Genomic DNA, 120,621 nt, shown 5'->3' on the forward strand with positions numbered 1-120,621 from the left:
TGCCATTTGCCATACAATAGACACTAAATAAAATTAAATATATTATAACTGTGCAGAGCTGATCTACATTTGGCAGCGAGCCCTCATTTGTGAGCCCTAAAGTAGCTGACCTGCTATTCATCTCCTCCTCGTTCCCAGGAGAAATACTAAACAATGGCCATCTACTCATTAGCAAACATTCTACACAGGCAGCTCACCTCGTGATCAATACATCTAATTCCCTAATGGTCCTGACTGATTTAACCCCAGACATTTTGAGAATGGGAAGGAGCCAGAGACGGGGTCTGAGAGACCATATTTACCTGATTGTCCTCTGGTTTGTTTTTGTGTGTTTACTTTCTAGATTGCATTTAAAAGTTTCCTCATAACACTTCATACAGGTATTCTCCCTGAGGGCAGGTGTGGGTGGAGGTGAGCTTTAAGGAGGTCAGAGGTCACAATAAGCTAATAGTAGTGATTTCAAAACTCCTCTGCCCACTTCTTCAGGTAAGGGCAGGCCTAATGAAAGTGAAAGGGGCATGTCAACCCCATAAAGAAGTGAAGCTTAGTACTAAAAACATTTAAAAAGTCACTTCACTTCTTCCAGAATAGTTAACCTAATATATGGCACAAAGTTTTAGTCCCATTATTGCAAAGCAGTAACCATCTAATTCTAGTCACGGAACACCTGCGAGAACACTATACATAAAACTGCATTAAAAAGAAGGAGTTTGGCATAAATGTGCAATTTATGAGAGCATGAGGGTGGGAATGGATGTTTGTGTCTGTGTGTGCCTGTATGTCTGTGTCTATATGTCAGGTTGGGTATCAGACGCCACCTCTCTGGGGACACCTCAGGCCCTCCAAGGTTTGGAGGCCTATCTCCACCCACCACCACTTCCCCTGCCGGTGGCGGACTCCCTCAGGTGTCGGTGTGTTGGTGGTTCTTTGTGTCTGGGGGTGGGCGTCCGGGTACACACCGGCTCACTCCTTGGCGGCCGCTTGTCGGGGCCTGGGGCCTGGGGCTCGCTCGGGCCCCTTTGGAGGTGGGGTGCCCCCGGCCTCTCGGCCTGGGGCTCGGTCACTCAGGCACAGCTGGGGGCCGGCGGAGCTCACGGGCGCGTCACTGCAACTCCCCCTGACTTCTGCTCCGCGGCTGCTGAGTGAGCCCTCATCTGGGACTCTCCTCAGCTCTTACTGGAACAGTGGCGCGGCTGCCCCTCTGTTGGTCTTCCATGGTCTCTTGTGTTCTGGGGGCCTCTGGATGTCTGGAGTTTTGATCTCCTCCATACCCGCTTCACACCCTGGAGGACGGGGCTGTGGCCCCCCCACACTCCCTAGCAGATCATTACATGGAGAAACCTTTGGAATGCAAGCATGCTGATCCACACAGGTATGCACACATGGGTATTCACAGACGCGGACTAAAGCTTTCTTGGCTGCTGCCTCAAAGCACACTGTGCGCTGTCTATCTTGCGTGCTGCACAATATCGTTTATTATTTAGTAAATATTGATATCTATGACTAGCTAGTTTATTGTGATGGTGCTTTGTTTTCTCTATTATTATGTTACTCTTTGTTGTTTGCTGTCTCCTCTGTTTGTTTTTTGTGTTTGTTTTTTTTTTTTCTCCATACAGGTGACCCAGGAGTTCTTTTTTTTTTTTTTCTCTCTCTTCCCCCCCCTTCTCACCGTCTCTTCTCCCCTTTGGTTTTCTTTCTTTCTCTCCCCCTCTTTCTCTCATTCATTCCCCCTGTCCTATTTATTAAAAAAAAAAAAAAAAAATGACAAAGGATGAACTGAAGCTCTGCCATCACGTAATGTCGCATACTGCTGTTTCTGATGTCATTTAAAAAAAAAAAAAAAGTGCAATTAATTTGGCTGGGAGACAATAATCTTGGCAGGTAACATTTTTTTAATTTATACTCTCTGGGTACTTAAGTCAAAAATCTGAATTCAGGCATTAGTTGCACTTGGTTGCGCACAGACACAAACACATGCACGCACTTACACTATTTCATCCTTAATAGAAGCCTCCATTTAACAAAATGAGTATCCTTTTGTGAATGTAATGATTTTAAGGGAAACCACATTATAAGGCTCTCAAGGATCATCCGTTATGTTCATTCTTTGTGTTTTAACAACACAGAATGACTCATATTTTCAGTTTTCCATTATAAAATGTGTTTGTGTGGGGGGAGAATCTCCAGAGAAAACTCATAAGTACAGCATGACTGACCTTACCTCAACTTCAGTACTTATAATTTTTTACATACAGGAGCTTATTAAAGAAATAAGGAAATGCCTAAATTAGCTCACTTCGTTAAATGTTCTCTCTGAGACTCGAAATATCTCACTGGGTTTTGCACTGGTAACAGTGCAGGGACACGCACGTGCACACACACGTGCACACACACGTGCACACACACGCATGCAATGTTGCCTGAACCTGTGTCAGTATTATGGCCGAAAAGCTGGCTGTGGTGAAAGCTGGTGCAAGACCACCTAAGGGAAATATTCGGCCTCTAAAAACAATGACAGAGTGAGAAAAATACTGCAGTAGCAAAACCTGAAGGCATCCCTGGTTTAGGCAACCACAGCAGCCACGAGGCAGGGCTGTGGTGCTTCGGTCCGGGCTTCCAAACCACATGTCCAACTTGTCTTGACCTCTTGCTTATTTTGATTCGCACTTGTCCTCGTCTCAGACACTCATTCAACCATTTACTTGAGCTTTCCTGTCAATCATAGCATACTAAATAAAAACTTTCTCCAACCCGTTCCCTTTTTCCCAGAGCTTAAACTTAAGGAACACCACCCATGTATAATCATTCAGCGCTGGATGGTGTCACATTAGGACTAACTCTGACATGAAAATAAAAACATAGAGACAAGCCTGCATTAGACACCTCGAGATGAGTCTCGCCTACAACCTTACTTGACCTGCTGTTAGTTTGTAATACATGAAGAAAACAGATGCAAGACATTAAAAGCAAAACACAGTTTAAGTGTTAGGCATTTCTGGACATTATTGGGGGAAATGAAAAATTCAAAAATGAATCCTTAATTTAAAACACATTTTATATTGTACAGACATTTTATTACAATATCTGCTACTTTGACTTTTTACCTATTCACGGTAGATTTGTATAAAAACACACAGATTTACGGTTACACAAGGTTAAAGTCAATTTTATACAAAAATCTGAAGGTCTTTATACAATTGTGTTCATAAACCAAGCAGAGCCTCATTTACAGAACATTTTATCCCTAAAAAGTGGACAGTAATGGACATCAGGGAATGATGAAAAAGGATCCTCACTGTAAAACCTTTTTAAAAACCATCACAATTTGAATTGGAATACTTTATTAATCCCTGAGAAAATTATGTGGTTTCATTTGCTCCAAGGCAGTAAGAACAGTAACTGATAAACAGATTTAAATAACACAATACATTAAAAAGTTATAAAATATAAAAAATAGTTCGAAAATATATATAAATCTATTAGAGCTGCATATAAAAATAGTTTGATTATAAATATATAAAATCAAAAACACCTGTGAACCCTGAACTATCCTGTATTTAGTAGATTTATATAAACTGTCAAAAAATCTGGTTGATGCCCTTTAGATTGTTTTTATTAATCACAACCTTACAAACCCAGTGGTTCTACTTTTTGTTACTAACTGAATCCAAATCATTAACTGGGTGGAAGGATGTGGTATACTGCATCTTTCTATATAATGGGGACAAAAATAATCTACACTACAAGGAAAGGGTTTCATTAAAGTTTACAGCTTGTATTTAAGCAGTGACGATGGACATTTATAGCAACTTCAAAAGTAAGTTAAGTCCAAGAAACACTCGTTTCAGACATTATAAACCTTTGACATGCAGACTGTTCACTTTCCTCACAAAACACTGAACAAGAACGACGAGGACGAGCACACCTGATCGCATTCACTCAAGAGTACGTCAGGGTTTACTAAGGTGATCCGCAACTTCAAAGTGGCATTTAGCGTCATCATAAATCACCGTAAATGAAGGCACTTATCTCAACACTTCATATTTACCTCAATGTTCAGCAATAAAACCTGAACCAAACACATTACTGCTTTGTTTTAATGCTTTTTAAGGTGTGACTGGTTAGCCTTGCCAGATGAGTGTAGTACTGCTCATATTGAGACTATTGTTGCATGTTGACCAGCAGCGTTAGTCAGACATTCCCTCAATTGTTTAAACAGATAAAAGAATAACTTACTGTAAGTGTGGTGCAAACACATTGACAGCTCTGTAACAAAATGATATCTTAAAGTATCACAGAGCTTAAGGGAATATTGGCATAAAGATAACGTCTCTCATCCTAACACCACCCAGCAGGTATCGTCAGCCACAGCAACAATGTCTAAAATAAACAGAGACTGTACACCACACTCACATAGTCTATATAACTTGAAATAAATCGGCAACATGGGCAAGCTTAGCTGGGTTTATCAACTCTTATTATTCCTAGGATTGGTCATGGAAAAATGTATTTTCAAACTATTCTAGTGAAGGAAACCAAGGGGAAAACTCAAATGCTCCACATCTCCATACTACAGGAACACAGTGGCATAACAAGTTTTTCTTGGTTATATGCTGTTGAAAGATGAGCTTCCAATGTGCACATCAAAGCGACTTTATCTTGGCAAACGCTTGAAGACTTCACCCTGACAGTTTCACTCTGTCAGTCAAATTCAGTCAGCGCATAGCATCAAGCAAATGCGTGTCAGCTTCAAGGAGCCACACCAAAAGAAAATGTCTCTGCAGTATGGAATGCTTTAGGGAAGGAACCATCACACTGTCAGTGGTCATGTAAACAAGCATTTCAGAACATCACAACAGAGACGTACAGCAACAGAATCCTTTGTAAAAAGTTAGGTCTATAATTTTAACCAGATTTTTTTTTCGTGTTTTTTTTGTCATCTTATCAATCACTAATATGACTGCATGTTTTAACAAGTGAGTAAAGCATATTTTCAAACTGAGCTAATGTTTGATGAATCTGCTGTCAATGCAAGTAACCACAAACTCATTTTTCTTTTACCTCCCACTTACTGTCTCACTTTGAATTAATGGATTTAGCAGTTGCATTTGTTTTAAATTTAATAAACCTGCTGGTTTGGTCGCAGGTTTTCCTTCCACCTCATTAGAAAATTCCTTCCTCCCAACAGACTGTACATAAAGGATGGATGTAGCTTTTAAGTCTAAAATGTAAAACCAGTTTTGAAGTTCCTTAAAATGCATTCTTTCTAACAGCCAGACTCTTTTGGTTAAAAAAAAGTCTCTTCAGCAAACATTCTGGTCTCTACTGATATTATTATTTAGGGCACACTCGTCTTGTCATTGTCGAGTCACTAGAACACGAGCAGGCAGGACGGTTGCTCTGACACAGTCACCCCATGGTCAAGATACCAAGACAGCCATGATCAAAATGCTCAGCTTGAGGTGTTACAACGGGAATTTACTACTTTACTTGTGACATCAGTGCGGCCATGTCCATCCTTTATATATCCTTCCTCAGAAAATGATTTCACAAGCTGTTATTATGATCTATAGTATGGCCTCTGTGGAACGCGTGAAAAATTGCATGTAAAATTGCATGTAAAAAATGAGTGGCGTCACCTTTAACTTGGCATCCTGTAGAATGGAGCTTTTTACGTTGAGTTTAACATTATCACAAGTGTGCACATCATCCCAAACCCATCACAGGCAAGCTTTAACCTCCAGTCTCTGGGTCAAAAAATGGGTGTGTTGAGGCCTTCTGACGTGCATGTTATCACGTTGTGTATGTTGTTTCAGGAATGCTTGTATGGGTTTAGTAAGACACGACAGATGCGATCACTTAGTTGGAGGACCTGAGTGGACTTGTTGCTTTCTACAGCTCATTGCTAAAACATAGTCCTCTCGGTACACTAAAAGCCTGGTTAAAATGTATCAGCATTCAACTCACCTACAACGTTGAGAAAATTAAATTTCACAATGAATGAAAGAGTCACATTACTCAAAAGAACATTCAGTGCAGTTTAATAATGAGATAATTTTAGGGGAATTGAGATTTTAGTTATGTGAAAATGTTTAGAACTGCTGTCAGAAGAGCAAGGCTAATGTTCGAAGCAAGATGTGGACTTCAATATATAACGACAGCGAGCATTTACCGATCTGGCAACGAGGAGCGGCTCTACCTTTAGGACAAAACTTGCTGCGCAGCTGTCATTGTGTACAGACGTGCACTGACAGCGTGCCTTTTTGAAATGTTTAGACAATTCCACCACATGACGCTGCCATGAGGGATTACTAAGATCAACAAATGTACTGACCTACGCTGTAATCCACACTGTCAGACGTTGTGTTCCTGGCCTCGTGTGACCTGCCTGCCTGTGGATGCTCCATCAGGGTGTGTCACCCTCAACAGGGGTGGCATGACCCTAGATGACAGGAAACCCAGCTGGATCACAGACGAACCACTAGCAAGGCTGCGGCAGGTGGCTCAGCGAGTGGCGACCCACTACCAACCACACGACATCAAACGTAAGCAAAAAAGCAGACAAAACGAAGGCACAGACAAAACAAAAGTGAGACAAAATGAAAACACAGACCACTGTTGCCTTTCCTCTGGCACACCACAGTGTTTTTGAGGCTATTGTAGCCAGCCGCAGACTGAGAACACTGACACCAAAAGAACATCAGCATTCTCTCACTTGGCAGCCGAAGCTTTCAAACGCAGAAGATTGAGAACACACAGCGCCAGAAGGTGAGGCACCACGTGGCGATTGTGGTTTTACAATAGATGAGACAGAGCATTCGTGTCTGAAAGCTGCCTCGTACCCCTGCAGGGAGAAACCGTCTCCACCAAACAAGCATGTTTTCATGACACTGAATGCCTGGCTCGCAGCACACCCCACCTCCTTTTCTTATGTTTCATTGCTCTATCTAACTTTCAACAGCCAAACAAAAAAGGGAACGATCATGTAAGGCAGCACTTGATATGGGCAAAGCTCTGAGCAGCTGAAAATTGGCCACATGTCACAAGGATGGGTTACATACGCAGTACTAGGATCCCAAACAAAAACAAGGCTCAACCAGCACATGGTATATCCATACGGAATAAAAGCTGGCCTAATTTTACCAAAGACAGTGACAAGCTCTCAATGTACACACTGCTCTTCCAAACCTTTGTGGTTTGGGAGGAAAAACACACTGTGCTAAATGGACAGTTGTCTGAAATAGGTCAGTCAAAACTCTAATGGGATACAGACAAGCTCCTATATGCATAATATACCGAGGATAACTATGGCTACACACACAGGCCGTGCAGCCAACAGGCATTATTAGACGGGTTAATGGGTTCCGGGCCATTCAAACAGCAGGCTTTAGTCAGGCATGCTACTCAGACAGGATAATGGTGGGATAGCTAGAGGGGCTGGGAGGTTCTTGAGGCCTAGTAGTGCCTCGTAGTACCTACTGCAAGCTTTGCAGCTTTCCACCTGCACTATTTCTACTGTTTTACCTCAAGTTCCAAGACAGGCTGCATTTTCTTCTTCTTTTTTACCTCTTTTTTGTGGTCTTTAGTCTTTATTAATTAGAATAGAATAGAATTCAACTTTATTGTCATTGCACATGCACAGGTACAGGGCAACGAAATGCAGTTTGCATCCATCCAGAAGTGCTTTAGTGATATAGATATATTACAATATAGGATTTATTGTAGAATTGTAGGATTAGGATTTCTGGACTAGCATCACTAACCCTGCAGAACAGGTTAGACCCTTAATGCGGTGACAGTGGTAAGCACTGCAGATATAACTAAACACTACACACATTAAATATTAAGGAATGAAAAGGGCTCAGGCAGCCACAGGAGAAGTACAATAGATATTTAAGGATTTGGAAAAATAATAATAGAAAATACATAAATATAGAGAAGGAATCTCAGGCACGCAGCGATAAAGTAGGGTTTGATTAGATTAAATGGAATGTTATTCATTCATGACTGAAGAGGAAAATGGAATATTTATGTAAGTTAAACAAATCAGTCAAGCTCTGCTTGGTAAAATTTTTTGCCTTTATCTCTCCTATTGTGCTCACTTATCAGATTCATTTAGTTATTAAAATAATATTTGTTTCCCAACTTTATTGGCACTTTTATAATAACACATTGTTTGCATTTAATAACATCAGCATGTGCACCAGTTACGTGCCATAAATCACTAGATCTGAATCTCCTCTGCGGGTATTCAGATATTTGGCATCAAAAACAGTGTTAGGCTGATCCATCAGAGTCTGTTTTCAACAGGAGCGATTAAAAAGGTGGAGGGAACAAAAGCACCGGGATTAAAGACAGGCAGCTCTTTCTAGATATGTGCCAAACTAGTAGAGAAGACACACAGAAGCACTAAATCTCCCTGTGTAAACAGTCCATCACACATATTAATCCCGGAATTACTGGACAGGGAAACTCTCACACCCACATGTGAACAAAACACACAAAAGCATCCACAAACTGGTAGATGCACATAGTCGCTCACATCAAAAAAGCATGTCAAAACAAGCTGCAAAGCCAAAGGGGGAAACTTATGAAGATAGATATATACAAAAATGCACACACGCACATTCACACACACACAAGTAGGCAGTGACAGCTTGAAGACAGGCCCAGGCATGGCAGGAGGAGGAGTGACGGAAGGCAATTAGAGACATTTTTTAGATGATAATAGCTGTGTACAAGCCACCGCAGTCCATAAAAGCTATTCATAGCAGGCGAGAAGATGAGCATAGCAATGAAAGTGGTTGGACCGTATGCCCAAGATTTGCCCCTGAAGGCATGGAAGGGATGAAGACAGAGAGCGAGATAAAGAAGTGGCAGTCTCTTACTCTGGCATGTAGGGATGTCACAGTATCTCCAGTAGATCCCGTCCTCATGATCTGCAATGTAGCACCACGGCTGAACATCCCCATCAGGATTCCTGCAGAAAATTATAACAATCATTTGCCTGCATTGGATAATTTTAAACAAGAAACAAATAGTGGGAAGAATAGTTGAAGCTCCTCTTGTGATTATAAAATTATAATCTGACAGTATAGCAGCACATAATTTGCAATGTTTCCCTGTTTAACAACCCGCTTCATTTAAAAACTGGTTGGTGTTTGCCCTGCTCTTTGCCAGATGTTTGTTGTTGTGCACATTTTTTGTTTAAAGTGGAAATAAGGAAATTTTGCACGTACCGAGATATCTATTATTAAAAAAATGATGGGTGAATGCATCAGATTGCTCTCTCTCAGAGTAAAGATTGAGGAGAGCTGAAAAAAAGGATTAGGGAAAAGCATGGGAAGAAGAAATGATAGTGGGATATCAGATCAAAAAGACCGGCTATCGACTGAATACTCAACTATGTTTCAGAAGGAGATTATCTCAGCTGTGTCAGTCATCCTTAGTAGCACCCTTTGGTGCTTGTTGGTTTCACCCCTTCCTCTGTACTCTGGAGGCTCGACCCTGCATGCCAGTCAAGAGCCAGTCCAATTGGTCTAGTTAGAGGTTGGGGGGGAAGCCTCTTTGTTCTGGGCCAGACACAGACCTAAAAAAAAGGACGGCTGATGGGGCCAAGCTTTTGTCTGAGACTATGGCCTCTTTTGATCCTCATCAAGGCCCTTTAAACCCATGAGAATAAGGCTGATGGGCCCCTCAGTGCTTTTCCTTTTCAGTTTCACTTACAAAAGCGATGAGAAGTGGGATTGAAGATACCTAAAAGCCTTGTGCAGGCTTCATATCTCCAGGGTAATCATCCAGCTTTGTAAATCATGACCTTCACAGTAACTTCTAATTTGTCGATAAATAAAGTCAAAGCAGCAAGTGTGCAGCGGAAGCGCAACTTGGTCTGCTTCATGTCTTTAAGCTCCATTTCAAGATAATTCCAAACTGGAAAAATACACTCTCTGCTGACTAAAGAAGCCTTCTAAGATGACATCGCTATTTTTTAGCGCTGACGGTAATTGCCAAAAACCTTTTCTTCATCTCTTTTGACACACCTCATTGTAGCATCTTGACAAAGCCCTGCAGCGCTGCACTATCCCGTTTCACCTTTTGTGCGCACAGTTGTGAAGGGCGTTTCCACGTCTTTTATTCTGCTATCTAACACACTATCCTGAGTTTCCTCCTCTCTTTTCACACTGAGAATGAGGTATTGACAAAGAAGACTTTTCAGAGTTGAACTGAAGTTTAAGCTCCTTAAAGCTTTTACTCTGAATTCATAGCAAACATGGCTTTCTTTATTGCATCCTGTTAGCCATGGGAGTCTTAAAGAAAAGGCTCATCTAGTCACAATCATCTCTCTCAACCTAAAATGTTCCCATGTTCACAGGAAACCAGCCTTGGTTGCCAGTAAATTTGGACTTGATATCATGAGTGCAGATCTGTCTGTCGCTCCACCCAAATTGGAGGCAGACACCTGTTTGTTTACCCCGAGGCTACTGTTAAAATGGCGAAAAAGAGCAAAAAAACTGGGTCCAAGCATAAAACCACTGATATATATACCCTTTCTCCATTTCTTCTTCCTCTTCTTTCCTTTCTGCGCCTGTCAACACATAATAGTCCTATTTGAAATAAGACTCCAAGAACAAACCTAAGATAGTGCTGCCACTTATGTAATTTAGTGCACTTTCTTAATCATCCCTCCAAAAGTCAGGCATGAATTACAGCCATTAGCATTAAAAAAACATCCATCCAGCAGACCACCCAACCCAAATCTGACCTACTGACATCTTTGAACAGTACATGATGTAGTGTGCTCCCCCTCTCTGAGCTTTCACCAAAACCCTGGAGCTCAGATAGCATTTTATCCTTTTTCTAACCCACACACACACACACACCTGCACACACCCTTTCAGTAAAAGCATGAGAACATCATCCACGGAGCTAAATGAACAGGCAAGCCCAAAAAGTTGGGAAATATAATCAATCCTGCCTCGAGCTGCTAGCTCGCACACATACAGAGTGTGTGTGAGGGTCAAAATGGAAGGTGGAAAGCAGACAGCTGAGGTAGCATAGGGCAGATCAGCGGAAAACTTAATGCGGAAATCCATTTTACGTATATATATATATACTGCATAAAGTGTGTCTGTCTGTGTGTGTGTATGTGTGTGTGTGTCTGAGGTTGCATTCACCTCTGTGTGCGTCACAGATTGCCTGCTTGGCTCTGAGTAGATGAGCTTGTTGAAACACTCCCATACCCAGAGGTAGATCACAGAAGATGTTTGGACATTTAATTGGCACAATTATGCTGATCGACTCATTTTGCTCAGAGTGAGCCACACACTTTGGTACTGAGCCAATTATAGCCACATTGCATTTTGCCTTAAAGGCTCCGAAGCTGCGCATTTGAAGGAAAGAGGGGCTTACAGACGAAGACTGAGAAAAACAGCTGTTGTTAGCTGGCTGCTGTTCAAAAGGTTTCCTTTACGTTAGTCCCAAAATGTATGATGCCTGGCACGGAAACTGCACGTAACTACTGAAAAGAAATCCTTTACTTCAGACTATGTTTTCAAATTCTGGAAATCTGGAGATGAAACGTCCTAACATTTTTTCATGAGATAAACTCGAGATTCTACAGTGACTTTTGTTTAAACAATTGAAGATATGGAAAAAAAAAACTTGAAAGAGTCACATTCATCATTTTGCTGAATTGGAGAGTGGAGAAATGCTGATTGCACAGTGGTGGCGAGAGGCTTGTCTGGATAGGGATTTGAGGTCAACAGCAGATCAGAGTCTGGCAATTTACTGCCTAAGAGAAGACTCTTTAATTGACTTGGATGATTTAGCATGCAAACTGCTGCCCGCTGCTGTGCTCCATGAATGCATGTATTGAAGAAGAGGGCTTGTCAGTTGTAGGCTGATATGTATAGTCTACTGTCTATTGTTGCTCTCTCATGGTCTACTTGTGCTAAATGTGAAGTTGTGATCTTCCCGTGTCCTGTCTTGCTGGTAAACCAGCCTCATACTTTTTTACCTTACTTTTATTCATATCTTATATGTCAATAATCTTGGTTTAAACGTGCCTGGAAAATATCAGTTTCTGAGATTTGATATGTTTAAGGGAAATGAAATGATTTCACAGCACTCACAGCAGCAACAGAAACTATATACTGATCAGCCACAACATTGAAACCTCCTGCCTATAATGCGTAGGGGATGTGAGCCCACAAAAACAGTTTGGTCTGATTGGATCATGGACACAAAATCGCCTTTGGGTGTCTGGCAACAGGATGTTGGCACGCGATCCTTTGGGTGCTGTGGGTTGCAGGGTGGGGCCTCTGTGGCTCTGGCCTGTTATGGCACATCCTGCGGATGCTCAATCGGAGTGTGATCCGGGGATTCTGGAGGCCGGGCCATGTTCCTCGAGCCATTCTGGAGCATTTTTGCAGTGCGGCTGGGAGCATTGTCCCAGTGCGTAGCGAGAGGGGGTGGGGTACGTGTGAAAGTAGCATCCACATGACTGCCTGGACCTGAGGTTTCCCAGCAGATAATTTGCATTGCGACCACATGATCAGTGTTATTCACTTCATCTGTCAATGGTTTTAATGTTGTGGCTGACTGGTGTATGCTTTGAGATAAACAGTCGTCACTGCTTTGGGTAATCAGCAGATCAGTTTTTGTTTAAACAATTTCTTCAGCACAAAACATACCCAAATGAAAGCTGTTGACAGTGAGGCCTGAGGAAACAGGACACTGCTGCTGATTAACACACTGTTAACTTTTTTGTACACCACAAACCAAGTTGCAGGAAATACTTTAAAACCACCTAGCTCCAAAAGTGATTTTTCAAAATAACTCAGATTGACCAATCCACTATTTGTATTCGCTCAAACTCCAAAAACATTGCAAAAGATGAACACCGGCATCAGCAAAGATCAGTCAGTCAATATCAGTCTGTATAAGGCAGAAGTTAATTGCTTCAAGGACAACAACGTGCTGTGATCTGCAATGCAAAGGGCAGCAAAAATAAATAAATAGAGAGTATGTTTTAAGAAAACAAAGTATCACAGTATTAATACACTTATTTAAAGATTATTTAACCCGGACATAGGACCACACACCAAAGTAGTCTGAACAGAACAAATTACATCTTGGAGACACAGATAAAATGATAAAATGTGGATTATAATATAATACTATACAATCAGGAGCTCATTATTGTTCCCCAAACATATCCAGCAGCGGTGTGCATTGCTGAATGGAGGCAGAAATCTCTTAACATCTCAAAACGAAGACGAAAGAAACCAAACCATCTGTAAACCGAACACAAAAACCTGCTCAAATAAGGAGAACATTTTAGTACAGGAAGTTTGTTCCTTCTATGCTTCTGATATTACTATAATGTTGATGTACATCTTCTTGTGGGACACTTCTATTAACTTCCTCAATTTAACAAAGCAGCACCTTGGGATCACAATAAAGTAATACCACCAGTGGACAACTTGGCTGCAGTTTGTCTGACCTCAAATTTGCACCTGACATCATGGAGATTCAATTACAATCAACTTGGGGAACACTTTTCACTCTGGCATTTCCATTATCTCATCTATGTAAGGGAAAAGCATTAGAAGCCATACTGAACACTCATAAATCCTACCGTACACACACACCTGCATATATATAGCCATCAAATGGATGGCAAAGCTATTCAACCACCCACTGAACCTTCAAGCAATTCACACCCTCACACTAATGCAGTCCAATAGCAGCCCTTAAGGAACAGTGGATTAGAACGAACAAATGAAATATAAATCAGGATTTCTATTTCTGTGATGCTCTTCTTATGAAAGTCACAAAGTATTACCAAAATGTCAAAGAAGTGCTTAAGGTCTGAAAAAAAAGTGTCTTTTTTTAAGCGTACAACTGCATAATTATTAGGACGCAACATCCGAGCTCAACACCAAGAGTTAGAATTAACATCTATTTCATAACAAGAAATCAGCTCAAAATCCAACCAGGCTGATAATTAGCGATGTGATATTCACTGCCTTGCTAAGACTCAGCTTAGAAATGAGCGCTCTTGTCCTTTTCCTGAGGCTTTGTGCTCCTTTCTTTGCAGGGGAATAATGTGACATTTCCCCTCTGCCCAGTTTCCCCCTGTTTTCACTCGGATATTTTATAGCGGGCTATAAAAATGAAATGTGGGGGCTGTTAGGGTTCTTTCTTCAGCACCACTCTGGTGTCCTCTCCAATAAATCACCAGCAGGAAAAACGCCAATGATGGGACTAAAAGTCAGTTTGTAATCCTCTACTTCTCTGCTTCACAAAACTTGATATTTGCTTGGAGCTGTGTGTTAAAATTAAGATGTGTGATGATTCCTGGATTCACACTTTCCACCTGGGCACTGGCTTCAATTCTCACCTCTTAACACTACAATTGGCCTAACAGTTAGACATGCCAACATTTCCCTGGCTCTCCTCATTTTACTCCATTTTCTTGCTGGTACTTCTCCTTTTGTCCAAGGATTACCACCTATTTGTTTTCAAGCCAGAACTGTCGACAAAAATCTAAACCTTAGAGGAGAGACAAACATGGGTAGGTCAGGGAGATGAGAAAGCATCTGAAGGTTAAAGAGGGTTAAAGAAACACTGGAAACAATTTGAATTGCAAGATGCACCACATGCAAATAAGGAGATTTACAATTCAAATTGGGCAACAATGTCCAAGACACTTTCCCACATGGCTGGAAAAATCCATCTCGTGAGCCAGCTTTCTGTGATCAAACAAATCAAGCATTACACATTTTTATGCAGTGGGATAACTCCCTCTTCTGCGGGTATGTTCATAACATTTGCAGTCAACAACATGCACAGACATTCACAAATGCTTGACCTTGCAGACAAAAATGCCATCCCTCATCTTTCCACAATGAACAGGCCACTTTGCTTCCCATAGCAATGCTGATGGGTGACTCCTTACAAGGAGGGTCTCTGAAAACAGTTGTTGCTACAGCCCTAAGTGACAGAAATCCCTCTGTCGTGAGTGAAGCAAAGCTACGTGCTATCAATGAGTTGGAACGTCTGCTTACTGCTTCAGGGGCCAAGAAAACAGCCAAATCCTAAAAATGAAGATGTCCATTTTGAATGGTGTGTTGGACATAATACGCTTCTAATACGCAGGAAAGCTTTTCTCCATCCTCTGCATGTATCCTGCTCATAAATCTTCCGAATTCCCATTCAGCTGAAGTAAAAACAAATCTGTCCAGTGCCACTTGAAAGCATTGTTCCGTTATGAGTTTACAACCATGACATAGAGAGGCTTTCAGAGGCTTTGGGCCCGGGAGGAGGAGGAGGAAGGGGTGTTCTGTTTCTTATGGCCGGGCGATCTGGGCCAAGCCACTGTTCTGGACGTCTCTGCGAATTTGAACTGACTCACGAATGAGTGTGGCTCCCTGAAAATACACAAGTTTGACAGTTGTGCATGCAATACTGACAGTTGTACTTGGAGTGTGATTGACGGAGAGAAAGGGCTTGCTAGACACCCAAAGCCACTGTGTCCCTTCACATTCCAGGGATGAGGAATAGAGATTTGCTTACACAAACTCTTCAGGCGTATTTGCGTCCTTGCGGTGACAGGGCTAAACGTTCTCCTCTGGTACTACATATAAAATATTCAGAAGCAAATGTCTTAGCTGGTCCCTGGTGTTTAAACCCTTTGCAAGACAACAACAACATGACTCTAAATTCTTCACAAAGTCAAGTGCTTTGTCCACGAAGTTCAAAGCTCCGTCAAACAGCAGTATTGAAAAGAAACTTTTTAAGGCGCTACTAATCAATAACAAATGATCATCATCATAAACAAAAACAAGATAAGTGCTTATATAATTGGTAGGCTTAGACTGTGAGCCACAGCTTAGGACTTTGTGGTAAATCTGATGGATCTGCAACACAAAAGAAGATTGCTTTACAACAAACAGCATGAGGGAAAAATTTGTTATTCTTCCAGGCAACCGCCAGAAAAGCTTGCTCAAAAGGCTGTGTGTGGAAAGGAGTGAAGCTTGCAGAGAAATGCCTAAATGAACTTTTACCCTTAGCTCTACATCTAGACACTAAAATCCTTGTCAACAAAAGATCAGAAACTGCATTTGTGAAATCAGGCCTTATTTATTAATCACTTAAATCAATTTATGGATGCACAGGTCACTTTGAGGTGAGTGTGACCTCCGAGGGAAGTGAGTCCATCCTGGATTTAGAGTAACAAAGGTATAAAAAGAAAAAAGGTTGAACAGAAACAGTTTTGGAGCAGTGGTTCCCGGCTAGGAAATTACTGGTCATGAGCTTCGGTTTTGTAAGGATGAAACAAACAGAATACAACGTGTTCATTAGTGGTTTTTGCTACCTTTGCTCAAAGGCAGGCCACTTGTTTCCACCTGTTACCAGTCTTTGTGTTAAGCCCAGTTAGCAAGCTGACAGCTGCTGGCGGCAGCTTCATATTTTGTGATGAAAACAACAATGCCACTCTCTTCTAACTAAATACTTCTATTGAAAATGCGAAATCTGAGAGCTTGTGAGCAAAGAGATAAGAAAGAAGACAAATTTGACTGTGCACATTCCTTTCCTTCAGGCTTTTTAGTCACATTTGTATCTTGTGATGTACTGGAGTTTAAGTTCTTAATTCTATGCATTAACAGATCGCAGTGTTTTATTTCAGCTGTGTGGATGGTGGCAAACATCTCATTAATCTTGTAAAAATGTACTTTTTAACTTTTTCTTGTTATCCACAGTGTGAATTAGCATGGCATTTGCTCAGTGCTCTGTTGAGCTGAACACAGATACTGTTCTGGATTGTGTCACGAACGAAGCTTTTATGTTGTGAAACTGTGTGCATGTATAGCAGATGACTAGCTTACTGTAAAAGCTATATAAACTTCAAATTTGAGGTAAAGTCAACCAACTTTTGAGGGATTTTTCATTGGGTCTGATTCTGCAGTTTTTATGTCCCAGTGACCACTGAAATTAAAGTTATGGCTCCATGGTTCTGTGGAAAGTAAAATATTCACCTGCAGTAGTTATGGCTGCCCAGACCTCCTTCTCCATTCGGGTATTTGAGGGTGTTGTAAGGGTGCTGGAAGGTCTCATTCCAGAAAAGGCAAGGTTTACCCCCATGCAGGCTGGTCTGGTTCTGGAAGCCCCTGTAGTCTTCTCCGTTGGCAGTGTAACACTCTGTAAAAAGAGAGAGAGAGAACGTGAACTACGATTATAAAGCAGCCTCTAATGTTTGCAGTAAGGAATTAGCCATGTATTAAACTGAAAATCAAACACTTGGAGAAAGCTTTTAAACAGGCGCGTAAAACTCAGCCGCACATGTGTCCTGCTTTATTAAGAATCTGGACTGTGAAATTTACTTGTGCAATTAAATTTTTTAATGTCTTTGGAATGATTATAGACGAAAAGTTTGGAATAATTATATTCTTTGCCCAGGCTCCATACATTTTAAACTCTGGCCAAAAAAATGTTAAAGCAAGATCAATGACAACATTGTTTCAATTAATGCAAACACACGAGCATAAAGAAAAGAAAAGACCCTGCAGATATGTAGCAAAAGCAAATATGGATTGAATTTTGAGGAAGTGTATAACAACCATCTGGCTAAGCGCAAGAAAAAAAGAGAAAGCCGGGTTCCCAAGGCAAACAATGGCTGGTTCAGAGCTTTTCTTCGCTGAAAAGGGAATTCAAATAAACAACGGCTGATGGAACGATGATGAGCTATCACCGCTCATCACAGTGAGCCTCGGGGGGGATCCTGTCAAGAGAGCTTTAACAGCTACAACTGAATTCCTCTTTTGATTGCATTACAATGGAAAATATTAATTTATTGTGTGACTGTTTTGATTACAGATGACGTAAATGCTCGTAACTTGAATGGCTGATAGATCAGGAAACCCGTTTTCTTTAATATGTGGGGATCAAAACAGGCTTCTCAGTGTACAGGTATGGCATTCATTTTTGTGCAAACAGAAGGTGCAAAAGATGCTGCAAGAGCAACAAGTTGACATTTCCACAAAGAAGAAGAGCACACATAAATATCACAACAGTTTTACTTCTTGCCTGTCAGTCAAACATTAATGAGGAGCAAACAATACTGGGGTCTTGTTGCTATGTATGTGGTTCGCCAATGACCGGCCCCTTTTATCAAGCTAAGCTGTCTGGGCTGAGTATGACCTAATGCACTGCAATATGACAGTCATTATACCCCTTGGTGAGCCAGCTGTGCTCCAAGGCTCTTTCATATTCTCTTTTCAATCCAAAGTTTCCCAACTTCCTCTCTGGTGTGTTGTCATCTGTTCTGCTCTCTCGCTATCGTCTACTCGCTTCTTCTCTGCCGTTGCTTTTCTGTCGTTCTCTTTCAACTGACACAGATAAGCATTTCTTTGGGGATGCTTTACCCTCACAGACTTTAAACGTTACTTCTGTGGTCAGTTGCCAGGTCCGTTCTTTGCTGGTTCTCTGAGCTAGTCGCACAGATAAGGAGAGCTGAGCAGCACTGATAAAAAGTTATTTTCTGTGGTAGATCAATGAACTTCCAAGTTAACCCTCTGCGTGTTATTGGTACACGTGAAGCGGTAAATAAATGTACAATTAAGTTACTTACACTAAAACTAAGTGTCGTTAAAGTTTCATATCTTTTATAATTAGCTTCCCATACTCTGCAGCATGCTGTGCGATATTTACAGCAGTTAGTTTGCACGCAAACATGCATTCCAGCTTCTTGCATCCACCACAAAGTAGTGCTAACACTTAATTTAGAGTAAATCAGCGTCCCGACTGCTCTCAGTGCGTCAGCCAAAGTTGATTTTAATTAAAGTTGTTTCGGCTGTGTTGTTCAGTCAAGCTTATCAGCTATTCATCGTCTGGCTGACAGCAGTTCAACAGCAGCAAGGAGCTGCAGGGTGTCAGGTTCCTGCAATTATGATGCCACTCTATTGTCTGTAAATGGCTCCCTTCTCTCTTAGAAAATTAATACTGTCTTGGCATGCAAGGATATCAACCAGCAGATCGTAAATCCACCTGAGAGCGGCTGAGGCAGAACACGACTCCATAAAATTGGAAAAACAGCTTAATGGTGTTTCAGTGGGGGTCATGCACTTGCCAACCTTACATAGGGGAGCTATGAGATGAGTGGAGGAAACAAGTTATCATCAGGCTGACATCCAGAGGACAGACGAGGCATATTAAATAATGCTCACTTCTCAGGCCTCAAAAGATGCACCTGCAAACAGATGCAGAGTTTATGGGGACTTCTGGCAGGGGGGGGGCTTTTTCTCAGGATTAATGCTGGCTGCTCTGCTTCAACACGTATCTTGATAATTATTCTTAATGTAACGTATCCTCATTTGGTAAAATGGGACTCATATGTTGATTTTATGTTGTATTTACAATTTTTTGGATGTTGGCAGTCATGGCAACAAAAAGACAGGGAAACACTGCTTCTGAGACTTTGGCAGCAGGACGAGAGCAATTATGAGTCACTGCTCCCCAAAAGCAATCATGGCTGTTACTCCACAAGTCAAAGAGGATAACATCAGGAGGGACAGGGCAACTGACTGCATCCCAAATGAGCTCACGTCCTTCAAATATCTTCTCCTCAAACAGAGTGAGCATTAAACTGACCGAACTTGGCTGCATGCAAAGCTGCTCAATGCACTGTATCAAAAAGAAAGAGCCAAATGACTTTGCAAATGTCTTCCATCTCTCTCTCTTCTCCTCCTTCAGGAAACTTTCCTCTTGAGTTTCAGGATGAAGCATTGCTTGTCTGCACATGGTCCGCTTGGAATGGGTTGCCGCTGGCAAACATCCCGCACCGCTGTGGCCAAGTTAGCTTTCCAGGATGAGAGGGTAAATATGGCAGCGTTTTGCCACTGTTACAGAGATGGGGGTGGGAGGGTAGGGGGTTGATCCATGTGGTTTTGAGGCATCATTTGCTTGTGGTGGGAATGGGAAGTAACAGATCTGCAAGGACTCTGATATAAGTGAGGCCATCGTAAAGATGAATGGCCCATTTAAAAGCCCTGCGGATGCCCACACATCTATCACACTAAAAAGAAAAGGCCAATTTTGCATTGGAACGGCGTAGGTATGGACCCTTTATCCTTGTCCTCCAGAAAAGGAAGAGCTCATCCACTGATTGGCTCTTCGCCACTTCAGGCCCACTCCCCTCCAAACACACCCAGCCCTTTCCTCACACCCTCTTACTTGTCACCAAGCAACTGTTGCGCTCTCGTCACAAGGCCCCGGGCTTTCTTGTGGTTTCATCATAGACTGTGATGGGAAACAGAACCACCACCGCATAAAAGCGAGAGAAAATGGGGAAAAAACTCCAATAAAATACATGCAGATCTACAAATAGAAAAAGTCCGGGAAAGAGAAGAGGAGGACTCGCCCTTGACCAAGCCCTGTGCTCACAAAATACAGCACCACCCCAGCAACGAGAGGCAAAAAAAAAAAGGCACAAACTGGAGAAAATCACTGAGAGAGAGAACTAATCGCCCTGTTATTATATTTGCTGGGATTTGAGGCTAATGCTTTCCACATTGCAACTCGAAATCCACTTGATGCTCCAAAAAAGATGGGTGACGAAAAGCGATATGGGGGTTGTGGGGTTGTGGTCGTGTGATCTCAAGAACACAAACAAACAAATAGTTTCTCTGAAACATGTTGCCCGGTCACACGAGAGCACTTATTTGTTGTGTTTGCTAGGAGGGATGAAAAGCAGCGATAATTACAGACAACTGCTTCCTCACAGAGGGTTGACATAAAGAGCTTCCTTCCATCTTTATTACATGCTTTGGACTCAGGGGACAGCAAAACAGGCTTACTGCGTGAGCAACATTTCCCCTATAACAACATTACACAAAATGAGTTTATGATAGAAGTAAGCATGTACAGTATTACGGACTAAAACCAATTTGTTCAGGCACTAACAAAGCTCAAAAACTGGAGGCAGCCCGCAGAATGTGTGCAATGTTTCAAAGTTTTGTTTCAAAGTCTACAAACAAAGATGACAGAAATGACACATGATTAATACAGTGCATTGCACTGGTTGCCATTAATGTTGGCCAAACTGGGCCAGATGTGTGGGGTTACAGGGTTCTTTTCAGAGGCGACACAGCTGGTGGTAACACAAGTGTGGTTCCCCTTTTGTACAACAGCATCCTCAATCCACATGTAAATTTCAGAAGATCACAGAAAGGCAAATTGACAGTCGCACGTTTAGTACGGCTGCTTTAATGAAGTTAGAAGATGCTTCGGAGAAGTCAGTGACTTCTAAGAGGAGGCAGCTCAGCGGTTAATGGACCACACCTCACCTCCTTGCTTGAGAGGTTTTTCTTTTAAAAGCACCCTCATGCAAGGGTCAATGCAAGTGCAAAGAAAAAAGCAAAGCGATGAGAACAGATGCCTCTAAGTAGGTAAATCTGCAGACAATGACTTCTAAATGGTATTTACAGTCTCCCTTTTCATTCCTTGCTTTTGTCATAGGTTGTAGCCTCAGATAACCAGGTCATAAACCAAAAGCTCATTCACTCCTAAAATAGCCTCCACCACCACTTTTCCTGCAAAAAAAACGCCACTGCACCACCCCCCGTGTTCACTACCACAGTAGCCACAGGACTCCCTGCCAAAGTTTCTGGGTAGCACCTATAAAACGCGGCCCCATCTCATTTTTGTGCAGCCCCTATTATTTAGTTCTGTAATGGAAAGAGTGTAATCTGCTGGTGGGTTGGGTGTTCTGCCAAAATCCCCTTTGTTTGAAGTTGCTTGAGGCAAAAAAAAAGGAAAGCATACAAGTATTTTACTTTTACCCCAATCTACTCAAAGGCCCCCTAACTTAGTGTTGTCTAAAGCAATTTTGAAAAAAATCAATCAACAAAATTAGTGAAGAAGATAATGCATCCGTCTTTTCAGGGTTTCCTGTAGAGGCCAAATTAATATCTGATAAAATACAGCACAGACTGACGAGGTTAGCTTTGGCTCTGGAAATGAACAAGGATGGAACTATGTGGGACGATTTTGAGTTTCACTTGGCAGACGTTCAGGGAGTGACGGATGGGCTACAAACTCTGTCAGTGACGTAAAGGACATTTGGAGTCTCACTGAAACCCTTGAGGGAAGTTGCTAGCAAAATACTGAGATCAGGGGCCTGTCAACTAGGCTGACATGAGGGTGGATAGGGTGTTTTATTCAATTACCTCCCCCAGGGACTTCCTTACCATTTCCTCTAATCACAGTCAACATGTGCCAAAAGAAAAAAAAAAGAGTCAGTATTTCTAAACAATAAAAACGTACTTACTCTAACACTGCCTTTGATTCTTCAATACTTTGTCTTTAGTTTAGTTCCCTTTCCATATGATGAGAAAACAGAGGTTACAGGGTTAAACAAACAGAAGGTGAAATCTCCTGCATACTCAACACATGCCACTGAACCTGCTCTAAACCAGCTCCAGACATCACAGTAAACATGACTTTTGCAGTCAGAAGAAAGCAGGCACTTTAAGTGAGGACATAGAGGAAGCAGAGATAGAGATGCTGAGCTTTCCAAGGTGCACAATTAGGCCGTCTGGGATCGATCCATCTTAAATTAAACGAAACTGCAAATTAGAGCAGAGCACTGAGACGGCAGGAAGGATTGTGAAAGACAGAGCGATGGCAAGGGAAGCAAAATTAAGCAGAAAAGAAAGAAGAGAGAAAAACAGACAGGCAAACACAGAGTAAATCAGGGTGGGACAAAGACCGCTTTTATGATACCACAGATAGTTAACCCAGGCTCTAATTTTCTTCTTCTTCTCCACTGCACCAGTGAAGTGAACACTTGGTTTATTTTGCACTTCCCCGTGTTATAGACAGGGCTGACAAAGCCCAGGCTTGTAAAATTAACAGCAAACACACAGCCCAGTGCCAGGGGTCTGAGTTTCAAGGTACAAATCTCATTCCAGAACAGCTCTGTGGTGCAGCTGCGTGCTGGGGCCCTTTACCAGCAAACAAACAACTGATGCAGGGCTTAAGGGAGAGAAAATATGTCCCTCTAATGCGTGCCTTCGATGAAGAAAAACACACGACCCATATGGGTTCCTCGTTGCAGGCAGCCTTTGATAACCAGAGGATCTAAGGCTCGTGATTCAAGTCATGATGGCTCACTGTTGCTAATGGCCATGTTTGACTCACATGGGGGTATTTTAAGCTCCCTCTCTTCTTTTTGTTTTGCCTGTAAATGGATGGTAAAATGATCTCCCAGTCAACTTGTACTGTCAGATGCTCAGATAAACATATGCAGTGACAAAACATGCATTAATCTGAGCTCCTACCCACATCATTCCAGTCCCCCCCCCCCCCCCCCCCCCCCCCATACCCCTACTTTCCCCCCCACATGCACTTACAGTAAGAATGAAAGGGAGCAATTTTCATCAGTCGAGCAGCCGCAGTATTTTAAGATGGATCCGATGTGGAGGGAAGGAAGGACGAACACACACTTGCACACACACATGCACACAGGCTCCTTTGTTCCTTCAGTGGTAGGGCCAGTGTCATTGTGGCGATGCCATTCTCACCCACTCATCGCTGTACTGTAGATATCGCCCACTGAGGGTGTGCATGTGTGTGTGTGAGCTAACATGTTTGCATGTTTGAGTGCACGTCTGTCAATTCCCTAACGCCTCTGCTCACAATAGACCGATCTTTCAAAGGCAGTAATCAGTTTGCAGTAACACTGTGTAAGCTTTGCGGCCAGCGGGGCTTCAGCTCATTAAAGAGCCAGTCTACCTCGAATTCAAGTCCTCTGGCCTTAGTGCTGACCATCTACTGCTATGGCACTTGATTAGTTGTGCTTAAAAAAAAAGAGCATGATCTCTTTCCAGAATTTATGACGCAGTAGCACAAAAGCCGCAAACCATGAAATCCTTATATATATCCTAAATAATTAGGCCCTATCTTATCTTAATGGATTCATAGTGCCATATCACCCCAACAGAGCACTTTGCTATCAGACTGCGGGGTTACTTGTGGTTCCTAGAGAATTTAAAAGTAGAATGGGAGGCAGACTCTTCAACTTTCAGGTCCCTCTTCTGCACAGAACCAGTTTTCAGTTTGGGATTCTGGAGACACTTTACTCTACTTTTAAAATTAAGCTTAAAAATGTATATTTTGATAAAGCTCATAGCTCCTAGGTCTAGATCACGTGACCCTGAATCCTCCCTTAGTTACGTTGCTTCCCATGATGCACCATGATACACCACTTTGTATTTAATCATTAGTTATTATTATTAATCTCTGGCTTTCTTCTACAGTGTCTTTCTTCCTGTTAAAGGGAGTTTTTCCTTCCCAACGTCACCAAGTGCCTGCTCTTAGGGGGTCTTGCATTGTAGGGTCTTTACCTTACAATATAAAGCATCTTAGGGTGACTACATTTGGATTTAAACTAATTGAACTGAACTGCTAATCTGATCTAATCTGGGGTATCGTTCACCTACACATGGCAGACTAAGGCATCCCCCTTGGTTAAGATGTATTGTTAGCTGATTCCATGCTTCTTTTATCTGGATAATATAGACAAGAGAAAGAAAACAGTTCCTGTAGAAATTTTCTCAAAACAAGGTTTGTGGATTTCTTTAAATAACTGGGGCGTGATTTGTGCAAAGAGATACTGCTGCTGAATTTTTTATAGGTATTTTTTTAGCTCCAAAAAGCAAGTACCATCTGTTTTTATATTTTATTCAACAGAAAGCAGAGACCTCTACATATATATAACATATAATTATAACTTTAAAACACCAAAACAATCTAGTTTAATAAAGAGCACAAAGAGACAGAAAATATATAAGTATGATCTGGGGATACCTTTTGCACTGTAAGGCATGCCACCTTAAGGTAACGTGAAAGCCAGACGACTACACCTGAAAGAAAGGTGAACCATGAAGGAATATGGGAGGGGTTGCCTCTAAACACACCTGTTTTCGATCGTCCTGTTTGTGCTCAGGTTACCTGGTATCTGAGGAATGTAAATTATATGTGGTTTTTGTTTGAGCTGAGGTTCTGTCAGAGCTGTTGCAGGGATTTGTGTGCAGCCATTAGTGATCCCCCAACACACACACTCTCAGAGGTCCTGTGTGATTACAGGGTCCAGAGAAGACGAGGTCAGACTCGGATAAATAAATGTCTCAGGTTCAGGGAGAGGGATCAATGTGACAGGGCCTGCTAATGCAAAAACCCAAAAACACCAAATGGGAAAAAAAATAACTGCGAAACCAGATCAAAAACACAGCCCATTTTCCTGTTTATCCTTAACAGACATCATTATTAAAAAAGAATGTTTATTCTCTCGTTGAGTGAATCGGGGCGTAAAGCAAGAGGAAGCTGGATTCCCTTATGTTTTGAAGAACTTTTTTAGGACAGTATCCAGCTTTCTTCTGGCAGAACACTTACTTGTTTCTGCTTTGAAGAGAGTTTATAGATTTCTGCTCTACTGTTTTGATTGGTCATTTCCTGTTGTGGAACATTTTTGTTGCCAGCAGTCATACATGACACAAAAATTTAATTTGGGGACTGTAGAAATCGATGCCAGTAAGTAGGGAGGGATATTCCATATCTGTTTCAGATAGAGCTAAGAGACCAGAGTAGCTAAACAGGTGGTTATTGTCTCTATTTTTTTCCAGTAGTTTTATATTATTATATAGTATTATTACATAATATCTGAAACAAGCCTTTTCTTCTTGCCAATAAAATACTTTATAAGCTAAGGACATTTGTCACATCTGAATATCTGGGTCAATTACTCAATGTTTACTGTGCTTTGTTTCTTTTATTTATTTTCTATATAATTATTCTTAAAGTAACAGATTAGTCAGAAAAATCCCTAAATTCCAAGAAACATTTGCTAACTCCAAGTCCTGCTTTGATATGAAACCAAAAAAAACCTCCTGAAAAGAAAATAGTTCTCATATTGAAGAAGCTGCAATTATAGACACAATGTTTTTGTTTTAAAGCTTACCCAAATGGATAATGAGCTGTCGAAATGCTTCATTTTATTGCTCTGAAAAGTAGAAAACAAAATATGTTGTCTGCCACTTAGTGTAGATATTCGGTAAGTGTGACCTCCAGAAATGGAACAACATGGTTACTGGAAATGGGGCTTAAGTTAATCTAGTGTTTGAGTGAAGCTTAGGACCACATGTTGTCATTATATGTAGCTAAAACAGACAAAAACAGGATTTTGTTCGTGCTTTGGAAACTGCGGACAACAAGAAGCGTACTCGAGGATGCCAGCGTGGACAAAATGGACACAATCTATACTGAATACTGAGGTTTGGGCAACTTTTACTTCTTGTTTACACTGGTGGATTAACAGACTCCATGTGTGGAGCGCAAACATGCACCCATCTGTATTCAATGAATCTCCAACATGCTCATTTGCAGAGTGGTAAACACATATGAATAAAGGCCTCAGCGTGTTTGTTTTTTCTATCTTTCTAAACTACAGATGGAGGAACTGGACGTTTCCTTCAACATTCTTCGTCATGTTTAGATTTTTTACACTTTAAATGTGTTTACATTGAAGAGAACATCTTCATCTTCAGCCTACTCAGGACATTTTGCGCTAATCCCTTGCTACACTGGTGCAAATACTGCCTGTTTTAGGCCTCAGAACAATGACCTCGCCAAAGGACACCTTTATTTGAGTTGACTTTTGATTTTGCTTGACTTGTTTAAATTTTTCTTGTGTAATTATCTTGCCTGTATGACCAGGTCGGAGAATTAATAAAGCACATTTCCACCGCATGAAATCACAAAACGCTGTCAGACCGCAATTGAGTGCACTTAGAAGGACACAATAACAAGAGCACAATGGACTGCTACAGTGGGGACCGCAATGTTCAACATAAGCCCCCTTTTAACTAGCCACGTCTTCAGTTCCTGATCTTGACTGTGAAAGCGATCTTTTTCATTGTGGTTGGTGCGGCTGTGGGAAGAGCAGGAGTACTGGGAACCAGATGGCTCTGGTAACAGACAGGGGGTATCCCACCGGCCTCACTAAGAAGGGGATCCATTACGTAGGATCTATTGAGGGCCAGTGGATTTTGTTTCATGGCATTGGCCAAGTGTGACCACTCCTCGGTCGGTGTGGGTCGTGGGCTGGTGCCACGTAGGCTACTGCAGACCCAGCCCGTTTTGTGTTCACCTCTGAGAGCTGTATTCACCTTTGCTGCAGGACAGACAACTATATCGGGGCCTCCTGGCGACTTGAGTTACATCCCTTTTGACTCGAAGCCTCTTTGAAAGGCAGTGCAATGGGATATGATCGGCTCCACGGCTTGAGGGACAATGGTGGTTTGTGAAAACGGTGGACAGAGATGTTCCTCTGCACTTTTAAAGTGAAGTCCTTGAACTTTTGAAGCTCAGGTAACCTACGGTGAACAAGAAGAACCCTAACCTTATAATATGTCTTGGAGTAAAAGGCCATTTTTTGTAGAGAGTGTAAATAATTTTTATGTCTGTTTGTTAGAGTGTATATATTAAAGACTTTAGAATGCAAAAAATCTCACATTCTCAAAGCATTGAGGTGGGACTACTTTTCATGGGGTTATCTAATATCAGAGCTTTACGGCTTGTGTTAATTTATTTCCATATTCCTAAAAAGACCACACGTTTCATGTTTCCCAGCTTCTGTTCTGCACTCTCAGATTCCCTGTCATGGCTTCTTAGCTCTGTCCACTGCTGGCTTTGTTCCTTTGTTTTCAGTCTGCTTAGCTATGCTTGCTCCCTTCACTTGTCCAAATGTTTGCTCTGTCCACTTAGCCATGTCCACTTGCTCGGCCTTGTCAAATCGTCACTTGCTGTAGGCGTTTCCTGCAAAGGGAAGAAAGGTGAAAATTTGCCTCTTCGGCCACAAACTACTGCAGCTGGACACAAACCAGACCCCGAGGCTCAGCAGCAAAATTACGCTCCATTTATTTAAAGTGGTTTCCATTACTCTACCGCAGTAGAACACAGACCTCAGTGGCCCTGGCCCAACCATAACTACAGTATAAAAAGAACTAAAGTTCGCCGGACAGGTCATGTCTCACACAGTAGCAATTCAATATCCTCCCGTTATGTTCTTGGTTACGCTTCTCAAAACTCCAAACTGCATGTGACACCACAAAAATACATGGTTGCTTTGAAACTCAGCCTGTGGAGATTTTTTGCAAAAAAACACCCAGCCTATCACTAGAAAGACGTTTGGAACACGTTTGATTCAAAGAAAGAAAAACAGCTAATTTACCTTAATCATACTATGTCAGAGTCGTACTAATAGTATGTTGAAAAAGACAAATACTGAGACAGGAAGCTGGTTTGTATGGTTCTGGGCCACGACCAAAATAAATCAAACCAAAGGCTAATAGTTTTTATCCCCGGTTCTCCTTGAAATGTGGAAACAATACATCAGCCAATGAAAGCTGTTAGATGATAGCAAAGCTGCACTTCTATTCTATCAACACAGCCAGAGCTGATAACGCTCGCTTCACGTCATTATAATATAAATCCAGCTTTGTGGCAAAAAGTTATATTTTGTGTAATGTTTTCATGCATCAGCCACTTCATCCCCGGGGCCTTAAACCTCCTTTAAAATCCCATTCTCTGTGAATTAAACTGAGCTTTGATAATGAAAACAATTGTTTGTTTGAGAGTTAATAGAATTCATAGAACATAAGGCTCTATAGTATTTCATTACTGTTTTCTGAGTATTTGATTTACCCTCTTGCCCTGGAGTGTGTTCCAGCTGATGGGCTCTGACTGCAGCAGAGAGCACCAGCAAAGCTGAGGGAGAATGTCACTCTGCATTGACTGGAGTGGGCCTCCTCATGCATACGCAAATGTCAAGGCGCACGAAGCGGCCAGGCAACACGGCTCATGCATAATAGCATTAAAATGGGAGGAGACGTGAATCAGTTGCAAGAGACGAGAAAGACAACTTGGAGAACAATCCAGACACTTTGAGACGGAAGGGAGTTATGAAAGAATAAGGTAGCACTTTTCACAGTCCAAAACCAACATGTCACAGCCATTCAGCAAAATACTCTGACTGGTCTCAACTGACCTTTGAGCAACAAAACCTCACAAACCAGTACTCTGACCACATGAGTGCACTCTCCCACCTAAACATTGTTTATCTCTTTAAAGCCTGACAGTTGTGTACAACCAGCAGCAGCTTGACAGCTTAATTCCATGTTGTCTCACAGGACCGCCTCCGTGGATCAGGGACTGGGGTGACACACTCAACCTCTCAGCACTTTGTTTGGGGACAGTTTGTAATTAATATGACTGCTGCATCTGTCACGCCTTGTCACCTGTGGGGGGAGGGGGTTATCCATGTACTTCCCTTGCCATCATAAATCCTGAAGCTGGAACAGGTCTGGGTGTTTTGCATGATGGGTCACCCGGCCAACCGCCAGAGCAGGTGGTGATTTGCACATGGTGCAGGAGAAATGAAAGAGCTTCACTCAGCAGAAGCTTAATAAGAGAAGTGCAGTGACTGAGGAACGACACACACTGAGGTGCTTCGATCAAAGGAATGTAAGCCTTTGAACACGACAGGACGAGAATCAGAGTGGCACGATAATAAGCATGATTGTGTTTATAATAACCGGGTCTGTTTCTTCTCTGTTTCTCTCTCTTAGTGCTTATGGTTTTACAGGCGATCCAGTCCCTTGGCACTGGAGAACAAGGGTATCACCCACCACTTGACCTTCGCAGGGCACCACCCAGAGGTCAACAGGAACTCCATCAGCAGCAACTTGTCACAGAAGCACACATTTGCAACATGTTCCAAACTATGAGTCAGATTCACCTTAGTTTTTGCCAAGTAAATGAAGGAATTCTTCAAAATTTTGACCTGTCTTCACAAGTCAAGACAGGCTGAGTATGTGTGTGCTAAGAAGTGCAAACTCAGAGTTTCTGGGCTCTATGTGTGGCATCAAAGTAAATGTGAATTCTTCTTTCTTCTCATCTAGCGTCACCAGAGAGCTGGTGTAAATATTTATTTCGATCTACCTCACGGTTAAAATTTACAACAAATCCTGTAACTAGTTATTTGGTCCGTCTGAAAAAAACTCCCAAAAAACAAAGGAGGCGTTATCAAAAACACCCAACATTCAAGTGACATTGAGGCAGCTGTGGTTCAGGTGGTAGAGCAGGTCGTCCACTGGTGGATCAATCCCTGATTCCCCCAGTTTGCATGCCAAAGTATCCTTGGGCAAGATACCAAACCCTGAATTGCCCTTGAGGCATCCTTCAAAGTGCATCCTCTTTTGTATATCTTCTATGACCATTTTTTTTGTTTTACTTTTAATTCTTGTTTGCTTTGGTTCAGGCAGTATAGCTACGCCAAGTTTAAGATAAGATCATGACTTGCGTTGATGCTAATCATCAAATCGCTAATATGAATTAATTTGTGCGATTCCAAATTGTGTTGAACAATAACACAAGTTAGAAAGCTCAATTTTCTGGGTTATGAAGATCGACAACACCAGTGTACCTTTTATGTGTACATATGACTGTTTGGTCAGTTAAAATTAAAATGTAAGAATAAATTATAAAAACAGCTTGAAACAAAATGATTTTTTGGGACAGTCTACAAATGCATAACACTATTTAGTGATTTTTTTATTTTAGTTGTAGTAAACATTACACGTGAAGGGAGCAACTAATTTTACATTTTTTAGAAAACAATAATTGTATGCATAACGTGTTGTAAGCTAACATGTTACCACTCATAACTTGCTAAATAAGCTAGCCTGCTTGTTTTTCACGAACACATTCTGTAGGATGTGCACTTTGATCACCTGTTGGTTAATTCAGTGGCTGCAAAGTGTCCTTGTTCTGATTGCATAATCTGGGTACGTCCACTTGCCAATAATTCAAAATACCTGAACATGTTCTGTTGGCTAAAAAATAGCATTTAAGCATTTTGCTAAAAAGTCCCAGTGCCAGATGAAGTCAGTGCATGTACTTTAGATTTTGTTGCTTTGCTAAACTTGTATTGTGGGCATTGCATTAAAGATTTATTATGCCTCTTTATGTGCTTTTTGACTCATTATGCATCCACATAACATTAAAAGGAGACAGAGTGCCTGAGTATACTTTGAAAACAACAAGGACAAACTGCCTGGACAAGTATATATCCCAAAAGACACAAAAAGAGTGTTTAAGAAGTGTACAAATCTTTTAGGGGCATTAGCTTACTCATCATTTCAATGAGTGATGAGAGAAAAGGCAGCAGAAGCAACCATGTGTCTCTCCAGTAGATTGTTCTGTCCTGCGACTGATGCAACCACTTTTGCATGTCCTTGAAGGGAAATGCAAAGGCCTATGTTATTTCAAAAGTCATTTGAAAATGGGCAGCAGCTCCAAAGCTTGCCTTTCCTCTTAGGAAGAATGCTATACATTAATCCAAACAGTTTCAGTGTAAAATACTGAGGTAGGCTAATAAATGTCACATTGAATTATTCACTCAAAGATGAGGCACTGTTCTCTGCAGCAGATAATCTGTCAAAAGAAATGGATGATGTGATGCACAATAACTCTAAACCAAACAACATCTTGTGACTGTTCTCCAAGATAGAAGCATAAATCTAACAGATTAGATAGAGTTTTATAAAGCTACATGTATACATACATACATACATACATACATATAGACAGATAGACAGATAGATAGATAGATACACACACACACATATATACATACATATATATATATATACGCTCACCTAGCACCACATCTGGTGGATTTGGTATTAATTTTAGCAAGTATCTGGCCATCATGGTTGGGGGTTACTGTGGAATGGGAGACATCTGGCCAGTGGGCATAATATGGCAATAAGTAACTATTAAATAAAGCAATGTCTCTTTAGCTGCACTGTGTTTGAGGCTCAAGAGTTATTATGACAAACTAAGATCTCTGTCTCAGTACTGTTGATCCCAGGTTAGCTCACATATTACTGTAATTACAAATCTTTCACTTGGAAAAGTATTTTGGAGATACAGCAAAACCCAGACTAAAACGGTTTGGCAGCCACCCCCCGGCATCTTTGCCTAGTATTAGCTCTTTACCTAGTTTCATAGATAGATGTGGAAACAGAGAAATAGGTCAGTTAGAATTAGTTTAGCTTTCTTTTCATAATAATTCTCTCACAGACAATACAGACAAGCTGCACCTATAATTTTGCAATACTCTGCAATTAAAAAAAATAACTAAAAAAAATAAATAAATCTGTGGGGCTGTGCTGGAGTCAAGCATTTCCTTGTCTGCAAAAGTGGGTGCTAATTCTTTGTAAAGTATCAGTGTGAGTAAATCATTCTATTTAATCTGCCATTACTGTGTAAAATATTGATTATTGCTGGTTGTTTTCACAACTCCAAAGCCTGGAAAGGACAAAGGATTTTTAAATAACTCAAAAACTTCCTCTTGCTGCTACACATGATCACATCCTTAATCATCTCTCTCTCTCTTTCTCTCTCTCTCTCTCTCTCTCTCTCTCTCTCTCTCTCTCTCTCTCTCGCACACACACACACACACACACATACACACACAGTACAGTACAGTAAAACAAATCTGCACGAGTGGTTTTTGTGTGTGTGCGTCAGAATGTGCTGCACAGAAGCTCACCAGGGGAGGAGAGGTTTCCATCTCCATCTTTGAACCGGAAAAGCAGGGGGAACCGCAGCCCCCACATCTGAGACCCAGACTCCATGCTCCCACTTCCCATAATGCTCCCTGACACTCCCCACTCTGGGCACTGAGGATTTAGTCCTTATGTTAAACTCTTTAAGAACCCACTGTCTCCCCTCAAATCAATGCTTCACTGCGATCACCTCTGCCAACACAAAGCTCGTGATTCTTCAAATGGCTGAGGATGGCCTGTTATTATCTCTCTGAGGCAAACGATTCAGAGCATCGCTCCTTCACACACACTCACCGAGATTACGCCGTCTCAAGGGTTACAAAGGTTGATGGAGCCCAGTCATAAACTGTATAGGCTGCGTGGACGAGCTGTAAGAAGATTAAGTCAAGAAAGATTGAGGATGTTGACTGGGTGAAAGAGGGAGAGATGATGATTGGAGGCATCCAGTGTGCCGTGTATGCATACACTTGTGGTTATCTATATGTGTTTATATGAGTGTGGCTGTAGTTGGAAGAGAGAAACATGGCACCTCTTGGTTTGACACTTGACATGGCCCCTTTAAACTCTTAAGCAGAAACACTGAAAGTTTATAGAGACTCCAGATGGTAACAGCTGCTTCACAGTTAAACTTCACTTACTCCCACACACACACACACACACACACACACACACACACACACACACACACACACACACACACACACACACACACACACACACAGAGCTGAAATTAAATTAAATTGGACAATGCTTTTCTGTCATTAAATTAAATGTCTTTTGGTTTCAGACTTTAGAAAAAAAAAGTGATTTAAAGACGTTAAGCGCTAACCATCTATGATGACCATTTTTAATTTTTTGGATTTTTTTTAATTTTCATTTTATGAACTTAATAACTGTTTAATCATAAATTTAATTAAATTCAAACTGGAACCTGTGCTTTTAATCTAGCAATGACAAGAAGTTCTTGTGGAGTTGCTATTTAATCTACAATTAAACGCTGCTGCTGACCAACTAAATTAGGGGTGTTAAACAAAGACTCCAAGTGTGAAATTTGCAGACAAGTCATTAATAATTATAGTTTTTCTATAAAATTCACTGCTTCTTCAAGTTTAGTGAGCATTACTACACAGGGGTAGACATGCTTGGGAAGTTAAAGTGTTTCTAGATCATGACAAGTTGTTTGAATCCCAAAGACGTGACATACTATTAAGGATGGGAATCGAGAAGTCCCAGCAGTCCAATTTCTTGGAATCGTGAGTCTGCTTGTCTATCAATCCCGCTTATGGGTTCTCGCTACAATCAGTTGACTTCAGTTCGTGTGTTGAAGGAGAAAAATGGCGGGGCAGTCCACAGGGTGGATACAGCCATTACTTTTATTTTTATTGCACAAAAGCATGAGAGCGCAATGGTAAAGTGCAAACTGCATCCAGGACAGAAATACTTCCAATAGTTATGCTGCTAAGACAACTTTTCAGCTCTTTTCAAGGACCTGCACAGACAGCATGCTAATGCTAAGCTAGCCAAGAACCCAGAGTGACGTTAAAGCTGAGTGAATATTGAGCTCAGCAGCCAGAAATCGAAGCTCAACAGGTAATAAACTGATGAGCAGTCAGACTCCAGCCTCCGTTTCTACGTGTTCATGTTTCTAAAGTAGAATCACTGTGGCGATCGCTTTCAAGTCTCTTTTTGCTGGTTTTCATTATTGCTTTGTAAAAAAAATCCTTTATTTAATACAACAAGAAAGATCCTGTGTGTGTCCTCATTAGATATGGATTTGTGTTGCTGTGTGGGACGATGGCCTATAGGTTTAAAAAGTTAAATAGTAATTATTTAAGGTCAGTTTATACAGTAACAAGAAAGTAATGTAACACATAGTATAACAAATTACCCTCTCCTGGGAGTGAGTAGAAAAGTGTTCTGTGTAATATGTGTAATAACCACTTTTTTGAGTAATGACCTCAATACTGATCACAACACAGAGAGGAAAACCTCCAACATATCCAAACATTTGAACACACAGCATGCAATTAATTTGTACAAATGTGATGTCTTTTATATGCTGCTTAGTGTAGGTGATGGCCGTCAAAGGGGAGCCAATGAAAATCGATACAAGGATCAATAAGGATGCATAGGTTTAACTCATCCAGCCTACTTGAAATCACATTGGATTCTATGTCGCCCAAAAACTAAAATGAGTTTGACACCCTTGAACTGAATGTACTTTTACAGCCAAACTGTCACAGGTTTCACTGCTGTACTATGGCAAACTTAATTGTTATTTCTAGCCCTAAACTCTAAGGTACCGTATGTGCTTCTGCCATGTTCCCCTGTTTTTCACAGAGGGGTGAGGTTAGACAAGCACAAACACACACAGGCAATTCACGCTAACTTGACATTAAGCCAGACATCTGAAAATAACTCCTATCAATCACACAACAACCCAGTGAAGACAGAAGCTGCATAACAGTTGCCAAAATGAAGCTACCACCTCTGTACAGTCTTATGAACCAGTTTTTCCTCGCCTGCTGCACCGCAAGACACTCAGTTCTGTCTGTAGTCAAGGGCGATGAATCGGTCAGAGTCCAGGCCAACATCATGCCCTGCTGGATAGCGATCAGACACTGAGCAGGAAAGAAAGAGGGTTGCCAGATGCAACAGAGGGTTGCCAGTTTATGCAGCAGCTTATACACAAGTCAGGGTACAAAGAGAACTCACAACACGTGGTCATTCATCCAACCATCAATTTATTTCATTTCTGGTCTTCAGATGCCTACGTTGAATAAAGTTTAAAAAAGAAGCAAAAAAAACCCTGAGATAAATATGTTAGCATGGCTGGATATGCAGCAAGCTCATTTGATAGGCTATATCACCAGCTTGACAAATCTTATCACGTAGCATTATTTCATGCATGTCTAGCTAATAAGAGACATTGCAAAAAGTGCAGAAAAAAGCAGTCCCATCAGGCACCTCACACTGCCTTCGATCAGGCCAAGATTCAGCTGGTCGAGCACAGCCTGATATTAACCTGATGTTTTTTTCATCAGGGCTTATTTCTGACAGCTCTGTCTTCTGTGATCACATAATGAGAGTGCATACCATATTGCCAAAATGCCACAGCTTGCCCTTTTCAAGTTTCAGCTTGACACAGCCAAAGCTAAGCGTTTTCATTAAAGTTGCAATGTGTGCAGTTGAGAAAACTCCTCATATACAATGCACAGACTGTATACAAACAACTGGTGTTAAAACATCCTGACATGAGCTGGGGCCAGATTTGACAAAGAATCTGAGGAAACTGCACACTCATGCAGCAGTGACTTGTCAGTCACAACAGCCACACCCTAAAACATATCCTGCAATATTATCTATTTTACTCTTATTAGGACTGTAATTTAAAATACAGGCATCATCTTATATGAAATAAAACTTAAAACTAGAGACCATAAACTCATAGGGTAACTTTTTACTAAGGTCACAGATTTCATTAACAGCATGGCCATTTTCTCCAAACTTTCTACATATTTAGACTTTTTTGTAATCAGAGTCATAGCTCTCTGCTGCCTATTTCTTTAAGCTTCTGTGAGTGCAATGTCAACTATAGAATAGGATAGAATAGAATGGAATGGAATAGAATAGAATAGCCGTTTACTGTCATTGTACATGTACAATGAAATTATGGGTGCTCCACACCAACTGTGCAGGAGTAAAACATAAATAGTAAGACTGCAGCAATAAATAGCAAACAGAAGAAATAAATTGTGTTATGCCTTTCTAAATGGAGTCTTCACCTGCACAAATTTCCTCCAGATGCTTCGGTTTCCTCGCATCATTCAAAGGCAGTTTAGGATAATTGGTGATTTATTAATAATAACTGATAATTAAATGCAAGTTGTGCATAAAAACATAGTGAGTGAAGAAGAAGCACACTTCACTCTCTTCCCTCTTCAACTCCCAGCAGCCTAGCCCTCCTGCAGCATAACTAAAGGAGAATTCAGGGTCACCTGATACAGCCTTAACTTTATGCTTTGCCAAAAAGGAAAGTTTGAAGCCAAATCATAAAAATAGAGAGCGTGTGTACCTCCCGAATCCAAACTGGGAGCTGGTTCCACAGAAGAGGGGCCTGAAAGCTGAAGGCTCTGCCTCCCATTCTACTTTTAAATATTGTAGGACTACAGCTAAACCATCAGTCTGAGAGTGAAGTGGTGAACTGGGGTTATATGAGGTCAATGGAAGGATGGATCTGTTAAATCTAACACATACCCATACACACATCCCTTGTCTTCGGCAACGGGTTGACTGACTCTGTCCAAAGGAGATAAAAGATGGCTGCCATTATCCATAAAGCAAGCTAATAAGCATTCCACATAGTCATTGTTTATTCCAATAAAAAGCAAAATGCATGACTGTAGTATTTAATGCACAGCCATACAGGCCTCTTAAAACAGTTTTAACAAAAACTCCAGAAAACTACTGGCCATGGCCCAAAACAAGTGTATCAACAAAGACATGAAGTTTTCTTTTTATGCTTCAATTTCTGAAGAGAAATAACAAAAATGTAAATAATTAGTGAACTGTAAAGCTGCTGTGTTATACAATTTTGTTACATTTGTGTTCAGTCTTACAAACTAAGTTCATCAACCACACACTGACGCCTCATAGACAGATGTGAGAGTGGTAATGATCTTCTGATCAAACTGACCTATGAGCTACACCAGCATGTACTGAGACAAAAAAGGACTCACACACCCAGATTTTAATAGGGAAACCACCTTACTGTAATGTCAATACTTGAAAATTAATTAAAAAACTGTGTGAACTGTGTGAACTCGTTACATAAACAAAAGACTTTAAGTTTCACCAGTGGCCACCTGTCTTCCACCTACTAGTAGAGACAGTCCTGGTTACCAGAAACATGAAGATCATAAATCTGCCATGATTCACCAACTTGAGCTTGTTTAAGACAACAATGCCATGAGCTAGATCATTACTGGCTTATAGACCAACTCAATTACACTTCATCTTGACAGTTCTGACAGACTTCAGCTTCTACTTGTGTGTACATTTGTAAGCAGCTGCCAAGAAAACAACAGCAGGATGCAGTCGGGCACAACAGCATGTGGGAGTCTAAATGAGTTTCTTTTATAAAGCTTCTTTATAAAGATAAGGGTCTGTGGTTAACTATCACTCTATAGTGGGAGTGTTAAGTGTGCTGTATGGAAGAAGAGCACACTGTCATATTATATGTTGCATAATGGTACTTAACTGCTCCACCGCTACAACCATCATGCCATCTCTAACCCTTAGATACATTTGCACTTAGGTGCATGTTTGCATGTGTGCACAGCACCAAGTGCGTGATTACCACTGAGCAGGAGATGAAGAACACTTTGATGCTAATACACTTCTGCTTGATCCAAAGCTGCAGTCCACAAGGACAGAGAAAGCATTTCAAGTGTAACTGTTTAAGGTGCTGTCTCACAAAGGTGGCAGCAGCAGCAGCAGCAGCAGCAGCTGGCTTTCTGGACGACATTAATAAGCTGCTGCAGGTAATAACTTCAGCGGGTAAAGGAAAATGCCGCTGTGCTGAAAAATTCATATTTGCCCATGTTACCCTGATTTGTTGCTTAATAACATTACAGATGTTCACTTGATTCTTTTCATCCAGATATCCAAACACTGAATGGAACCGTTCAGTGCAATTCAGCTCTGCCTGCGCCACAGAGCCCATCTTCCTCAGCTCTCATTACTTTGAAAGACATAGAAGGGCTTTAGGTGCTGCTGGCTTTAACATTCAGTTTGGCCTCACAGTCCAGTCAAATTGAGGGTATTTAACCTTCAACCAGCAAAGACAGCCTAAGTCAATTCTATCATTTACAACAAGAGACTGACTTCTTGTAGAGACATTAAATTATTGTTTTACTTTACAGTAAATATGGCACAGCTGACAAACTAAACATAAACTTGGCCTTTTCTTCTCCCCTGTGTTATGAGGGGGAATACCATTGCTTTAAATACTTTGTTAATACATAGGTACACATGGGAGTACTTACGCACTAGCCCAGATGGTGGACCCTCTAATTTGAAATCCAAGGGTATAATTAAGAGACAAAAAAATTAAAAAGGAAAGCATGAGGATTTGCTGCTTCGACATGAAACGCGGCACAAATTACAGCAAGGAGAAGCTGGTTAGTGCGGTCATCATTATTAGATATTCACATTCAAACAAAATAGTCTCAGAGCAGGCGGCTCTCACTGGGGATCCGGCTGTTACTTTGAAGTGCAGCAGATAGACGCAAGCGTACCCTTTGCGTATTAATCTGAACTTGATGGCAAATTAAACGGGTGATATCAGATGACTTAGCGGACGGTTTCAAGTTCATTCCGGGGAGAACCCGTATTTGCACGGTTCAATTAAACAGCCAGCAGGCCTCCTCTGGCGATATGATGTTGGGAATGAAAAATGTTTTATTTCTGCAAGAAAAGCTGAAAATGCAATCAGTTCAAATGTATCCGTTGAACTTTGAGGGGCTGATGTAGAAGAGGTAAATAAAAATAGAGCCGGATGTGTTGGAAAGTGGATTGTGAGGCAGCTGCAGGTTTGTCTTATTTTAATGTAATCAGGGAAACTCGCCGTTTCCCTGATTACATTAAAACAATGTCTGTAAAACAATATAATAAAGGCGACCTGTGGTCCGTAAACGTCATGGTACGAATGTGTCCCGGACACCTTACAGTTAGGAGCACAAGTGTTTATCTTAGTACGTGTGGAAGTGACGCCTGATCGTCAGACCAGACACTTCACTCCAGAGCACCACTCTCCTCCCTGCAGCCGAAAAATCAAAACAATTTCCCTGTGAGCTTTGGCTGCTCGGAGGGAAACTGTAAACCTCTCAATTAAATACCTCATGCCGTTTGGGAAACAATGCCGTAGTGGGATTTTTACCAAGGCGATTAACTATGAATGAAGTTACTGCTAACTGCAAGATGTGGGATAGCGAAACAAATACCAAGAGTATCATGAGCATATTTAGGACTGCTGCACTTTTTAGTGCGAGCTGTGCTGTTTGTTTGTTTTTTCTCTTTAAAGAAGAGAAGCGCTTGTGCGTCGCGCTAAAGAGGAACTTTGGAGACGCAAACCCGTTGCAAGGAAAAGGCGAAGAGAAAAGTTTGACTTACCGGTGTCGAAATCATTAAAAGCCGCGGAAGAAATAAAGCCAGCGAGAAGCAGAGCAGAGGTGACGGTCCAGGAATCCATCGTGTGATTAAAGAGTCTGAATTCGCTCTCAGGTGAAGTGCAGCCTGACGGACGGGTGCGCAGAGCGGCAGGCTGCTGGACCGACTGACTGACTGGCTGTCTGACTTGCTGCTTGTCTGTCTGTGTCTGTGCAGGAGTCGCGCTTTGGCCGGTGTTAAAAAGTCCCTGAACTTCAAGGCAGGTCCTACAGCTACTACTACACTGACACCACTACGACGAGACCAGATAGTAGAAAACAGGGATCCTATTTCCAACCCATGTGACAGGAAATAGGGGCAATGGATTCAACCTGCAGCACTGGGAAAGCAGCAGAAAGAAAAGAGGAGGGAGGGAGGGAGAGAGGGTGGCGCGATGGGGTTTTAAAGGTGGTCTCTGTGGTGCAATGAACAGCAGGTCCGCAAAGTTAAAAATCAAATCACATCAAAGCATAATAATCACAACTGACCGCAAACCAAGTTTAATATTACAGCTAAACTAAAACAATATAATAAATCAGTATCCAATACAATCACAACGACAATGAAGCATGTTTTAGGTCAACACGGGCAGAGTAGCGACACAGCTGGGGCTCAATACTACCATAAAGCAGGGCAGTTAATGGAAAACATGCTATAAGACTATAAGAAACACATTATAAACATTCTGAAATATTATTTTGTCTGTTTTTATGATGAGTCTAAATATAACTAATGGTCCACTGTGTTTGAAAACCATGCCCTCTCATGCACTGTGTTAAACAAAAGACAAGGAGAGGCCAAACATCCTTCTAATATAAGAAAATATGGTCAAAAGTGTGGAAAAGATGAAAAGTGAGTAAAGCCATAGTTTAGTATAGTCTCACATCTTAACACAAACGAGATTAACTGGAGGAATGAAGCTGGGGAAGCTACTTGTTAAGTATTTCTTGGAAGAAATTACTTTTTTTGGCGGGATTTCTGATCAAAAAAAACTTAACAAATCACAAAACATTTAAGGCCTACATTTATTTATATATTTATCTGCGTTTTGCTTTATTTATTGTTCATGTGAAAACCTTTAATTGTTCGTAAAGAAAACACAACTATCACAATCTAAAATCGGAAAGTCAGATCCTAATTCTACGGTTCCTCTTTTGCATATCTCCACCGAAGCTTGTCCAGCCCTATTCACTAATAGAAACAGGTGCACTGAGTGTACAAGCCCACTGTGAGCACTTCTCGGCCCTTTATTATTACATTACAGTCAGTCAGTCTGACCTCGTGAGAAACAGCACCCTCACGTGTTTAACAGCAATCACCATGAAGCACTGAGAACACGCTTTCAAGCCCAAACAGCAGCCCGTTAGACTAAAAGTAGTATGATTCCGCCATGCTGAAAGGGGGGTGGGAAAGCTCAACATTTATTTGGCCAAAAAAGACTGGGTTGAGAAGGGGTGTTCTGGGAAAGTAATCTAGCATGACGTGTGCCCTTTGGACAAATGCGACTGTGTGGCCTTGAGATGCTTGCTGGTAAAAGCTTAACTTGTTTTAAATTCAAAGACTGGGACTGTTTAGGAGAAAGGAAGTTCTTAGAATTTAACTACGTTGGACGTTTGCTATGACTGTGACTTTTTTGTTTGTTTGTTTGAATTGCATTACTGTAGAACAGCCAGCTTTTAGTCTGACATATTTAAGGAATATTATATCTAAACCTAAAATATTCACCTGTGGCAGTCGAACTCAAGTACTGTACACGTCTGCTACTTTATACTTACTCTATAGTCTTAATTATTCCAGTCAATTAATAAAATGTGTAGCTATCTTCTGACTAATTAATGTACTATTGTGTTCATCCATAACCACCGATTTTGAATGTCTTGAGAAGCAAAATGTGAAAGGGGTTAACATTGTAGGACAGAAAAGTTTGTAGCTTTTCAATACCCTTCAAACCTGTAGAGCCTTTATCAGCACCAGCCTCCATTTAGAATTTGCTATAGCAGTTTCTGAGGAGGAAGTTTGGACCATTCCTCGTGAAACTGTTACAGTTCATTAAGATTTGTTGGATGTCTAGACTGAACAGCCCTCTTCTGACCACACCATTTCAACTGGGGTAATGCCAGGACTCTCACTTAAGCCTTAAAAAACACATTTTTTCTTCTTTGGAACTATTCATCTGTTTATTTCCTTTAAATTGTTGCATCATCCAACCGTTCATGAACTTACTGCTGCCCTGAAATTGTCGTTATGCAGTTTCTGTTTCTCTCTATCTCCTCTTGCTTGAGAAGTTCAGATTTGTTAGACTCTATATGGATTTACATTTCCAACCTAGCCTCATTTTCTTAACTAAAACACATGACCAGGTTCACTAAAATCTTCCTCTGGCTTTTATTGTTATTATTACTCCAAATGTCCTTAAAGACATGACGGCTGTTTTTGTGCTGTCAGTTCAGCCAGATAGTATTTATTTACAATTTAGGGCTTAGATAATATCAGATGGCAATTTCTTTGGAATGCCAGTGAGGCCATAAACAGTTTTTTCTGCAATTATGTGAACAAAATTGTGTTTATTATTTTAAATATGGTGTGTTATGTGTTTATCCTCACACAAACAGATTTTGTGCCAGTCGGATAAAAGAAAACATCCTGTCCATGTGAAAATGAATGTGAATTGGCGCTATCAGTCTGAGATGCTGTGCAGTTTAAGTAGCAAGGCTTCCTTTGTCTTCTTTGTATCTGTGTGTGTGTGTGTGTGCGTGCATGTGAGTCCGTATGTCTGATTGTATGCTGGGCTTGTCTGTACATGCTGCCCGGCCACATTCCTTGTGGTCTGCTGGAGTTACTGTAATTCTGTTCTCCCTTTTTGCCGTCTTCAGAAATAAGCTGGCACTTCCACACATCTCATTCACACTTATTTATTTAGTTATCATCCATATTTTTGGCATTTTGCCCTTTAGGAATTCTGATTGTTTTCCTTTAGGTACGTTTCTTCCAGTATCACGTGTGTGGATTTTTAGCATGGGTGGCTGCAGCAGAGCCCCTCACCCTGCTATGTGTCCTGACTGTTGAGTTATACAGGATGGGGGCTGGAGGTCACAGCAAGAATAATCCACTGAGATGTATTAGAAAGTACTTCAGCATCCCTGATCTGCCTGCCAATGCGAAGTTATGCATAGCTGAATAAGAAGTTGGCCAAGATGCTTTGAATTCACAAATTCGGGGCCAAGACTATGTCATGTCCTTGTTCTCTCTTGGGTAAACACGAGTGCCTAGCCCTGAATCTTAATGTCACATTTCTTTCTTTTGTAGCTGAATATTATTTCTCCATCTAGGCTTTTGCTCTTGGCATTTCAGAGAACCATATTATATAGAGCCCCTGGGTCACAAATGGCCCATACAGAGTTTGCTGGTTCTGACATTTCTGCTGCTACCTAAAGTTTGATGTTCCGATTTCTTGAGATAGTGAGCAGCACGGTGTCATTGTGGTTAGCACTGTTGCCTCACAGCAAGACGGTCCTGAGTTCAATTCCACCATCAGATGTGTGGAGTTTGCATGTTCTCCCCGTGTTTGCGTGGGTTCTCCCCGGGTACTCTGGCTTCCTCCCACAGTCCAAAAACATGCAGTTAATTGGAAACTCTAAATTGCCCATAGGTGTGGGTGCGAATGGTTGTCTATGTGTTAGCCCTGCGCCAGACTGGCGACCTGTCCACAGTCTACCCCGCCTCTCGCCCTAAGACGACTGGGATAGGCTCCAGCACCCCTGCGACTCTGATAAGCGAATGGATGGATTGTTTTGATTACCATAATTGTAATTCAACCAATCACATTAGTAATAACAAAATCACTGGTCTGTATTGTATCTTTGGATTGTTTCTTGGGTGTTGAGAACATTTAAAGATGATCAGATGAGGCTATTACCAAAATAATCAAGACTATCACTAAAAGGAATTATCAGGTATAAAAATGATCCGGGAAAGTTGAAAATGGTTAAAGGGGACACTAACCAGAGTGATTTATATTATTATTGCTTGGATTACACATTATTGTTGCAATAGGACTTTTTTCAACACCCACGCCAGAAAAATCACAAGAATACCTGAACTATCTGTATATCCATAACTAAAGCTATCTCCTAAGAAAGAAAACTCGAATGTAATTTGATGGATTAATCTTAAAAACTAGCACATCCCAGCAGGGACAGGCAACACTTCTGAGGCTAAAATTAAGGAGAACTGGGACGTGCGTCTCGCACCCTTATGAACAAAAACTCCTCCGTTTTTTTTTCTTTTTGGCTGCAACGTGACAAGAAGAAAGATATTTTTTCTCCCTCTTTGACATCAACACTGAGTCACTGTTTGCTGTCGGGATCATTCTCCTCAGTGCCAAAATAATCTCTGCCATCGCCTGGCTCATTACACTAATTAAAAACAAAACACCCTGGCACACACATTGACGCACAACTCCTTTTGTCTAGTCCTATGGGGGACACAGTGAGTCAATGCGATTACTCAACCAAAGCATCTGGTTGTTGTTTGAAGTCTGTGCGACCTGGCCAACACCCCCCCTCCCCCCTCCCCACATGGCCACATCAGTGTCTATATGATCCACATCATTAGTGGTTGCACACACACAACACAACACACATTACTGTGGCACTCTATGACCCCAGCAAAGATCCGCCAAAGTGGGCTCTCTTTGACAAATGACTGCCTCTGGCCTTTTCTGAACCAGTAACGACTCCCCAACCACCATCTTCTCTCAACTCTCATGCCCTGCGTACACACCTGTACAGGCCCCTGAGCTTACCCATGTTCAAAGCCAAGATAAAAGCCACTGTTTATATCCAGCCACCTGCATATAAGCATCAGCCGCTGTAGCAGCACGGCCCCTCCTCCTCCGCCTCTCTTCACTGACACACACAGCAGTCATCCATCTTGCTCAGCCTCCCAGGTCTCTAATTAGTCTCCGGGTGGGTGACACCCTCTGGAATGTTTATTGTAACATCTTTCAGCTATATCTGCTTTAAAAGAGAGACAAAAAGAGGAGAAGAAGAAACAGTCATAGAAGCAGAGAAAGAAAGACGGAACAGGTTTCTATAACATAACATACAAATTAAATTATATTCATTTATTTCATTTTACATATATAATTTGGGTTAATAGACTCATTCTTATATAGCACTTTTCAACTTTCAACTCATTCACACATTCATAAAAGCATTTTTTATGCCTAAGTTCTTTTCTGTCTGCATCTGAGGGCAACTTGGGGTTCATCATTTCACCCAAGAATACTTTGGCACACAGACCAGCACAGCAAGCTACTGAAATACAAAGCTTCCAATTAACAGATCACCTGTTTTACCTCCTGAGCTCCTCAGCCAACTCAACCACAAACAATCAGCCACTACATTAGGTACACATTGCTAGAACTGGGTTGGACCCCCTTTTGCCTTCAGAACTGCCTTAATTCTTCATGGCATAGATTCAACACAGTGCTGGAAACGTTCCTCTGACATTTTGGTCCATTCCAACATGACAGCACGTTGCAGCAGTTGTTGCAGATTTTTTTGCCTGCATATCCACAATGTGAATTTCCTGTTCCACCACATGACAAAGGCACTTGTTTGGACTGAGAACTTTTGACTGTTGCCATTTGAGTACAGTGAACTCATTATCATGTTCAAAAAACTAGTTTGAGGTAGGTGACATGATGTTAGCCACCATCACAGTACGAGTACACTGTGGTAATAAAAGACTTTGCTGGTTAAACAATACTCATTTGGTACTATGGAGTTCAAAATATTCTCCACATGATTACGTCACCAGCAGCCTAAACTGTTGATGCAAAGCAGGATATATCAATGCTTTCATGTTATTTATACTAAATTTGGATCCCATCATGCAAATGTTGCAGCGAAATGGAAACTCATCAGACCAGGCCACTTGTTTTGCTCAGGGAGGCTGCCCCTCCCTCAGTGGATAAACTCCGAGCACAAAAACAAAATGACCTGGTGACGCTGCAACCCAGGACTCATTTTTTAGGCACAATGAATGCACATCATTCATGTTTCTTGCACCTTGTCTATCAGGCTCACTGGCCAAACACATTGGAGGCCTCAAAAACTTTTATAACCAAACCAAAAACCAAACCTAAAGCATTTCAACTCTTGTAAACCAGACCCTGGTTCCTGCATAAGTGATCATTTCTTTTTTCGGAAATCCCATAAAAAGTGATGGATTTATTTGGTGATGCAAGACAATTTACTGGGGAAAGGGTGGCAACAACAGCAGTGGTGCAGAGAAACAGCAGAAAAATAATTCTTTAAAAAAACAGTAAAAATATTTTTAATTGCTGAGAGTAGAGCTCTACCAAGCCACAAATTTGTATTACATACAGCCTATTAAAGTACAACAGACATAAATGAAAATCTATGAGTTAGACAAACCAAAAAAACAATCCTCTAAAACATTGTTTTGTTTATTATTGGATTAACACACTAAAACTGAACCAATGAAAGCAGATTTTTTAATTTAAAGCATAAACCAACCAAAGTTTTGGTTTCTGGTGGCTATCAGAATGAGTTGTAAACTCAAACATAAAATTACCTTATTGCTGTATAAAAATGAGCTACACTCTCTGTCAATTCAATTCAATTCAATTCAATTTAGTTTTATTTCTAAGGTTTTGTACATCAGGAAACAATAAAAAATTATCTGGGCCTTACTAAGTGTTAAAATTAGGTAAATACACGCTGAGACGAACAACAATACTTGATATGTTACTCTGTGCGAAACACAGATGCAGTGTATAAAAAATTAAGTACGCCTCATGATTAACCAGCTTGTAGATCCACATTTAGCAGCAATAACTTGAAGTCAATTTTGGCCCTCCCTTCTTTACAATGTTGTTTCAGTTTAATTGAGGTTTGCAGACATTTGTTTATGCACAGCTCTCTTGCAGTCCTGCCGGTCTGGAATTTGACTGGGCCATTGCCTCACCTTTTCTTTTTCAGCCATTCTGTTGTAGATTTGCTGCTGTGCTTGGGAGCATTGTCATGTTGCATGACCCAGTTTCGGTTAAAGTTTAGCTGTCAAACAGATGGCCTCACATTTGACTCTAGAATACTCTATGCACTGGTGGACAGAGTAGGAATTAATCTTGGGACCTACTTTATGACAATCATTTTTTAATGAATGTAGCTCCGTTAGTGAGATGGGGGCAAATCAAAAGCAGCCTTATAAATAACAATATATCAGTGGTCGAGTCAAGGACATGAAAAACAGACCACCTAATCTGAACATGCAACAAAAGTGGTCAGTAAGAGCTTTAAAGATGGTAATGAATCTCAGTGCTCCATGACAGACAGAATTCAGCATGTGTAAGCACTGTGAGGACACATGCATATAAATCACATCACCATAATCAAGCACAGACATAAAAGAGAAAAACAAAAGTCTCTTTTTTGGATTTCAGGAAAATCCAGTTGTTATTTCAGTTTTTTCGCCGGTTGCTGAATGTGAGGTGTATGTGCTTAATAGTTGGCACGAGGAGTTTGTGTTGATATGCTGCTTGGTTTCCACCAAATGTGGCTTTTTGCATTTACAGCCAAATATCTCCGTGGTCTCGTCTGTCCAAAGGAAATTGTTCCAGAAGTCTTGTGGTTTGTTTAGATGCAACTTTGCAAATCTAAGCCATACTGCCATACCCTTCAAGAGGCTTTCTCCTGGCAACCCTTCCAAACAAGCCATTCTTGCTCAGTATTTTTCTAATTACACTGTCATGAATTTTAACAGTTAACATGCTAAGTGAGGCCCGTAGCTCTGGGTCTTTTGCAGTTTCTATGAGCACTTTATGGTCTGACATTTCTGTGAATTTGTAGGGACGTCCACTCCTGGGAGAATTGGTAACTATCTTGAATGTTATGATTAATCTTTCTCACTGCTGAATGATGGACTTCAAATTGTTTGGAAATGGCTATAAAAACCTTTCCAGATTAGTGTGCAGCAATAACTGTGCTATAATTCTCTAAGATTATTGCTAATGTCTTTCCTCCTCATCACTGATCTAACACACGTGGTCCCAAAGTTAAAAGAAACCTATAATGCTCCTTTCTAGGTCCATATTTTGATGAGTGTCTTTGCATGAGTCATAGTTCAAAGTAACCTTTATTTATCTCAAATTGGGCCTTGGTACAGCCGTTCACTTCATTCGCTGTCTGAAACAAGCCAATTTAGCACTTCTCCTATCTATGTATCTTATCTATGTATCGATAGATAGATAGATAGATAGATAGATAGATAGATAGATAGATAGATAGATAGATAGATAGATAGATAGATAGATAGATAGATAGATAGATAGATAGATAGATAGATAGATAGATAGATAGATAGATAGATAGATAGATAGATAGATAGATAGATAGATAGATAGATAGATAGATAGATAGATAGATAGATAGATAGATAGATAGATAGATAGATAGATAGATAGATAGATAGATAGATAGATAGATAGATAGATAGATAGATAGATAACCCTAACCCTGATTATGAAGATTCGTAGAGGTGTAACAATTCTGTTTTTTTTCCTGCTAATTTTTTCTTATTTATGTCCTCTGTCGAAATTAAAGACAGTGGTATGAAATAAACAGTGGATTTGGAGAATTGTTATACTCTTACTGAGTAGGATAAATGATAAAAACAGTGTAGATAAGGACATCACGGTTGTTATTATCATAATTCCTCCAACTCATCATAGACTAGGGAAAGAGCCAGAAGCTCGTTGGCCAATTGTTCCGGACTTCCTGCTATAAAGTCCCTAATCAGAGCATTCATTTGTGATACATCTTTATTGTGGGCTGACAGTGACAGAAAATCTGATTCACAGGAAGACACAGAGGAAGAGAAGCTAATGGAAAACTGAGCATATCTGCGGTATCTCTTATTTATCTCGAGAACTTATGGAGCATACAGGTCCAAAGCCATGGCACTAAAGCTCAAATTTAGCTTCTAAACAACAAAACACAATTTATCATTGGGACTGCTCATGTGAAACCTAAAAGTCTACACAGACTCCCTTTAATTCTGGTTTCTTTGTAGACTTGTGAAAGATTCTTCAAAGGATTTCAAAAAGTGGTCACCAGGCCTGAATCAGCATTAATTCAAATCCTCATTTTGAGCACAAACAGTTCCAGCAGTTTACCTTTGTGGCATATATTGAGGGCCAATTGCAAACACGCTGTGATAGATAGGTTTTTCATGTCACCTAAGCAGGGTATGCAAACCAGGCAACACAGTCCACCATATGCATAATGTAAACTTCTGAGAAACACACTTTGAGGTTCCAAAACATGGTATGGCTACAGCGTTTACACAAGCTACACAAAAGGATGATGGCAAGGGTCTTGACGTCACATTTAATTCCGCAACTAAACACTTTATGGCCATGGGAAAACAGAAACAAAGGTCTGTAGAGTCACATAACTACAATGACAACACTCATGAGCCTCGTTACAGGTCTCAGAGTGCAAAGACAAATGTATGTTTACAGGTTTATGGCTTCAGCATATAAACAAGGCCAACCCGACCCCGGCACGGTCACTGTTAATATGCCATGTTGTGCTGTTGTTTGGTTGGTCTCCCATTACATCGTAGTCACAAATTGAAACGAAACGACATTCTTACATGCAACCCATGAACAGTCAGTTCACAAAGCATGTCAAATCCTTGCTTGCAAAGTGAAACTGAGTTGTAGTCAGGACTAATAGGTTTGGAGGTTCTGCTGCTTGAAGTTCTAAGAAATTATCATAAAGTACATCCAGTAAACTCCAGAATACAGTGGTTTTTCATATTAATCATTTGTTTTGTCTTTTACTGTGTTTCCTTTCTGGCTTCAGTCTATGCGCTAAGTTAGCCAGCTGCTGGCTCCAGCAACATATTTACTGGAAAAAAATGTGGAATCAATTCTCTTTAATTTAAAGCACAAGGGGGAAAAATAAAATAAACCCATTTCCCAAAATATCAAACATTTCCTTAAAAGCTCATTTTAAATGAATTTCTCTTCAGAGTCTATGTAGAGAGACACGTAGACTCACCGGCCACTTTGTTAGGTACACCTACTCAACTGCTCTTTAACACCAATATGTAATCAGCCAGTCACACAGTAGCAACTTAGTGCATTTAGGCTTGTAGACATTTACACCCAGCATCAGAATGGGGAAGTAAAGTGATTTCAGTAGTTGTGAACATGCATAGTTGTTGATGCCAGACATGCTGGTGTGTTTCAGAAACTGTTTATCTGTTAGACATTTGCAGCAGAACTGTCTCTAGGATTTACGGAGGTCAAAGTAAGAGAGCATATCTAGTAAGTGGTAGCTTTCTATCTTCTTAATGTCAGAGGCAGAGATGCTCATACTGTTTGGAGCTGACAGGATGGCAACAGTAACTCAAATAATTACTCATTACAACCAAAGTATGCAGAAAAGCATCTTTGAACGCACAAACCATCAGAGCACTGAAGTAGATCGGCTGCAGCAGCAGAAGACCACACTGAGTGGCACTTCTATCAGCTGAGAAGAGGAAACTTAGATTACAAATCACATGGACTTACCAAAACTGGACAACAGAAGATCGAGAAAAGATCGTCTGCTTTGATAAGTCTCGATTTTGGTTCCAACATGAAAAAATGGAAGGGTGAAAAATTTGGTGCAGCCATCATGAAATCATCGATCCAGTGTTTGTTGTATCAGCGGTGGTGGTGTAACTGTGTGGGGGATATTTTCTTGGCACACTTTGAGCCACTCAGTGCCAACTGAGCATCATTTAAATGCCACAGACTACCTGACTATTGTTGCTGACCATATCCATCCATTTATGTCCACACTCTACTCATCTGCCCAAGACTGCAGGTTACTGAGACATGTTCCGAAGCTCAAATGATTGCTGCTCAAATGGCCTCAGTGGTAACCAGGTCTCAATAGAGCACCTTTAGGATGTGGTTGAATGTGAAATTTGTATGTTGGACACGTAGCCAACAAATCTGCAGGAACTCTGTGATACTATTATGGTTTAAAAGCCAACAGAGGGTTTGACACCTCGAAAGGTGTAACTAACAAAGCCTCTGGTGAGTGTACAATTTGCCACATAGAACGTGGTGTGTTTGGTAAGCTTGATATAGAATACCTTTATCTAGGGCTGAATATATGGTGTATAATGCAAAAAAAACCCCACAGAAAATTAAGACATTGCATTGATAAATATTCTATTCAAAATAGGCAATAAGTGTTTTGTTATTCTTTTTAGTGAAAAAGTAATAAATAAAAATTTAAAAAGTAATTATTTCATGAGACTATAGTAAAACAAAATAATAGTGTTCTGATGAGACAAAGAATATATTTGATAAACAGGGGAACTAGGCAAAGTCTGCCATTTTTTGCTTAAAGGAAACAATTAGCTGATTAGCAAAATATATTAATTAAACAATTCTTTTAGTTTTGCAGTTAAAAGTTTTTAATTAATTCTCTTTCAATCCTCAAAGTTATGTGTGAATAAAAAAATGCGAGTGCTGAATTCCTAAAGTTTATAGACATAGATTAGAGTAGTGCAGCAGTGACATGAATACTTATGAGATCTTTGACCTTGTGAGTTTGGACGCACTGAGGAAGAGAGAGAAAATAGTGAATCACAGCAATAAGAATTCATAATGAGACAGAGAGAAAAATAAAGGACCTTCAAAGCCCCGGTGATATTTATCGCACATCCATAAGTAGGTATATCCAGACACAAACAGAGCAGAACATCCAGAGACATCACAAGCAAGTGCGCCTAGACAGTAAACAAAATCTGCCTCCAGGGCCTCTGAATGTGGGCTAAACAGATACAAAACAGAGTGCGACAGTGTCTTGAAAGTGAGCATAAACAATTGTGAATGAATCATTTCATGCACTCAGTAGACTCAATAGAAGTCGGTCAAGCTGGTTGCACCAGGTTAAATGATAGTGAAAAAGCACTTGTGCTTGAAGCACTGAATATTTAGATGTTTTTGATTAATGACAGTAAATGTAAAAAAAAAAAAAAAAAAAGATACCAGCCCAGGCTTGCCTTCGTCTCTACTGGCATGGTTTCATTCGAAAGATATCTCCAGTGCATGTGTGTGGTGTCTCTGTACTACGACTCACACGGTTTCAGACTACGTGCACACCCACTCAGAGACACACACAAAAATCCTTAGAGGGAAACATGCACATGCACAAAACAGACTTTTAATTCTTTCTTTATCATATCTATTCATCGTACAAGTTCCACAGCGCATGATAACGAGAAAAAAGGAGGAAAAAAACAAACCAAGCATGGAGGAATATGTGCCTTTTGAAGTTGTCTTTCTTCTTGGAATTGGGTTTGGCGTAACGTGGCTACTTAAGCAGATCATTAAGTGTAATGGTTGGCGAGGATTGCAAAGCTTTATCTCTAATGGCAAGAACAAAGTTCTTGATGATCTGGGGGATTCTGGAGCTGGATTTGATGGGAATTCCCATGCCTGCTGGAACAGTTTACTTTGAAACATTTTGATCTGTGCTAACAGACAGGTGCTATCATAAATCTATAGTCAGGGAATTACTGACTCAGCTTTACATACTGGGACTTGGGCATATAGGGATAAAGTTATCCTTTGACAGATTACTGTATATCTAGAGCTTGGAGGTTCTGCCCCGGACTGACGCCAGTATTTTAATGCCTGCCAGTGACACGTGACAATAAATCAAAGATTTAGAAATATAAATGGGCAAAAAAAGAAACCTGGAATGAATATATACTGTGAAAAGCATAGCATGCAGAATATCCATCTCACAAACCATCAGATCATCTGACTCAGCTTGAAAAGGAACCCAAACATGTGGCAGAGTCATGAAGAATGATCCCAGGTACAAGAAAAGCAACGAGTCCAGCAGCCATTTGTATATTTGATGTCATCTGGAGTGTGCCTATGCTTAGAAAAGATTGATAAAGTATAGTATTGTACAAATCCTCATTTAAACTCATAAACTAATATTCTTTTACAACTAACAACCTAAACCTACAAACCTGATGTCGTTCTCAGTTTGGTTCTGAGTAGACCACACAACATTAAACCATGTGGCTGTAAGTAGGATCTAATCAACACAGATGGAAAGAAATCACAAAGTGTGCAGGCAGCTTTTCATGCTTGGTGAATAGAGATAGGGAAAGGACTGAAGTTGGTCACAGGACAAACGAATTCATATCTGCAAGGGCTGAACTTATTCATAAACAAACAGGCAGCACAAAGAACAACTGCATCTTTGCACACCATGAAGAAATACCAGGGCGTACATCTTTATTCATGAGAACAATACATCTGAGCATAAAAGTTTATTTTGAAAATGGTTGCTATTTCTTTCAGTAGAGAAATCGGAACGGGATGTTGTTTGAGGATTATGAGCGCCAAAATGATTTCTTAGCAAGAGAATAAGCTTTGATTTTTTTCCCCCTCTGGGCAAATAGAAAGTGAACACCAACAATCTTTATTTATTTTCTCCTCGCACTTTTCTTTTGTTGATGCCTTCCACCGCTTTGCATTTGAATCCCTCAAAAATCAGGAAATCGCTTCCACCCAGCTTTCGTATTTATGAAAACACGTGTTTCCAAGAGCCTGCAATGAATTTATATTTGGTACAAGCTGCGTAGTGCATCTCACTCCCTTGGCAATGTGCCCGTCCACAAGCTTTCCATGGAGGTTTGTCCCCCCCCAGTTTCCACAGATCCCGTTGATTGATTCGCTGTTTAATGGCTTCCTGTGCTGGGCATAGCATACGACAAACATCTGTAAGGGTGGATCGGGCATACTGGTTCTCTTTTGCTCTGCTACGCTCATCTGTGGTGTAGTAAAGTGAGGTATCTGCCTTTACTGTGGCCTGAGAGAATGACGTGCTCCATTATAAAAAGCACTGACTCCACTGAAAAATGAGCCATGGGTCCTAGCGGCCACTGGTTGCTGAGTGGCTCATAGTGCCTCAGGGGATGAAGTTTAGCCTCAGATGTTGATGACAGATGATTTAGGGGGTGGGGGGTTATAGCAGCTGGGCTACGAGTGATAAAGTTATACTGAGTGTTAATGTCCAGAGTAGTTTGAAGACTCATCTCTTTGAGTCGATACAGAAGCTAAGGGTTCAGCTTTGGGCTATTTTAGTCAGCTTCACTATGGATTCCATCTTCTTGGTATTCTAGTAGTCACAGCTCTGATAAGATGGTAAAATTGCTTAAGATCCAAGTAAATTAATGTTGTGGATATTTATTAAGAATCTTTAGACCCACAGCACTGAAGCAAATCACAGGAAATTGGAAAAGAACATCAAGCCAAAACTAAATTAGCTGAAAATAAAACTCAGAGTGTTCAATAACAAAGAAATTAGCTCGTGAGAAGCATTAAATTGGGGATATTTTTATGGAAAAAAAGTACTCTGGTTTTGTAAAATTAAAATATAGTTTTAAGATGGGTTTCTTTTATGCATAAAATGTCTGATATGCATCATGTTTACCCTTTTTTTGTTGCAGTGCTGTAACATTTGCAATTATTCATCTATCCCCCTTACATCACAAACTGCATTTAGTATAAAATCTTTGTCAAATTATCCCTGATAAATCAAGGTTAACAATATGTCAACTTGTAGTCTTGGTCAGACATTTACACTCTTCAAGGGCATAAATCTTTTCAATAGGGTTGACGTCAGCGGTTTTCAAAAGGCCATTATTCCAGGAGTTTATGGTCAGCCTATTTTATATGGGATGATTGTCCTGCTTGAACACCAAATTGTGTCAAAATTTCAACCATCTAGCTCCTGATTTGAGGTGAAGTTGAAGAATTTCGAGGTAATACTCCTTCATTATTTCATATCCTTTGTACAATGTACCACTACCACTGGCAGCAAAACAGCACCAGAGCAAGACAGTTGCTTGACAGCTGGTACACTGTTCTTAGATGTCGAGGCTTCACCTTACTCCTCCAAACATGTATCTTGTCTTTGCGACCAAAAAGCTCAATCTTTGTCTCATCTGACTATAAAACTGTTGCCGAGATGGCATTTGGGCTTCTTTACATGAAGCCTTCATGTGGAAGTAAACATGATTCTCACTGTGCAAACTGAACCAGCCAACTGCCAATTGCCAATGTCTGATATACAAAGATGCTGGGTTCAGCTGTGGCTCACCAATCAGCCTGTTGTGGAGGTGCACAGTAGCCTGTTTTCAGCAACCACCATTTTTGTTTTCAAGTAGAACATTGTGATATCTAATGCAAAATTTTCCATATAATAATATTATTTTCTAATTATAATTAGGAAAAAAAAAATTCTAATGATTTTACATAAACTACTGTCCATAGATGGCCATAGTGATAGTAGCTATACCAAGTGGTAGCAACATCGGGAAGAACGAACATGGAAAGCTCAAGAAATACCAAAGACTAAGAGAAGAGCTGGAGAAGATGTGGAGGTTGAAGGTAACAGTGGTAATCGGAGCACTCAGGGCAGTGACACCCACTGTACAGAACATTATACATTTATATATAGTTATGTGAAAGTATATAGTCATATACTGCAGCGGTCCTCAACCCCCGGGCCATTTGGTACCGGGCCGCGAGAGTTGAGACTCGGGTGTGAAATGTATGGTTTTCAGGGTTTTTATCGGTTTTCAGCGTTATTTTGTTATCGTTTTTTTCGTTAACTCGGTTTTCCTGGGTCTTTTCATGTGTGTTATGAATAAATCTTCTTTTTTTCGGTACCGGTACTAGTTTTATTTTGTTGTATTTATCCGCGACTCCTTAAAGGCCGGTCCATGAAAATATTGTCGGGCACAAACCGGTCCGTGGCGCAAATAAGGTTGGGGACCGCTGATATACTGTATATACTCTTCATGTTGTAAACAAAAAAGGGGATGTTTTTCATGTGGAAAACTGTCCAAAAAAAGACTTCATACAACTGTGTATACTACACCTTCCATAAAACAGCACAAACTGGTTCCAACCAGAATAGCAATAGAAGTGGGAGGCACTGGTGCACAACTGATAAACAAAACTGGGACTTTATTCTCTAGATTTGAGAATCAACTACTTCACAGAGGCCTGAAACTATAGACCCCATTATACAGTTTTGGCATTTACAACATTTCTGATATATTTTTATTATAATTATAATATATTAAATATATTACATAAAAACAAGAATAATTCCTTCAAAATCACGGGCCTTTCCAATTGACCTCAAGCTTTTGTGTGGTTGTGCTACATACAGATGCAAGTAAATTACTGATAGTAAGATGATTTTTAATTAGTCTGTTAATTGCCTGTTGGTTTTAGGATTTTGTCATGTTTGTAAAAAGACAATGTAAAAATATAGTATAACTGCAATATAAAAAGCAAAGCTTTTGTTTTTATCCATCTTAGGATTAGACGACTTTTCCAAAATCTTCTTTTCGACGTAAAGTGTTCACGTTGCCAGTGACAAAACTCTGTGTTTGGGCAAACACCTTAATCCCAAAATCAATCTTTATTTCAACGTACGCCTTAAAATTAGGAGAACATCAGAAGGTGCTGTTCAGCTACGAGGCATTAGAAGTTAAGGGACAAAGCACACCTGCAAAGCTGCAGTTGACATGAAACAAAAAGCACACCCAAAACAAAAGCCTCATCCAAAAGCCACTTCAGAAGTCTTTCCTCATAATCTAGGGATGTAGAGCAGATCTGAGAAATGGGAAAAGTCCCACGTGAAAGCAACAAGCTTGCACAGAGTGCATTAGCATTTACTTGTGTTTGAATATGATTGAACTAATTACGGCGGGTTATTGAGATGTTAAGCGAGTGTAAACACTGAGGGTTAGAACAGGCCCCCACTGAGATGAAAAACCTCTACTACGCAATTAATCAGCATCTGACTCTGCAAACAGGCTTGCTCCATTGCCTCTCTTGTAAGCACTGACTGACACATGAAAGGAGGGAAATTTGCACCCAGTTAGGAGATTATACAGCAAGTGAGTCAAATCCGAGCTGATAGTGCAGAAAGACCCCAGACATCGACACACTGGGAGGTTTACTTGACCTTTGTAAGAGTATCAGGACCTGTTACCAGGTAACAAAGTCGAGGAAGTTGGAACATGTGTACTTATTTATGCTTTTAGGAAACATTAATGTGACTTTATGTGAAAAACGATAGGGTCCTTGAGGGATAGCAGAGCAGTAATAGCCAGGGTTTGCAGGAGCTAGTAATAGATACATCATTGCACCACTGCTATTCGGGAAACAGCGTTCACATGCAGCAAAAACTTCAAAGCCTTCCATGTGCAGAAGGCCAGGTTATTTCAATTAGCCTTCAACAGAAACCCTTCTTCTACCCCAGCTGGACCCCCACCTATCACTCCCAGAGATCAGCCACAGGGGACCCTGTCACTGTGTTTCCTTTTACCCCCCAAGGGCTTTGTTTTGGAAAAGGAGAAGCCAGTCAGGTTCAAAGTGGAGGAGAAGACCGTGGGGTAACATGAGATGACGGTCTGTCCGATGAGGCATGCTGCTGGGGTGAATATGGATGATTCTTTTATTTCTGAGCTCTAAACAGTAGTGTACACATATAAAGGAGAAACAACTAGAAAACCATGGGACAACATTAGATTTATTGATTTTTTATGCGAGTTATAGATACTCGATCATTGTTTTCAAATACAGATATATAATGTAGTTCAAAGATTTCCAGTGGGAGAAGTTCACATTAAAGGATTTGGCATAAAAATAAGCTTCTTTCTTTGCATTATTTTCAGTTTACGGTTAAAATATGGTAAGGTTTTAGTTTAGTTTAAAAGCAACATTTCAAAAACATTAACCACAATTCACAGAGCTTCTTAAAGCATTGAAGGCAAATGTCTTCCGTGTACACAAAGATTCAGAAAGCAAGTGTTGACAGAGTGAAAAAGTTGACCTTTATGTAACATTTGCGGATTTCTCTGGCTCAGTCACTCAGCAAAGCCCTTCGTTTGACTGAAGGCTACGAGCCCACACGTAGGCTGAACAGAGTTCAAAGTTTTTCAACCAAAAACTGGTCAGGTTCACTTCACATTTGACATGAGTCTGAACACATCTGGTCCTATTTTAAACTGAACGGGAGAAGGGAGTGTTGATTGTAATGATGATATGTCCATGTAGTATTTACACAGTTCTCTCTCTCTAGCAAAGATCAGGCGTTCAGTCATGCAAAACTGGGATATAAAAACAATCATGGCATTTTTCCTTTTCTTCAGTTCCCTCAATCGTCACCCCATGCACCATTTACCACAACCTGGAGGTTTTCCAACCTAAACAAGAAGAAAAACATGAGGCCAAACAACAGACTGAAAGCCTAACGCCTGAGGTTTTCTTGATAAAGTCAACAGGTCAAGAGAAGAGCGCCGTCCTATTCTGTAGTGCAACTGTGTGTGTTGGTTTCCAAATGCTCAGCTCTGAACATATTTGTGGCCATTGCTGATATGGTTGATCCATAATTCAAAAGGACTTTGAGAGTTTAGGAAGGCTGCTGTTGGTTCACCATCTGGATTGGTTTGTCTTTCCTTTCTCTGGAAATACAGATAAAAGAGGTAGTCACTGAACAAACTGTTAAAACAAAATTAAACAGTGAGACCTGAAAAGCAACCAACAAACAAGAAAAACACACATTTTCATCCTAAATCCCTTTTGGGTGTGTTGTTATTTCAAAGATGATCATTGTCATCTTTCCAAAGTTACTGTGGGGGGAAAAACATTGCCCTCCAGACTGTTTCTCCTGCAGCTTCATGGGAGTAGTAGAAGTAATAGAGAACACTTGTTTAATCAAAACTAACTGCGAGTAAATTGTGTGGTGACCTTGCAGCAGGGCAAGCATTATTTTCAACTCGGCTCATAATAAAAGCATTTTATTGCTCTTATTGACGGTGTTTTATTAAGCAGCTTTTATAAAACTTGCAAAACAAGGAAATAAATGTTGAAAGGAAACTGTACTATGCCTTCTGTGGTACATAAACTACAGTAGTAAAGCATTAGGTGGTTTTTGACCTTAGGGCTCATTGGGATCATTTGAACTTGATGAAAAGAAGGAAACGTGTACTAAAAAGACTGGATTTGATCCCACAATGACTGGAAGGGCATTACGAAAGAACTGTTTTCTGAAGAACAGAAAGATTAAACCTAGTTTTAAAAACGTGGATGTTGAGTGGATGAGTATTGTTTTAAGGGAGATCTGATAAAATAGTAATCCATCCTTTAAGTCCTATTCACAGATCATCATTCATACTTCGGTAGTTATTCAGGGTTAGATCAGTAAGTTATTCCAGCATCTGCGCTGGCAATATCTGAGCAATTTTTTTGTAATCTAAAAGAACACAAACACTCACCCTTCACTTTGTTAGGTACACGTGATAAACTGCAAATATCTTTTCAGCAGCAACTTAGTGTGTTTAATCATGCAGACCTGCTGAAATTTAAGCCGAGCATCAGAACAATGGAGCTTCCAAAATGACAGAAAGACAACAGCAACTCAAATAACTACTCTTTTCAATCCAAGGATGCAGAAGAGCATCTCTGAATGCACAACATTTGGAACTTTAAAGAAGATGGGCTACAGCAACAGAAGACCACACCGAGTGCCATTGCTGTCAGATAAAGACAGGAAGCTGAGGCTTAACTTTATACAGGCTTACCAAAACTGGAAAATAGAAGATTGGAAAAGTGCATGGTCTGCTGCAACATTCAGACAGTAAAGCTTGTGTGAAAAACATGAAAGCATGGATCCATCTTGCCTTGTATCAATAGTTCACACTAGTAGCAGTAGTTGTGTAGTGGTGTGAGAGACCTTGGCATACATTTCTTGGCATACTTCGGGCCTCTTAAGGCCCAGTATACCTGCTGTGGTTGCACAACGCAGGGGTTACCACAATCCAGGGGTGCAAGACCTTCTAAATTGGGAGCTAGCGACAAGCAGTTTGACATCAACTTTGGTTTATGGTGTGATGTGTGAGGCACTGCACAGCAATTATAATGGGACCCTTAGTACCAGCTGAGCATTGTTTAAATGCCACAGCCTACCCGAGTATTGTTCCTGACTGTGTCCATCCCTTCAGGGACACATTTGTAATGGCTGCTTCCATCATACGTAACATGTCACGAACCAAGCTGAAATAATCTCAAACTGGTTTCTTAAACATGACAGTGAGTTCACTGAACTTAAATGACTTCCACGGTCAACTGACCTCAGTCAAACCTTTGAGATGTGCTGGAGCAAGAGATTTGCATAGCTGACAAATCTGCACCAACTGTGTGATAGTATGATGTCAATTTACAGCAAAATCTCAAATAAATGTTTCCAACTCTTTGTTTAATTATGCCACAGAAAATATGGCAGTCCTGACACAATTCGGTGATGACATATGCTTCTGGATCCAAACTACTCTGCATTTATTGAGGCTGCTGTGTTTTTAACATGTTTTAATGCTTTGTATCTTGTTATATTTAATCTGAACAAGTCCCTAAAAAAGTCAGTGATCACTGTTGGCCTCTCTCGGTTTTTATTACCACTATTCATTTTAAAGCTCAGTCTTTAAAACCTTACGATGTAACTACAGCGCAGCCCATGCAGCAGTATGTTAATGACTAACTTCGTATTGTGGATGGATTATCTCAGTTGTTCTCCTGACTGAAGTTTGGTCCATTTACAGCATCCTGCCATGCGATTCCATTTGTCCCTAACTTTTATCGAGTGGAAAAAAGTTAGCATTCATCCTCCAGCTTCACTGTGCTAATGTGTTTATATTATGCTAACACAGCTGTGTAGCTAGCCACCACGTAGCACATCATTATATACCAGCTAACCCAACTTCAGTAACCCTACAAACGTCACTGCTGTTTAGTTTTGTCTTCATTTATGCCGGCAGTGATAGCATAGCAGAGCTGTACGTCTTAATTTTTCAGAAATCTCTCAGTCAGAACGTGGTATATTATGTTGAGGTGGAAACTAGCGAGCTAACTTCCTGCTAATTTCTAACTCTGTTAAATTGAATAAATTCTGTTTTCATGGATGCCTGGATGTTAAACTTCATTGTTACACCTGGTAGAGCAGCCACACTGATCATTTTATTAAAGGTGAAAGAATTTATACAGTTTGTAACTCTCAGACATGTGGCAGTGTTCGTTTGACTTTGGGACCTGAAGAGGAGTTTGGACCCAGAAACGGCTAATGATGTCAGACTTAAAGGCCAGATAGTAGCAAGGTGCACCTAATGGGATACTGACAGTCATTTTAGATATGTCAACATTTGGATTGTGATTAAAATTTCATGATGAGAAGCAGAGAAGAAACCTCCCAAATTCAGAGCTATTTTTAAGTCATATTTTCAGATGCATAAGTGAGACACCAGAGTTTCCTACCATTTGGTGTTGAGACGGTTTACTTCTCTTTTCTAAATGTGCTTCCCACATCAATCCTTAAATCTATTCTGAACCCTTTTCCACATTCAGACAAACACCCCTCTACCTTTTTGATGTGTCATAAAGCAGAAGTGGAGAAGACATCACAGTACACACACACACAGACACACAAACACAGACTCACATCATATGGTGTAATGACTTTCCTACTACTGTGGTGAGCTGCCAGTCAACCTGTTGAAACCTGCAAAGTAACCCTAGATGTGGAAAGTACCCCTGCAGGTCTAAGACACATGGAACAGAGGCTCAGGAGCTCTGCGAGCTTTGTATACACAAACACACATAGCCTCATGCACACACAGAGCTGTGTAGTTTCACTGCTTCTTTCCTCCAGACACACAACCCAGACATGATCTGAAATACGGTAAGACCCCAGCTACTTCCATCCTGATATGCTTCAGATGTTGAAGAGGAATCGATGTGTCTGCACTTGTCCGTAGGAGACTTTTCATGCATGTGAATGTATAAGGTGTCTCAACACACTTGGGCTACTGTATATGGAAAAACTTTATATTATTAGTAGTATTTGCTATAAAACAAACAATCTGTGTCCTTAAATTAAATGTTTAATTAAACCTAATTTCTATTAGTTTTATAATTTGATTTACTTAAAAGTTTTCTGCGCTTTTTTGAGAATTAGTTGTTTAATAACATATACTTGACTATTTTGACAGTTCCACATGGGTGAGTGCTAAGACCCATAGGACTGTTAATGTTTAACTTCAAATCACTAATTTAATAGTGTGAGCGTGCTGGATATGTGATGTGGTTTTTAATGTTTGTGTGGTAAAGAACAGGGTTATGGCTTGGCTATAACAACAGGCCACCATGGATGAGACTTGTAGTGATTAATTATTTTCAGTGAGAAAACTCTCTACTGATGGATAAATTAAGCCATGGTCAGTTACTTTGGCTCAGTATTTTGTACATCATTTAAAATTCCGCTCTTTTCAATAAAAAGGAATTCTAACCAATCAATTTAAGTTTGCATAATTTTCAAAGCATACTTGTATTTTTTCTAGTGTGTATGCACCTTAGGTCTCCAATTGCAGTATGTGTACCAGCATGCTGTATGTGTGAGATCACCTGACTCACATCTGCAGACCTTTTGACACTCATCATATCTTTTTGCACCTGGCCTCCTATGATCAAGACTTCAAGAAGAGAGGGCAGGTGTGCGCGCTCCCTGCCCTTATGACTTATAAACCTAGTAGTTTCATCAAGTCGCTGCCCCAAGTGATGCTGGAAGCGGGAGGCGGCTCTTGACTCCCAATATCCATCTTTTTTCCCCTCCCTTGCCATAGTTATAGTGGGGGAAAGCCCAAATGAAATCTACGAGGCCATAAAACAGGCCTTTAATTTGCTTGTATATGCCCAGGAGCAAGCACTACTATTAGCCTCTTGTTTCTCTGGACTGCATGATTCTGCAGGGTATATGGGTTTGATCAGATCAGAAAGAAAATTTATGAGTAACGTTTAGGAGGCTGGGACATGCTGAATATCAAATAAGCAGGTGGGATTCATTGCATCTGTATGTCTCTGCTAGCACAGCAAAAAGGTGACTTGGGAGGAAATGAGAGGGAAAGAGGACCTCTAGCTATGTACCAGTTTGCACAAGATGACAAGAACTTCCAACTTCAAACATATAATCTCATCAAAGACTGAGTGAAAGATATATGGGTGGCTATGGCTGGAGGCCTACCAAACAAAAACAAGGCAATAGTTATGTCTTAATTCACAGTGTGCCTGACCTGAGGAGACCTTGGCATTGCTGCTTCACACAGAAAGAGAGACACAGATCAGAGATAACCATAGTTTTTAGACATGCATGCATGTATTCTGTATGTTATCTGCTATTAGTGTAATTTTATCTTACTGATCAGCTGCAGTGTTTTCTCTGCATTATCATCCTGAGAGCCAAGTTTTGCTTTCTGCTGTCAGCTTGTGATTACTTGGATCTGATAAGTATACAAACCAAGCTTTCTCTTAGGACAGAAAGTCAGAATTTCCTTACATGGCTTAACAAATATAAAACACTATAGAGCACAATCAACTACAAGGTGTTGAAAAACCAAAAGCCCCATTTGAGAATGCAGGGTCTCAGGCTCAGGCTATATTAAATTTACTGCAAGTGCAAATTTAAAGTATTCAGTTGGTAAAATACAGTGGACACGATTATTGTGCAACCTTGACAGAAAAAAATAAATTATTATCCTGTGTATTTATGAAACAAGAATGCCGTCTGGTCCCATGATGTGGTGATAAAGGGGACATGCTGCATGCCTGAGAAGTGGCTGTACCTCAGCAGGTAGCACAGGTCATGGTGATTCTATCCACGTCTGCATACTAAATATCCTTTGGCAAAATACTAACCACAAGTTGCTCTCCAACAGATCCATCACAGTATGAATATATACAAATGTTAGGCAGAAAAAGCACAGATAAGAAAGTGGTTGTAAGAATGGGTGTGTGAGGGCAACCGGACGGAGCTTGAAGAGATCACAACAAGGACAGAAGGAAACTAAGGGCTTAAATATACACATGAGGTAATCAGGAAGGTGAACTAAATTAGACTAATGAAACAGGGCAAGCAGAACTTAACTCAGTGCACACAGGATGAGAGACTATCAAAATAAGACAGGAAACCAACAGACAGAGAGACCCAGGCTGTGTCCCAATTCAGGGTCTGCACGCTTGAAGTACGCATTTTAAGTGCGGTTACGTCACCGCCACGCGACGACGGGTGTCCCAATTCGAAGTGTACTTCAAATGCATACTCCAAATGCGCCGTCGATTTCCCCAAATATCAAGCGTGGTCCGGTGCACGCTTCGTGGTCCCATATATCCCACAATTCATAGCGCGGCGGTGGGTGTGGATAATTTTGCCGCAAAATACGGCAGAAGGGAGCGGCCGAAGAGGTTTTTTTTTTCCCCCAAACTTTATTGAAATTATAAAGCGAACAGTCAGTCATTCCAGTTCAGTTTGTACAGTAGACATACAAGGCAAATAAGAGTAACAATATACAGTACAATGAAATAAGAAGGATAAATAAATACATGATAAAAAAAAAGAAAAAGGGGGGGAATGTGACAGACTTCATAACAACTTTGTACTTGAAAGTTGTGACAGCTCATTCGTTAAACATTTCTGAATGAATTTCAATCAATGATAAACCTTTTTTTATTGGAAGTTAATTTAAGAGAGTTTAAGTAAGATTGCCTGGGGCGCCTCTGTCAGTGCGCCCCAGGGTGGCTGTGGCTACAATGTAGCTTGCCATCACCAGTGTGTGAATGGGTGTGTGAATGGGTGGATGACTGGATATGTAAAGCGCTTTGGGGTCCTTAGGGACTAGTAAAGGGCTATATAAAATTCAGGCCATTTAAGTAATATTCAATTTCAATCAAAAACAAATTAAATGATGGGGTTGAGTTTTGAAATGTACATTTATGTATATGGAATTTCCCTAATAAGATGGAGCGGCCGAAGAGTGAACTGTCAAAAGTACTGAATATGACATCACTTATTTATGTGCGAACGTTTAATAATTAAAGTCACAGACAGACAGACAGACAGATAGACCGATAGATTTATTAGGGGTGCAACGATACACAAAATTCACGGTTCGGTTCGATACTTTGGTGTCACGGTTCGATATTTTTTCGATACAAAAAAAATGTTCATGCCTTTTTAATTTGTCATTTATTAAAATTATAAATATATATTTTAACTCAAAAGTACAGTTTTTAAATTTAATGTTGCTGAAACAAAAGTAATTTAAAAAAAATAAATATATCTCTGGGCTCTCAAAGTTTCAAAATCCCTGGTAGCCCTTCGGGCAGGGACTCTTCAGTTTTTGGTAGCCCAAAATAAATTTAAGTAGCCCGAATAAAAACGAGAGCAATTTTTTGATTGATGTTTTGTTTCCTTTACAATATTATACATTAAAGTATAATATTGTAAAGGAAACAAAACATTAATCAAAAAATTGTTGAAAAACAAATTACAACATTGTACAAAAATTACAATCATCAACTCAAATACTTGGTTCTAATTGAACAGAAATTTCTATGAACTTGTAAGAACTGTGTAGGACATGAATCAGTCTGTGTCAGATCCTGAATTTGAAATTTCCACTGAAGTCACGGGTAAGAGACAAGTGGAACCAAGATCTAGGCCATTTGCTTTTTGAAGTTTGCAAAGACTGCTAAATTTTGCCAGTGTTAGTTCACTCTTTGCAACATAGTACGCTGTTCTAAACAGATTTTTCAGGTTTATTTTTAGTATGTTATTTGCAATTGGTGTTTGTTCTGGGAAAGATATTGCAGACTGAGCAATAATGCATTTCTTGCATTTCTCATGGGTTCTAATGGGGGCCTTTCTTAAAATGACTGGTCCCAGTAACAAAGGCGCTTGTCGACTCAGAAATCGAGAGAAAACCAACAACACACCCGGCAGAACATTATGTTATTTACACGGGTGCACATAAGTGGTCCGCATGTGCGCATTCGCTGTCAAAATAAAAGACGCGCACCAGATAAGAAGTTGCAACGCGCGTTTGCGTCCATATAAAAAGCACTGTTTTTGTCCGCTAGAGTGGGATTTTCACGGCACATTCCGCACCACATCTCTGTGCGTTCATCATTTGTTTGAAGCCAGCTCACCTCCTGCAACCACTTTTCCGAGAATACGTGCTTCTTTTGTGGTTCGGACTCCTTCTGACATTTGTTTGGAGGTGGAGGAACACCAAAGTAATTGCTTAAAGGAGCTTGCTTCTTCGACATCTTTAAGAGTTCTAAACAAATGTCTGTCCTCCTCCAGAAAATCTTATGTATGCAAACACGCGTTGCAACTTCATATCTTGTGCGCGTTTTTTTTTTTTTGACAGCAAATGCGCACCTGCGGACCACTTATGTGCAGCCCCGGTTATATAGCTCGTCATATTGCAGCCACAGAAATTCTTTTGTCCATGAAACCATAAAGATGCACTTTCTTTTTGCCTTATAGTCTGATTTGTCATAACTTTTCCGTTTTGTGGTAAGCTTTTCTTTGGCTGTCACTTCTTCACCCTGACCTGTCTTATTTGGCTCAGCAGAACTAAAATATATATCCTGCTGCTTTTACACACACACACACAACGGTCAGCGATTCTCTGCGCGATCAACCTCTCACATGTTTAAGCTGCGGGAGATTTCACTTGTCATGTTTGCATAGTAAGCTAACGATTGATAAGACGATGTCAGAGGAATTGGTGCGCAAATTATCATCACTCATCAATCAGTGCTGTCGCTCTCTATACACAGTTCGCGCGATTGCAAAGTGAAAGCAAAAAACAAGCGCAAATTCAAATGCGATTTCAATATGTCACATATTGACAGTGGCTCATCGATGCCAATGACATAATTACCCAGCTACATTTCCGAAAGAATGCAAAAGCATTGACATATATTTTCCTTCCTACAATAGCCCGACGGGCAGGGCAGAGATAGATTTTGGTAGCCCGACTGGAAAAATCGCTAGCCCCGGCACGTTGGGATAGCGATTTTGCAAGCCCTGTATGGAAAAGAGAGTTTATTACAGAGAAATGGCTCTTTCCAAAATAAAAGCTATACTATAAGCTTCTTCTGGGCTATATCCTTAGCAGCATATTGTAGCGGGTCAGGGCTGTTCGGGGTTCTGTTTGTACAGTTATGTTTTGTTTATGTTGCCATAGTGACGGGTGACGCCCTCTCGCTGCGACGGTGTGTCCTTCCGGGGTCAGAGGGCGCCCTGTGTGTTGTTGTTGTTGCTGCTGTGCGGTTGCCGCGCTGAGCAGTTAGCTAGCGGCAGTGTTCTTCTGCAGATGTCAATAAACGGCTGTGCTCCCTGGCTAGCTCACGGGAAGCAAGACCAAACGACACCTCCGTCTCCTCCTTGTCTGAGCTTGCCACATTGGTGTCATAAGTGGGATGATGGTGGCACCCCATGTTCTGACCCGAGTGACTTTTCCCCTGCCGGTCGTGACTGGCCGGTGCGCCAAAAGAAGGCACCTGGACATTTGCAGAACTTTGTGTGGGGTAATGGGGGACGACTGACCCCTTAGGTGGGGGCTATGTAGCGGGTCAGGGCTGTTCGGGGTTCTGTTTGTACAGTTATGTTTTGTTTATGTTGCCATAGTGACGGGTGACGCCCTCTCGCTGCGACGGTGTGTCTTTCCGGGGTCAGAGGGCGCCCTGTGTGTTGTTGTTGTTGCTGCTGTGCGGTTAGCTAGCGGCAGTGTTCTTCTGCAGATGTCAATAAACGGCTGTGCTCCCTGGCTAGCTCACGGGAAGCAAGACCAAACGACACCTCCGTCTCCTCCTTGTCTGAGCTCGCCACATTGGTGTCAGAAGTGGGATGATGGTGGCACCCCATGTTCTGACCCGAGTGACTTTTCCCCCGCCGGTCGTGACTAGCCGGTGCGCCAAAAGAAGGCACCTGGACATTTGCAGGACTTTGTGTGGGGTAATGGGGTCATCGGGGACGACTGACCCCTTAGGTGGGGGCTATGTAGCGGGTCAGGGCTGTTCAGGGTTCTGTTTGTACAGTTATTTTTTGTTTATGTTGCCATAGTGACGGGTGACGCCCTCTCGCTGCGACGGTGTGTCCTTCCGGGGTCAGAGGGTGCCCTGTGTGTTGTTGTTGTTGTTGCTGTGCGGTTGCCGCGCTGAGCAGTTAGCTAGCGGCAGTGTTCTTCTGCAGATGTCAATAAACGGCTGTGCTCCCTGGCTAGCTCACGGGAAGCAAGACCAAACGACACCTCCGTCTCCACCTTGTCTGAGCTCGCCACAATATTAAACATATCAGGTCCCCATAAGGAGAATCATGTGCTAACGGCTGTCTAAATGACTCGGGTAAAGTTTGTAGCATGCATGCTTGTTGTTTTTGTCTTCTTCCACTTGTCTTTGCACTAGGATGATGTCGGCGTAAATGTGCAGTCATATTCGTTGTGTTCCCACTAGTGCTGTCAGCGTTAATCTCGTTGAAATGACGTTAACGCCACAACACGGCAAATCTCCGTTAACGAGCTACCCCTGATCGCCCGTGCGTGGGGCTAGAAGGCCAACACGTTAACGAGCTAACTGCGCTAACCCACTAGTTCCCACCCATGTAATTGAGCATTGCGTGGCACATCCGACATACTGTTTTACTTTAGTCCATGACGCGCTTACCTTCAGGGTCATACGTCACATGAAAACCAAAATAATTACAAACGCCAGATCTGAATGAGGGTGGGGGAGGTTCAATTTGCCATGTTGCAAGGAGAGCTTAACTTCTGTCTTGCTAGCTTGCCCTGCGCACTGACAATACTATAATATTAGCCATATTATATTGGCCATATTACATTACCACAGTGAGATGACTTTAGTCTCATGAACAACATTAACTAATTGTTATTTACTAACTAATCTTAAATGACTGTTCAGCACAGAAATGAAGCCCAACAATCATGTTTTACAGTCCCGTGGTCTCAGCCTCAGATACTCAACTAATCAAAGTTATGTCATGACAAAAATGAATGACCAACAAAACATTTTTCTCCTTCATTTCTGTCAAACAAAGCTGTATGTAACGTGTCTCGCGGTTAGTATCATGGTTGCTAGGCAACCTGAACAGCGCGACGAAGTGTATACCGTCCCATTTCACAAGCCTCTCACTTCCGCACTTCTCGTACTTATAGTACGCACCGTACGTAGTATGCGTAGTGCGCGTACTTCAAGTGTGCAGACCCTGAATTGGGACACAGCCCCAGATTCCAGACTCAAAACTAGCTTCAGGGAAGGAGTAAACACAGAGATAACAGACTAGCGAGACTGAAGGTAAACAAACATGATGACACTGAAGACAGAACATGGACACAGAAATGGAAGAAAGAAATCAAGAACTCTAAATAGACTCAGAGACAATAGAAAGGAATATTTAGGAACTACAATACAAATTAATTAATCAGACATCAAGAATACAGTCTGAATACTGGTAGAGTAGAAACATGCTCTTCCATTTACTCATACTTTTTAGTGAAGTAATCTTACCTTTTTTTCACACTATAAACATAAACTTACTGTTGTAACATAATAAAACTTGGTGGATACCAACACTGTACCTCTCAAATCAAAAAGAATCCAGTGAAAAAATGAGAATTCATCTTTTCATAAAAAAAAATCTAATTAAGAGAAACAGAAAATCAAGCTGCAGCAGAACTGCTGCTAATGCTGTGAAGAGCACTGTGACTCCTAACACTGCCATACCTTTTTTATATTTCTTGTGTCCTATATTACTTTTAGTGGCATAAGCACAAAAATATTGATTTTCATGTGTAGCAAATCATGAGCATCTCACCTTTTTTGTTTCCTGTTTTGTAGACTGATTATTATTCCCACAGTGACGAGTGCTAAGAGGGAACCAACAGCACCGAGAACAAAGCCCACTTTATCGTCTGTGAGAAATCACAAGAATGTAGTTAAACACTGCTATAAACTATTTATCCTTCAGAACAGTCATGCACCCATCGCAACTTTATTATTTGGAGTATCAACAACATCAAGAGTTTGTAAAACAGTGAGCTTGTTTTAAGATCTCAGCACAAGCTTAGAAACTTTATAAACAGTGACAAATGATGAATGACTAAAAGTCCTTTTTTGGGCTAAACTGTTACATATATAGTGAACGTTTATGTGTCCAAGGACTGGTTGAGTGGCCGAGGAAGCACACACAGAGGCATAAATGGTTATTAAGTAGTACAAGATTTATTTATAGTGCTCACCAGACAAATAAGTCTGGTGAGCACTATAAATAGTGTCAGGCTCAGGGTGATTTTGGGTGAAAAAGAAAAAGAAAGTACTCTTTCCCCACACAACATAAATTTTGCTCACAGTGTTAAAAATCTATTATTCATCCAACTGGTACACTGAATATAAAAGTCCCCCACTTGCTTTTTGACAGTTTGGTTCTTCAACATTGTGGTGACATATCAGGCACACTTAATCTACAAAGACTTTGGTAATATTAACACTGAAAAAGTGTATTTATTTTTACAGCAGGGAACTGATGACAGTATGTATACAGAGGAAAATGACAACAGGAAAATACGCTAAAATGCTGAAGCCTTGATCTTTATTATTTAACTGGATATACAAAACATTTTATTACAATAACTAGAATGAAGGGGTTAGTAACCGTTGTAACAGCAAGACAAGAATAAATGCACCAAGTGGACAGTGCCAAGTGGTCTACAGACACATAAAGTACAGAATTAAAAAGACTGTCCTATGAATTTTAACATGGGCATGGTGAGTCAGTATAAAGTGAATATGAACCAAAGAATCATCAGATTTGACAATTTCCTTTGTGCTAAACAGGCAAACACTGTGCTCATATTAGAAAGCTTATTGTTGTTTCATTTTGTTCTAACGAATCACTTTGTTATGTATGCCATTCATATAAAAAACAAATCGCAGGTATTTTCTCATCTAAACCAATTCATAAAATATTTTTAAAAAGTATGATTGGCCAATTAGCCAGAAAGCAACAGTTACTAGGCAGTGTAGCAGTTTTTAAACATACCAACGGGCTTAAACAAAACTAAAATGATAAACCTGGCTTAAAAAAATAACTTGACTCTAAATTGTGCGCACTTGTTTAGGTGATACTGTGATTAAATTAAAAAAATCTAAAATGTTCCTTTGGGAATTGGCAAGCACAAATGAACTATACGACTTTCTATTTGAGTCTTCATTTGAGCACATGTTAAGTGTGATGCTGGTCCTTAAAAATAACCTCAGCTGTGTGAAAAAAAAACAAAACACAAAAAACCAAGGCACAACTAAAGCTAATAAAGAACTACACCGAGATGCGCACTGACAATGTACTAATAGCTTCACAAGCTTCTAAACTACTCTGTGTTAATATCAATGGATCAGATCTGGATGCAGCAGGACTGACATCGAACTTCTGCACAACGACTGAATGCTAGTCCTCCACATGCTCCCAGTATAGTAATAATCTTTACCATTAAAATCAATCTGGTTAGTCCACTCAAATTTCACTGATCAAATAATAAACCCTCAGTGAGCAACAGCACTCAGGTTGAAAGCATCACATTTCCACTGAGATGAAATAAACACATGATAAATATCACAGGGTTTGACAGAGAGTATCCCTCACCTGCTTCACCTATCCTACAGTGAAAACAGATGAAATTATATGTTACATATTATCAATTCAACCTCAGAATATTTATGAGTTCATAATGGCTTGGACTGATTAAAATGCACTCCTTTGTCTTTATCTCTGAAAGAAATTGCTAGTCGCTAACACACCCGGACACCCTTGAGCTATGTTCTTAATGCATAAAGCTTTTCTTAACATAGAGATAAGTTTCTGGGTTTTCCTTTTTTTTCTGTCATTGCTGATACCATCTCAAAATCGTTCTGTTGACTTTTCTCTCCTTGGTAATAGCAAAGACGTTTCTTGTTCTTGTTATTCTGACAGGTGCAAATATTCTTGGAATCTGAAACATGTATATGATTGAAACTTTTGTCATTATAGGTTCCCTGTACAAAATTAAAAACAAAAAAAACCTGCATTGCATCACCGCACTGACAAAAAGTAAGGTAGGCGCTAACTAACAACACTGCTTGTCAATCATCTGGCATTTAAAAATGTGATTTTGAACACAAAATTACAGCAGTTGTAGTTGTAGTTGCATCGACATCTACAGCATATGTGTATGTTTTAACACAGAATTTTTTTTAATATATTTATGTTACATCCACTCCTCAATTTCTTGCATTTGTACTCGTTTCTTGCCCATTTTTTCTCTACTTAGCAGAAAAAGTAGAGTAGCTTGTGAAGTAGATGTTGATTGCACAAATCAGTGGCTACAGAGTAACAATACAGATTGGTACAAAATCTCCTTTGAAAATAAAGCCTTGAACACACAAACAAAACAGAAATGGTTCTGTTGTTTTCCTTTGACTGGGTTTTTCATGCATAATGGCGACCTCCAAAGAGGTTTTCATTAGATCTAAAGAAGATTCACTGTTTTTTAAAATAATTATTAACCTGTTTTGTTGACTAGAGTTTCAATAACTCAAGTATGAGATTTTATTTGTCCATCAAATACTAGAAACAGCAGGTGAAAGCACACATTACATTCTAAAAGAAAAAAATCAGACATTTTTTCCTTTACTTGCACTTACGCACATACTGTTGGAGAAGGTAAAGAAGATGAAGAAGATGAAGATGGAGAAAAATCAGTAAGTATCTTATGAGCTTCATGCAAGTGGATGTTTTAAAACCAGAAGTGATCTTGTCTTCATGACGGCAGCACAGGGGGGAAAGCTGGTGAAAAATGGCAATGTTACATCTGAATGCATCTTATTTGGTTAAGGAAAAGGCAAATACCAGTGCTGTGCATCAGCAGAACCTAACCTTTTTGTCATACACCTGCTCTTAGATGAGCTGAAGCAGATCATCCACCACAATGTCTGTGACATGTGTGAATAGAACAATAAGTTATTTTTGTAAATTATGGTCATTCTAAGAGTCATAAGAGGCTTATCTGTTCATGCTGGTGGACTCGTCACCAGTGTTGGTCAAGTTACTTGAAAAAGTAATCAGTAACTAATTACTTCCCCAAAAAAGTAATCCCGTTACTTTACTGATTACTCATTTTCAAAAGTAATTAATTACTTTTAAAAACACGATTTACAACCTGAATAGGTGATAAAGCAATAGATTTTTCAGCCCAATTCTGCATAATCCATCATACAAAATGTAATCAAATGGAAAAGTCTCTTTTGCAAGTAAAACACAGCAGAAAATAAATAAAATCAAACACTAGCGGTCCTGTTGCTCTATTTTCACCTGTAAAGCTGGAGCGGGGTAGGCGGAGGTTTACCCTGGTGCAGGTGTGCCGCGGTCAGTTGAAGAATCCGCAAGTTTCTCTGTGAATTCCCCATTACGTCGTAGCGCACTCGGTGCTTGCTTGGAAGTTTTGGGGAGGTTTTTTCGCTGTAAAAAGAAGTTTTCTTCCCACGCACAATGGACGCTAATGTTTTTGTCACTTTTTATGGAATCAAACTCAAAGTAAGGTCAGTACTTCCACGCTTTAAACGCTGCATGCTCATACTCTCTCCCGCACTCAATATATTATCCATTGTTGATCTGCACACAGCTGTTGTCACGAACGTCGCACTCGCTTACGTCACTGTCATGAGACATTCTCGCAAAAAAAAAAAAAATCACGGTTTTAGTAATGCAGCGTGCTTACGGGAAAGTAACAGTAATCTAATTACCGTTTTTGCAATAGTAATCCCTTATTTTACTCGTTACTTGAAAAAAGTAATCGGAATGCGTTACTGCCCATCTCTGCTCGTCACTTGCCAGTCACAAATCAATAACTGTGAAGTTTCACAGTCAGATCCACCCCGCACTCATCACATCTGGTTTCTATATATCAAGATGGCTGAGGTGAAAATAATGAAACTGTGGCTTTGTAACAGGACTTTACAAACCAGTGGGTAATGCAATAGTACACGTCCATCTTTTCTACTGCGTATGATACTAACAGTTAGAAAAATGCGGTTTGAAGGCCATATGAAGTACTTGCTGCAATTCTTCTAATCTTGCTCAGCACAGTGTGAAACAACACATGTCAAATGTTTCAACATTCAACACTGCTGACTTCACATTCTTGTGTTCATTTTTAATTGAATGTTGAATTAATTTGAATTAAATGTAACTTGAACTCAAAATTAAAATATAACAGAGGTGAAAAAGCCTGCTAAGTGGAATTTATCAACTAGAGACTTTCAGTGACAGAAATGGCCACAAGCAAGACACTAAAATGTGAGCAACATGACTGGTTTTAAGGTCTCGAGCTGTCCCTGGTTGGCATTTCAATTCTCATTCTCCTACGCAACCTGAATTTACCAACCACTTTTGCCTCTCTCTCAATGCTCAGCTGCACTATCTCAGGGGAATCTAATAGAGAACCACAGCGAGTAAATTGAGTGAGGCTTTGTCTTGCAACCCACGTCACTACTCCCTATGAAAATTGCTCGATCCCCTTCTGGCAGCTGTCACCTTCCCTTTAATCACTTTCTTCCCCTCTACGCAAGAAACTGTATTAATATTATAAGGCCATTAAGGTGGGCCAAACCTGTTACTGGTATGCATTTGATACTCAACCAGGGGTATTGTTTTTCAGAAGACCGTGACAAGGCACAGCAATGCTAGTAAGCTCTAGGACCTTGTAAGTCTCTCACAGCCCTGTCAGTCGTGAGATCAAAAGCACTCAGAGGACTTTCAGTCCAAACTCCACCTTCACTTCTCCAACACTCCCATCTTTCTAGCAGAAGATATTAACATTATCCTCACAACACACTGCACCACCACTACCTAAACTCTAAAATGGCTAAAAAAGCACGCCGACAAGTACAGCATCCATCTCAAATAGCTGGGGATTTTAGTGATGGGAAAATTCATACAGAGATCCACTTTTGATGGAAAGGACTTACTGTCACCTCTGCTGATAGCAGGCAACATTTCAGCAGCAACTCATTAAAGTGACTCAGAGAAGAAGTCAAACTGGATGTGGTCACATTTGTTGTTCAGCGGCACAGCCTTTTCATCTCAGCTGTGACTCCAATTCTGCAACTGTTCAGCCTGCACATCGTGCTGCAGTGATTCATTTAAGGGGAGGAGGCGAGATCCACCAGGGCGTCTCCAGCTCTGTCTGTATTTAGTATGTTTACTTGGTTAGAGGTCACATTCGAATGGCGGAGTTAACAGCTCATGCAACACCTGCCATTCCGAACCTCAGGTCATGTTTGCAGTTGTTAGCTCTGATTTGTGTAACGAGAGTGCCACAGCAAATATAATCATTTTCCACAAGGCTAAAAAGGCCCACCTTTGTGTGTGTATGTGTGTACGCCCGTGTAGAACGGTCACATTAAAGCACTACCTCACAGAATATGACTGTTTATTTGTGCACCTATCTGTCAGAGAGACAGCACAAGCTACAATCAACAATTTCCACATCTTGCACCATAAAAACAAATAAAACCACGTGGCCTTTATGAGCACTCTGCGCCCATAAAGAGATGAGAAGTATAGCAGGAATGTGTCCAAAACTTCAAATAAGTATAAAGCCTGTTTCAAACTAACTTGACATTAGTGTTGATGAACATCACCGCTCTACTGCAATGACCCAGCAGTTTTTCAGCAGTGGAAAAGTTCACAGTGTCTAAGGCCACAGGCAGCTCATCAGGTCAGGAGCCTGACCGGGAGAATTCTTGTCATTTTTTCCAACATTTGCAAGCTTTCGCAGCATGACTTCGCTCCCCATGGGTCAGTAGCACTACTGTGCTCTTCGCCCACAATCTTTGCTCACCACCAATCCTAATTGTGACAATTGAAGGCCCAAAAGTTCTTCTTCTTCTCCCAAATAAAATTCAAATTGAGTTTTTGACACACCGAAGGAGAGTCATCCATCACAGTCGCACAAGTTCAAGTAGTCAGAAAAGGGATATGCATGGTATTTTCCAATTATGGATAATGTAATAATAATTAAGATGAAACCTTAGCAAAAAAGTCAGAAAGGAGATCGCTGTGAAAAGAAAGCAAAATAACAGATGTAGAGAAAAACAAAGAGATATCACCAGGCTTAATAACAAACATTTCTAAACAGTTCTGCTCTAGATAACCACGTTATGAAACCAATATGCTAATAATTGAGTTTGGATCAATTGTATCCAGCTGTACCAAGCTGTTTGTTACAAGGGACTCCAAATCTTTTCAGTGAAGCTCATTTATCCCCGATCACTATCAAGAGGAAGTCTGTGTTTGTGGTTATAACGAGGAAAGGATGGAGGGCAGGAGTGAGGCCACGAAAGGACGAAAGCAGAGGTGGATGAGAAGTTAAGCGCTTTCGATTCTCTGCTTCATCACTTCTCAGATGCACCATTTCATCAAATCTTAATTTAACTGCAATACAAATGTCATTGCCAGTTGTTTTCTTAAAACCAACCATTTATTTCCACAAAATGAGGCATTAACCCGCTCTGTCACAAACACATTATACTGGGCCTGCGTTCCAGCTCACTTTCTTTTTACTTCCATAAACTCTGCGACTGATGTTACAAAGAATATACTGAACACATACTACAGAAAGTACATGCATTACAAGCAGTATGCAAACAAACAGGGCATACTGCGTGAATATATATATTTGTGAGATAAACTGTTGCTCACACATTTGTCTCATCTGTAGAGCCAAAAAAGGCAAAACAAAAAGGAAAAAAAAAAAGGTTATTAAAATGATTTTAATTGGAAGCAGCTTGGCTGTGCATATGTGTGAGGCTTTTTTCAGAGCATAGAAAATAAAAACTCTGTTAAAGTTACCAGAAAAAAAAACATTCTGGTTATCAGGCTGCAAAATGAATTCTGATGCTGTACGAATCTTGACATACTGGGAGAACTGGTACTGACCACACTAAGAGTATTCAATTGGAAATACTGCCATCTGATGGCATCAGCTTAAAACTACAATACTCATTTTGAGTTCTTAGATGAGGTGATGAATGAAAGCATTAGATGGTTCCAGGTGGTTCTAATTCACAGACACAAAGCCGAGCCCGTTCAAGTTCAGACGTTTGTAGCTTTGTTACTGAAGGTCTGCATGAGCAACCGCGAGCCAAGTCTATGTAATCTTTGCTGTCCAAAAGACTGCATGACAAGAAAGAGATTCACCAGTCATCTCAATTTCAAGAGGAAGCTGCTACCAATTGTGGAGCACAAAACGTGTAAGTTTAAACTGACAGAGAAATTACAGCGTTCACATTTTTCCCTCCAGTCTAAATTATATTATACTTCAGTGCCAATGACAGTATACATCATGCTACAAGACTCAGCCGGCAGGGAGTTACAAAGAGTTTGAGATATGGAATCTATCACAAAGAAAGTGAGACTTCTTTTTTTTCTAAATGTTTTTCAGACATGTGGCACTGAACTCTGTTGCCAATGGGAACTGTTTTGAAATATCCACCATCTCCCATCTTTAAAGACATAAAAAAAATTGATCAAATGCACGTGATTCTGTTCAGATCATCAACACACTTGTTTGTCTTAAAAAGACAGCTCATGAATCATTTGGAAGAGAGATTTTCATTAATAATGTCTGCAATAGTTATATAGTACTGGATCATATTATTGCTGCTTTTCTCACATTCATATCCGCTGAACTCATTTTACCAAACACAGAAAGCTATTCATTACCTCCGCCAAGAAGGATATACTGTATTGTGTGTGTGTGTGTGTGTGTGTGTGTGTGTGTGTGTGTGTGTGTGTGTGCGCGCGCGCATGTCATTAATCTGTTTGTAAACATGATAGCTCAAAAAGTTTTGCATGATATCTGATCAAATTTTGCAGGGGTGTAGAGTGGGGTCAAAAATCCAACAAAATTAGATTTATTTTAAATTATAAACTTCTTAAAGTGTGTATAAAAACAAGAAATGTAAACAATTTCAATTCGACTAAAGGTGAATACTGCCCACAGAGTGCCCTGCCTCAGCAGAGATTTGCGTTCTCAGAGAGCTTCTTGTTTATTATGGCTTTACTTTTAGAGCGTACCTGTAATACAGAAGGGCTGATCTCCTGTCCAGGTCCCATCACCCAGACAGGTGCGCTCTGCAGATCCATACATTATGTAGCCTTTGTTGCAGGCGAAGCTTAGAGTGCTCCCCTCCAGGTAATCAGTCCCGTTCTTCCTCCCATTCCTTGGTATGGGAAGCCAGCCACAAGACACCACTAAGGAAGAATAACACACTAAACTATCATTTCATTGTGCTCTGCCAAGTACAAAAGAAAAGGTTAAAATATATATATACGGGGGGGGGGGGGGGGGGGGGGGGGGTATTTTCAGATGTATGACTATAAAAATTTTTCCAAAACTAATATTTTCTCTTATTACCGGTAGGTTTTCTTATGGCATAATGTGATGTATAATCCTTTCTACGTAACAACACTGGTGTTCAGTGTTGTTCAGATACTCAGTTTTATTTAAAATGAAACAGTAAGAATAAACATGTAATCACAAACTACATATGAATAGGCTTCCTCTTATTTCCTGTGGTACCTGGTTTCAGGGCGTGCAGTAGGGCTTGGTGTTTCTGGTAGGCCTTGAGTGTGGCATTTCCCACTGTGAGGTCCCGAGTCGTCAGGGTATCATATTTACAAAACTGTGAACCTTCTCCATAACACATCGTCAACATGTCTGCCACCAAAGGGTCATCAAGGCTCTCGGGTAGAGAAAAAGCTGGAACAAAAGTGGGGTCATGGCTCGGTGGGATATTATACATATCCAAAAGGTGCTCTGAATCATATGTGAAAAGGGAGGAATTCTTTGAAATGTTCCCTATGGGCAGAAACACACAATATTTTCATTGGTTAAAAAACAAAAACCATACAAGTATATTTGTGAAATTACTACACACTGTCATTTAGGTTTGGACTTAACAAAACGGCTTATAAATGGTGAAACTAAAGGTCTGTAACATATAGGGGACATATCTCTGAATAAAAAAACAACTATTTTTAAACCTTGGATGAAACTGATTATTTTCTAGAATGTGGTATGAAAAGTAAAGAATTAGAAGTACACAATATGTAAGCAAGAAAAAAACCCAGAGCAGAGTCAAATACATGCTGTCGTTTTGTTTTGAGTGTCTGTTTCAGTTAAAACAGCACATGAAATCAGTTAAACGGTTAATTGTATGTCAGCTGTTCACTAGTTTTTAAGGATCTGTAACAACTGAAAAGCACCAATTTATGTGCTTTTACTTGCTCACTCTCTAAAATCTATTAAGGCTAACTTAAAACTTGCATATTCTCCTTCTGTGCACTCTCAAAACATTTATCATAAATTGAGCCAAATATGTAGTCCTTTTATTAAAACGCTGAAAAAACCGATTTGATGTGGGGATTATTAGCAAATCTTTATATTCCTTTTGCCTTTGTAAACACAGAAAAGAGCTCGCAAAAACAAAATGATTCATAAGCACATTTAGTGTTTTCGATTGATAACTGGTTGTCAGCGTTTGCTCAATGTGATTGATTTTCTGCTGTTTCACAAACAACAGGCTCTCTTACTTACAGCTGGCTCCAAAGGTAAAGATTTCTTCCAACGTGGCATCAGCTGAGGAGATGACTTCTCCGAGTTGGATGGTCAGATCATCTGACGGGTCAGAGTTCATTGAGCCAAGGAGACCCTGGGTGTGGTTGTAAAACTCTCCTGGAAGCAGCATGGTCACATCCATGGTTCCTTCATACAGACGAACCTTCACGCCAACACCGGAGGAAAAGATTACAGTCACATTCCCAGGACTGGGGCTGAACACATACACTCCTAGAAAACATAGATTCATCCATGAGTTTATAACAAACGGTTCCAGTTTAATAAATGTAACAATAAAACAAAAAACTGAGCAACTAAAATATGTACAAGGCATGGTTTAAATTTTAAAAAACTTGTGTTTTATCATCCTAAACAATAACTGTCTGCAGGCTTTGCATCACATAACAGGCAAACCTTAAAATGTAAGCAAGAAAGCACGAAAAAAGTATGAGAACAAAAAGCAGTGAATAAACTGTTGGAGGAATGCACAGTAATGACAGGAAATCACAAAAGATCACCTCCAAAATCAGAGTTTTTATTTTATTAAAGTTACTTTGTTAATAATTAAGATCCTTCTTTTGATGTAACTTTGGGTAATAAAAGTGTAACGATTTTTATCAGAGCTTTAACCAAGTCAGGAGAATCTAAAGCACCTCACCATGTAGGTCCATCCATCTCTGTTCAGTGAATGGTAGGATGTTTTGGTTCCTCAGCACCTGAAGATGGGCCCCTGCTACACGCACCTCAATGACATCTGATGCATCCTGTTTCATAGCCACTGACGACAGCCGTGTGGCTTTGGCCAAAGTACCTTGTTTTTGGACATAATTACATTTTAAATATGCATTATGTACTCTGAAGTCAACATAAAAGGGGACCTATCATTCAATTAACATAATTTACAGCTCCTTGTTTATCTTATGCTGGGTCTCGGTACAAACACTCGTTTCATCCTCTGCCAGAAACAAGCAATTTTTTCTGCTCCTGTGGTCACAGTCAGAACTCTGTGCTTAAGATATTAGAACCCTATTTGGGACAGTCCCTCTTAATGACATCAGACAGGGCCAAGAGTAGAAAAAAAAACATGGTGCGTTTCAGGAGGGCCTTAGATTTTGGCTCTTACTAACTCTTATTTGTAACCAGAGTAATAATATAAATGTATTTAAAAAAAAAGAAAAAAGAAATAAAGGTTGACTTTAAGTCTCTGCCGTTTCAAATAATCCAGATGTTTGTCTACATTGATCTAATGAGGGGACTATTAATGGCATCTGGCTTTCCAAGTCACTTGGCCCATGGCTCTTATATAATGACTTGGAAAAAATTCTAACGAGCGAAGCTAACATCTGTTCTTCTTCAACACATCTGACTCTAAGAAGCACTGAGTAAAAAAAACAAGGCTGTCATTTTGTAGCACTAGTGCATTCTCTTAAACTAGGGGCTTAGTTTGCTTCCTCTCAGTGTGTAAAACATTAAGAGAAACAGTGCATGCAAAACAAGACAGAATGCGTCACGCGATGTTAAGGTCAGCATGCGTGGGCAAATTCCAGAGGCACACCATGGGGATCAAAGAGTGGATTCAGACAGGCCATTCACCTCAAACGTGGACTCACCGTTCTTAAGTTTCACCTGTTCTGTTCTGGCCTGAACACTCAGGCCTTTTGCTGGTGACGACACAAGGTAATATTCTCCTTTGCCATTGAAAGTGTACCTAAGGCCATCGAACGTTATGAAATGTGGATCCCCGAGGACGACACCTGCGAGGCATTGAGAAAAAAGCAGCGATGCCCACAAACATAATTATTTCTCATCTCTCGCAGAGCTTTTCTAATATCAACATAGAGGTTGCAATGTTGTTTTTAAACTAATGAGATGGAGTCAGTTTTTTGTTTTTCACATTTTAACTCTCAGCAATATTCTGTCATTCATTTACTTTACCTGCAAACCAATCTTATGTAACCTGCTGCTCTAATGACCGTTTGCAGAATATATTATAAGGTTCAAGGAAGACAGAAGTATTTGGATAAAGATTAACAAACACTCAGTGTGGGCCTATTTATTTTAGCAATAAATGAGGATGTTTGACTTTTTAAAAAAAAGATACTTACTACTGCAGTATGCAGTATAAGACACATTTTTATATAGCTGACTTACTTACTGAAGTTAAACAACAAAATTAACTAGTCAATAATTCTGATATAAGACTCAAATAAAAAAGGTTTTATCAGGTCTTGATACCCGCTTTTCATTCCCATCTATGAATTAAATAAAGACATATGACTTGACTGAAGAGTCGTCTCACCTGCTCTTGGTGGTCGGTAGTTTTGACACCCACTTGAAGGTCGACGTTTTAAGTATATATGGCAGTGTGGGGACCACAGGCAGCAATAATAGAAGCTCATGACATCATAAAGCCAGTGGGAATACCCTGGCACCCGTGGGGGTTTAATGTAGGGTGGCGAGCCCCAGTCGTGAGCCCTGTCTGGGGTGCTTCCACCAACTGAGTCTCCAGTCAGCACCAGAGAACCTGTGCTGTCATAGCAGCACTGCTGCCCTGATCCATGGATAGGACTATAAATAATAAAACAAAAATCGCAATAAAAAGGAAAAAAGCATATTTCAATTTTACATTTTTAAAAACTTGATTTTTTCTTGATTATGCCACGCCTACCTGGCATGAATTGCTCGGACACAGTGGACACAACCTGGGTGGTAAGTGCACACACTCCCCCTCTCAATGTCACAACTATAATCAGTCTGAAACGGCAAAATGGATGGAAAATAAATAACAATGACCGGTGTAAATCTTTAACAGGCCTTGACAATGTTACCCTCGCAGTCCACTACAGAGGCACAAATCAGCCAGACTGACAATTTAACAGAACAAGATTAGAAATATTTTCAAAAAGACAGAGGAGAACAAAATCCAAAATCCATGCTATCTTTTTAATTTCCACCCTTATTAGCCTTACTAACCGTAACCCTGAGAATACTAAAGAACAGCTTCCTTTTAAAAACAGTTCAGAACAGTAAAGGTTCTTAGTTGGGATTTTTTAAGCTGTAAATCAGAATCCTTTATTAATCCCTAAGGACATGATGTAAATATACTTTTACTAAGGGTAAGGGTATGTAGACTTCAGTCTAGAACAACTGAAGAAAGGCAATCCAGTACAGGAGTCTTATGCTCTACTGTATCTGACCATGTGACACACAATCTGTACAGATATTATTTGAGGATTCGCTGAGGTACATGTACTCACATGAAACCTGCCTGTATCTGCTCGGGCCTGAGCCAGTGTGCAAGGACAGTCGATGAGTTCATTCAGGAAGTTTGGCAGGTTTTCCTCCAGCACATCCCATTTCAGACACTTATTGTGTGCCCAGGCTGCAGAGTTTTCTCTGAAAGCCTGCTCCAGGTGCCAGGCCAACACGTGGCCTCCACTCCAGAGGCCTTGTACATCTCTGTGTTATAAACAAAACTGTGATTTTGGTACAAATAAAAACAGAAAACAGTAGTAGATCCTCGCGTTTCAGATGCTAGCAGACATTTGCAATGATGAAGGGTTGTAGACAAGGTTTACAATCAATCCAAATGTCAAACCTTAAATAAAAACTTTGGTTATTACAAAGACAGTCACCTTAAATCTAAATTTTTAAAGCCAGGCACATTTTATGATCAGATTAAATCCAAATAACCTCTTTCTGATATCTGACAGATATAAAACTATACGTTTAAGATGAACCTCTTATTGTCATCCATGTTCATAAATACACTGTTCCAGTGGTGGATGCTAATAATAAATATGGCCACAGTTTTGAACACTGAGGTCAGCGTAAGTTTGAGCAAAAAAAAGGCTAAGCCTCTTTGTTTCAGACAATGTTTTTCTCCATTTCAGTCACAGAGCTTTGGTTGTAAGTACAGAAGCCACTCCCACTTGCTGCTCAAATCTTTTGCCTGTGAGGGGCTGCCAATCAGAAGAAAGCCTTAAGATGGCCTTAAAGACTGAGGAGCTGTCATGGCAAATGATGGCCAGTATAACAACAAAGGTTATTTTGACCTGGGAGTCATGCAAGAATAACAATACAGAAATTGAAATTAGCATAATAGTTTCAGTTCACATTTTTTCACCTTATTCCTAGAATTTTAACAACTATGAAAAGGATGCAAAATTGTTAGCATTATAGCAAGATTTTACAAATATGGGACAAAATAATGTTTAAATATGACATGTCCAATGCCTGATATGTATTATAGATACCTTGCTCCTTCCACGTTAGAACTCGCAGTAATGCGGATATTGCCCAACTCCCAGTCAGAGTAGTCCTCTTTGGGCTCAGGGATGAAGCTGAAGGCACCAGTGTTGGTCAGATTTCTTCCAAGAGAATACAGATACCGCAGCTCTGCCTCTAAAAGGGCTGATGCATTTGTCTCTTCTTTTGCTTTAAACTCTCTGTAACCCCACAGCTCTATGTTGACCTTCTCTGCACTGATCAAAGAACTATTCCAAGTGAACTCAAGTCGTCCTGCCACATTCGGCGTGCCGTAGTATTGCCACTGCGTTGCATTCCCCAGGGTAACTTTATAAGCAGGATCTGCTTTACTTGGATGGACTGATAGTTAAACACAACAAATTTAATTGTAATTCACAAGTTGTAGCAACAGTTTTAATAATGTATTGGAAGCAGCATGAATAATTGCAAAATGGGTCTATATTATTTAATTTTTTCACACTGGCCAATATCTAGTTGGGGAAGTGGGAATTAAAATACTGTATCTGCAATGAAGTCTTCTTTAAATAGCACTTAAAATATTTTCTATAGTTTCTAAATCAACCTAATAGACAGTTAATACCCCAAAAGGTTTAGATATCGATCAGTTTAGAGACAGGACATAAACAGTAGGGGTGCAACGATACTCGTATCGATATTGAACCATTCGATACAGTGCTTTCGGTTCGGTACGCATATGTATCGAACAATACAAAATTTGTAATTTATTTTATCAACTTTCCTTCTGACGATGCTGTCTGTGTTGAGCGCTCAGTGAATCTGCGTTCGACTACTCCGCCTAGGCTGCACTGTCAAGCGCAGATCCACTGAGCGTTCAACACAGACAGCATTGTCAGAAGGAAGAGCGCAGGGCAAACTAGCGAGACAGAAGTTAAGCTCTCCTTGCAACATGGCAAATTGAACCTCCCCCACCCTCATTCAGATCTGGCGTTTGGAATTATTTTGGTTTTCATGTGATGTAGCGAGAGGGGTCACCCGTCACTATGGCAACATAAACAAAACATAACTGTACAAACAGAACCCCGAACAGCCCTGACCCGCTACATTATGCTGCTGACAATATAGCCCAGGACAAGCGTATAGTATTGCTTTTATTTTGGAAAGAGCCATTTCTCTGTAATAAACTCTCTTTTCCAAAGATGAGTGATTCCTGAATCAGATACATGACCCTGAAGGTAAGCAGTCATGGACTAAAGTAAAACAGTATGTTGGATGTGCCACGCAATGCTCAATTACATGGGTGGGAACTAGTGTGTTAGCGCAGTTAGCTCGTTAACGTGTTGGCTGTCTAGCCCCATGCACTGGGCGATCAGGGATAGCTCATTAACGGAGATTTGCCGTGTTGTGGCGTTAACTTCATTTCAATGACATTAACGCTGACAGCACTAGTGGGAACACAACAAATATGACTGTACATTTACGCTGACATCATCCTAGTGCAAAGACAAGTGGAAGCAGACAAAAACAACAAGCATGCATGCTACAAACTTTACCCGAGTCATTTAGACAGCCGTTAGCACATGATTTGCCATGTTGTGGCAAATCATGCCAAATCAAAGCATGAAAAACAATCATTATGAGTCCCTTTTTGAAGGCAGTCTTGCTTCCCGTGAGCTAGCCAGGGAGCACAGCCGTTTATTGCCATCTGCAGAAGAACACTGCCGCTAGCTAACTGCTCAGCGCGGCAACCGCACAGCAACAACAACAACACACAGGGTGCCCTCTGACCCCGGAAGGACACACCGTCGCAGGGGTCACCCATCACTATGGCAACATAAACAAAACATAACTGTACAAACAGAACCTCGAACAGCCCTGACCCTCTACGTTATGCTGCTGAGAATATAGCCCAGGACAAGCGTATAGTATTGCTTTTATTTTGGAAAGAGCCATTTCTCTGTAATAAACTCTCTTTTCCAAAGATGAGTGATTCCTGAATCAGATACATGACCCTGAAGGTAAGCGTGTCATGGACTAAAGTAAAACAGTATGTTGGATGTGCCACGCAATGCTCAATTACATGGGTGGGAACTAGTGTGTTAGCGCAGTTAGCTCGTTAACGTGTTGGCCGTCTAGCCCCACACACTGGGCGATCAGGGATAGCTCATTAACGGAGATTTGCCATGTTGTGGCGTTAACTTCATTTCAATGACATTAACGCTGACAGCACTAGTGGGAACACAACGAATATGACTGCACATTTACGCCGACATCATCCTAGTGCTAGGAGAAGTGGAAGCAGACAAAAACAACAAGCATGCATGCTACAAACTTTACCCGAGTCATTTAGACAGCCGTTAGCACATGATTCTCAGACAAGGAGGAGACGGAGGTGTCGTTTGGTCTTGCTTCCTGTGAGCTAGCCAGGGAGCACAGCCGTTTATTGACATCTACAGATGAACACTGCCGCTAGCTAACTGTTCAGTGCGGCAACCGCACAGCAGCAACAACAACAACAACAACACACAGGGCGCCCTCTGACCCCGGAAGGACAAACCGTCGCAGCGAGAGGGGTCACCCGTCACTATGGCAACATAAAGAAAACATAACTGTACAAACAGAACCCCGAACAGCCCTGACCCGCTACATTATGCTGCTGACAATATAGCCCAGGAGAAGCATATAGTATTGCTTTTATTTTGGAAAGAGCCATTTCTCTGTAATAAACTCTCTTTTCCAAAGATGAGTGATTCCTGAATCAGATACATGACCCTGAAGGTAAGCGTGTCATGGACTAAAGTAAAACAGTATGTTGGATGTGCCACGCAATGCTCAATTACATGGGTGGGAACTAGTGCGTTAGCGCAGTTAGCTCGTTAACGTGTTGGCCGTCTAGCCCCATGCACTGGGCGATCAGGGATAGCTCATTAACGGAGATTTGCCATGTTGTGGCGTTAACATCATTTCAACGACACAACGCTGACAGCACTAGTGGGAACACAACAAATATGACTGCACATTTACGCCAACATCATCCTAGTGCAAAGACAAGTGGAAGCAGACAAAAACAACAAGCATGCATGCTACAAACTTTACCCGAGTCATTTAGACAGCCGTTAGCACATGATTTGCCATGTTGTGGCAAATCAAAGCATGAAAAACAATCATTATGAGTCCCTTTTTGAAGGCAGTCTTGCTTCCCGTGAGCTAGCCAGGGAGCACAGCCGTTTATTGACATCTGCAGAAGAACACTGCCGCTAGCTAACTGCTCAGCACGGCAACCGCACAGCAACAACAACAACACACAGGGCGCCCTCTGACCCCGGAAGGACACACCGTCGCAGGGGTCACCCATCACTATGGCAACATAAACAAAACATAACTGTACAAACAGAACCTCGAACAGCCCTGACCCTCTACGTTATGCTGCTGAGAATATAGCCCAGGACAAGCGTATAGTATTGCTTTTATTTTGGAAAGAGCCATTTCTCTGTAATAAACTCTCTTTTCCAAAGATGAGTGATTCCTGAATCAGATACATGACCCTGAAGGTAAGCGTGTCATGGACTAAAGTAAAACAGTATGTTGGATGTGCCACGCAATGCTCAATTACATGGGTGGGAACTAGTGTGTTAGCGCAGTTAGCTCGTTAACGTGTTGGCCGTCTAGCCCCACACACTGGGCGATCAGGGATAGCTCATTAACGGAGATTTGCCATGTTGTGGCGTTAACTTCATTTCAATGACATTAACGCTGACAGCACTAGTGGGAACACAACGAATATGACTGCACATTTACGCCGACATCATCCTAGTGCTAGGAGAAGTGGAAGCAGACAAAAACAACAAGCATGCATGCTACAAACTTTACCCGAGTCATTTAGACAGCCGTTAGCACATGATTCTCAAACAAGGTTGGTCTTGCTTCCCGTGAGCTAGCCAGTGAGCACAGCTGTTTATTGACATCTACAGAAGAACACTGCCGCTAGCTAACTGTTCAGCGCGGCAACCGCACAGCAGCAACAACAACAACAACAACAACACACAGGGCGCCCTCTGACCCCGGAAGGACACACCGTCGCAGCGAGAGGGGTCACCCGTCACTATGGAAACATAAAGAAAACATAACTGTACAAACAGAACCCCGAACAGCCCTGACCCACTACATTATGCTGCTGAGAATATAGCCCAGGAGAAGCATATAGTATTGCTTTTATTTTGGAAAGAGCCATTTCTCTGTAATAAACTCTCTTTTCCAAAGATGAGTGATTCCTGAATCAGATACAGGGCTTGCAAAATCGCTAGCCCGACATCCCGGAGCTAGCGATTTTTCCAGTCGGGCTACCAAAATCTATCTCTGCCCTGCCTGTCGGGCTATTGTAGGAAGGAAAAATATATGCCAATGATTTTGCATTCTTTCGGAAATGTAGCTGGGTAATTATGTCATTGGCATCGGCGAGCCATTGTCAATATGTGACATATTGAAATCGCGTTTGAATTTGCGCTTGTTTTTTGCTTTCACTTTGCAATCGCGCTAACTGTGTATAGAGAGCGACAGTACTGATTGGTGAGTGATGATAATTTGCGCACCAATTCCTCTGACATGGTCTTATCAATCGTTAGCTTACTATGCAAACATGACAAGTGAAATCTCCCGCAGCAAGCTTAAACATGTGAGAGGTTGATCGCGCAGAGAATCGCTGAGCGTTATGTGTGTGTGTGTGTGTGTGTGTGTGTGTGTGTGTGTGTGTGTGTGTGTGTGTGTGTGTGTGTGTGTGTGTGTGTGTGTGTGTGTGTGTGTGTGTAAAAGCAGCAGGACATATATTTTAGTTCTGCTGAGCCAAATAAGACAGGTCAGGGTGAAGAAGTGACAGCCAAAGAAAAGCTTACCACAAAACGGAAAAGTTATGACAAATCAGACTATAAGGCAAAAAGAAAGTGCAGCTTTATGGTTTCATGGACAAAATAATTTCTGTGGCTGCGATATGATGAGCTATATAACCGGGGCTGCACATAAGTGGTCCGCAGGTGCGCATTCGCTGTCAAAAAAAAAAAAAAAAAAAAAAAGACGCGCACAAGATATGAAGTTGTGTTTGCATACATAAGATTTTCTGGAGGAGGACAGACTCTTTAAGTTTAGAACTCTTAAAGATGTCGAAGAAGCTCCTTTAAGCAATTACTTTGGTGTTCCTCCACCTCCAAACAAATGTCAGAAGGAGTCCGAACCACAAAAGAAGCACGTATTCTCGGAAAAGTGGTTGCAGGAGGTGAGCTGGCTTCAAACAAATGATGAACGCACAGAGATGTGGTGCGGAATGTGCCGTGAAAATCCCACTCTAGCGGCGGACAAAAACAGTGCTTTTTATATGGACGCAAACGCGCGTTGCAACTTCTTATCTGGTGCGCGTCTTTTATTTTGACAGCGAATGCGCACATGCGGACCACTTATGTGCACCCGTGTAAATAACATAATGTTCTGCCGGATGTGTTGTTGGTTTTCTCTCGATTTCTGAGTCGACAAGCGCCTTTGTTACTGGGACCAGTCATTTTAAGAAAGGCCCCCATTAGAACCCATGAGAAATGCAAGAAATGCATTATTGCTCAGTCTGCAATATCTTTCCCAGAACAAACACCAATTGCAATAACATACTAAAAATAAACCTGAAAAATCTGTTTAGAACAGCGTACTATGTTGCAAAGAGTGAACTACCACTGGCAAAATTTAGCAGTCTTTGCAAACTTCAAAAAGCAAATGGCCTAGATCTTGGTTCCACTTGTCTCTTACCCGTGACTTCAGTGGAAATTTCAAATTCAGGATCTGACACAGACTGATTCATGTCCTACACAGTTCTTACAAGTTCATAGAAATTTCTGTTCAATTAGAACCAAGTATTTGAGTTGATGATCGTAATTTTTATACAATGTTGTAATTTGTTTTTCAACATTTTTTGATTAATGTTTTGTTTCCTTTACAATATTATACTTTAATATATAATATTGTAAAGGAAACAAAACATCAATCAAAAAATTGCTCTCTTTTTTATTCGGGCTACTTACATTTATTTTGGGCTACCAAAAACTGAAGAGTCCCTGCCCGAAGGGCTACCAGGGATTTTGAAATTTTGAGAGCCCTGAGATATATTTATTTTTTTAATTACTTTTGTTTCAGCAACATTAAATTTAAAAACTGTACTTTTGAGTTAAAATATATATATATATAATTTTAATAAATGACAAATTAAAAAGGCATGAACATTTTTTTGTATCGAAAAAATATCGAACCGTGACACCAAAGTACCGAACCGAACCGTGAATTTTGGGTATCGTTGCACCCCTAATAAACAGCTTTATATTTCAGCAGCTTACCTGAGAAATACTGTGCAGATCTGTCAAACTTAATACCATCTGTTGAGACATCAAATGGTATCCAACCTGTCTCATACAATAGAGGAGAAATACAGTATGCACGGCCCTCAGCATCAATAAATCCATCACGTAAAATTTCACCTTTAAACCTGAAAAAAAAAAGAACACAATTTATTAGTAACAAGAACTGTGTGATTCAGATGGAAAACACAAATATAGAGAGACTAGTGAAATCTGACTACAAACCTTAGCTTCCGTTCATGCTTAGTGTATAAACATAAACGCCAAACCTTTCACCTTCACAGTTTAGTAAGCTATGTTAATATCTTAGACCACCTTTCAGCACAGGTAAAGCACTTTCCGCCCCACATTTCCCATCAGTTTGCTGAGATCTGGCTAATTACCCACAATGCCATCTAAATCCTAGTAAAATATCTCTGACCTTAAAATTACACTCTTATACTACAAAAACACACCTGCAGAGAAGCTGCCCATGGGGATGAAGGTCCAATCCGAGGATCCTGAGCGCTTTTCCGCCCAGCATGGAGCTGGAATAAGGGATCACCTGGAAACAGGACTGATTGTAGTCTGCACAGCAGCTCATCAAAGACATACAGGTATCATGGCAGGAGCACTTCTCCAGTACATCTCCACAGCGTCCCCTGCACGTTTGACCTAATGAATAGTAACAAAAAATATTTGCACTTCATACCTCAAAATATATATCGACTTTATATTACAACAGCACAGCCGCATTCCATTACAGGGTGCGCATAATTTCTGATTATCTGTCTAATGAAAAACTTTGAAAATGACTTACCAGCTGTGTTATATGAGAAAACAATAAGAAGCCCACTGAGACAAAATATCTTACAGTTTCCCCTCATCTTTAGCTTGGACAACAAAATAACGTTCACGCTCCTGCCTGTGTTACACCATCTTTGGCTGAAAGTCTGCCAAAGGTCATTTGAGGTAGCAAACAAAATTAAGTATTCGACTTTAGTAACAGTTCTAAATCACGAGGTACTGATTAACAGACGCTAAGGTCTGACGTTTTTATTTATTTTTCCTACAGGAAACCAACAAAATGTATATATTCTTTCCAAAACTCGCACTGTCACGTATTTAATTTCATTTTCAGCTATTTAAAGTTACAACTTTAACCGTTAACTCGTTTGGTTCACTCCACTAACATATGGGTTTATCCACGCATACACTCGCGAGATTTTAGGGCGAGCGGTTCGCGCATGCGCACACCTCGCATCTTCCTGCAAATGACTCGAAATGGGCAGCATTGAATTGTTGTATTGAATTAAGCTATATTTGTGTCTGAAATTCGCCCTGCTTCATCTACTGTCTCCTACGTTTACCGCGACAACGAACCCAAATGTCGGAATAACGGGGGGAAATGCGACTTTGCGCTCAGTCATCTAGCTAACAAGCTAACTAGCTAGCAGCATCATCAGCTGGTTGTATTAAAGACGTCAGTGTCGGTGAGACTGCTCGCTGGGAAATGTATGTTTTCTACACAATTCTCGCATCTTTAGTTTTTTTCTTCATTCTGAAATGGATGAAAAAGAGGAGATATTTCACCGACCTGAAAAGACTTGATGGTAAAACAGTTCTTATAACAGGTAAATGTGTGGGGCAGCACACACCTTTAGTAAGCTTTGTTGTTGATGCAGTGTTAGTGGGGTTTAAGTTTTTAATAGAAGTCAAAATACTAAATAATATTACAATAAAACTTAGATTATTCCAAGCAGGGTTACAGTAATAGATTTCACATAGGACATTTATATATTAGTGCTTATCATTTTTCCTAGGTGGTAATTCAGGTATAGGTAAGGAGACCGCTGTTGCCTTGGCACTGAGAGGCGCCCGTGTCGTCATCGCTTGCAGAGACCCGGACAAGGCCGAGACGGCCGTCAGAGAGATCAAGTTAAAGAGTCACAGTCTGAACGTCCTTCACATGGAGCTGGATCTGGCCAACCTGCGCTCAGTGAGGGAATTCTGTAAGAACTTTCTCCAGAAAGAGAAGAGGCTTGATATCCTGATCAATAATGCAGGTGAGTGTGTCAACCACATTTAGGTCTCTTGATCTATGAAACAATATCAAAAGCAATATATAGAATAGGAACTATTTCCTTTTAATAAATCACATTTGATTGGAGTTGATTAGCTTACACTATTTAGGTTTGTTTTTCCATGTCGGATCCAAAACAAGCAAGCTGCTGATGTTGTGCAGAATCCTGTAGGGCTGGGCCATATTATACCGTTCACGGTAATACCGGTATAATGTTAGGCAACGATAGGAAAATGAAATATCGCGATAGAATGGGAGTAAAACGCGCATGCGCGGTGCCTTTGTTTTCATACGCACATGGCCGATTGTTGAGTGAAACAGATGAACCAGAATTGGTTTGTAAAAACGGTGCAACTTCCGTGATGTGGAACTGGTTTGGTGTTTGTCTGTCAGATACACAACAAAGCACATTTTTTGCAGAACATGCAAGCGGCCGTTGTTATTGTCATATTTGTCGGACTAAGATGCTCTTAAATCTGGGAGTAATCTGGGTCCTAAACTCCGTATTCTTCAGGTCAAACAACACTGCAGCATCACTTAGAGTTAAAAACTGTCTAAATTCTTTCATCTTTAATAAAACGATCAGCATTGCTGCTTTACCAGGTGTAACTATAAAGTTTAACTTCCAGGCATCCATGAAAACAAAAGTTATTACATTTAACGGAGTTAGAAGTTAGCAGGAAGCTAGCGGAAGTTAGCTCGCTAGTTTCGCTAGTTACCTAAGCATGATATTGCATGTTCTGACTGAGAGATTTCTGAAAAAAATCAAACGTACAGCTCTGCTATCACTTCCAACATAAATGAAGACAGGAAACTAAACAGCAGTGATGTTTGTAGGGTTACTGAAGTTGGGCTAGCTGGTATATAATGATGTGCTACGTGATCGCTAGCGACACAGCTATGTTAGCATAACATAAACAGTGAAGCTGGAGGACAAACACTAACACTTTTCCACTTATAAAAGTTAACGTGAAGGTTCCTCATGGTTAGAGACAAATGCAGTCGCATGGCAGGATGCTGTAAACGGACCAAACTTCAGTCAGGAGAACAACTGAGATAATCCATCCACAATACAAGGTTAGTCATTAATATACTGCAACAACATGGGAATAGAGCAGCTGCCAGAGAATTCAACATTAATGAATCAATGGTACAGAAGTGGAGGAAGCAAGAAGAATGAGTTTAATAAAGTTTGATTTATCTGACTGCTTTGTTTCGCTTAATGTGCCTTATAATCCCGTGCACCTTATGGTCCGAAAAATGCGTACTGCACACTGCAGTTTAATGTTGCAAAGCACCTCTTTTTAACTTCAGTGGATATTATACATGGTTATGCTCAGGATATGTCAGCCCATTTCTACTGGAAATGCCTTTTGGTTAAACTTTCAGCAAGGAATTTGCATTTGCACTGTTACATTTTTATAAAGCTTTAATGTACATAAAAACCAGCTTCTTGTTTAAGTGAAAATAAATGGAAGGTTGTCTTTTTGCGCTAGTAATGTTGTGGAGTTGTATTTTGTCTCGCATCAATTATATCGTCGGTTATATCGTTATCGCAAATTTTCAAATATATATCGTGATAAATATTTTTGGCCATATCGCCCTGCTCTAGAATCCTGCATAGAAAAGTTTGCAGTGACAGCAGAAGCTTATTGAGACTGTAGACTGATAGTTTTACTTTAAAACTACAGATGCTTCCCAGCACACATTGTCGTAAACATCTGTGTTGTAGCTACACTGTATGGAACCAAAAAAAAAAAAAAGCAGGATTTTATAGTCACCTGTTTCCTGCCTCACCATCTCATTGTTTTTTGATCTCTTTCTTTCTCTTTGTGCAGGCATGCCCAGCATCCTTGACTGGACGGATGATGGCTTCAGCATGTGTTTTGGCGTCAACCACTTGGGGCACTTCCTTCTAGCCAACCTGCTTCTTCCTCGCCTGAAGGAGTGTGCCCCCAGCCGGGTGGTGACCCTCACATGCTCCACTTACAAATACCAGAAATTGGACTTCCAGGACCTCAATTACAACTTGCTTCCCTTCTTCACCTACTGCCGCAGCAAGCTGGCTAATATCTACTTCAGTCAGGAACTGGCTCGCATCACTGACGGGAAAGGAGTGACTTCATATGCTGTGCACCCTGGTAAAAATCTTTTATCAACAGTTCTCTTTAATTAGTTTTTATTATGTCTTCTTTCTATAATTTGCCTTGAGGTAGAATGGTTAAAAATTATAAAGAGATTTTGTTTTACCCTTCCATCTTTATCCTTCAAGAGGTACATTTTCCTAACAGAGCTTGCAGTTTTACTGTAAAAAAAAAAACAAAACAAAAAAAACCCTCTCCCCTTCCTTTTTATACAATATTTGGGAAGTCTCTTCTGGTTTTGAAAAGTGAGACCAATGTTGGATGTAGTTAAATCTGCATTGTTTCTCATAGCCAGCAGGGGGCGACTCCTGGTTGCAAAAAGAAGTGCTTATTCTTTGAGAAAAAACTTTTCACCTTTCTTGATCTATGACTTGAACAATCTGTTGAGGTTTCAAGTGCAAGTTTCACAACTTACTGAATGAAACATGCAGTTGATTTTTTTTAAATTATGGTGTCTTTAGAGTCAGAGAAGGCAATAAAGCAGGGTTTCCTTTGGGATAACCGTTTGGGTCTGCCGTGTTATTAATGAATCACGTTTGACATGAGCATAATCCATGGTTTTTCAGTCAGATCCACCTTTGCTCACGAAACCATTTAGAGAGAATAGCAGTATAGGAGATTATGATTTTTCGTTTTATTTAATTACCTGGATGAGGAAAAAAATGGTACCAAGCATGACAGCTGAAATTAACAGTACCAAACTCTTCCACCGCATCTTGACTGTTTGATCCATTGTAGTGATGTACAGAGGCAAAAATACAAACTTGTGTCATTCAACTATTTAAAGACCTAAAAAGTTAATAATTATCCTCATATCTTGGATTTTTATGTTACTCCAGGTTTTGTGCAAAGCAGCTGGACATGCCACTACTCTTTCCTGTTCCGGATGCTGATGCAGGTGATCATGTGGATGTTTTTTGTGCCGTGTGAGATTGGAGCTCAGACTGTCATCTACTGTGCCGTGTCAGATGAAGCTGCCAAACACAGCGGGGGGTACTTCGTCGACTGCCGACCTGCAGTGCTCCGTCCTTTTGCAAAAGATGCAGGTGTGGCCAAAAAGCTGTGGGAGGCCAGTGAGAGACTGGTGAAGCTGGCTTAACTGAGGAATCTGAAGGCACTTTTGAAATGACCCCACCTCTTCTTGTCCTTTTTCTATATTATTTATGCATATTTTGTTATGTTTTTGTGAACATTTTGCTTTGTAAATTCTCTCTTAAGTACTTGTGTATTTCAAGTAAAATACTTTATTTTACAAACACAAATTTTTGTGGAAGACTTACTCTGCCTTATTTCTCTTGCAGTTGTACATGAATATTCATTTAATGAATCAGTGACTTCATGGTTTAAACACTTGATTTATAGCATAATTTATGTGGTGATTGTTCAAACAGGACGGGTTATATTTTGATAAAGCAACCACAATAGTATTAGATATCTATCTGTATTAAAGGCTCTTCATAGGGAGGGTTACAGTTTTTAAATTGTTAATGAATCAAATTGCACCCTGGGCTGTTAAGAAGATGTGGTGTCAGTTTTCCTCCAGGGAAGCTAATTTGAGTACTCTCAACTTTGCTGAATGGAGCTCCAGACCATAAAAACACAAACACTGTAAATCAAACAAAGAGATATGTAGCGAGTCGATTGAAAAGGATATTTCAAATATAAGAAGCAAGTGGTGACAACACTGGAGAAAGACGGATGAAGAATGGTGCTTTACTGCTGTGGAACAAGAACAAGCTTGTGCACGCATATAAAGCAGTCTGACCACCTAAACAATATCAAGGCTGATTTACTAACGCTCATTTCTTTCTTATATTTAATTAGCAAAAACTCATCTGAATTTGTGTGGACATCATTTCTCTGTGTTTATATCCACCAGGTAAACCAAAGCTAACACTTCCCTTACAGATTGTCTTAGGGGTAAATTCACCATCAGTTTGTTAACATTTAGAGTTTTTTCATGTCTTGTCTCTTGGTAAAATGTACTTTAAGTTATTTTTTGTTTAGAAGTAGTTTTTATCCATACATGCACTGCATATGAGAAGCTTGGAAGCACTTAGGCCTTAAAACTTTTGGTTGGTTTTTAAAAAGCAAAGAATGCCTATATTCGATCATATATTACCAGGCAATAAATACAGTGAGAAGTTAGTGTATGTTAAATTCACTTTTAAAAAAAAGTAATGAGGGGAGCACATAGAAAATCATCCAATTTATACAACTGGGAAATAAATTAGTAACACAAACTAAAGGGAAATACATGAGGAGTCTGTTGTTTATTAAGATGCTGCATACAGCAAAGATCAGGATATTAAAGCTGTCAGTACTAAAACTAAAACCAAACATTTTATCAAAATGAATTTGAAATTCACTTTACATTCATTATTTTCATCACAGGTATCTGTGCTGTGACAAAGTAGGTTTTCCACATTTGTTCACAATAAACCAAAAGCCAAAGTCTGATGGGAACATTGCACAGGTTTTCAGCCCCACCTAGTTCTGACAAAAGTACTAGTAAAATCAAAGGACAGAGTGTTTTCCATTAATAATGAATTTCCAATAATCATTTAAGTTAAGAAACACTGTCAGCGCAACAATAACTAAACATATTGACTGTGGCAGCCCTCACTAACAGTGGTTAGCAGATGATCTCACAAAGAGTGATTGTGAGTGCTGGTCTTATATCATCACAGACCTATTACACACAGGTGTCGCCAATGCGTGTAGACACCACGGCTCCGCCCCAAGGTGGAAAAACAGGTACAATGGAAAAACACCAGCACTCACCTGGACCATAACACACTGGGTGGACCACCCAGGCACCCTAACACCAATTGGCTGTCCATCAAGACACTGGATGATCCTCGACCCAAATTAAGGCCATTACTGGTGCCAACTGCAGCCTCATAACCATCAGACGGCATCTGAGACTGAAGGGCTTCAAAAACAAAAAACCTCTTCAAAGGCCTTGTCTCCTTAAACGTCACAGAAATAACCGTTTGGACTTTGCAAGAGAGCATCAAACATGGGACATTGAAAGGTGGAAGAAAGTTTTATTCTCTGATGAGTAAACATTTAACCTTGATGGTCCTGATGGCTTCCAACTTTACTGGCATGACAAGCAGATTCCACCTGAGATGTTTTCTAATCACCACAGTGGACAGGGCGCCATAATGGTCTGGGGTGCTTTTTCCTTCAGTGGAACAATAGGGCTTCAGGACGTGCAGGGGCGTCAAACGGCCGCTGAGGACCTGTTCCCCATCCTCTCGTTATCCCTGTGTGTATTTAAGCCCTGTGTGTTTCTTGGTCTGTGTTGTGATCTCCCTCATGCCATACTGTGTGTTCTGCCACACAGTAATTTGTTTTGTATTTTGTTAGCTTTGCGTGTTTCCAGCAATAAAGTTTTTTTGATGGCAATTTTCACCTCCTGGAGTCTGCACATTTGGTCTCCCCTACCTGCCTGCCGCACACAGTGCATGACAATTGGATCCTTCGGCTCAGTGCTGGTGAAATTTTTGTGGGTCTTCCACTTGACTTTTTTTTGTCTCATAACTCTCATGGTCATTTAAGAAATTCAAAATGACTGTCTTACTTTGTGCCACCTCAGCAGCAATGGCACACTGCGAGAGATCGTACCTATGCAGTTCAACAACCTGACCACATTCAAAAAGGGAACTTTTTTTTTTTTTTTGCCTTTGCCATTAGAACATCATAACAGTGACCTGAAAGATAATGACAATAAATTCAAATTTTTACATTTAAAGGCATGTGTACGGTGGCCCTGAAGTGCACATGTGGTCCTAAACTTTGGATCAACTGTAAAACTGCCTGTTTCCGTTTTTTTTTTTTAAATGCCCAAATGTTTTGTCTCACTCCCATTTCTTCTTGTTGTAAGTTGAAGCTCTACTTGAAGCCTTGTTAAGATCCAACCATGTAAAATAATATTTTTTTGCCATTTTTCAAGTGATCTTAAACTTTTGATTGGGACTGTACATTATTACATGTTATCTGGATGTTGTGTTTAGTTTGACCAGTTTATCAGTCCTGTCTCCTGATATTATGAATCTTAGTATGAGTTTTACTGGAATAATAAATATTATATAAAAAATTCTGGCAACTGGGGAAAAAACTGTCCCATGTGTGAAAAGAAATCTTGATTTTCCAGGAAGGAACTTTACACTGAAAGAAATTCTTTGCTGGGAGACAAAGCATCATGTGAGACAGAAAAGCGAGAGAATTAAATGGTCGTGTGTAGTTGTTCTTTGTGGACGATTATGTCATTATAATATATATTACAGTAATATATTGAAATATTAATGTATTAATATAGGATTGTTTGCCCTTTTTTAACTGCTGTGCCATGAATAACATGAATAACGCTATACTTGAATGTCGATCCTTGGTGTACAGAGGTAGGTCGGTGCAGCCTAAACTCAAACCAGAATTTAAACAACGACGCATATTCATGTTGGTTCAGCTAAATGTTTTTTCTGAAGCATCAGAGGAAGTTTAGTGGTGTATTCAAAATCTGTAACACAGAAATGGCGCCATCTAGTGGGAATATAGCAAGTCCGTTACTATCAGCTCCGCCCACAACAGAGTAAATGAAACTGAAATGAGTTTCAATACACTGGAGGCCATTACATTAAAACCTGCGATCTGTACCGAAGAGCACAATTTGGCGACATTATCAGGCAAAGAGGTCGTATTTCGGTGAGTCATAAAAAAAATTACGAAATGGCGGAGAAAGTCGCACTTTTTGAAAATTTCCTGAGCTGCCATGTGTGTTCAGAGACTTTCAGAGATCCTGTGTCTCTGAGCTGCGGCCACAGCTTTTGTTCAAGCTGCCTGCAGAAATTCTGGGAACAAACTAAAAACAAAAACTGTCCCATTTGTAAAAGAAAATCTTCAAAGGATGAACCATCCATGAACTTTGCTCTCAAAGAACTTGCTGACTCCTTTGCTAAGAGGCACAGTGAGAGCTCACCTGAGACAGAAAACGAGAAGGAGGAAGAGAAGGAGGAGGTGGTGTGTGATAAACATCCAGACGTCCCTTACTGGTACTGTGAGGATGAAGACAGAGCTGTGTGTCCTGTGTGTGAGTTTTCTCTCCACCAGAGTCACAAAGTGGTTCCTGTACAAGAAGCAGTCAGTGACCTGAAGGAGCAGCTGAAATCTGACTTAAAGTCTCTGCAGGACAAGAGGAACAAATACAAACAAGTGGAGGAAACATACAATGAAATGAGGGAACACATGAAGAAGCAGCTGTTGTCCACAGAGAGGCAGATCAGAGCAGAGTTCAACAAGCTCCAGCAGTTCCTGAAAGAGGAAGAGGAGTCCAGACTGGCAGCTGTGAGGGAGGAAGAGGAGCAGAAGGGGAGGACTATCAGCAGAGAGATGAAGATGATTGAGGAGCAGATCTCCTCTCTGTCAGACAGCATCTCTGCTGTTGAAGAAGAGCTGCAGAAACACAGCGTGCCATTCCTCAGCAGTTATAAAGACACTCAGAGCAGAGCCAGAGCCCAGAGCTCAGTGTCAGATCCACAGCTGGTCTCAGGAGCACTGATAGATGTGGCCAAACACCTGGGCAACCTGTCCTTCAGAGTGTGGGAGAAGATGAAGGAGAAGGTCCACTTCAGTCCTGTCATTCTGGACCCAAACACTGCAAACTGCTGGCTCTATCTGTCTGATGATCTGACCAGTGTGAGACGTGGAGACACATGGCAGCAGCTTCCTGATAATCCAGAGAGAAACACTGAGTATGCTGAAGTATTTGGCTCTGAGGGCTTCAGCTCAGGGAAACACAGCTGGGACGTGGAGGTGGGAGACCATCCTGACTGGAATGTGGGTTTAGTTAAAGAGTCAGCTGATAAGAATGAACCTTGTGTATCACCAGAATTTGGAATCTGGTGTTTAGAGCGTCAAACTGGAGAATACACTAATGTTGTTGGTCAGACTGTGAGAGTGAAGAAGAGTCTCCAGAGGATCAGAGTCCAGCTGGACTATGACAGGGGGGAGGTGTCCTTCTATGACCCTGAAGACATGACTCTGATCTGCACTCACAGAGACACTTTCACTGAGAAACTGTTTCCACATTTCTATATTGGAGAGGCAGGAGACGCCAAAATTTCTGATATCAAAATCTGTCAGACTGAGATTTCATTGAAATTTAAGTGATTGTTGTTCTTAAATGTCAGTGTGGTGCTTTTCTAGTCTTTACTCTATTCAAGTAACTAATTTATATTTGGTAAAACCACAAATACTCGTAAAAGAATGAATTCGATTTTTGCTTAATCGAAGAAATTAATTATTTTTGTTCTAAAATACAGAATATCCCCAATTAATAGAAATGCTAAATCCTAAATGTTTTCCTTTAATCCTCAAAACTGGAGAAAATTGACATTGAACAAAACTGATTCTAACAAAACATCTTTATTGTAAAAGAATTCATTTACCAATATATAGGCCAGTATATAATGACAAGACTTTGAATTTATGTGGGGGAAATTAATATTCACTGCTGATATTTTAATCTGGAAGTAAAAGTTGCAGCTAAATAGTATTAAACTAAATTTATTATTTTTTATAAAGATTTAATCTAGTCAAGTAAAGGCATGAAAAGACACCAACATTCACCATATAGGGGTACATATTTTACATCTTTAATTAAAAAATAGAATTATTTTCTATCTTCAGATTGTCAGTTAAACTAAAGGAACATGAAATCAATATAACGATAAAGATTATAAGAAAAACAATGTTTTCTAACCCATTACATGATTAAATTCAAAGCTAGTTTTTTATACTTTTAAAACAGAGCCTGAGATGTTAAAGCATTAATGCAGGCCTTTTTTGGGGGGGAAGTGAGACATATTTTCCAGATTTTGGGTTATGGTGTAAATATGCTATAACAAGTATTTTATCCTAGTCTGATTGTTTGTGAAATTTACCTTTCTACATTTTTCAGTTAAAAACTCTCATGACCTGAATGAAACTGGACAACATGTCAGCAAACTGTGTGACAATCAAATTCAATCTCCACTCTCAAGTTAATTTTCAATTTCTTGACTTTGGTTTTGTTTATTTGTTTGCTTAATTAAAATAAGAACTCAGAATAATGTCAATGTAAAATGTATAGAACATAAACAATGTAGTGTGGTACATACTGCTAAAAAAGGGGGTACTTTTGTAAAGTGAAACATGCTGAAATTAACGGCAACATTTTTCCACATTTAGCTCAAAAACTTACAAAAACATGTTTTTTCGAATCACTTTTTTTTACGACATTTAGTAAAGTATTTATAACTTTTCATATTCATAACAATTTTAAAAATACATATACTTGATCAGTTCCAAAGTGAAAATCACTGCTAACCAAAAAGAACACATAGACTCATCTCACGTTTGTCAAAAAACAAACAAACATCTTGTTGCATGTTTTTAGGAATTCTGTGGACTGACGAGACAAAAGTGGAACGTTTGCATTCTGTTCTGATGCTGAATTTGTAAGTTTGCTTACAAATAAATATCAAACAAAAATAATAGAATAAGATAATGATAAGACTAAAATAAGATTCAAAATCTTTAATGCAGTTCAAAACAATATATTTACTGATATATGGCTATAAGCCTTTATAATGACCAAAGAGATTTTGCCTGCCTCTCGCCCTAAGACAGCTGGGATAGGCTCCAGCGCCCCCTGGGACCCTTGAAAAGGAGAAGTGGAAGCAAATGGATGGATGGAGATTGAATTTGCTTTGGAGAATTAAACATTTTCTGCTTTTGTTTTAGTCTGTTTAGTTATTCAGAGCTCACTGTCAAGTTATTCAGTTATGGAAAACAATGGATTTGTCATTGTTTCATGTCATTTGACCTGGCCTTTTGAGTTTATGGTGTTTTTTTGTGTGTTGTAATATTTTGGTTTTCTATTTTTTGATTATTGAGTTCTCTTTATTATTTAGTTGTACGGTTTTTCAGTTTCCCTGTTGTCTTGTTGAGATGTCTCGTCTCCCCTTCCTGTGTCTCATTCCGTGTCACCCCTGACGGTCATGTGTATTCCATGTTTGCCCAGCCCATCATGTCTCTCTCTTGTGCTCTCTCTCATGTTCCCTTGCTCCCTCTCTCATCTACCTTTCCTTCTGTCGTTCTGACGTCACTATTTCTCACGTCACCGTTTCCTGTTTTATTTTGATAGTCTCGTGATCCATGTTCAGTGTGTCTAGTTTTGCTTCCCATGTGGTATCACATTCATTTGTTTCAGCTTTATTCCCCATGTGATTCCACTTACCTTGTCCCCTCTCTGTGTATTTAGTGTGTGAGTTTTCTGTCATTTATTGTCGGTAGTCTGTTGTGTTCACGTCACGTTTCCTGGCTTTCATGTTTCCTGGTTTTCAAGATGCCCTCATTCTGGTTATCCCATCTTCAGGTTTTTCTCATATTCAGTTGATGTTTTTTGTCCCTTGGGTTTAGCATTTAGTTTCTCCCATTTTAGTTAAGTTTTTGATCTAGTTAAGTTTTGCTTTGGTATCTGCCTGCCTTTGTTTGTTACCTTCTCCAAGCCTAATAAATGGCTCACCTTTTGTTAAACCCTGTCCCTGCTTTGAGGGTCTGCATTTGGGTCTGTTATTTTTTGAAATACAATGTAATTTACAACTGTGTAGAAACGACCAAATGCTGATGTATTTTTTTCTGTTGTCTGCTTATTATGCATGTCAGTACTGACTGTACTGCATGCTGTATACATATGTATTCAGTTTTGTTAGTACAATCGAAATCTTTTTTGTTTTGTGGGATTCATTAGAGATATTCGTGCCATTTCAGTCCTAAATGTGCAGCCCTGATCAATAGTCTGGATGGAAGCTGTGTTTTTTTTTTTATTATTATTATTTTTTTATTCCAAGCTGACAAACTTGACTGACTGAATTATCTGTTTGATCTGTCACCAAACTTATTGTGCAGTTATATTTTGCATAGCATTGACATGTAGAGTCAGTGAAATAGCAGCAAATGCATCTCATCTCCTCTTCGATAAGTACGAAAGAGACCCATAGAATAGCAAAGTATGCCACTGTTTTTGGCTCTGTGGGTTTCAGCTCAGGGAAACAGCTGGGAGGTGGAGGTGGGAGACCATCCTGACTGGAATCTGGGTTTAGTTAAAGAGTCAGCTGACAGGAAGGGAGAGCGTTTTGCTTCACCAAAATATGGAATCTGGCATTTATTGCATCACAGTGGAAACTACATTATATTTGTTGGTCAGACTGACAGAGAAGAAGAGTCTCCAGAGGATCAGAGTCCAGCTGGACTATGACAGGGGGGAGGTGTCCTTCTATGACCCTGAAGACATGACTCTGATCTACACTCACAGAGACACTTTCACTGAGAAACGCTTCCCATATTTGAGTACTGGAGAGAAAGGAGATGCCAAAACCTCTGATATCAAAATCTGTCGGACTAAGATTTCTTTGAAAAGTGCAACGAGTTCTCTGTGAACTTTTTGTTTTTGTTTTCTCTTTTCTTGCACTTTCCCTCTTTTATTACATCTTGTTTTGTTGTTATTTGTTTGTTTGTTTGAAAAAAGCAGAAATAAAAATGTAACACATAAAGCAATTTACACAATAGAATATAAATTCTTTTCAAAGCACAGAGAGCAAAATGATAAATGGCATTTGTTTTTGTTTTGTTTTTTTCCAATTCAGTTTAAAGGTGATTCAAAAATGATGCACCAAATGTGAGGTGATGCAATCTTTTATCCGTTATTGGTTATTTCTTCATTTTCCATTCATTCCCTGCTCTTTTGTTTTTTTTATTAAATGTATAAATGTTTTTAAGTCATTTAACTCTTCATGAAACTATTTTTGAACATTAAAACTGTCCAAAATTGATGTGACAAAGATAAATGGATGCTGATAAATATTACTTAGCTTAGTTTTATCAGTGTTGAGATCAGAATTAGCTGATAACAATCTCTGGCTAATATGTGTGTTTTATTGGTTTCAAAATGTAAAAAAAAACCCTGATTGATAACTTGATTAATAAATAATGCTAATGTCTTGTTAAGTAAGTTAAGTAAGCGATTTTCTCTATTTGAATATGTTTCTTATGGTATGTTCTGCATTACTTTGCAAAATAAATCAAACTGTGCACTTGTATATATCAATTCAGCAATAATTCCTTTGAAAGTGTCATTGCAGAATAATCTTGACTGTCTAACATTCTTATACATTTATTCAGTTGTATTCATACAAACTAGCTCATTCTTTGGTTCTTAGATTTTGTCCTAAGTTCTGTGTAAATTGACTTGTCAGATGCAACTCATATTACTCCTCAATCTTCAATTCAACTCACAACAACTAAGAATTAGTAAGAAAACTGAAAACTGGGTAAATCAGAGCAGCAGCTAAAGGCAGGTTAAAGCCAAAGTGACAAAGAGAAATAATAATCCTTATTATATTGATCTTCATATGATCTTCAAAGAAAAATAGTTATATGCGGTTAATAAGCTGAGGAAATTGAGAGACAAAGGCTGATTATACGAGCATTTAGTAGAAAATGAAACCAAAATAATAAAGGAAAAAAGTAGAAACAAGATTTCTGTTGACTGTCATCCAAAGAAGAACAAAACAGCTTCTGTGTTTGTTAGTTTCAGTTATGTAATACTGTGCACTTCCTCATTTGAAATATGTGAATATCATTACAGTGATTTTCAAGGTTAGAAACACACAAAGAAGAACAACACTGTTGTACTCACATGTACAGTTAGCACAGTCAAACACAAATGCCTGCAGGTAACCTTTGACCTTTAAATATGTTAAACAAAGAGAAATAAAAAATATTCGACAAAATCTTTACCATCTTACAAAAAAGTTGATGAGGTATTTAGTGGGACAAACTATTCTGTATTATATGAATTTTAAAGTGAAAGATTTTCCTCTCTGGCAACTTGGCAATGACTTAAGTAGATAAAAATAAACATAATAAACGTGTGTCTAAGGCTGTGAAAATCTGAAACTGAAGAACAAAGCAGAAATAAAAAATCACAATCATGGTGTTAAAACCACTGATATTAAATATCTGTCATACTGGTTTCCCCATGATTGTCAGCCAGGTGGTGACTGCTGGGATTTATTAGGATTTTAGGAAATGTTCATCCATAGAAAACTGGACCTGTGAGTACCAAACATTCTCCAACTGCTGGCTTAAGAGGAAGCTCAAAAGAATTCAGTGATGCATATGAAAGTTATTGCAGTAAAATTTCTTTACACAACTACTTGAATTTGACAAGGTGGTGGAGTATTCCTTTAACACAGAAAGAGCTCCATCTATTGTGGACAGAGGCAAATGGCAGGTTTGTTACTATCAGCTCCACCCACAACAGAGTAAATGAAACCGAAAGAGTCATAACGTTGATCAGAGCAGAGACGCCATTACATTGAAGGCTGGGATCTGTATTTATGGTGAGTCGTGTTATTTGGGGGGAAAAAAGAAATCTGAAAATCAGATCAAATGGCTGAAAAACTTGTACTTTTTGAAAACTATCTGAGCTGCCATGTGTGTTCAGAGACTTTCAGAGATCCTGTGTCTCTGAGCTGTGGCCACAGCTTCTGTTCAAGCTGCCTGCAGAAATTCTGGGAACAAACTACAAACAAAAACTGTCCAGTTTGTAAAAGAAAATCTTCAAAGGATTACCAAGATGTGAACTTTGCACTAAAAGAACTTGCTGACTCTTTTGCTGGGAGACAGAAAGTTGGATCATCTGATACACTGAAAGAAAAGAAGGCATTGGGAATGATTTGCAGTAAACATGAGGAAGAGCCTAAACTGTTCTGTGTGGACGAGCAGAGAGCTGTGTGCACCGTGTGTGAGTTTTCTCTCCACCAGAGTCACAAAGTGGTTCCTGTAGAAGAAGCAGTCAGTGACCTGAAGGAGCAGCTGAAATCTGACCTAAAGTCTCTGCAGGACAAGAGGAACAAATACAAACAAGTGGAGGAAACATACAATGACGTGAGGGAACACATGAAGAAGCAGCTGTTGTCCACAGAGAGGCAGATCAGAGCAGAGTTCAAGAAGCTCCAGCAGTTCCTGAAAGAGGAAGAGGAGTCCAGACTGGCAGCTGTGAGGGAGGAAGAGGAGCAGAAGGGGAGGACTATCAGCAGAGAGATGAAGATGATTGAGGAGCAGATCTCCTCTCTGTCAGACAGCATCTCTGCTGTTGAAGAAGAGCTGCAGAAACACAGCGTGCCATTCCTCAGCAGTTATAAAGACACTCAGAGCAGAGCCAGAGCCCAGAGCTCAGTGTCAGATCCACAGCTGGTCTCAGGAGCACTGATAGATGTGGCCAAACACCTGGGCAACCTGTCCTTCAGAGTGTGGGAGAAGATGAAGGAGAAGGTCCACTTCAGTCCTGTCATTCTGGACCCAAACACTGCAAACTGCTGGCTCTATCTGTCTGATGATCTGACCAGTGTGAGACAAGGAGACACAAAGCAGCAGCTTCCTGATAATCCAGAGAGAAACACAAAGTATGCCACTGTTTTTGGATCTGAGGGCTTCAGCTCAGGGAAACACAGCTGGGACGTGGAGGTGGGAGACCATCCACGCTGGAATGTGGGTTTAGTTAAAGAGTCAGCTGACAAAAATGAGCCATTTGTTTCACCAACATGTGGATTCTGGTGTTTAACACATCACAGTGGAAAATACACTAATTGTGTTGGTCAGACTGTGAGAGTGAAGAAGAGTCTCCAGAGGATCAGAGTCCAGCTGGACTATGACAGGGGGGAGGTGTCCTTCTATGACCCTGAAGACATGACTCACATCTGCACTCACAGAGACACTTTCACTGAGAAACTCTTCCCATATTTCAGTATTGGAGAGGCAGGAAATGCCAAAACCTCTGATATCAAAATCTGTCAGACTGAGATTTCTTTGAAAACGTCAGTGAGGTCTACAGAGCTTGGAAACAAAAGCGTCTGGACTTCTTTAGCGAAGTCTTTTCAGTGGTCTTAGTGAATTTTCCCCCTTCTCTCATGTTTTCTTTCTTTTGTTACAACTTGTTTTGTGGTTATTTGTTTTTTTTGTTCTCAAGGCTTTTTTATGTGAGAAATGCAGGAATAAAATTTTAGCACTTTCAAAATGAAATTACAAATGTAGCTCAGATCCTTTTATTTTTCAAATTAAGTTTAACAATCCAATTTCAGAAATAATGCATCAAATGTTGGATGATATAAAACTGACATGAGCCGTCTTTTCCATTTGTTTATTTTTCTTGGATTCCCTTCCATTTTTGCCAAATTTATAAAAGTTGTGTGTTTTACCGCTTTCAGATTGTGCTAAATCTGTCTAATAAATAAACACAGTGTCTTCTTTTCTTTTGATACTTCCCAATCAGTGATGAATTTAAGTAAAGGATTGTCCTTATTTAAATGTGATTGTTATGGTATGTTCTTCATCACGACAAAACAAACCAAGCTGTGTACGATGACATAATAATTTCTTTGGAATAATCTGCAATGACACATTCTAAAAGATTATTCAGTTGTATTCATACAAATTAAAGCTCACTCTTTGTTTCTTAGACTATTCCTAAGTTCTGTGTAAATTGCTTTGTCAGGGACAATTCATAATACACCTTAGATTTTCAACTCAACCCAATAAAACAGATAAGCAAAACAGTAAAAATCATATTACGGTTTAAAACTGCAATGAGGTCTCTGTGATTCTTTTAGTTTTGTTTTCTCTTCTCTGAAGCGTTCTTGCTTTTGTTACAGCTTGTTTTGTGGTTATTTGTTTTTCAATTTAGGCAACTCCTGTTGTTCTTTCTTATGTGAGAAATTGCAGAAAGAAAGATTTAGAACCTGCATGAATTTATACAATGAAATAGAAATGATTTTCAAAACACAGACAGCAAAACTGAATCATAAATGTCATTTGTCTTTGTTTTGTTTAATATTCACTTTGAATGTGTTAAAATCTTTTTATTTAGTTGTTCATTTTTTGTTGATTTTCTGCCTTTTTTGCCAATATGTAGCAGTTGTAAAGTCACTGGGTGTTCATGAAACAGTTTTTTAAATATATAAACAGTGCAAAATTGATGTGGCTTTGATAAGCAAGCACTGATAAATGTCACTTTCCTTTCCTTCATCAATTATTTAGATCCATATCGGCTAATAACAGCATTGTGACAATTTCTCTTTTAATGGTTTCAAAATGATAAATAGACTTGACTCATAAATAATCCTAATGTCATCTTTTGATATTTAACTGTCTGTGAATAAGTTAAGTGATCTGTTTCATTTAAATGTGTTTCTTATGGCATGTTCTCCATTACGTTGCAAAATAAGCCAAACTGTGTACGTTCAGCCATGTTTTCTTTAGAACATGTCATTGCAGAATAATGTTGACTTTCTGACATTTATTCAGTTGTATTCATACAAACTAAAGCTCATTCTTTGTTTTTCAGATTGTTTCTAAGTCCTGTGTAATTTGCTTTGTCAGATACTATTCATATTATTCCTCAGATTTCAGTTCCTGAGTCTGTCTCTGAAGCAGCGTTTGATAAGAAATCAATATGTGAGGCAGTTACATATTCACAGTGCTGATAAGACAAAGGGAGATGCAATATGTGCAAGTGCCCTGCATTGGCTTGAGCACTGTGATTAATCTGAGCGAATAAAAAAATATATAAAAAAATACCTCAGAGTTAACATGATATATCCACAATGCCAAAACCGGCCTCCAACAAACATTGTATAATGTTCCATGTTAAGCCTAGAGTTCATTTTAAAGCCTCCTTGGTTTACATCATGGAACCTTGTTTCAAGTTATATAGACCATTACATAACACCTCTTTAGTTCCAGTATGCCCCATCCTTATTAAAAGCCAGGCTGTGCATACCTTTGACCTGAACGAGGCCCTCTGAGACCTAGGGGGCATTGAAAGGCACTTCATCAACCAATCAAATAGCCGATACTGCACGTTACATAAAGTGTATCTATAGAAACCAGGGCAGGAGGCCAAAGTGGAAAGCTATTATGTTTTTGGAATATTTATGGCCCAACAGTGTACCATTGTGTCTTAAAAAAAGTCTTATTGGAGCAATTCCCCATTGACGTCCCTTAATAACATGTGAGCTGAAAAACAGTTAAATGTCTGTGGCATTGACAAAATCGTGGTTTTCTTTGCTACTGACTGACCAGAAACATTTATTTCATAATTCTTGAACATTTGTACAGTTGGAGCTGCTGTTTGTTCCAGTGTGTTTCTGTGAACTCTCACTTCATATTCCAGATCACATCAGCACAATCAGGATTTAGTCTTGTTAACTGTGGATTTCCTCTTTTTACCTGCTGAACAAATATGATGGAAATGTCAGATTCCTGATTTCAGTGATCTCCTGGATTATTTCTGTCAATAAAAAATATCAAAGTCTGGCTGCATTTTGATTTGTCTATAAACATTGAAGGAAATTTTTATCTTAACTCTTATGGTTTAACTCTTGCTGTATTCAAACTGTCATTTTATTGCCAAGACCTTAGCACATCTTCTTAAAGTTAGAGAATAAAGCAAAAATCTGAAGAATCAGAAACATGGAGGATATATATTATTGCACAGAAGAAATCCAAAGTGACAATAAGAGATAAAGGAAAAAGCCGCCTGAAGAGAAATGATGAAGTAAGTTTGGAAAGACACCCTGTGAAGAGAAGCCGGCTCAGTGTTGTCCTTGCAGCTCAGACAGTGACTGGAGATAGAACACAGAAAGGCAGCAGAGTTCATGTTCAAATTAAGAAGACAACATTCATGTAGTTTATTTGTATGACTGCACAGTTAATCAGTATTTATTAATTCGAGGCATTTGAAATTTTAATTTTGCTAATTTGTGCAAAACCCCTGCAGCTGACTTCAGCCTAAAACCACAGAAAACCTTTAAAGTAAATATCAATTTACCAAATGATTCCATAATTATACCAATTGGTTTAAATGACCCCCGGAGTGCTGTGTTGTAAAGTTTTGAAAGTTTGGTAATGTTTTTGTTTGTTATTCAAACTGTTTGGTAACTTCCTGTAAAAATGGATGAGTTATTTTTAAAGGCAGGTAGACAAAGTGGTCGGTTTCCACCAAGTCTCCCTGTAGCTGCAATGGATGTTCTTGTCGGTTGTTCAGCCGCATCACCTCTGTTTTTCTGATGTTGATCTTCAGGCCGGTCTTTTCTGCCTCATCAGCGAGCCGGGTAAGCTTGGACCAAACTGCCTAGAGGTCTTCTGGAGGGACTGAAAAATAGCAACAAGGTAAAATACATGTTTACATCAGCTGCCATGTATGTTCAGAGACTTTCAGAGATCCTGTATCTTTGAGCTGCAGATAGAAAAAGAAAAGGAAGAAGAGAAGGAGGAGGTGGTGTGTGATAAACATCCAGACGTCCCTTACTGGTACTGTGAGGATGAAGACAGAGCTGTGTGTCCTGTGTGTGAGTTTTCTCTCCACCAGAGTCACAAAGTGGTTCCTGTAGAAGAAGCAGTCAGTGACCTGAAGGAGCAGCTGAAATCTGACTTAAAGTCTCTGCAGGACAAGAGGAACAAATACAAACAAGTGGAGGAAACATACAATGAAATGAGGGAACACATGAAGAAGCAGCTGTTGTCCACAGAGAGGCAGATCAGAGCAGAGTTCAAGAAGCTCCAGCAGTTCCTGAAAGAGGAAGAGGAGTCCAGACTGGCAGCTCTGAGGGAGGAAGAGGAGCAGAAGGGGAGGACTATCAGCAGAGAGATGAAGATGATTGAGGAGCAGATCTCCTCTCTGTCAGACAGCATCTCTGCTGTTGAAGAAGAGCTGCAGAAACACAGCGTGCCATTCCTCAGCAGTTATAAAGACACTCAGAGCAGAGCCAGAGCCCAGAGCTCAGTGTCAGATCCACAGCTGGTCTCAGGAGCACTGATAGATGTGGCCAAACACCTGGGCAACCTGTCCTTCAGAGTGTGGGAGAAGATGAAGGAGAAGGTCCACTTCAGTCCTGTCATCCTGGACCCAAACACTGCAAACCGCTGTCTCTATCTGTCTGATGATCTGACCAGTGTGAAATATGGAGACACAAAGCAGCAGCTTCCTGATAATCCAGAGAGAAACACTTATAGTGTCACTGTTTTTGGCTCTGAGGGCTTCAGTTCAGGGAAACACAGCTGGGAGGTGGAGGTGGGAGACCATCCTGTCTGGAATGTGGGTTTAGTTAAAGAGTCAGTTGAAAGGAAGGGAGAGTGTTCTGTTTCACCAAAAAATGGAAACTGGTGTTTATTTCATCGCAGTGGAAAATATACTAATAGTGTTGGTCGGACTGTGAGAGTGAAGAAGAGTCTCCAGAGGATCAGAGTCCAGCTGGACTATGACAGGGGGGAGGTGTCCTTCTATGACCCTGAAGACATGACTCACATCCACACTCACAGAGACACTTTCACTGAGAAACTCTTCCCATATTTCAGTGTTGGAAAGGCAGGAGAAGCCAAAACCTCTGATATCAAAATCTGTCAGACTGAGATTTGATTGTAAAGCGAGTCTTTATTTTCACCGTTTTGTTTTTTGTTGTTGTTTGTTTCTATGTTTGTTTTTTTTAAGTCCAGCAGCTTAATTTTAGTGAAATTATTAATCAAATTGTTTAACTTCATTCTCAGGTTTTATTTTATTTTGTTGAATTAATGAAACTATTAGCAATTCATTGAAAACCAAAGAAACTTTTTCAAGTGAAAACTTTGTGAGCCACTCGAGTTTCTGTAAAAAAAAACTTTTGCTTTTTATATTCTTGTTTCTTTTAAATTAATATTTTCAGACTATTTCTGATGTTGTTCATGTAAATATTTTGATAATTTTAAAATCTGAATGATGATTTCTTTGCTTTTCAAAGTTGTTGAGTGTGAACAGTAAACTGTGACACTTCTTTAAAGAAGGATTAATGATTAAACTTGTGTCACATCAGCGAGAGTCAACTTTACAACTACAAGATCTTAATTATCCTGATTGTCAGCATCTTTTTTTCAGTTAAATAACATTTTATAGTAACACATCTACTTTAAAGTTTTCCAAATTCAAAGAAATGACTTCTAAGTTCTGAAACTGTCTCATCAGTGTAACTAAGATTGATTGGATTAAAAATCGTCTTTCTTCTGTTATTTTTAACTGCAATCAGCAGCAGACGTCGCTTAACGTTTGAATGATTTCTGGATCTTCTGATGATTTATACCAGGTTTTAAATTTGATTTTGAAACTTCAATGTTATTCTTTAACTGGTTTCTTTGATTATCGAAAATCACAAAATGTGTCTGTGAAGTGAAATAAATCAAATTCAGTGATTCTGTTGTTGTGTTTGACTGAAAATCTGCTTTTTAGACACATTCAGTCATTAGTTTAGTTTTATTTAACATGGAATCTCACTTTCATTGTTCTTTTTATATTTAACGGACTCCTTAGAATAAAAGATTATTTGCTTCTGTTGGTTTGTAAATATTCTTGTTGTGCTGAAGCTGTTTTCTTGAAATAATCATAATCAGATTTGATAAAATCCAGAATTTATTTTAAGCAACTACATTTAAAATTTTTATTTTTATTTTCAGACCTGCATTCACATTTAACCTCAGCTCTCTTAAACTGCATATCAGAGAAGACTTGTGCAGTTTGTTTTGATGGAGTCACTGATTCTCACTTTGGTCTGATCCTCAGTGTGAAACATTACCAGGCAGAAATCAAATGTAATCATAGATAAAGTTTACATTCTCACACCTGATCTGCATCTTTATAAACTCTAACTTATGTTGTTTAACAGTAAATTTAAAGCTGCAGAGATGTTTGATGAAGCTCCAACTTTATAATATTGCTATTTATTTGTATATTATATTTACTCACAAGACAAAGTTCATATTTTCTTCTCTGGTAAAAATGTTTTTCCAACATTTTATTTCCACTTTCTCACATTTTTATTATATATGACTCATTACATGTTAGTTATGCCGTTACTCACTAAGTAAAGCAAAAACACTTTTCTCAGTTCATCTCTAAAAACTGCAAATACACAAATAAAACATTTTTTCTTTAGTATTTCCATAAACTTTGGCTCTAAATACATCATTTGTTATGCGTTTGGAAATTTAAAGTCAGTAAGATTATTAAGAGAGCAAGAAGGTAGATTATTAATTAAAAACTAATAAAACTTTATTTATCCTCTTTGCAGACTTAATCTTGTTTTTCAGTCCTGAGCAAAGACCTGCTGACATGTTGGAGAAGCAAACAAAGTATTTTAGTCAGTCTGCCCTGAGCCATAGTCTTTGTGACACTTTTTATACTTTATTCATATTTTTTTTAATTTGTTTATGTAACCAGATAAGGGGCAGAAAAGTGATGATGGTACTAAGGGTCTGTACCATAGCTTCTTCCTTTGACTATAAACATCACAGCAGTTATTCGAACATTTTGCTGAGGTATAACAAGGCACAGCACTAAAATGAATGTGCATCAATACAAACTTACCAGAGCAGTTTGGTTCATGCTAAATGTCTGAACTCAACTCTGCTTCAAAGTTAGTGAATTCTCCCTCTAACAACACATTAGACTCATCAGTTTCAATCATGTACATTTTTATAAACTTATCAAGCATGACTCATTTCATCACAGCAGCACACAGAGGACAAAAGACACCGGCCCTGGTTCCTGTCACAGCTGGGATTTCATCCTGCTTTCATCCTGATGCGCCATCGTAGTCTAATCACAACATAGCATAGCTGAATTCTTATATAATAAAGCATCTTCAGTTCCTTCTCCTTATTGAAATATCTGTTTAGTTGTTTTTTTTTAAAAAACACTTTGAGAAGTCAACGATTTTTCAAATTTCACTCTTGTGTTTTTTGTGAAACACAACCTGGAAACGATCTGAATTACTGTGACAGCGCCCTCTAGCGATTCCAAATATTATATGCACATTTCAGTTTACCACGTCACTGTGATTCGTGAAAATGAAAGTAAATTCCGACACTTTTGGACTGAGCTGAGACGCCATTACAGGGAGTCAGATCTCTGCTGCAAAACACACGTTTGGAGGATTTTAATCAGAAAGTTCAAGAGACACTAATTTGGTGAGTTAATAATACTTAAAGATCAAATGGCTGAGAAAGTCAGACTTTTGGAAAATTTCCTGAGCTGCCATGTGTGTTCAGAGACTTTCAGTGATCCTGTGTCTCTGAGCTGCAACCACAGCTTCTGTTCAAGCTGCCTGCAGAAAGTCTGGGAACAAACTACAAACAAAAACTGTCCCATTTGTAAAAGAAAATTTTCGAAGGATCATCCTATTGTCAACTTTACACTGAAAGAACTTGCTGATTCATTTGCTGGGAGACAGAAATCTGGATCATCTGAGACAGAAAAAGGAAAGAAGAAATTAACAGTGGTGTGCAGTAAACATGAGGAAGTGCTCAAACTGTTCTGTGTGGACGAGCAGAGAGTTGTGTGTCCTGTGTGTGAGTTTTCTCTCCACCAGAGTCACAAAGTGGTTCCTGTAGAAGAAGCAGTCAGTGACCTGAAGGAGCAGCTGAAATCTGACTTAAAGTCTCTGCAGGACAAGAGGAACAAATACAAACAAGTGGAGGAAACATACAATGAAATGAGGGAACACATGAAGAAGCAGCTGTTGTCCACAGAGAGGCAGATCAGAGCAGAGTTCAAGAAGCTCCAGCAGTTCCTGAAAGAGGAAGAGGAGTCCAGACTGGCAGCTCTGAGGGAGGAAGAGGAGCAGAAGGGGAGGACTATCAGCAGAGAGATGAAGATGATTGAGGAGCAGATCTCCTCTCTGTCAGACAGCATCTCTGCTGTTGAAGAAGAGCTGCAGAAACACATCGTGCCATTCCTCAGCAGTTATAAAGACACTCAGAGCAGAGCCCAGAGCTCAGTGTCAGATCCACAGCTGGTCTCAGGAGCACTGATAAATGTGGCCAGACACCTGGGCAACCTGTCCTTCAGAGTGTGGGAGAAGATGAAGGAGAAGGTCCACTTCAGTCCTGTCATTCTGGACCCAAACACTGCAAGCCCCTATCTCTATCTGTCTGATGAGCTGACCAATGTGATGAATGGAGGCACAGAGCAGCAACTTCCTAATAATCCAGAGAGAAACACAAAGTATGCCACTGTTTTTGGCTCTGAGGGCTTCAGTTCAGGGAAACACAGCTGGGAGGTGGAGGTGGGAGACCATCCTGACTGGAATCTGGGTTTAGTTAAAGAGTCAGTTGACAGGAAGGGAGAGCTTTTTGTTTCACCAAAAAATGGAATCTGGTGTTTACTGCATCGCAGTGGAAAATACACTGATGTTGATGGTCAGACTGTGACAGTGAAGAAGAGTCTCCAGAGGATCAGAGTCCAGCTGGACTATGACAGGGGGGAGGTGTCCTTCTATGACCCTGAAGACATGACTCACATCTACACTCACAGAGACACTTTCACTGAGAAACTCTTCCCATATTTTGAGGTTGGAAAGGCAGGAGACGCCAAAACCTCTGATATCAAAATCTGTCAGACTGAGATTTCTTTGAAAACTTCAGTGAGGTTTAAGAAGCCTGGAAAGAAAAGTGTCTGGATTTCTTTAGCGAAGTCTTTTCAGTGAGGTCTTAGTGAAATTTCCCCCTTCTCTCATGTTTTCTTTCTTTTGTTTTGTGGTTATTTGTTTTTTTGTTCTCAAGGCTTTTTTATGTGAGAAATGCAGGAATAAAATTTTAGCACTTTCAAAATGAAATTACAAGCTCAGATCCTTTTATGTTTCAAATTACGTTTAACAATCCAATTTCAGAAATAATGCATCAAATGTTGGATGATATAAAACTGACATGAGCCGTCTTTTCCATTTGTTTATTTTTCTTGGATTCACTTCTGTTTTTGTCAAATTTATAACAGTTGTGTGTTTTACCGCTTTCAGATTGTGCTAAATCTGTCTAATAAATAAACACAGTGTCTTCTTTTCTTTTGATACTTCCCAATCAGTGATGAATTTAAGTAAAGGATTGTCCTTATTTACATGTGATTCTTATGGTATGTTCTACATCACGACAAAACAAACCAAGCTGTGTACGATGACATAATAATTTCTTTGGAATAATCTGCAATGACACATTCTAAAAGATTATTCAGTTGTATTCATACAAACTAAAGCTCACTCTTTGTTTCTTAGACTATTCCTAAGTTCTGTGTAAATTGCTTTGTCAGGGACAATTCATAATACACCTTAGATTTTCAACTCAACCCAATAAAACAGATAAGCAAAACAGTAAAAATCATATTACGGTTTAAAACTGCAATGAGGTCTCTGTGATTCTTTTAGTTTTGTTTTCTCTTCTCTGAAGCGTTCTTGCTTTTGTTACAGCTTGTTTTGTGGTTATTTTCAATTTAGTCAACTCCTGTTGTTCTTTCTTATGTGAGAAATTGCAGAAAGAAAGATTTAGAACCTGCATGAATTTATACAATGAAATAGAAATGATTTTCAAAACACAGACAGCAAAACTGAATCATAAATGTCATTTGTCTTTGTTTTGTTTAATATTCGCTTTGAATGTTTTAAAATCTTTTTATTTAGTTGTTCATTTTTTGTTGATTTTCTGCCTTTTCTGCCAATATGTAGCAGTTGTAAAGTCACTGGGTGTTCATGAAACAGTTTTTTAAATATATAAACAGTGCAAAATTGATGTGGCTTTGATAAGCAAGCACTGATAAATGTTACTTTCCTTTCCTTCATCAATTATTTAGATCCATATCGGCTAATAACAGCATTGTGACAATTTCTCTTTTAATGGTTTCAAAATGATAAATAGACTTGACTCATAAATAATCCTAATGTCATCTTTTGATATTTAACTGTCTGTGAATAAGTTAAGTGATCTGTTTCATTTAAATGTGTTTCTCATGGCATGTTCTCCGTTACGTTGCAAAATAAGCCAAACTGTGTACGTTCAGCCATGTTTTCTTTAGAACGTGTCATTGCAGAATAATGTTGACTTTCTGACATTTATTCAGTTGTATTCATACAAACTAAAGCTCATTCTTTCTTTTTCAGATTGTTTCTAAGTCCTGTGTAATTTGCTTTGTCAGATACTATTCATATTATTCCTCAGATTTCAGTTCCTGAGTCTGTCTCTGAAGCAGCGTTTGATAAGAAATCAATATGTGAGGCAGTTACATATTCACAGTGCTGATAAGACGAAGGGAGATGCAATATGTGCAAGTGCCCTGCATTGGCTTGAGCACTGTGATGAATCTGAGCGAATAAAAAAATATATAAAAAAATACCTCAGAGTTAACATGATATATCCACAATGCCAAAACCGGCCTCCAACAAACATTGTATAATGTTCCATGTTAAGCCTAGAGTTCATTTTAAAGCCTCCTTGGTTTACATCATGGAACCTTGTTTCAAGTTATATAGACCATTAAGTAACGCCTCTTTAGTTCCAGTATGCCCCATCCTTATTAAAAGCCAGGCTGTGCATACCTTTGACCTGAACGAGGCCTTCTGAGACCTAGGGGGCATTGAAAGGCACTTCATCAACCAATCAAATAGCCGATACTGCACGTTACATAAAGTGTATCTATAGAAACCAGGGCAGGAGGCCAAAGTGGAAAGCTATTATGTTTTTGGAATATTTATGGCCCAACAGTGTACCATTGTGTCCTAAAAAAAGTCTTATTGGAGCAATTCCCCATTGACGTTCCTTAATAACATGTGAGCTGAAAAACAGTTAAATGTCTGTGGCATTGACAAAATCGTGGTTTTCTTTGCTACTGACTGACCAGAAACATTTATTTCATAATTCTTGAACATTTGTACAGTTGGAGCTGCTGTTTGTTCCAGTGTGTTTCTGTGAACTCTCACTTCATATTCCAGATCACATCAGCACAATCAGGATTTAGTCTTGTTAACTGTGGATTTCCTCTTTTTACCTGCTGAACAAATATGATGGAAATGTCAGATTCCTGATTTCAGTGATCTCCTGGATTATTTCTGTCAATAAAAAATATCAAAGTCTGGCTGCATTTTGATTTGTCTATAAACATTGAAGAAAAATTTTATCTTAACTCTTATGGTTTAACTCTTACTGTATTCAAACTGTCATTTTATTGCCAAGACCTTAGCACATCTTCTTAAAGTTAGAGAATAAAGCAAAAATCTGAAGAATCAGAGACATGGAGGATTAATATTATTGCACAAAAGAAATCCAAAGTGACAATAAGAGATAAAGGAAAAAGCCGCCTGAAGAGAAATGATGAAGTAAGTTTGGAAAGACACCCTGTGAAGAGAAGCTGGCTCAGTGTTGTCCTTGCAGCTCAGACAGTGACTGGAGATAGAAGACAGAAAGGCAGCAGAGTTCATGTTCAAATTAAGAAGACAACATTCATGTAGTTTATTTGTATGACTGCACAGTTAATCAGTATTTGTTAATTCGAGGCATTTGAAATTTTAATTTTGCTAATTTGTGCAGAACCCCTGCAGCTGACTTCAGCCTAAAACCACAGAAAACCTTTAAAGTAAATATCAAATATCAAAATGTGGAATCTGGTGTTTACTCCATCGTAGTGGAAAATGCTATAATGGTGTTGGTGAGACTGTGACAGTGAAGAAGAGTCTCCAGAAGATCAGAGTCCAGCTGGACTATGACGGGGGGGAGGTGTCCTTCTATGACCCTGAAAACATGACTCTGATCTGCACTTCCTGATAATCCAGACAGAAACACAAAGTATCATACTGTTTTTGGCTCTGAGGGCTTCAGCTCATGAAAACATAGCTGGGAGGTGGGAGACCATCCTGACTGGAATGTGTTTGGATTGTGACAGTGGAGAATACACAGTTGTTGCTGGTCAGACTGTGACAGTGAAGAAGAGTCTTCAGAGGATCAGAGACCAGCTGAACTATGACAGGGGGGAGGTGTCCTGACCCTGAAGACATGACTCTGATCTGCACTCACAGAGACACTTTGACTGAGAAACATTTTGCATATTATTTTATTGAAGAGACAGAATATGTCAAATCATCTGATTTCAAAATCTGTCACGCTTATATTTCATTGAAAACATCAATGAGGACAAAGTGATTTTTTAACCATCCGTGCGTTTATTTTCTCTTTTTCCTAGTCTTTAAGGAATTATTTGACATTTTGTTTAGATAATTTTTAAATACAGTATATCCCCTAAGAATAAATGTACAGTTTATATTATACATATAAAACCAAAGAAGAGTCTTATTTGAACTTTTGGTTTGCTTGTTTTTTAACGGTTATCATGCTGCAACATTCTGTCGTTACTTGTTTAATAATCTCAGACACGATTTATATTGACGACTATACATGACGACTGATTATTAGTGAAAGACCTGTTTTAAAAGTTGCAAAGTTATTTTACTTCATTGATTTTAGTTTCAGTTAGTTTCCTTCAGTTATTTTCCAGTCTGTGTTTGCTCATATCAGTTTAGTTTTTATTGTTTAAAACTGTTTCAGTTTGTTTAGTTTTTTTTATTATTATTGTATGGAGGGCATATGTCAGAGGCACGATTTACAAAACTCACTGTAGGTGTAACTAGGTGAGCATAAGGAATAGCACAATAAATACAAATCAGCAAATAATAAATATATCCAGAAAATAGACAGCAACATTACCAAGCAGGAAGGAGCATGTTCAAAAGGATGTAACTATTGCAGTGTTTACAGTGTGTTAGATGGAGGAGTTGTACAGGGAGATGGCCACAGGCAGGAATGATTTCCTGTGTCGTTCAGTGGCGCTGTTTGGTAATGTCAGTCTCTCACTGAACGTGCTCCTGTGGCTAGCCAGCATGTCATGGAGTGGGTGGGAGGTATTGTCCAACATTGTCTTTATCTTGGACAACATTCACCTCTCTGACACCGCCTTAAGAGAGTCAAGCTCCATACCCACAACATTACTGGCCTTGTGGATCGGTTTATTGAGTCTGTTGGCATTAGCAATGCTCAACCTGCTGCCCCAGCATGCAACAGCACAGAGGATAGCTCTGGCCACAACAGACTCAAAGAAATTTCTGAGCATTGTCCGACAGATGTTGAAGGACCTCACCCGCCTCAGAAAATAGAGACGACACTGGCCCTTCCTGTAAAGTGCAGTGGTGTTTTTGACCGAGTCAAATTTATTGTTTATGTGTACTCCGAGATATTTACAGTCCTCCACAATGTCC

At 39.9% G+C, this 120,621-nt stretch overlaps 6 protein-coding genes across 8 annotated transcripts in view; 4 read left to right on the forward strand and 2 right to left on the reverse strand.

Moving 5' to 3' along the window:
• The window catches only part of kremen1 (kringle containing transmembrane protein 1), a 63,235-nt gene extending 22,998 nt beyond the window's left edge, over positions 1-40,237 (reverse strand). For all 3 annotated transcript variants that reach the window (XM_080893551.1, XM_080893550.1, XM_080893549.1), the window contains exons 1-3: positions 39,867-40,237; positions 17,043-17,205; positions 8,889-8,980 (exon numbers count right to left, since the gene is read on the reverse strand). In XM_080893551.1, coding sequence (XP_080749677.1) covers positions 8,889-8,980; positions 17,043-17,205; positions 39,867-39,945 — 334 coding nt within the window. In that variant the 5' untranslated portion in view covers positions 39,946-40,237. The remainder of the gene's footprint in view (positions 1-8,888; positions 8,981-17,042; positions 17,206-39,866) is intronic.
• A 17,343-nt stretch (positions 40,238-57,580) lies between these two features.
• On the reverse strand, positions 57,581-91,390 carry susd2 (sushi domain containing 2). The gene is made up of 14 exons (XM_080895293.1): positions 91,017-91,390; positions 90,673-90,871; positions 90,197-90,345; positions 83,861-84,212; positions 82,862-83,063; positions 82,273-82,358; positions 81,904-82,172; positions 81,215-81,358; positions 80,263-80,415; positions 79,584-79,835; positions 78,567-78,845; positions 78,062-78,238; positions 69,767-69,863; positions 57,581-58,508 (listed from the first exon to the last, which is right to left on the reverse strand). The coding sequence occupies exons 1-14, from the start codon at positions 91,081-91,083 to the stop codon at positions 58,457-58,459; spliced, it is 2,478 nt and encodes an 825-aa protein (XP_080751419.1). The 5' UTR covers positions 91,084-91,390; the 3' UTR covers positions 57,581-58,456.
• Positions 91,391-91,438: 48 nt separating this feature from the next.
• On the forward strand, positions 91,439-95,701 carry LOC308404597 (retinol dehydrogenase 14). Its single transcript, XM_080894735.1, has 4 exons — positions 91,439-91,830; positions 92,020-92,262; positions 94,118-94,420; positions 95,263-95,701. Exons 1-4 carry the CDS (start codon positions 91,710-91,712, stop codon positions 95,520-95,522), a joined length of 927 nt encoding a protein of 308 aa, XP_080750861.1. The 5' UTR covers positions 91,439-91,709; the 3' UTR covers positions 95,523-95,701.
• Positions 95,702-99,112: 3,411 nt separating this feature from the next.
• Positions 99,113-103,469, forward strand: LOC308404623 (E3 ubiquitin-protein ligase TRIM35-like). The gene has a single exon (XM_080894763.1). The coding sequence runs from the start codon at positions 99,158-99,160 to the stop codon at positions 100,595-100,597; it is 1,440 nt and encodes a 479-aa protein (XP_080750889.1). The 5' UTR covers positions 99,113-99,157; the 3' UTR covers positions 100,598-103,469.
• A 2,375-nt stretch (positions 103,470-105,844) lies between these two features.
• On the forward strand, positions 105,845-111,947 carry LOC308403969 (nuclear factor 7, brain-like; the record flags this gene model as incomplete). Its single annotated transcript, XM_080893775.1, has 2 exons — positions 105,845-106,162; positions 110,769-111,947. The coding sequence occupies exons 1-2, from the start codon at positions 105,923-105,925 to the stop codon at positions 111,945-111,947; spliced, it is 1,419 nt and encodes a 472-aa protein (XP_080749901.1). The 5' UTR covers positions 105,845-105,922.
• A 2,602-nt stretch (positions 111,948-114,549) lies between these two features.
• Positions 114,550-116,040, forward strand: LOC308404369 (E3 ubiquitin-protein ligase TRIM35-like; the record flags this gene model as incomplete). The annotated part of the gene is made up of 1 exon (XM_080894394.1): positions 114,550-116,040. The coding sequence occupies one exon, from the start codon at positions 114,550-114,552 to the stop codon at positions 116,038-116,040; it is 1,491 nt and encodes a 496-aa protein (XP_080750520.1).
• Positions 116,041-120,621: the final 4,581 nt, after the last annotated feature.

Source organism: Rhamphochromis sp. 'chilingali', assembly GCF_963969265.1.
Source record: "Rhamphochromis sp. 'chilingali' genome assembly, chromosome: 10".
NCBI lineage: Eukaryota > Metazoa > Chordata > Actinopteri > Cichliformes > Cichlidae > Rhamphochromis > Rhamphochromis sp. 'chilingali'.

What these genes read in the sequence shown, in the direction of transcription:
- susd2 (XM_080895293.1), bottom strand. Translation starts at nt 91,083, where the DNA reads ATGAGGGGAAACTGTAAGATATTTTGTCTCAGTGGGCTTCTTATTGTT. An exon ending in CAGATACAGGCAGGTTTCAT is followed by an intron (nt 82,359 to 82,861) that starts GTGAGTACATGT and finishes TTGCCGTTTCAG; the next exon opens with ACTGATTATAGTTGTGACAT. An exon ending in GTCCGAGCAATTCATGCCAG is followed by an intron (nt 82,173 to 82,272) that starts GTAGGCGTGGCA and finishes TATTATTTATAG; the next exon opens with TCCTATCCATGGATCAGGGC.
- LOC308404597 (XM_080894735.1), top strand. Translation starts at nt 91,710, where the DNA reads ATGTATGTTTTCTACACAATTCTCGCATCTTTAGTTTTTTTCTTCATT. An exon ending in TAAAACAGTTCTTATAACAG is followed by an intron (nt 91,831 to 92,019) that starts GTAAATGTGTGG and finishes CATTTTTCCTAG; the next exon opens with GTGGTAATTCAGGTATAGGT. An exon ending in TTCATATGCTGTGCACCCTG is followed by an intron (nt 94,421 to 95,262) that starts GTAAAAATCTTT and finishes ATGTTACTCCAG; the next exon opens with GTTTTGTGCAAAGCAGCTGG.
- LOC308404623 (XM_080894763.1), top strand. Translation starts at nt 99,158, where the DNA reads ATGGCGGAGAAAGTCGCACTTTTTGAAAATTTCCTGAGCTGCCATGTG.